Source organism: Danio rerio, chromosome 8 (genome assembly GCF_049306965.1).
Source record: "Danio rerio strain Tuebingen ecotype United States chromosome 8, GRCz12tu, whole genome shotgun sequence".
In the NCBI taxonomy this organism is placed as follows: Eukaryota; Metazoa; Chordata; class Actinopteri; order Cypriniformes; family Danionidae; genus Danio; species Danio rerio.
The window spans coordinates 45,893,781-46,037,959 of NC_133183.1; the positions used below are offsets into that span (position 1 = coordinate 45,893,781).

The 144,179-nt window shown below is 40.5% G+C and overlaps 2 protein-coding genes and 3 long non-coding RNA genes across 8 annotated transcripts; 3 read left to right on the plus strand and 2 right to left on the minus strand.

Annotated features, from left to right (window-relative positions):
- Window positions 1-2,898: 2,898 nt before the first annotated feature.
- LOC100330690 (G2/M phase-specific E3 ubiquitin-protein ligase-like) lies at window positions 2,899-11,170 on the plus strand. Of its 2 annotated transcripts, none has more exons than XM_073910964.1 (6): window positions 2,899-4,236; window positions 4,460-4,665; window positions 4,789-4,888; window positions 5,161-5,308; window positions 9,780-9,883; window positions 10,019-11,170. In XM_073910964.1, exons 2-5 carry the CDS (start codon window positions 4,539-4,541, stop codon window positions 9,834-9,836), a joined length of 432 nt encoding a protein of 143 aa, XP_073767065.1. In that variant the 5' UTR covers window positions 2,899-4,236; window positions 4,460-4,538; the 3' UTR covers window positions 9,837-9,883; window positions 10,019-11,170. The 2 variants fall into 2 exon arrangements, with proteins under 2 accessions (XP_073767065.1, XP_073767064.1); XM_073910963.1 differs by lacking the exon at window positions 2,899-4,236 and adding an exon at window positions 4,332-4,376.
- Window positions 11,171-15,944: 4,774 nt separating this feature from the next.
- On the minus strand, window positions 15,945-24,440 carry LOC137487386 (uncharacterized). Of its 2 annotated transcripts, XR_012384695.1 has the most exons (5): window positions 22,717-24,440; window positions 22,535-22,626; window positions 18,928-19,038; window positions 18,563-18,842; window positions 15,945-16,270 (listed from the first exon to the last, which is right to left on the minus strand). It is a non-coding gene; the product is annotated as an uncharacterized lncRNA (long non-coding RNA). The 2 variants fall into 2 exon arrangements; XR_012384694.1 differs by lacking the exon at window positions 15,945-16,270 and having other exon boundaries at window positions 17,865-18,842; window positions 22,717-23,126.
- Window positions 24,441-60,399: 35,959 nt separating this feature from the next.
- LOC101882501 (uncharacterized) lies at window positions 60,400-89,426 on the plus strand. Its single transcript, XM_073910960.1, has 16 exons — window positions 60,400-60,491; window positions 61,442-61,574; window positions 61,849-62,011; window positions 62,990-63,182; window positions 68,556-68,624; window positions 68,758-68,832; window positions 68,946-69,017; window positions 69,094-69,147; window positions 69,233-69,304; window positions 72,033-72,138; window positions 72,364-72,410; window positions 81,560-81,679; window positions 81,880-81,924; window positions 81,999-82,357; window positions 82,424-83,967; window positions 89,343-89,426. The coding sequence occupies exons 2-12, from the start codon at window positions 61,457-61,459 to the stop codon at window positions 81,572-81,574; spliced, it is 984 nt and encodes a 327-aa protein (XP_073767061.1). The 5' UTR covers window positions 60,400-60,491; window positions 61,442-61,456; the 3' UTR covers window positions 81,575-81,679; window positions 81,880-81,924; window positions 81,999-82,357; window positions 82,424-83,967; window positions 89,343-89,426.
- LOC137488260 (uncharacterized) lies at window positions 84,376-88,553 on the minus strand. Of its 2 annotated transcripts, none has more exons than XR_012384690.1 (7): window positions 87,851-88,553; window positions 87,499-87,554; window positions 87,047-87,100; window positions 86,819-86,940; window positions 86,323-86,437; window positions 85,563-85,668; window positions 84,376-84,618 (listed from the first exon to the last, which is right to left on the minus strand). It is a non-coding gene; the product is annotated as an uncharacterized lncRNA (long non-coding RNA). The 2 variants fall into 2 exon arrangements; XR_012384691.1 differs by lacking the exon at window positions 87,851-88,553 and adding an exon at window positions 87,671-87,751.
- Window positions 89,427-91,816: 2,390 nt separating the features above from the next.
- On the plus strand, window positions 91,817-96,787 carry LOC141375889 (uncharacterized). The gene is made up of 2 exons (XR_012384696.1): window positions 91,817-92,760; window positions 92,946-96,787. It is a non-coding gene; the product is annotated as an uncharacterized lncRNA (long non-coding RNA).
- The last annotated feature ends 47,392 nt before the right edge of the window (window positions 96,788-144,179 follow it).

Sequence of the window (144,179 nt, forward strand, 5' to 3'; positions counted from 1 at the left end):
TGCTAATATAATTTTACTATTTAGAATTTCCAATGAATACTCTTCTGAAATTATATTATTAATGAGAGACTGAATGTGCGAATATAAAACCAACTTTAACTCAATGATAAAATGACAGAGAAAAGGACAATGGACATAAGATAGTTTTTCAGTGCACCTAAACAACAAGTACAAAAAGTTCACATATTAAGCCTATTTGGCATTGAGAATGAGTGCTTATGAAAATACTAATGTCACATTATCAATCACAGGCAGAGGAGAAAGAAATGATCGAGGAACCTCACAGGCTCACTGATTTACAATATGATCTGCCAATTTAACAAGTGTAATGTAAACAAGTTAGTTATTATGATAATAGAAAATGTCTTTTCCTGCATTTATTCTGCTTTAGGAGTCAGTCTGTTGAGTATAAACAACACAACAAATAATGCAAGAAATAGTTTTCAAGAAAAATTTGCTGTCATTGAACCTGAGAAAAACTTTGAAAATAACCATAATGATGTAGTCTCCATGCTGTAATATGAACAATTAAACCATTTTTAACTGTGGGGACATATATTTAGAAGTACAATTTGGCTGTATTATTTGTGTCCACTTCAAAAAATTGCTCATAAGAAATTTTATAATTATTATCCCCCCTAATGTTAAATCAAATTAATGGTCATGGGCACACCACGTCTAATCCTCTTTGCCATTGAAAAGCATGAGGAAGCATCTGCAGGTATGTAAGCTAGCCTTACCTTGTTTTATAAAAGCAAAAATGTTTTTGTCAGTATCATGAGTGCACAGAAATAAAAACACTCTTTCATTTCCAATTATATGTTATGACTCACAAAGTTATCGATTTGGGAATTTCAGGGCACCAGCAGACTCCTCTGACCAAAGAGATGTTATCACATTTAACAGTGTTGCTAGCTTAACTACATTTCTCAGTAGAGTGGCGGTAGCGTCGCTAAAAAATCAAATAGCTTTTCACAGTAGCGAAGCTTTTTTATTAGTGAAGTAGCGTAGTAGTGTCCACACAAGCTACACTAACAGATCGCGGATCAATAGTGTTTTAAATGTGTAACACCTGGTTTTATTAGATTTTATTGTTTTTGCTGATATGTACTATAATTTATTCCTGTTTGGTACAGCATATTAGTTACAGTAAATAATTGAAATGAACAGTTCTGCCTCATATGTTTCATTGGCAGTTTTATTGATCACTAAGATGTGATTGAATTACCTGCACAACTAGTTAAAATTTAGATTTTTGTAACAACAGTAAACATGTTTTTGTGATGAGGTCTGGTTTTGTGGAGGCTCTACTTTAAATTTGAATTAATGAAATTAATTTTATTTAAGTGATGAAAGCTTTTGAGATTTCAACAGTAAACAGAGCTAATGCAAGCTCACTCCTGCTCTGTATAAATGCTTGAAAATTTAGTTGAAATTGTTTATTAGAAAATTAAAAGTAATCAAAAAGTAATCAAATGTAATTAGTTACTTTACTTTTATAAAGTAATCAAAAATTACTGTAACTTATTACATTTTAAATAGGGTAATTTTTAATCTGTAATTTATTACATTTCCAAAGTAACCTTCCCAACACTGCTAGCCAATGACGCCACTCTTCCAATGCAAGCTTGACGACCAACAGCTCTCGATTACCAATATCATAATTTTGTTCTGCATTGTTGAGACGATGAGAAAAATATGCGCAGGAATGCATCTTGCCATCCGAGGAAGAGCGCTGGGACAGGATAGCACCGACCCCCACATCTGATGCGTCAACCTCCACCACGAACTTCCGTGATGGATCAGGGGCAATAAGAAAAGGTGCTGAAACAAAGCAGCTTTTCAGACGATCAAATGCAACTTGCGCTGCAAGAACGGAGTCTTGATGGAGCTTAAGGCAGTCAGAGGCGCGACGAGCTGGCTGAAGTTGCGGATGAAACACCGGTAAAAATTGGCAAAACCAAGAAACCTCTGCAGGGCCTTGCGGGAATCTGGGGTTGGCCAATCTACCACAGCCTGAACTTTCTCTGGATCCATGCGCATCCCCTCGACTAACACGATATGTCCCAGAAAAGGAACAGACTGCATAAAAAACGCATTTTTCCGCCTTGACATAAAGCCCATTCTCTAGCAGCCTCTGAAGCACTCGCCTGACGTGCTGAACATGTTCCTGGAGAGAATGAGAAAATATCAGTATGTCATCCAGGTAAACATAAATTAACTGATTAAGCATATCTCTCAACACGTCATTCACGAGTGCTTGGAAGGCTGCAGGGGCGTTGGACAGATCGAAAGGAAGAACACAATACTCGAAGTGCCCCCTGGGGGTATTAAAGGCAGTCTTCCATTCATCGCCTTCTCGAATGCGGACCAAATGGTAAGCGTTGCGGACTAATTTCGTGAAAAAGGATGCCCCCTGCAGACGTTCGAAGGCAGAAGACATCAGCGGCAAAGGATAAGTGTTCTTTACCGTGATAGCATTCAGCCCTCGGTAGTCTATACAAGGACGGAGGGAGCCATCTTTCTTTTTCACGAAAAAAACCCCCGCCCCTGCTGGTGATGAAGAAGGGCGGATGATCTTGGCTGCTAGAGAATCAGAAATATATTTCTCCATGGCCTCCCTCTCTGGAACAGAGAGCGATTAAAGTTTGCCTTTAGGCAGAGACGTACCTGGCAATAACTCTATAGCACAGTCATAGGGAAGATGTGGAGGCAGAGAAGCAGACAACAAACACGTAGCATGACAGCTCTCACTCCAAGAAATTACAGATTCCTGTCTCCAGTTAATATGTGGATTGTGTATTACCAGCCAAGGACGCCCAAGGACTACTGGAGTGACAGGAGCTTCTGTTAAAAAAAAATGAATAATTTCAGAGTGGTTACCAGAGGTGATCAGTCATATAGGACCAGTGGAATGAGTAATGGAAGGAAGAGAAGAACCATTAAGAGCATGAACAGATATAGGTTGGGAGAGAGAAATCACAGGAAGTCTGAGTTTTTTCACTAAAGCAGAGTCAGTAAAATTTCCCTCTGCCCCAGAGTCAATAATTGCTTGAGTACTAAAATTGCCAGATGACCACTCCAACATAACATTCAAAAGAGTAGCTGCAAGGGAAGATTTGTTCAAAGATACTCAACCCGTCTGTATACTCTTTTCTACTGCGCACGTCGAGTGTTTCTCTCCCTGAGCTAAAGACGAGAATCCACACGAATGGCCAGATCGATGAGTTCGTCCAGGGTCTTAGGAAGATCCAGGGTGAATATTTTAACCTTTATCTGGTCTGCCAGCCCGTGGAGAAAGACGTCCCACTGCGCCTGCGCGTTCCATTCGCTCTCGGCCGCCAGGGTGCGGAACTCAATGGAGTATTCAGCGACACTCCGTTGCCCCTGCTGCAACTCCGTAAGCACCCGTGCCGCCTCTCTGCCCGCCAAACCTCGATCGAACCCTGATACCTTTTTAAGCTTTGCCGAAAAGGTATCAAATGAAGAGCAACAAGGGAGTTTCCTCTCCCACACAGCAGTTCCCCACTGCGCTGCTCTCCCAGTGAGAAGCGTGATGACAAACGCCACTTTCCATTCCTCCGTGGAAAACGAGGAAGGCTGCAGGGAAAAGTATAATGAGCACTTCGCTAAAAAGGCGCGACAAAACTTAGGCTCTCCGGAGTAGAACGCTGGAGGTGGAAGGCGAGGCTCGAAAAATCCAGCTGTTCGCTCAGGAACCAGCATAACAGGTGGACTAAGGTTAGTTGCAACAGGCTGCTGAAGACCGACAGCATGAAGACGTTGCAACCGTGTTGTGAGATCAGTGATCTGAGTGACAAGCGCTTGGACAGCGCGACTGATGGTGACCATCTGATCATCATGTCTGTTCATGCGTGTGGTAGCGTGTGCAACAACTTCAGCCAGGCCGGAGATACTCGCTGGATCCATGTTTGATCAGTCCGTTCTGTCATGACTCTTAGACAAGGAGGATCCAAATGCGAGTATTTTAATGAACAAAGCACACATGAAAGTTCAAACAAAAGAAAGCCACAGGCCACGATGAAGACATCAAACGGACAGCGAAGGATACTGGGAGACAACAGTCAAGAACAAACACAAACAAGGACAACCAACGGATTGATAACCAGCACATACCACAGGAGGAAATATATAGCCAGCCAAATGAGGTTCAGCTGGAGGATGATAAGTCAGCTGATGACATCAGCTGATCCTAGCACGCTGTCAACACAAAAGGTAAACAAACACACACCCTCACACATGACAACACACAAGGCATGATACATAACATACAGGAGGAACACACATATCCATAAATCGTGACAATATGAAATGAGAGAAGAACAACAGTCCTTTGGTTTTGATAACATCTCATGGTAAGCTATTAAGCGGTATTCTAATTATTGTCTTGTCAAAACAATACACTATAGAGGTTGTAAATGTTTTTTTTTTATTACAGTGAGGAGGACGTAATTCAATATGCAGCAGCACAGATAAATGCCACAAAAACATTTGAATTATGCGTGTCACGAGACAACATGGTTGAGAGAGGTCTAAAGATGTTGAAACGGCAAAAAATAGGAAGCCCTGTCAATCCCTTGAAAATTAGCTTCCTGGGAGAACACGGAGTTGACACAGGGGCACTGAGGAAAGAGTTTCTTACCAGTGTGTAGTATGCTTTTTTATATACCCTAAAATTGTTTTCAACCCAACCCCTATATATTTATATACACAAGCTGTTCTGTCACTTTGTTGCCTAAAACTTCCCTTTTCCCCTCACACATTTAGCAATTGTTGCCGGCTTTGAAAAACGTCTCTTTGAAGGTGATTCAAAGAATGGAAAAATGCCTAAGTACTCCCTGAATGATCTCGATAATGAGCTGTTCAAGTAAGTGTCTTACCTTTTGGATTAAAGCTTCACTTCATATTTACAAAATTCATTTTCAATAATTTAACGCTTGGTAAATAATGTTGGGATTTTAATTATAGCAGTAATTTTTGTGTTGATAAATGTGTATTTGAAGTGAAGCACTACAAACAAATGTCATCTGTATATGGTATAATTAATGATGAATCATTTATATAAGTAAATGATTATACTATAAGTAGTATAATGCCCTTTCATCATCTATTGCTAACATATATATATCCTTGAACTAGAGTTGCAGGTGAAATATTTGCTGTGAGCATTGCCCAAGGAGGACCAGCCCCATGGTTTATGCAAGAATGGTGTTATGAATACCTTGCAACTGGTAACATCAGACGGGATGGAGTACATGACACAGAGATATCACCACTAATTAAAATGGTAGGTCGACAGAATTTCATTTAATACGTTTGCTGGAAAAATTAATCATATTATCAATTATTGTCATTTTTTTGCTAAAATTGAACCATGCTTATTAATTAATATTGAATACAGGTAAAATATTGCTTCAAATTGATTTAGATTGAAGACCCATCTGACCTGACCACTTACACAAAAAGAAATCTTGGACTGTGGCTACACTGGACCAGTCAACACTGAGCATAAAGAAAGCATATTAAGGGATGTTATAACTACGAATACATAAACTTTTATTTACAATATGATTTGATGTTAAAATCCAAATATTAAAGTGGAAGTGAAGCACTCAGTAAAGTTTACACTATTTTGTACATTGGTTTCCACTTTAATGAAAATATATTAAACAAACCTGATAAAAATCTCGAACCCATCGAAAACTGTGACCACGGAGTAATGTTCACTCATGAACGTGCAGACACTGAAATCAAATGATCAGCATAGATCAGTAAAAGGATGTTTTAAATTCTGGGATTAGAAAAACAGGTTCATTGAAGAACTTTAATGTAGTCTTGACTTTTGCCCATCCAAATTCTTGTAAGGAAGAAAAAAAATGTATTTGGTCTCTGTTGTTGTCTATACTGGTAGATTCATAGTTTGTAGTTAAATAACAATTTAATTACATTGATATTCCCCCAGGAAATTTTTATGTTTTTCTAGACAGAAAATAATAATTTCAAGTTAGAAATGTGTTACTGTACCATACGGATAAAGTTTGGTGGTCTTTTTTGTTTAACTGTTTATGTGTTTAAAATTGGTGTCAGACCAGATAATAGATAATAATTTTACAAAATAATAAAATAAAATACAGTTAGGGAGAGTGGGTATAAATGCAAAACGGGAGACACAAAGAAATCCCATATTCATAATCAAACACTATTTCATTATTGTATAATATTGAAATTTATTACTGCATACATATATAAATATGTATATGTGGCATAACCAAGGGGTTCAATAATGTTCAACAGCTAGCACGACTACGCCACCCTGGAATATGGCCATGGACCTATATTTTATATTATAAAAGGCAACGCAGGTAAGCTTGCAGTAAATGGCAAGAGACGTGGATTGGAAAAAATACATACAAACTTTATTTTTTTTTAAAAAATGCATCAAAAAAGGGGACAATGTATATACTGTTTAAATTCAATAAAACCCATCTACTAAAAATACACTACACGCACACACTAAAACACCTGGATTTAGGAGTGCAGGAGCTGAGACGTGACAGCAGAGAATAAGGGCACAACAAGGCCTCCACAGCAAGACCACCAAGACCTGTGACACACACACACACACACAGCGCATACACACAGCACACGTGCAAGAAAGACCTCCACCAGGAATCCACCCTGCCTTAGGTGCTCTGCTCCTGAAAACACAAAATCCAGTTACTACAAAGTTTTAATAAACTGGTCACTGACACTCTAACACACAATCACTTGGCCGCACAACACACTGCAATGCTAATGGATTACAACCCCTCTTAATAAACCCTCTGCTGAAGAAGCAACCCAAAAATACAAAATATAAAAGGAAGACACAAAAGGGTTAAACAGTCTTGAATATACATACACGAAGACTGTTACAAAAAAACAAACAAATACCATTTCATCAAAGCATACAAAAAAAACAATGTAACAGAAAGAAATCACATTAGAAACTACTAATTTCAAGGAAACCAACACAAAAGTAAAAAATAAATATATATCTAACAAAACTAGGCGAAATTACCCAAATAAAAGAAAAAAAGAACACAAGGACCATTCAAATCGGTCAACCACAACCTTCAAATATACGGTCCTAGCACTGAGTGTGTAGGGAAACTGATGTTTACTACATTAAAACAGCATCATCCCCAAAAATACTTAAACAGCATCAAAGCAGCAGTTAAACAGCAGTAAAGCAGCAGTTAAGCCGCGGTTAAGCAGCAGTTAAGCCGCGGGTAAGCAGCAGTTAAACAGCAGTAAAAGCAGCAGTTAAGCCGCAGTTAAACAGCAGTAAAAGCAGCAGTTAAGCCGCGGTTAAGTAGCAGTTAAGCCGCGGGTAAGCAGCAGCGTCGTTTAGAAACCTCCCACGTAGCTATAGGTTGTCATACGGCACCCAGCACTCATTTTCGGTCTGTAAAATGGTAAGGGGATTTAAGTTAGATTGAGTGCATGAACAAGCTAATCCCAAGATTTTAAAATCACTTACCGCAACACTCAATTTCGCCTAATCAAGAGCATCAAAACGCCCACACAGAGGAAAACGGGCTCAATCAATCATTAATAAGTCCTAAACATATCCGTTGGGCTAAACGTAGTTTTGTAACGCAGTAAAACGAACTGCTGACTGCAAAGGAGGGAGGAAACAAATAATGATCATCACTTTACTACAATCAACTTTCCATCCAAAAAGCAACGAGCAAACGCAGCCAGTTACCTGCAGAAGAGCAGCCGTAGATGCCCACCAACACCGTGATCCCGATAAGACGCACCACTAAACAAACATACAACACATGAGCTTTCCCAATGAAGCAACCCGTACACAGGCGAGCTGTCATCCACATACCTGCCGGCGAGTGACTGAAAGCGGGAAGTGACCAGTCGGAAGGGGCGGGACTCGTGACACATACCATCCTGGTTGTCATTTTATATCTTCCCCCACTGATTACTAATAGGGTAGGGGGTATGCCACCCGCAACCACAGAGGGGCGGCGCTTGTCTGGCCACATATATATCTGGGGTAGACAGGTGTAAAGAGGTAAAAAAGATTATTTGCATTATGGACAGAAAACAACCTTGTCTGCTGTCCTAATGATACTTTGTACATTTTTTAAATGGAATCTTTGAAAACGGATATGATTGTTTTACAGGGATGACACACTTCTATGGCTATAAATTTTATCTGTATCACATGTAATTAGCATTTGTAATGATACACATGATTTTATATGATGCATATAATGAGGCTTAGTTCCTTTAATAATCTGGGTTTGCCACAGCGGAATCAACCGCCAACTTATCCAGCATATGTTATATGTCAAAACAACACAGTTCCCTCAGCTTAACACATACAGTGTAAATAATGGACTGAACACAGAGACTGTAAAGCTTAATAAAACCCTATGCATGAAGGAAGTGCATCAAAAATAAAAAAGCTGGTGCTAATACAAGCATCAAAGTTGTGTCTAATACATACAAAAATATTAATACGTTTTCTATTTTTCTTTTTTTATGTTTGTATGATGCGCTTTGGTCTACTCTCTCACACTTTTGCAGTGCTGCCTTATGAAAGGATTTACATCTAGACTAATGCAACAATTAAAGCACAAGTTGATCAACTTGATCTAGCAACATCTATGAAGGATGTAAAAATCTGCAATGTGAAAAACTATGTTGATCTTAGTTTGGTTTTAACATGAAGAGGTGAGAAGCTGTAGCAGTGAAAAGTGAAAGTAGGTAGCAGCCAGGATAAAACAGAGAGTGAACCAAAGCGCATCAAATGATCGGTAACTAAAAAGGAAAAATGTAATAAATATATATTTTTTATATTAGATAGACATCTGATGCTTGATGCTGATCTGTTGAACGTGTGTTAAATTAGGCTGTTCTGTCTCAGTATTCAGTCCATTAGTTCCACTGTATCTGTTTAGCTAAGGGAACAACACCAACACTGTGACGTCAGACAGTGATATTCCAAGATGGCAGCACCCTAGCTTCAAAAACTATAGGAAAACATGCTTATTGTAATGGTTACATAAATCAAATTTGTTTAATATATTTTCACTGAAGTGGAAATCAATTTACAAAATAATATAAACTAGACTGGGCGCTTCATTTCCACTTCAGTGTATCAAGTATTAAATATTAATGTTTCAGATCAACTCAGAGGAAAATATTACTAATTACCTATTACTAAAAACTAGATCTCACACACTCATAAATATCTCAGCTTCAACTATTGACTCGACTACTGTTAAAACAAAACTGTGCAGAGCTGCAACCCTTCAGAAACTGAGTTTGGCAGCTGTGGTCTAGTTGATAGATGATTGACATGGAGAGGTCAATCCCATACTTGATTGTAATATAAAGATTTTAAAATTAATTATAAATAGTTCTAATTATTGATTATTTAATTTTGATACATGTGATACATATTCCTTGGATTATATAGCAGAATTGGTAACATTGAGATTAACATGAGTTGTAAAGTTAATGTACTGTTGATACAAAAATCTGTGCTGAATTGTGCTGATGCTAAAAGATCCCGTTATGTTGCCACAATAATTTGTGCTTAGTTCTGCCTTGGTGTTGGGTTGCAGTTCACAGGCTTTTTCTTTAGCACTTTGTTTGCTCGTTGAGAGAGGATATTGTGTTTGTAATATGTAAGAAATAATTATCTGTCTCATGTGAGGTTGATACATTACATAATATTTTTTGTCTTTCAGAGCACTTCCTCTACATATCTCCACAAAACGCATTCCAATGCTGCAACAACTCCGTGAAGGCCTTCAGATTTATGATCTTATCAAAATCATGCAAGCCAAACCACGTGAGTGTCATGACCTGTTTGTTATAGGTAATGATGACAAAGTAGGTATAAATAATGTGTTGTTCATTCATTCACTTTGCTTTTTTGTTTTATGGCTTAAATGACAGATATTAAAATCTATTTGACTTTGTTTAGGTTGATGCCCATTACATTTCATCCCACCTAGCCCCAGAGATGAGCCCCACTGTTCACTTAAACAAGTAAATGAGTCCAAAATCTTGGAATTCTTCCAAGATTTCTTACTTGAACTTGAAGGTATGGACAACCATTAAATTTTATTTGCTTATATTGAAGTCCAGAGGCCTGTCCTTCTTGCCTTGTTCAGTACATCTGAGATGATTTGGCAGGTGCAGAATCTTTGAAATATGCCATAGAATGCATTGACATATTGTTTATAAACATAACTGTTCTCTGATAATTACATAGATATGTGACTTAGGTAAGTGCTTATTTTAAAAAGATGTACAAGTCAAGAAACTGGCCATAGAATGGAAAGGTCTTATTAATTGGAAGGGTTGTGAACACTAATGATCTCTGCTCTTGATAAAATCCACAGTGCTCTTACACACATACAGCGGGATGCACTCTGAAATAAGCATGTGCAAATTATTCATACTTTAGTTGTCAATAAATATTTAAACAAACTAGGTTATCAAGAAGATTTAATCACTAAACTCTTATTTAGAAGATCTAAATAAGATCTAGAAAATATGTAGATTTTTTTATAAATTCTAAAAAAAAGTTATTAAAGTTAACTAAAATCACTATGTGTGCTTGTTTCACTGGAAAGGTCAATTATATTAATCCTCAACCATAGTCAATAAAATAAAAAGCTTTTTAATAAATAAACAACAATTTTTACATTTGTTAAATGATTCGTCACATATTTTTATTATTTGTACAGGCTTTACACTTTTTATTGTCAAGAAACCTGTATTTAGAAATAACCCTGCTATGCAAAAACACCTGTCAATTGCATATTGCAAAACAAGTTTTTGTTTTATTGAGCCAAATTGAATAGTAAATTCTTGTAAGAAAACAGTCATGGCTAAAAGAGACTTTAAGTATCACATTTACTTAAAATATTAGTTTAATTCTGTTTTTTTGAAAAACTTTTGGGCCGAGTAAATATAATTATATGAGAATGAGCTTTAAAGAACCTAACAATCCTTGATCATGTTAAATAGTCAACTGTACAGTCCAGCCAAGTATTCCATGTTGTAAGAACAGGCCCTGGTACTTATTGTGTTATTGTACACAAGTTCACATTTGTGAGTTCACAAGTGTAAAAAAAAAAAAAGTTAATTCTAAATAAATTTCTTTATTTGTTTTGAAGACACACAACCAGAAGATGATGTTGCAGGGTAATCTGATGGCATGTCTGTATCTCAGATAATGTAGTGTATCACTGGCCAATCTCACAGGCATCTACTTATGTCCGAAAGGCAGAAATTCAAAGTTTCAATTAAGTTTGATCATTGTTGTCTGCAACATACTCCTAACCACAGTGTGTGCTACCCAATTGTCAGTGCTTGCACAAATACCATAACATTTCCTGTAGCCCACATGGCCGATTATGAATCTTTTAAAACACTCTTGCAAACTGCTGTTAAATATAGGTCAGCCTTTGACAGAGTGTAAATAGTACTGACTTGAGTATCAGTACTAATGAAAAAAAAAAACTGACCTGCATTTTAAACACAGCTGATTGACCATTATGTTCACATGCCCACTAGATATAACTATGATTGGCTACAATGATCATCACTTCATAAAACATTTGGACTGATACACAGACACTAGAACATTTGAAAGCCACATATCAGTTAATCTTTTAGCAGATTCTTCTCAGACCAATTCTGACAATTCTGACCAACTCAGACCAATTCTGACAAGCACTTTAACATCGAGACCAGCAGCCTGTAAGTACATTTAAGACTTGTTTCAGTTGTTGTGTATGGTTTGAGGACTTGTTTTCAGCTGTTTGTGTAAAGTTGTAGGACATTTAAACTTGCTTTCAGTTGTGTATAATACTACAAGTGTTTAGCCACTGTTTCCTTGGTTACTATAAGAGCTTGTGTAGCAAACGCGGACGGTCCGCCTCAGTTTCGGCCCTTGTTTTGGCTCTCGAGGCGTGTCCAGCTGAATTCAATCAGCTAACGTTAGTGCTTTGGGGTTATATAAACAACTAGTTCACCGCGGCAGCGGTCACGGCAGCCTCGTGTGAAGACTGCCTCGTGTGAAGACCGACGAGTGTAAAGACCATCGACTCTACCTGCGCGACTCCACCAAGCAAAGACACCGACAAAGCACTTGAGTACTTTACTTTCTTTTTTTTTTACTTTATCTTTTGTTGTCAGTGCACTTTTATTATGTGTTTTCTAATTCCTGTTGTTACTAACACTCGCAAAACACGGGAGGTACGCTGCAGGCGTAATCCTCACAACCTTCGTTCAATACATGTATCTGCTATTTCACAACTCTCTCTCTCCGTGGGCCTCTGGAACTGTCAATCAGCTGTTAACAAGGCAGATTTTATTACCTCCATAGCTACATATTCTGACTATAATCTCATGGCTCTAACTGAGACCTGGTTGAGGCCGGAGGACACTGCTACACATGCTACTCTTTCTGCTAATTTCTCTTTTTCCCACACTCCTCGTCACACAGGGAGAGGGGGTGGGACTGGACTACTAATTTCCAAAGAATGGAAATTTACTCTGATACCGTCCCTGCCAACAATCAGCTCCTTTGAATTCCATGCAGTCACCATTATCCACCCCTTCTACATAAATGTGGTTGTCATCTACCGCCCACCAGGTAAATTAGGTCACTTCTTAGATGAACTGGATGTTCTTCTCTCATCTTTTTCTAATATTGACACTCCCTTGTTGGTGCTAGGTGACTTCAACATTTACGTTGACAAACCGCAAGCTGCAGACTTTCAGACTCTGCTTGCCTCTTTTGACCTAAAAAGAGCACCTACCTCTGCTACCCACAAATCAGGTAATCAGCTAGACCTTATTTACACACGACACTGCTTCGCTGATCAAACAATAGTAACTCCACTACAAATATCGGATCATTTCCTTCTGTCTCTCAACATCCACATTACTCCTGAGCCGCCACACACTCCAACACTGGTTACCTTTCGCAGAAACCTACGATCTCTCTCACCCAATAGACTATCCACCATTGTTTCAGACTCTCTTCCTCCATCTTGCAAACTCTCTGCACTTGATTCGAACAGTGCCACTGATACACTCTGCTCCACACTAGCATCATGTCTAGACCAATTATGTCCTCTTGCATCCAGGCCAGCCCATGCCAGTCCTCCTGCACCCTGGCTCTCGGATGCTCTCCGTGAGCATCGCTCAAAACTTCGAGCTGCAGAAAGAATTTGGCGGAAAACTAAAAATCCTGCACAGCTCTTAACATACCAAACTCTTCTGTCCTCTTTCTCAGCTGAGTTTACTTCGGCAAAGCAGACATATTACCGTCTGAAAATCAACAATGCCACTAATCCTCGCCTACTTTTTAAAACATTTTCCTCCCTCCTCTATCCTCCTCCTCCACCCGCATCCTCCACACTTACTACTGATGACTTTGCTACATTCTTTTGCACCAAAACTGCAAAAATCAGTGCTCAATTTGCTGCACCTACAACAAACACGCAAGGTACACCACACACACTCACCTCTTTTTCTCAGCTCTCTGAGTCTGAGGTGTCCAAACTGGTGCTATCTAGCCATGCAACCACCTGTCCACTCGATCCCATTCCCTCTCATCTCTTGCAAGCCATCTCTCCTGCAGTCATACCAACACTGACTCACATAATTAACACATCTCTTGTCTCTGGTTTATTCCCCACTTCATTTAAGCAGGCTAGGGTAACCCCACTGCTAAAGAAACCCAACCTGGACCATACGCTACTTGAAAACTACAGACCAGTATCCCTGCTTCCATTCATGGCCAAGATTCTGGAGAAAGTAGTGTTCAATCAAGTCCTGGACTTTCTTACTCAAAACAATCTCATGGACAACAAGCAATCCGGCTTTAAGAAAGGCCACTCAACTGAGACTGCCCTGCTCTCGGTCGTGGAGGATCTCAGACTGGCTAAAGCAGACTCTAAATCATCAGTCCTCATTTTGCTGGACTTGTCAGCTGCTTTTGACACTGTTAACCACCAGATCCTGCTATCTACGCTCGAGTCACTGGGCGTTGCGGGCACTGTTATACAATGGTTCAGATCTTACCTCACTGACAGGTCATTCAGGGTGTCTTGGAGGGGTGAGGTGTCCAACCTACAGCATCTAAACACTGGGGTACCTCAAGGCTCTGTTCTTGGGCCACTTCTCTTCTCCATCTACACATCATCTCTAGGACCAGTCATCCAGAGACATGGATTCTCCTACCACTGCTATGCTGATGATACCCAGCTATACCTCTCTTTTCATCCTGATGATCCCTCGGTTCCAGCTCGCATCTCAGCCTGCCTGTTGGATATTTCACACTGGATGAAAGATCATCATCTTCAGCTGAACCTCGCAAAAACGGAAATGCTTGTAGTTTCTGCCAACTCGACTCTACACCATAACTTTTCAATCCAGATGGACGGGGCAACCATTACTGCATCCAAAACGGTGAAAAGCCTTGGAGTAACGATTGATGACCAACTAAACTTCTCTGACCACATCTCTAGAACTGCTTGATCGTGCAGATTCACACTCTATAACATCAGAAAGATCCGACCCTTCTTATCTGAACATGCAGCTCAACTCCTTGTGTAAGCTCTTGTTCTCTCCAAACTGGGTTTCTGTAACTCTCTACTAGCTGGGCTTCCAGCTAACTCTATCAAGCCTCTTCAACTGCTCCAGAATGCAGCAGCACGAGTGGTCTTCAATGAACCTAAACGAGCACATGTCACTCCGCTGCTAGTCCGTTTGCACTGGCTGCCAGTTGCTGCTCGCATCAAATTCAAAGCTCTGATGTTTGCCTACAAAGTGACTTCTGGCCTTGCTCCTTCTTATCTGCTCTCGCTTCTGCAGATCTATGTGCCCTCCAGAAACTTGCATTCTGTGAATGAACGTCGCCTCGTGGTTCCATCCCAAAGGGGGAAGAAATCACTTTCGCGAACGCTCACGCTCAATCTGCCCAGTTGGTGAAATGAACTCCCTAACTGCATCAGAACAGTAGAGTCACTCGCTACTTTCAAGAAACGACTAAAAACTCAACTATTTAGTCTCCACTACACTTCCTAATCTGCAATTGCCTCTCTGAATATCACACTAACTGTACAAAAAAATAAATAAATAAAAAAAATAAGAATACTAATACTACTAATACTTCCCTTCTTAGACTTTACAGACCTGAAACTTGCTTATAGCACTTATTCATTGTTGCTCTTGGTTGTGTAAATTGCTCATTTGTAAGTCGCTTTGGATAAAAGCGTCTGCTAAATGACTAAATGTAAATGTAAATGACAAACATGGATTTCAAACGCTCCAGTCTCCGTGTGTTGGTGCAAATGCTTGGTAAAAAGTGTGAAGCAATGATCATTATACATGAGCATATGAATATGATGGTCAATCAGCAGTGTTCAAGAATCCACTCAGCAGCACTTAAGATGCATTATCATATTTTGTACATTTGTATTACTGATACCAAGGATACTTTTGACAATGGTAGTCTACTGTAGAAAATCAGTTTATGGATTCCTGATTAACATTATCTTTTCTGCACTTGGGATGTTAAGTTTATTTTTTGATGCATGTTGTTTAAATGCATTTAAGCCTAAATGTTTTTGGGTAAACATTTGTTTCCACACATTGACACACCTTTTGTGGTAGTAATAAGCTCTAATGGAAAACAACTTCCTGTTAGCATACTGAGAAACTTGTAATTGATAACTACGTCTTAAGGTTCTAAACCTATGCAAGACAAATTAATGCTACTGTGTTTGATATACGTTCTACAAAAATAGTTTTGATACTGAATAAATTATCACTTTTCACAACGTAAAATTCATCAGTTTCAATAATTTCCCTAATAAATTACACTTAAAACATTGACAGTTTTTACTACATACATATTACTATAAACTATCAACAGGTGTATAAAAACAGCATATACAGAACATAACAAAGACTGGCACTTGTAGCTATTTCAATGTCCAAAAATGTTTATGTCATTAAATTTAATGCAAATTCGCGTGTTTGCAAATATAACCAATAACCAAAGGATAAGGACAGTGGTGGGGTTCACTTGATTCTGTAGACTAGCAAGCCCTGCAGGTGACTAGGGACAAGGTATTTCTGGGACAATGACTCCACTGTCAGAGTGAGCTGTGTGTTGATTGTTGAACAGCATCTCCTTAGATTGCAAAATCTGGCATTGGAAAAGAGGAAAGGGGGTGGGGAAGGGCATTAGATATTAATTATAAGAACAATCAGCATACAAAGTATGACAGTATGGTTTTTGATTACAGAGTTCCCACCCTAAGCTAAACAATCAAATAAAAATAAACAATCAAATAAAAATAAAAATAAAATTCCTAAAAAAATTTTTTTTCATGACCTAGTATAATGATTGGTAATAACAGGCCACTGTTGTATTTTGCCAGAGATGTATAGTAACGAAGTAGAACTACTTCACTACTGTACTTAAGTACTAAAAGGCAGTATCTGTACTTTACTGGAGTATTATTTTTTTCTCCTAATTCCACTTTTACTTAAGTACATATTTTCCATGAGTTTAATACTTTTACTCCGATAGATTTTTTATGTGCTGCATCGTTACTCGTTACTAGGGGTGTCAAAATGATTGATATCAGTTCAGTAATAATAGGTCATAACCGGTTATTACGTGATGACGTCATTTATCTCATATGCGCGATGTCACAATACTATGGCGAAGGACGGAGGCGCGAGGGCGAGGCGGCACAGCATACCAGCCGCTAGTTTACTATTTGGGAGAAATATTGTAAAACTTAACCTCTGTCTATCTCTCGCTCTCTCACTTTGGACATTTGATTCGCTGGCCAGTTTGTAAGGTAACTTTTCCTCTCTTCTTAGCTGTTAAAGCTGTGGATCCAGACATAAGCGTGCCTCATGTGCAAGCTTTTTCCACTGTGTCTATTACCTGTGATAATCGCGCATTCTTCCCGCCATGGGTGAACAGCGCTTATATTTCTAAAGCTCTTTCTGTTGAGGAAAATAACCAATCATAGCCGTGTAAGACCCACCTGTCAGCGCTCAAAAAGCAGGCGGGATAATATTGACATGAGTTTATTAGCTGTAAATGCTCGTGCTGTCTTCTGTGCATGAGTTTTGTTTGATACAGTACATCCAGAAAAAGTGTTTTCTTTGAGCAGGTCAAATTAAGGACACAGTTCGTATATCTGACTGCTGCATTAAAGGACAAAATTGTATTACAAAAAAACCCTTTAACTCTTAATTTCTTAACTGATTAATTTCTTAATCAGCCTCTACCAAATGGTTGAGACTTTAGTTTATGGTAAAAGTACCAGAATTAATAAATATACTACAGAAAATATGAACTGTAAGACCAATTTATTTAAAATCATAATAAAAATAAATAAAAATTAATACTAAATCATAGCCATAAGCCATAAAATATTTCATATTTTCATTTAACACAGTAATATACACGTTTTCAACACAAAAACAAGTTAATTAGTGAAGCAGGATTTAGTTTGATATTTAAAATAAACAAAACAATTAGTGTATTTTGACTGCTTTCTTTAATAACTACATTACACAATACTTGTACTTTTACTTTCAGTACTTGAGTAGTAAATTTTTAAATAAACTACTTGCAATATTTAAGTACAAAAAATGTTGAATACTTTTGTACTTCCACTTAAGTATGGTGCTTAAAGAGCACTTCTACTTCTACTCAAGTCAATTTTTGATAGAGCACTTGTACTTTTACTTAAGTATGGGTCTCTAGTACTTTATACATCTCTGTATTTTGCATAATAGTAAAATGGTTTTGGGTGGAACATAACTTTGCAATGATTTAATTTCCACTATGAGAACAACGTTAGAAAATGCAATTTACTTATTTTTTTACTGTTTGCATACCTAACCTAACCTCAATAATAGATTACAGACTTTACTTTTATCTTTTAGGTCATCTTTTTAAAATCCAGACTTTGGAGTAGACATTTGGAAGACAAGGCTACTAAGTTACATTTTCCTGGCTTGTTTGCCCTAGTTAGCAGGTAGTCTGGAGATTGCATTTGACTTCAGAGACTAGTTGTTGATGGGCCTGAAAACATTCAATATCTAATAGGAACAGATATTACATTACATGACTTTTTCAAAATTCCATGACTCATGGAAACTCTGTTTTGCACTTTCATACATTAAACCTTATATTCATATAAAGTCCAAATGTTTTTTTTTTTTTTTTTACTGATGGATATGTTTACACATAATTTGTCTGATTGTATAAATTTTTTTAACAAAAATTGTAAAAATTTATTTTTGTACATTTTTAAAGATAATGATAAAAATGTATAATGTATGCACTTAGCACATACTTAATTAGGTAATGACTCATTTGAAGCTAAGTAAAACTGGAGAAATATTATCATATATATTAATTGTTGTTGTTGTTGTTCAAGTGTATTGCCTTAAGTGGCATATACTATACCTCTGAAAAATCAGGCTCTGAGACAGGTGCTTGCAACATCCCGATATTCCAGAGCTCGTTTGGTGTCAAGTTTCCCTCCAAGTTTCGCAAGGGATGACAATTTCAGATATCTGTAAAATGCTGCAAGTCTGCATGAATTCTGGGGATGAAAACATATCCTACACAGAAAAGGTCAACATCACTGGACAGATCAATGAATCTCTCCTCTTCTTAGGTGTGGAGCACATTGTAGTAACTTGATGTTACAGAGGTCCAAACATCTCTCCACAACCGGTCCACTCTAAAACAGACAGAAAAATTTATAAAGTATGAAAAAAAGGTTAATTGCAAAGCATCTTTCAAGTTTATTTTGTTTACTTAACTACCTCTTATTGTGCACACTTTTGCCAGCAATAAAGCTGCCACGGCCAGTTCCTCTCACATTAAACATGCACCGAGCAATGTCTACATTCTCAACCCCTTGGTCTGCTCGTACTCTTTTAACAGAAAAGTCAGAAAGAGTTTTTTATTCATTCAAATATATGACTTTACTTTTTTATATTAAATATGCATCATAAAAATTCTTAAAATTTTTAAAACTTCAGAGTTCTTAAGCAACAATACAATGACTTAACTAATCTCTTAAACTAATGTTTTCTAGATAATAATAAATAAAATAAATATGCTTAAACAATAGGCCCTCCAAATCTTTTTTATTATTATTTTTTTTATCTCTTCTCACCATCTCTCTGTCACGGTTGCAGGTTTGTGCACTTCTCCGGAGTGTGTTATTGATCACGTGGGTTTATTTTGTTTTGGTTGTCCATGTGGATTTGTTATGCTCACGTGTTATGATGACACTCAGTTGGTCTGATTAGTTCGCCAGCTGAGGCTCATCATGGTGCCTAAATCTGAGTGACGCTTTTGTGTTTCTGTGTCAGTTCGTTACTATCGCTCAGGTGTGTGTGCTGTCTGTGCTCAGGCCCTGAGGAGAATCTGGATCTGGTTTACCTGTTCTGTTCCTGCCCTGTGTTCTGCGTCCCTCTAGCCTGGCACTTTCTGGTTTATTTGTCAGATACAAATAAACATTTTGTCACATGCACTTGGATCCTCCCTGACCCTTATTTAAAAGTAACAGAACAAACTGACCTTTACATGGATCCAGCAAGTGTCTCCCAGATCTCCAAATTTGTCTCTCAGAGCAACGTAAGGATTGATCGACAGGATAAGGCCCTGGCCACTACGGCTCAGGCGATCCAGGCCCTGGTTGGCCAAGTTTCACTGCTGACTTCCCAGGTCCAACAACTGGTTACCCGAGCTGCACAGGCTGATACTGCACCGACCCCCGAGACTGCACCGACCCCGGAAGAGTTACCAGCGCCTGCGGTTCTTGGTCGCTCTATTGAGCCGCGCCTTCCACCTCCGACCAGCTACTCTGGAGAGCCTCTCTTGTGCCGATCCTTTTTGTCTAAGTGTTCCCTTTACATCTCGCTGCAGCAGTCATTATTATCCTCCGAGCAATCTAAGGTGGCGTTTGTCATCACCCTCCTTTCGGGCAAGGCGGCCCAGTGGGGAACAACAGCATGGGAACAAAAGCTACCATGCTGTTCTACATTTGACCTGTTCTCCAAAGAACTTAAAAAGGTCTTTGTTCGGGCCGCTTTCGGGAGAGAGGCCGCCCGAGTCCTCGCTGAACTCCGCCAGGGGAATCGGAGCATGGCGGAGTACTTGATTGAGTTACGAACACTAGCCAATGAATGCGGCTGGAACTCGGAGGCGCAGTGGGACATGTTTCTGCACGGATTATCTGATCGTCTTTAGGATGCGATCTATTCCTCAGATCTTCCAAAGACTCTTGATGAGTTGGTAGATTTGGCCATCCGAGTGGACACCAGACTGCTCCGACGTGAGACTCGCCTGCAGCAGAGCAGGTTTCCAGTTTCCGTCCCTGACTTTCCGCCGTTGGCTGCTACACCGAAAGTGGTAAGCGCTGACCCGGAACCCATGCAGCTGGGGAGATCCCGCTTGTCCAAACAAGAAAAGCGCCGACAGAGAACGGAGGGACTCTGCCTCTACTGCGGAGGGGCGGGTCACCGGGTGGCTTCCTGTCCCGTAAAAGATAACACCCATCAGTAGGTAAGAGGTTACTGATGGGTGAAATTAGTTTGGACAAATCCTCTACGGCTGCTACTTTATTGCCCGTCACTGTATCATGGGGTTCATGACACAGTCATGACACCCATGCCCTCGTCGATTCCGGGGCGGAGGGAAATTTCATTGACTCCAGTTTCGTTTTCAGTTCTAAACTTCCGGTTATAGCTCTGTCACAACCCATTGCAGTACGCGCCCTCAGTGGGCTTTCCCTTTCTATTTTCACTCACTCCACCAAACCCATAAAACTTATGACGTCTGGAAATCATGTTGAACACATTTCATTTTTTTTAACAGACTGTTCCAACTCACCAATGGTTTTAGGACATCCTTGGTTAATTCTTCATAAACCTCACATTAATTGGGGTCTTAATTCCATATTAACAGACAAACGGAGTAACGGACAAACAGAGGGCCAACCAAGATCTCGAGCGCATGTTACGTTGTTTGGTTTCCCAAAATCCCTCCTCAGTCAGCAGCTCCCATGGGTGGAGTACACACACAATTCATTACCTGTGTCGGCTACGGGCCTCTCTTCATTTCAGTGTAGCTTAGGTTACCAGCCACCAGCCTTTCCCAGTCTGGAATCCGAAATTGCGGCCCCCTCCGCCCAAGCCTTTGTCCAGAGGTGTCGACGCACTTGGAGCAGGGCCAGACAGACCCTCCTCCAAGTGGGTGCGCGCACCAAGGCTAAAGCCTATCGCCACCGGTCGAAGCCTCCCGTTTACGTCGTCGGTCAAAAAATGTGGCTTTCACCTAAGAATATTCCTTTGCATTCCGTATGTAATAAACTTGCATCTAAATTTATCGCCCCATTTACTGTCATCAAGATCATTAGTCCGGTGGAGAATATATCCCGTGTTTCATGTTTCCAAATTAAAGCCTGTTTTTCATACGGCCATTAACCCGCCCACACCGGTCCCCCCGCCACCTCTCATAGATGGGGAGACCGTTTATTCGGTTAAGCGCATTCTGGACTCGAGACGGAGGGGACGAGGATTTCAATACTTGGTGGACTGGGAAGGTTATGGTCCGGAGGAGAGGAGTTGGGTTCCTGCAAAGGACATATTGGATCACTCTCTCATCGATGATTACAATCGCCGGGTAAGCTCTTCTAGGAGCACCAGGAGGTGCTTGTAGGAGAGGAGGTAATGTCACGGTTGCAGGTTTGTGCGCATCTCCGGAGTGTGTGTTTGATCACGTGGGTTTGTTTTGTTTTGGTTGTCCATGTGGATTTGTTATGCTCACGTGTTATGACGACACTCAGTTGGTCTGATTAGTTCGCCAGCTGAGGCTCATCATGGTGCCTATATCTGAGCGACGCTTTTGTGTGTCTGTGTTAGTTCGTTACTATCGCTCATGTGTGTGTGCTGTCTGTGCTCAGGCCCTGAGGAGAATCTGGATCTGGTTTCCCTGTTCTGTTCCTGTCCTGTGTTCTGCGTCCCTCTAGCCTGGCACTTTCTGGTTTATTTGTCAGATACTAATAAACATTTTGTCACTTGCACTTGGATCCTCTCTGACCCTTATTTACATTTAGTCATTTACATTTACATTTAGTCATTTAGCAGACGCTTTTATCCAAAGCGACTTACAAATGAGGACAAGGAAGCAATTTACACAACTAAGAGCAACTTACACAACTAAGAGCAACAATGAATAAGTGCTATAGGCAAGTTTCAGGTCTGTAAAGTCTAAACGATTTAAACGTAACACTCTCTCTACCAGCCAACTGACAGTAGTTCTTTTAAAATTGTTTAAAATGTTTTAAATGTTCAAACTAGTACTATGAAATCACACTATTTGTCAGAAAATTGTGGCCATTATTTAGTGCAATGTACATACCTTGATGGCCATCAATTTTTGTTCACTCCATTCATGAAAAATCCAAAAGCTGTACTGGCTTTGTTATTCCCAGCAACATCCAAGTAGAAGACCTGTTCAAGAGGGAGACATGCAAAGTCTAATTTTGTGCAAGATATGCAAGACAAATTGGTATACACATGAAATGACGGATTAAAGATTACCTTCTGCGAAAAGCCATCAACAGCCCCAAAAACCACTATATTATATTTATTAAAACAAGTGTATAATGAGGAATTAAAATGAGATTACAAAGACAACATTTCATACACAATAAAAACTAACAAAAGTATGATAGCTATGATTAATTATACAATAATTTTTAAGATGGAAATGAATATATATATATACAGTATTTGTACAACAGTTCTGTCTGGTTCTTGAATCTGATTGGCTAATAACCGTGCAATATTTCGCAATATCAGAACTTGTACCGCTTCCTCACCCTTTAACCTTTTGTATCAATTCACCCACATAGACTGACAGTTTGACAAATATTGCAGCTGTTAGGCACGATGTACATTTGAGGCTTTTTTTAGTAAAAAATATAGTTTTTTTTAGAGATTGCAACTATGCTCTTTATTCAAGGATAGTGCCTATTTTAAATATTTATAATTTCTGAGATATAGCATAATCCACAAAATGGCTACAGAGACTGCATAATAAGCCCTGAAAGGAGAGGAAAATTTTTAAACTACAGCTGATCAAATCATTATTAAACTGGTGAGTGACTTTCTGAGTTGATCTTTCTCTCTTTTGTATGTTGTAGTGCTGTATTTATTCTATAGTAATTTTAATGTTTTGAGTGTGAGATTGTAATCGCATATCAGGAACGTGTATTTTGTGTTGACCACGCTTTGTATAACCCTGAGTTACTTTTTTGGTTGGCCATCTGTTTGTTTCTAATCAATCTCTTGTTTTTTTTACTGCAGTCCAGTTCAGTAAACAGAGAAAAAGAAGATATGCCCACATGTGTTTAGTGTTTTTCCTTATAGCAATCACAACAGTAATCTGGTAGTGATTGCGCTGCTTTTATTTGAGTTAATTATTGTGATCTCCGAATTGCAACAAAGAAATACTGGGAAAATCACACTCGAAGCAGTGTGATGTGGTTGTATATCGTCACTGGTGGGACACTAAAGCACTTGTGGCATTGTGCCAACGGATGTCTCCCACCAGTGCTGATATACAGCCACATCGCACTGTTACAAGTGTAATATTGTGGCATGAACAGCATAAAATGAGAAGGAAAAATGCTAAACACATTTGGGCATTTTTTTTCTCTTTGTTTACTGAACTAGTCTGCAGTAAAGAAAACAGGAGATTGATTAGAAACAAACAGTTGACCAACCAAAAAACTCAGGGTTATACAAAGAGTGGTCAACACAAAATACACACATTCCTGATATGCGAGTCCCATGTCATACTAAATGTCATACTAAATAGCACTACAACATACAAAATAGAGATCGACTCAGAAAGTCACTTACCAGTTTAATAATTTGATCAGCTGTAGTATGAAATTTACACTGGGTTTCTTCTCCTCTAAGGGCTTATTATGAGTTCTCTGTCGCCATCTTGTGGATGGACAACATCAACCCTCTTTACTCTGCTTAATGACAGGCTCTCTCAGAAATTATAAATATTTGAAATAGGCACTATCCTTAAATAAACTGCATATTGGCAATATAAACAACTACATTCTAGCCTAAAAAAGCCTCAAAAGTATATCATGTTGCCCAACAGCATCAGTATTTGTCAAACTGTAGAGCGTCCTCTGCTTGTCGCTGTATGTGGGCGGAGTAATACACAAGGGTAAAGAGGTGGAACTAGTGCTGTTATTTGCAGAATATTGCATAGATATATCAGCCAATAAGATTCAAGAACCAGACAGAACTGTTGTGTGTGTGTATATATATATATATATATACACACACACACACACACACACACACATATGTATGTGTGTGTGTGTGTGTGTGTGTGTATGTATATATATATATATATATATATATATATATATATATATATATATATATATATATATATATATATATGATATGTGTGTGTGTGTATTATTACTTTTTTTACCTTATCAACTTGTGATTGGTGTCTATGTGGAGAAGAGACAAGGGAGCAGGAACAGAGTATACACGTCTTGCAATGCAAGACAGCTGGACCATTCTTGAAAGTACCCCCCCCCCCCCCCCAGCACCATCTACACGTTGCATAGACATCTTTACTTGTCTCCATGTAATTCTGTGTCCCCTTGCTTGTAGAGATCCTTTTACAAGCATATATCCAGCATGAGGCATTCTTTCTTTTATTGATCTAACCTTCTGATCAAGCTCATGATCTGAAATATGTGAATAGCTGTTCTTTACGGACAAATTTTCCTCCTTCATTCGCCTGTATAAGGTAGATCTTGAAATACCATGCACTTTAGCCAAAGAGGCCAGTGGTAAGTGCATGCTGAGCATCTTGAAGTCTTTCTCTTGGTATGCTTAACTTGGTGTGACAAAGGAGTTTGTCACTGGCCTGCGGCAGAGCTGTACACCCACATATTCACGCACACACACATAACTTACCTTCACTCCACCAGCCGATCTACCGGGTGCACACGGGAGATTGCGCTGTAATAAAAACACATACACGCACAAACACATTATATACTCCATTAATCCTTGCATATTCTGACACGCCATAAACCACACCGCATACATTTGTCTCACCTGTGTGTCCGTTTGTGTTTGTTTGTCTCTCCCGGGTTGCGCAATCGCGGCTACGGGAGGCAAAAGGGGCCAAAAAGGTCATGCACAGCATTTCATGCACAGTGGTGCGCTGCGCATGCGCTGAGTGGTTGGGCACCTGGGGGAGACTATGTGTTTTATGTGGGGGATGAAAAGAATGGGAAAACAATGAAAAAAGGAGTATTCATGACATGTGAAAATGCTGATTTAATAACTTTGGTTTTAAGTTATATAGTAATACAAATGAAGTGTATGAAAGTGTGAAATGCTTACCTGAAAGATTTGTTTATGTCCATACTTACCTTATACTTACCTTCAATATAGTTTAATCTAAACTGGGCGGAGTCACTCACTATAAATAAAGTGACTTGTGCTCAGTTCAGTGTGGGAGTCGTAGGAGATAGAAGGTGTGAGTAGTGGCGAATGGTTGGTCTGATAATTCTGGATAGCAAATATTTTGTATATAATTATTTTGTTATTTATTGTCTCTATTTGTTTGTTTTGTTGTTTGTTTATTTTTTTGTATATATATATATATATATATATATATATATATATATATATATATATATATATATATATTTATATATATATTTGTTTTTTTTTGTTTTTTTTTGTCTACTTTATTTTTGGGATTTTTGGAATGGAAACTTTTGCACTGTAAATAAACGCACCTTGCACCATAGTGCTACGTCGGCTGAGCCATCATTAACTTTTTTCTTGTTTCACACACCCGAAAAGCGCCTCTGTGTGACAAGTGGTGTCAGAAGTGGGATGGCCAGTCGTAGAAAAGTGACTTCTGAAAAGTCAGGCCAGGAAGGGTCTGCGGTCACAAAAACCTGTGCTGGAAGAGGTAGCATGGGACACTATGGACGAAGAGGAGACAGCCAGTGCAGAGGGTGCCGAAGCCAGGTCCCCTAGAGTTAAATCTGAATTAAAAGGTATGGAGAGCGATGTAGTGGCATTGATGAGGACATTTCTGACAGCTTAGTCAAAAAGGGAAGAAGGCCTCATCTATGAGCTACTGGGGTTGCGAGAGTCACTGCAACGCTCAGTTATACCAGAAACATCACCAAGCCAAAGTCTACGCCTAGATCTACCCACACCTGCAGCTTCACGAATTCGGGGACCGTCAGTCACGCAGAACCCGACACTGTCGACGCAGAGGGCAGCAGACTCACCACCACCACCACCAATGCGACCAGAGTCACGGATGCCAGCATTTCAAGAGGGAGAGGACGTGGAGAATTACTTGCGTCGTTTTGAGCGTCTACCAAAGACCTGGGGTTGGCCGGAAGAAGAATGGGCGAATAGACTAGTACCCCTTCTCACCGGAAAAGCGCTGGAGGCATACCTCGCGATGGCCGAAGATCGGGCGGAAGTCTATAAGGATCTTTGGGAGGCACTGATGGCGAAATTCGATTTATCAACAGAGACCTACCGACAACGATTTCGGCAGACATCTATTCCTGCTGGAGAAACACCGACGGAGACCTACAATCGCCTCAAGGGGCTCTACAAACGATGGATACGTCCCGAGCAGTGCACAAAGGAGGAGGTAGGAGAGGCTGTCATCCTCGAGCAGCTGCTACGAGTACTGCCATTGGAGGTACGGACCTGGGTGAGAGAGCATGAGCCGACCGATGGGCTGAATGGAGCAAAGTTGGCAGTCCAGTACTTGAATGCACACCGAGGAGGTCAGATGTATGCCCGTTCTACACCAACACGAGGGGCCAAGCACACTGATACATCTGGAAAAGGTACTGTCTCTGTTTTTCCTACTAAAAAGCTTATTTGCTATTACTGTCAACAAAAGGGGCACAAGGCGTCGAACTGCCCAGTACGCAAACCCAAACTCACCTGTCTGTGTTATGTTCCAAGAGAGGGGGACGTAAAAGACAGGGTGACGTACACTAATCGACACATAGACGTCACCGTGAATGGACAAAACATAAATGCACTCATTGACACTGGCAGCACATTTACACTGATAAAACAATGCTACATTCCAAGAAACACCATTGACTTTACACACACACAGAACATCCAATGCGTACATGGGGACAAAAAAGACTATCCTACCACTGAAGTGACTCTTGTTATCAATGATCAACCATACTTGATGTCAGTGGGGGTAGTGGATGCTTTACCTGTAGGTATGGTTTTGGGATGGGACCTACCTGTGTTGAACGAACTGTTAAGCAATGCTGTTGAAAGTACCAATGTGAATGATGTTATATCATGTCCTGTGCTAACACGCTCACAAACCAGAGCGGGTTTAGAGCCCTTACCTGCTATGGATGACAGTTTGATCCAAGGGGAGGGGGGTAAACCAAAAAAGTCACGGCGACAGCGCCGTCTTGAGAAGCAATTGGGTTCACCTATTGTGGAAGTGTCAACTGAAGGGTTGAAGGTGACTGAATGGGATATCCCTAAAAATATTGCACAGTTACAAGCTGAAGATGTAACATTGAAACCTTTGTTTGCTAAAGTGTGTGAGGGGGAAAAACAAATTGAGACGCTAGGGGCAGAGAAATATGTGATAGAAAAGGATGTACTATATGTGTTGTCTGATGGTGTCAAACGTCTTGTTGTGCCTACATGTTGCAGATCACTCATATTACATCTAGCACACACCATTCCTTGGTCTGGACATTTAGCACACCAGAAAACCTACCAACGCATCGGTACACGATTCTATTGGCCTTCCATGTATACTGACGTACACACATATTGCTCCACATGTATTGTTTGCCAGAAAACCAGCTCTGTTCACAGGTCAGCGCGAGTTCCTTTGCATCCATTACCTGTCATCGAAACTCCATTCAAATGGATCGCCATGGACATTTTTGGGCCACTGGAAAGAAGCAGTACAGGCAACCAGTATATATTAGTCATTTGTGATTACGCTACACGATACCCTGAAGCATTCCCTCTATGCAGCGTCACAACTGCTAAGGTAATCACTGCATTAACACAACTGTTTTCCAGAGTTGGATTCCCGCAAGAGATCATCACTGATCAGGGCACTAATTTCACATCAAGACTGATGCAGTTACTGCACAAGCAGCTGGGCATCCATTCCATCCGCACAAGTCCCTACCATCCACAAACCGATGGATTAGTAGAGAGATTTAATCAAACCCTCAAAAGGATGTTGAGGAAATTTGTAAGTGACAACAGCAAAGACTGGGACAAGTGGCTTCCGTTCCTGCTATATGCATACCGAGAGGTCCCACAGGCATCCACAGGCTTTTCGCCTTTTGAACTCCTGTACGGATGGCAGGTGCAAGGTCCTCTCAATCTGGTGAAGAGGAGTTGGGAAGCATCAAGCACTACAGCCGAAGGAGAAACTAATATTGTAAAGTTTGTATTACAGATGAGAGACAGACTTGAGAAGTACCGAGAGCAAGCTCAGGAGAATCTGGAGGAAGCTCAGAAGAACCAGAAGCTGTGGTGCGACAAATGGTCTCGACGGAGAGAATACCAACCAGGACAAAAAGTGCTGTTACTATTACCATCTTCCACAAACAAACTATTGGCAAAGTGGCAGGGTCCCTATGAGATCACTAAGAAGAAGGGTCCTGTTACCTATGAGGTGTTTCATCCAGATAAGGGGTAGAAAAATCAAACCTACCACGTCAATCTTTTGAAGGAATGGCGGGAGCCAGGACCTGAGTAGAAGAAAGGTATGTTGGCCTGTAAGATAGAGACACCTGAAGCAGAAGATGACGACAAGGGGGACTTTGAAACCCCAGAACACTTGCAGTCAGCGGTAAGCCTGGAACATCTGCAAGAGAGGCAAAGAGTGGAACTGACCGAAGTGTTAAACACCTACCCAGAATTACAGAGAGGAAGACCGGATGAACAAACTTGATGGAGCACAAAATCTGTCTAACGGAAGCAACACCTATTCGTCAAAGGCCATGTAGAGTGCCTGAAAGCCTGATTAAACCCTTGAAGGAAGAGCTGAAGATGATGTTGGAAATGGACATCATAGAACCATCGACTAGTGCTTGGAGTAGTCCAATAGTCATTGTACCTAAGAAGGATGGTACGCTGAGAGTATGCCTGGACTTCAGGAAATTAAATGCGGTGTCCAAGTTTGACGCTTACCCGATGCCACGCATCGATGAACTGGTCGAGAGGATTGGGAGAGCCAAATACATCACTACTTTGGACCTCTGTAAAGGATACTGGCAGGTACCCTTGGAGAAGACGAGCAGGGAGTATACTGCATTTAGGACACCAGTGGGGCTATACCATTTTAAGACCATGCCCTTTGGTCTTCATGGAGCTCCCGCAACGTTCCAAAGACTCATGAATCAGGTATTAAGAAACTGTGAGGAGTACAGTGCCGCATACCTGGATGACGTAGTCATTTATAGTACTACCTGGACCGATCATGTACACCATCTGCACAAGATTCTGCAGAAGATACAGGGAGCTGGTTTGACACTGACCGTCGCCAAGTGCGAATGGGCCAGACAAGAAACAAGGTATCTTGGGTTCCAACTGGGGAATGGAGAGATACGACCACAAGTGGACAAAGTGGAGGCACTCTGCAACTGTCCTAGACCTCGTACCAAGAAGGAGGTACGATCCTTTCTCGGACTGGTGGGATGGTATCGGAGATTCATTCCTCAATTCTCTGAAAAAGCAGCACCCTTGACGAATTTGACGGCTAAAGCCATAAAGAATCCGATTCCGTGGACCGAAGAATGTGAGAAGGCTTTCATTACCTTAAAAGAGAGAATGTGTACTGTACCTGTTTTACGAAGCCCAGACTTTACAAAGAAGTTCTTGGTACAGGTGGATGCCTCAGCGAGAGGAATTAGAGCAGTGCTTATGCAGGAGGATGAAGGTCAGGAACACCCCATCCTATACCTGAGTAGAAAGCTGTTGCCACGAGAGACCAGATATGCCACCATTGAAAAAGAAGGATTGGCTATAAAGTGGGCACTGGACAGTTTGAGATATTACCTGATGGGTAGAGAGTTTACCCTAGAAACGGATCATAGAGCCTTAACCTGGATCAATACAATGAAAGACCAGAATGCCAGAGTGACCAGATGGTACCTGTCACTGCAGCCTTTCAAGTTTAATGTAAGATACAAGGCGGGAAAGAGCAATGTCACAGCAGATTACCTGTCACGATTGCCTGACGTCGGCAATCTAGGAGAGGTGGGAGGTAATGTGACAAAGGAGTTTGTCACTGGCCTGCGGCAGAGCTGTACACCCACATATTCACGCACACACACATAACTTCCCTTCACTCCACCAGCCGATCTACCGGGTGCACACGGGAGATTGCCCTGTAATAAAAACACATACACGCACAAACACATTATATACTCCATTAATCCTTGCATATTCTGACACGCCATAAACCACACCGCATACATTTGTCTTACCTGTGTGTCCGTTTGTGTTTGTGTTTGTTCGTCTCGTTGCGTCCCTCTTCCGGGTTGCGCAATTGCGGCTACGGGAGGCAAAAGGGGCCAAAAAGGTCATGCACAGCATTTTATGCACAGTGATGCGCTGCGCATGCGCTGAGTGGTTGGGCACCCGGGGGAGACTATGTGTTTTATGTGGGGGATGAAAAGAATGGGAAAACAATGAAAAAAGGAGTATTCATGACATGTGAAAATGCTGATTTAATAATTTTGGTTTTAAGTTATATAGTAATACAAATGAAGTGTATGAAAGTGTGAAATGCTGACCTGAAAGATTTGTTTATGTCCATACTTACCTTATACTTACCTTCAATATAGTTTAATCCAAACTGGGCGGAGTCACTCACTATAAATAGAGTGACTTGTGCTCAGTTCAGTGTGGGAGTCGTAGGAGATAGAAGGTGTGAGTAGTGGCGAATGGTTGGTTTGATAATTCTGGATAGCAAATATTTTGTATATAATTATTTTGTTACTTTATTGTTTCTATTTGTTTGTTTTGTTGTTTGTTTATTTTTTTGTATATATATATATATATATATATATATATATATATATATATATATATATATATATATATTTATTTTTTATATATATTTTTTTGTCTACTTTATTTTTGGGATTTTTGGAATGGAAACTTTTGCACTGTAAATAAACGCACCTTGCACCATAGTGCTACGTCGGCTGAGCCATCATTCATTTTTTTCTTGTTTCACACACACCCGAAAAACGCCTCTGTGTGACACTTGGTATGCCCCACACTTCCAAAACTTTCAGCCACAGCTACATTTTCTAAAAGTGGAGGGACAAAACTCTGTGAGAGGTAGCTAGAGATGACCTCAGAAAAGTGTTCTAGAGCATCCACCACGCACTGTGGAATTTCTAAATATGATGCTCCTGTTCGAAGAAACAGTAGCTCTTGACTGCAAACCAACTGCAGATATTCAACATCAATGGGCTGCCGATCAGTAACGTGTCCCAGTCTATCAGCGGACATACGCAAAATCTCCCACTGAAGAGATCTGTAAAGATAAACAATATAGCTATTAACAAAATTACTTGATAATGTAACATTCATGGCATTCAGAAGCATTGCATAGCATTGCATCAAATGTGAAGGGATAGGTGATATGGACTTGAAATTAATTCAAAATATTTTCTGGTATGTTGTGCTACAAAATAATGATTTCTTCCTGATTATGTGATATAAAATCATGTTCCTTCACAAAAACAAAAGATTTTTCAAAAGGTAATCTTTTGAAAAGAAATTGAATTAAGTAAAATTGAATGATCTACTGTAAAATTACATATTTAATGCTTTGTTTATTCTCCACAAATAAACATGTAGCAAATTATAATAATAATGTAGATTAAAGTGCTCGCATATCTACACCATTATTAATGTAGTAAATTAGCTCAAGGTTATTCTTCCCGCGCCTTTCCCGCCGTTATAATGTTGAGAGTTATGATTCAGATTTCAATGCTTGCGTACCTTCTTGAATATTATATAGCGGACTAGCTTAGTGGGAGGAAGAGTCATTTGAAAGTCATGAATCGACTCTTTTGATCCAAACAAACGAATCATTCAGCGATGTTATCAAAATAAAGCCCATAAAGTTTGAGCAGGGTAGCAAGATCTAAGTTTAAGACATTAGATTCATTAATATACACAGGCACCTTTCTTTATACAAAATTAAACTTTATTGACTAATCTAACAGAAACTAACCCCTAACACAAACACACATTCATACAAGCATAGAGGAGAGTAACAAACGTTGAGTAAGAGGTTGAGAGGATGTAATGATGGGAAAAAAGTTTGTAAGCACAAACCAAGCAAACCAAACGTAATCAAATTCAATATAACCCTTCAATTGTCTCTTTAAGGTTGAATTTAGTTCACACCAGTTAAGATGTTGGGAGAAAGGTGATACTTGCGGTCTGTTCGTGATGTCTTTACTCCTGTGGTTGGTTGGCTGATCCTTTGTTCTTCCAAAGGTTGTAGTGGGGGAGACCGTTTGACGCTGAAGCCGCAAAAGTTTCTAAACAGTGAAATGACCGAGCGCGGTGCAATTAACCCTTTCTGTCTGGGTTTCTGCCTGCTTTTTGGAGGTTTCTCAGTCTCTGAGTAAGTTGTAGAGAGTTGATGAAAGTTCAAAACAAAGGCCCTTGGAGCCGGGAGAGAGGGAGGAGCTCCCAGGCAGCGTGTTTCAGAGCAGAGGGTAGTTTTGAAGAAAGTGAGCAGAGAGGGGTGCAAAGAGAGAGAGAGAGGCGAAGAGCAGTCCCAAGAGGTTGGTCCTAAGCTTTATAGGGCGGGTTCGGATCCACCCTACATGGAAAGTTGACCAATTAAAAGCTAACTTCCTGGAATACTAATTTTACCGGTCTTTGTCCGAGGCAGAAGAATTTGCATAGGCAAATTTTTTGCAAATTGGGACAAAAATGTTAAAGTCTCTTAAAACGTTAATATGTTGCACTCATATTAAAATAAATTTTGTCAACGATCGATTTGTACAGCGAGTAAGCTTTTCAAAAAGTCCAAACTTGAATTTAATTAATTTCAATTCAGCTTTATTTGTATAGCGCTTTTACAATGTAGATTGTGTCAAAGCAGCTTCACATAAATGGTCATAAACACTAAAAACTGAACTACACTGTTCCAGTTACTAAGTTCAGTTCAGTTCAGTTTAGCTCAGTTCAGTGTGATTTAATCATTACTGAGAGTTCAAACACTGAAGAGCAAATTCAGTAAAAGAGGTTGTTTAGCTTAGGTACAGTTAAACATTTTATGCAGGTGTATTAAAACCAAAAAGATTAATACAAGAGAAAGGGAAACTTTGCAAAACATATGATTAAACATGAAGAGAGTAAAGTTTATATGAAAACATCAGTGTTAAACAAGCAGTTTAAAGAGTCCTTTGTAAGTCCTGTGTTTAATGCCACATGGCACATTCCTTTGGGTCGTAAATACCTTGGAATCAGGTTTCGAGTCTTCTCTGGGCAAAGTTGGCTCGTTGTGGAATAAAAAGCTAAATAGTTATGTGTCTGGTCGGCCATATTCATTACAAATCCCCCTTTCGTTAGGCGATGTGTTGGGATGAAGACATCGTTGAACGCTGGAGAAACAAGATGGAGAGACAGACAGATACACAGCAAACAACAAGACAACACCTCCATCTCAACATACTGTACTGGTGTAGAGTATCAAATTGTTTGGGTACTGATTGTTGAAACTGACACTCAGCATTTCTAAGTTAGTTCAGTTCTCAGTAGTCTATGATAATATGACCAACTGGCGTAGGTATGGTGTGCCAATCCTGATATTCTAATTAAAGAAAGATAGGAGAGGAAACGATAGGCAGAGTTAAACCAAACAATGATGTTTTAATGTCAGATGAGTTTGCTGTTTGCAGTTACTGATGTAATGCGTGTACTGTATGGTCAGATCTGTCTCAGCCTTTTGGCCCTCCCCCTTTCTTGCTGGTTTAATGTGCTTGCTTTCATTCATTGTCTCTAGGTAAACATGAAGTTTGGCTCTATGCATCTTTTCCTTGGGTCACGGGTCGTTGGTGACATGATGGGGGTGCTCTAGGAAGTGTTTCTTTGGCAGAATGTGGGTAGTGTTTGTTATGGTTACAAAATAGTTATGTGTCTGGTCGGCCATATTCATTACACTACTTTAGCACAGACTGCACGGTACAACCCTGACCAAATCTATTATCACTGGAAGACTGGATATAATTTTTACTGGTAAGTTGTAAACAAAATATTGCCATTTCTTTAACTTCAAATTTGGCTGAACAAAAAATGTTTATTAAAAATATTTATTTTATTTTATTACAGTACTCTTTCAAATGTTCAGTTTCAGAGATTATGTATATACAATAAAAAAGAGAACAAATTCTGTAGTCAACAGATCTAATTTGGATTTAGAAACGTGGATTTTACAGACTCGCTGCATTTGAGATTTCAGTTCAATGTTTTGATTCTAAAATATTTTGATTATCTGAATAGAAAATACCAGCTACTACAGTAACAGAAGTAAAGCAAATAAGCATCAGCATAAATCTTATTTGAATGTCATCATGCTTGGAATTGTGAAGATTGACCATAAATTTAATTATGAAAAATAAGGTTTTTAAACAGTAATCAGTAAACACAAAAAGAAAAAAAATGTGTTTGAATATTTTATATAAAGCATAGACTATATATTACATAATTAAACAGGATATTTAATTTAAAAATGTGAAACTTTATTTATATATTATTCTTACATGTCTAACATTACAGGTAAAAGAATGCTTCGTTTTGTGAACCTTGATGATTCATTACAAAAGTTTGCGACCGTAAGTTAAGGTGCACCTGGCCTTCATCTACAGACATAAGCAAAGCCTGTTTATATGTATATTTTCCAAAATAACGTACAGCGGCCTTCTGTTGCCTATTGCTGCTGTGCACTACTGATGGCCGACAGCAAATGTAAGTTAATCGAGATTATTCAGCTATATTACGAAGTACACCGAGTTAATAATAGCAGTCGTTATGTTATCCAATGGGACATGTGGATAAAAATATACAAGTTACACAGTTTTTGTTAAATTACCTAGAAGTAGACCTGTTGCTCGCCATCGCTTGCTCATCTAACTGTTAGGAGTCCATCCGCGCGAAAATGTAGCATGCGTGGCCAACCTGTGATGTCAATCCAGATTGACCAATAGAAAAAGGCCTCTCATCCCAGAGGCAAGATACCGCCCCCTGCGCTGAAGAGTTCAAAGCTTTTCAACTCGCAAGCAAAGATTTAAGATCTGCAAAAAAAAAAAAAAAAAAAACGACCCAACAGAAAGCAAAATGAGTAAAAGCCCTACTGGTAACTGAATAAAATGGCAATAGTTTATTTTTTGCAATGCAGATTTTTTTAACCAAGGAAATTTTTTAAATAAATTTTTTTTAAGTCTTTTATTTTTTAATTACAATGTACTTAGTTTTGGTCTAATACTAAATATGTTTGTTTGAATAATAAAGACACAAAAATTACATTAGCATACAGGGATTCAAAACCTTTCAATATGCAAGAAAAATCTTTCAATTTGCAAGGAAAGTGTCAGGAATGGGACTGGAAGGACACAAATGCAGTTCAAATTAAAGATTTTAATGAACAGCAAAGACAGTAGTCAGGACCACAAAATAACAGACAAAAATTAACACAAAAATCCAAAAAGATCAAACAAATAGTCTTTAGGACCTCCTCCGTTACCGGGTATGTAAAGAGAAAGAGTCTCTCGGCCAGTGGCGCTGCACACAAGGAGAAAAAAAAAAAACAAATATTAAAAACGGCCGGGGTTAGGACAGCAAAAAATATATTGAGAAGAGAATGTCCTTACAAACTCCTCCGTTTTTAGATGTGGCCGACGAGAGTGAGCGAGGAAGAGGGGAAGCCGGATGGCAGGTGATGTCGGAGAACGTTCGAGGTTACAGAAGTAACCCTTCGTTCCCCGAGGAGGGGAACGGAAGTGCCATGAATGGGAGGATTCGGATCAGAAGCCGCTTATCTGGAGAGTATTGAACGGGCCAATGAATGAAATTAATTGGCAGCGTAAGCTTGCGCAGGTGTGCGACATCTGCAATCATCTCAGCATATAAGCACACCTGAAGCCAGCAGACGCCATCCTTTTAAGCTGAAGAGACTTTCAAACAGCTAAGGGACAGTCATTATGGCGACGGAATATGGCACTTCCGTTCCCCTCCTCGGGGAACGAAGGGTTACTTCTGTAACCTCGAACGTTCCCCTTCGGTTGGGGAACTTCAGTGCCATGAATGGGAGAATATGGAAAGCGCCATAATGACTGCACCTTACCAACACCCCCGATGAGGAGATAGTCAAGCAAGCGTGACGCACCCACATCATGGGGGGCGCGGTCCTCCAACGTGTCCCTGGCCCTAATTTATCCTACTTCAACAGAAGTTTTACGGATTTAGATATATTTTTTGGGAAGTCGTGAGCATCTAGATAATTCTAGGAAATACGACAGTACGTTGGGAAGCGTGCAATCCCGATAGGGAGGACGCTGCGGAGGCCATCCGTTACCCAAGGGGGGGATAGATGGCAGAATTTACCTATGGACTAGCCCTAAAAAGGGGGAGTACGCATAGCAAAGAGTGGTTAGCGGAGAGGGAAGACACGGGTCCGCCCAGGGGGGGGACTTAACCGTGGCGGAATAAGCATATGGGATCGCCTAGTGGGGATCACGCATAGCAGGCACCTATACCCAAAACGCGGGCTGACCAGCGGGCAGACCTACAACGTAGTGGGCCAGCAAGTGACTCCTCCGCTGAGTCAGTGCTGGGGGCCACGGAGGAATCTGCAGGGCTCACCTGACGGGGAACTTTACTGACAGATAAAAAAGGCGCACGTACCTCCGTGTTAGGGAGAATGGCGCAGCAAGCGTGTTTCAACACCCTACCGAGTTGTCTCCTCAATCACCAAAGGGTTACCTAATACCCTTGAGGAAACCGGCTCCACTCGCAGATTGTAAAACCTTGCAAATGTGTTGGGTGTCGCCCAGCCCGCAGCTCTACAGATGTCTGTTAGAGAGGCGCCGCGTGCATGCGCCCAAGAGGATGCAACGCTCCGAGTGGAGTGTGCACGTACTCCCGGGGGACACGGCTGACCTCGACTCGAATAAGCGAGTGAAATGGCATCCACAATCCAGTGGGATAATCTTTGTTTCGATACGGCACTTCCCTGCTGCCGACCGCCATAACAGACAAAGAGCTGCTCAGATGATCTAAAATTCTGAGTACGGTCCACATAAATGCGCAGAGCGCGAACTGGACAAAGTAAAGAAAGGGCTGGGTCTGCCTCCTCCGGGGGCAGCGCTTGCAGGTTCACTACCTGATCTCTAAAGGGGGTGGTAGGAACCTTGGGCACATAACCGGGGCGGGGTCTCAGGATAACGTGAGAGTAATCCGGCCCGAATTCCAGGCACGAGTCACTGACCGAAAATGCCTCCAGGTCCCTGACCCTCTTGATGGAGGCCAACGCAACCAGCAGAGCTGTCTTCAGGGACAGAAATCTTAGAGATACTGATTCGAGTGGCTCAAAGGGATCGGATCGCAGACTCGTGAGAACGAGGGCGAGATCCCAAGAGGGCATGAGAGGGGGGCGAGATGGATTAATTCGCCTAGCACCCCTAAGGAACTGGATGACCAGGTTATGCTTTCCCACGGTGCCGCCAGCTACCGCGCTATGATAAGCGGAGATGGCGGCCACGTAAACCTTGAGAGTGGAGGGCGACAGCCTGCTGTCCAACTTCTCTTGAAGGAAAGAGAGCACAACACTAATCTGGCAATTTCGGGGGTCTTCTCTGCGAGAGACGCACCATTCAGTGAATAGACTCCACTTCAGGGCGTAGGCGCGCCTCGTGGAGGGGGCTCTAGCCTGAGTGATGGTATTAACCACCGCAGTCGGTAGGTTACCTAAGTCTTCCTCGCGTCTAGGGACCACTGGAGGTTCCAAAGATCGGGGCGAGGGTGCCAGATGGTGCCCTGTCCCTGAGAGAGTAGGTCCTCTCTCAAAGGGATCCGCCAGGGGAGGGCCGTCGCGAGGAGTGAGAGCTCTGATATCCAGGTCCGGTTGGGCCAAAGGGGCGCAACTAGCAGAACCTGTTCCTCGTCCTCCCTGACCTTGCACAGAAACTGCGCGAGCAGGCTCACTGGGGGAAACGCATACTTGCGCATGCCCCGAGGCCAGCTGTGGGCCAGTGCATCCGTGCCGAGAGAGCCCTCGGTCAGGGAAAAAAACAACTGGCAGTGAGCGTTCTCGGGGGAAGCAAACAGATCGATCTGGGCCTCCCCGAATCGCGCCCATATCAGCTGAACAGACTCGGGGTGGAGTCTCCATTCTCCAGGGCGTAACAGCTGTCGTGAGAGCGCATCGGCTGCACGATTGAGCGTGCCTGGGACATGAATGGCGCGCAGCGATTTCAGCCGCGGGTGACTCCAGAGGAGCAGACGGCGGGCGAGCTGAGACATGCGGCGAGAGCGCATACCCCCCATGCGGTTGATATACGCCGCCGCCGCCGTACTGTCCATCCTGACCAGCACGTGTTGCCGCTCCAGCACCGGTAAAAAGCGGTGGAGAGCGAGGAACACTGCCAACAGCTCTAGGCGATTGATATGCCAATGCAGCTGGGCACCCTTCCAGAGGCCCGCAGCCGCATGCCCGCGACACACGGCCCCCCAACCCGTGTTGGAAGCGTCTGTTGAAACAACAACATGGCTGGACGCCTGTCCTAGAGGCACACCGGCCTGTAGGAACGAGGGGTCGTTCCAAGGGCTGAGGGCGCGGCGACACAGCGCAGTAACCGAGACCCGGTGTGTGCCCGCGTGCCATGCGCGTCTGGGGACCCGATCGTGAAGCCAGTGCTGAAGTGGTCTCATATGGAGCAACCCGAGCGGCGTGACGGCGGCTGCGGATGCCATATGCCCCAGGAGCCTCTGAAAGAACTTCAGTGGGACCACTAGTTTGCTGTCGAGCTCCCTCAGACAGTTCAGCAACAGGCGAGCGCGTTCCTCGGAGAGGTGCGCTACCATGGTGATCGAGTCCAGCTCCATCCCGAGAAAAGAAATCCTCTGCACGGGGGCGAGTTTGCTCTTTTCTCGGTTGACCTGAAGCCCCAGTAGGCGGAGATGCCGAAGCACCTCGTCCCTGTGCATAATCAATTGCTCCCGCGAGTGGGCTAAAATCAGCCAGTCGTCGAGATAATTGAGTATGCGAATGCCCGCGAGCCGAAGGGGCGCTAGGGCACCCTCCGCGAGTTTGGTGAAGACCCGCGGAGACAGAGAGAGCCCGAAGGGGAGGACCTTGTACTGCCACGCTCGACCCTCGAACGCAAACCGCAGAAATTGGCGGTGGCGTGGAAGAATGGAGACATGGAAATACGCGTCCTTCAGGTCTATGGCTGCAAACCAATCCCGAGGACGAACGCATTGGAGAATGCGCCTCTGCGTGAGCATTCTGAACGGCAGCTTGTGCAGACAGCGGTTCAAAACGCGCAGATCTAGGATTGGCCGTGACCCACCGCTCTTTTTGGGTACGATGAAGTATGGGCTGTAAAACCCACTCTCCATCTCGGCTGGAGGAACCGGCTCGATTGCACCCTTCGCCAGGAGGGCAGCAATCTCCTCTCGCAAGACAGGGGCGGACAGGGGGTTGACCCTGGAGAAATACACGCCCGTAAACTTGGGGGGCCGTTTCGCGAACTGAATCACGTAACCGAGTCTGATTGTGCGTATGAGCCACCGCGAGGGGCTGGCCCGCGCTAACCAGGCAGGCAGAGCCCTCGCTAATGGAGTCATCGCTACAATCGCTGACGTACCAGCGGTGGGGCAGCGCGGAGTGGGTGTGCTGATCCGGGAAGCACGAGGGTCCCGCGGAAAAGCTGGAGGAGAGCGATTCGCTCTGGCTCCGCACCCTGACTCCGGAGAGGGGGCTGGAGGGCTGAGGGAAGGGAGACCGTCCCCCCAGCGCTCGTGAGCCACTGGCGAAGCACGTAGAGTCTGCGAGCCGGAAGGCAGCGCGTCCCGGACTGGCAGAACTCGTGCAGTCACATCCGGGGAAGGGAAAAAGTGCTCTTTTACTGATGTTTTGGTGGCACTGAAAAGTACCGTTGTTATCGGGGCCCCGCCCTCCAGCGGGGAAAGAGCAAGTTTCCTCTTCTCCGGATGGCCTGTCTCAGGGACGCTTCGCGGTCCGTTTACCGGACTTAACGGCGCCCTGGGCAGGAGGGGCTGCCTGCTTTCGAGGTGAACGCCGCGCCCGCTTGGCCGGAAGCGCAGGCGGGGGCGGGGCAGCACTCGTTGGCGGGCGCCCTCGGCGAGGAACAGCGGAGGTGGATGGCTCGGCGGGCGGAGCGGGCTTACGGCCACGCCGATAGATGACATTGCCCATCGCATCCGACTGCTCTTTCACCGCCTTGAATTCCTGGGTGAATTCACCGACGGTGTCGCCGAACAGGCCAGCCTGGGATATGGGCGAGTCAAGAAAGCGAACTTTGTCAACGTCGCGCATATCGGCCAGGTTTAGCCAGAGGTGGCGTTCCTGAACCACAAGTGTGGACATCGTCCTCCCCAGCGCACACGCGGCGGACTTAGTAGTCCGAAGAGCATAGTCGGTCGCGGTGCGCAGCTCATGTAATAAGCTTGGGTTGGACCCGCCCTCGTGCAGCTCGGCCAGCGCCTGCGCTTGGTAGCGCTGGTAGGTGGCCATCGCGTGCAAAGCAGAAGCAGCCTGGCCCGCAGCCTTATAAGCTCTGGCTCCGAGGGAGGCAGACAACCTACAGGCTTTGGACGGGAGGCGGGGCAAACCCCGCCACGTAGAGGCGCCGCGCGGACAAAGATTGACCGCGATAGCGCGCTCCACTGACGGGATCGCCTCATACCCCCTGGCAGCTCCGCCGTCAAGGGCGGTGAGGGCGGAGGCACTCGCAGCACGGGCAGAGAAAGGTGCCCTCCAGGACTGCGTGAGCCTACTGTGCACTTCCGGGAAGAAGGGGACGAGAGGCTTCGAAGGCTTCGCCTTCTGGTCCTCTACGTAGCACCCATCTAGTCGGTCCGGCCGCGGAGCTGGGGGATAAACCATCTCCAACCCCACGGCCGAAGCAGCCCGGGAAAGCACGGCTAACATGTCCGCTTCAGGATCCGATTTGACAGCGCTCACCTGCCCGGAGGGGGCGAGCGGGTCCGGATCTTCGTCGGACAGTGAAAGCCCACCCTCCGATGCCGCGGAGGACATCTGATCTCCGGTGTCAGCGAGTGTGAGAGCTACCATCTGGTTAGACGGATCACTCTCACCACCCGAAGCTTGGATGGAGCGCCGTGAGGAGCGAGAGGTCCGCGAGCCCGTGGGCGGCGGATTAGCTCCCGCTGAAACCCTCAGATCTGCCCGAGCGCCCGCTGCTTTTTTAGAACAGGAGGCAACTGGGGTGGCTCGCTCTCTTGCGAAAGTTAGCCGCGATCTTAGCTGTGCAACGGTCATGGCATCGCAATGACGACATGAACCGCCCGCGAGCACCGCATTAACATGCTGGACCCCCAAACATGCAATGCAGTGATCGTGTCCATCATCCGGAGACAGGAAACCCCCGCATCCAGAAACGCACAGTCGGAGCGCCATCCTGAAAAGGACGTGCTGCACGACTGTGTTGCTCTTTTAGGAAAGTTGCAACTATACGCACCGCTCTGGAGGACCGGACCCAAAGAACCGCAGGCAAGGGAGTAACCCAGCTCGACCGTCTGCCACCGCGAAGACCCACTCTGGACCGGGAGACACACTCGTTCGCTCTGAAGTGCTGATCAGCAAGAGGAACCCTCATCGACTCACTCAGAAAGGATCTGAAGCGAAAAGGATGGCGTCTGCTGGCTTCAGGTGTGCTTATATGCTGAGATGATTGCAGATGTCGCACACCTGCGCAAGCTTACGCTGCCAATTAATTTCATTCATTGGCCCGTTCAATACTCTCCAGATAAGCGGCTTCTGATCCGAATCCTCCCATTCATGGCACTGAAGTTCCCCAACCGAAGGGGAACTCAGTGCGGAGGGGATGACGGTGCCTGAGAACAGAGGGATATGAGCCAAAAGGGAACACACACAAGAAGGACAGAGCGCTAGAAGCTAGATGACGGCCAGGCGAAACACAACTGGAATGGATAACACCAACCAACACGACAGGACTAGAGAGACAACCCGGAAGACAGTTACACGGACTGACACACAACGATCTGACACAGGATGACACACAAGAGGGAACTAAATAGGGGAAGGAGCATAACTGAATCCAGGTGAGACCAGTTAAATCATGATAATAGTAAAATAAGGCAACAAGGGGGAGGGAGGAATATTACGTTGAGCACAAGGTGACAGACCAAAATAAAACATCCACGCGTGCTAATGACATAACAACATAAACATAGGCGGCGTGATCAAACCAGGGGTGTGACAGGAAAGATTCTAGATGTGCAATAAATGACAGCAGAACAGAGAGCAAAATTAATGAGTGTGCAATGAAAATTGTACTTACTGCATGGTTTATTTTTTGCAATGCAAAACATTTTATTATCACTGACATATTTTTTTTGAATGAAATGTTTTTTTTATTTGCAATCTTTTATTTTTAATTACTATGTGCTTAATTTTTCCTTAAAAGTAAATATTTTTGATTAAATAATAAAGAAACAAATCTAGCTCCATACATAATTATGCAGGTCTTTTGTTGTAAGTGAGAATGCGGCTACCCCTCTTGTGCACCACCAGAGGGAGCCATCACCCGAATTCTAATCAGACTCTTGGACTCAAATTCCCATAAGCCCTTCTGCCCGTCGCTGATTGCGGCACAGGTGTCTCTCATCATCTCAGTGCATTTAGACCACACTCTCACCCACACTCAGTGTGAAGTCTTGATTTGCCCAGCAGTCATTACCGAGCGGTTTTCATTCTATTACTGCCTGATCTGTGTACTGAACTCTAACCCGTTTCATTGTTTGTGATTATTATCCGGCTGTTCTGAACTCTAGCCTGCTTCATTGACTGTCATTGTTCTCTCCCTGCCCAGAACTCTGCCTGTTCTATGACCTGATTCCTGGTTTGTCCCACTGTTTGTTATACTTGTGTGACTGTGCTAATAAAGCTTGCAAATAGATCCAATGGCTTCTGACTCATCACAACACCAGGCACGTGCACACATAGGGCTCAACCTGTGCAGTGCACATGCACTTTTTAGTGTTGGATTGAAAGTGCCCTTCCAAAATGATCAAAAGTGCCCCCGCGACGCGACACACCCTCCGTCCCGCCGTTCAGTAGGTGCACGACAACACTGATATTGAGTACGCGCGCTCAACCCACCCCCCGCGCTTTACAGTACACTAGTTTCCATTAATGATAACGCTTCCATTAATTAAAACGCTCGCTATTCGGGAGGGGAACTTCAGTGCTATGTGGAAAAAAACTTCCACTATGGGGATTTTGTTTAGAAAGCCAATCATCTGAAATAGTATGTAAACGGGCAAATGAAATGCCAATGATTTGGCAGCTGATGCTTGTTGCAATCAATTTGACAATAAAAGCACAGTGCGTGCAAAGCTACGCATCTTTTTTAGCTTCAAAGTCTTTCACGAAGCATCTGAGAGTCTATGAGGGTTCCTCCAGCTGTACTACAAGAAAGAGTGAACCAGTCTCCTTGTCCAGAGTGTGTGACATGCAGCGGAAGACGGTTGAGCTGGGTTTCTCCCTTGCCTGGCGTTCTTTGGGTCTGATTCTTCCAGATCAGTTTGTATTGTGGCGAATTTCCTAAAAGAGCAACACCGTCATGCAGCATGTTTTTTCAAGACGTTGCTCTGACTGTGCGTTTTTGGATGCGGTGGTTTCCTGTACCCTGAATGATGGGCACGAGCATTGCGTTTCATGTCTGAGGGTCCAGCATGTTAATGCGGTGCTCACGGGCAGTACATGCCATCACTGCGGTGGCATGTCTGTTGCGCAGTTAAGATCGTGGCTTGCTCTTGCAAAAGGGCCACCCACCCCAGTTGTCCCCCGCTCAACGGTGGACACTTTGGCAGATCTGAGGGTTACAGTGGAAGTAAATCTGCCACCCTTGGGCTTGTGATCCAAGCTTCGAGTGAGAGAAATGCTCCGTCCTCGGATGGCCACCCTCTCACTTGATGACACAGAGGCTCAGATGTTCACTGCTGCATCGGAAGATGGGCTGTCATTGTCTGTTGAAGGATTCCCTCCCTCCGCTCCCTCCCCTCAGAAGCGAGCGTGGCGGCTGATCTAAAAGCAGACATGATAACTGGGCTTTTCCGGGATGCTTCGGCTGCGGGCCTGGAGATGGTTTATCCCTCAGCCCCACAGCCAGACCGACTAGATGGGTGTATGTGGTGGACCTAAAAAGTAAGACCTTCTAGCCTCCCATCTCTTTCCGTAAGTGCACAGTGGGCTCACGCAGTCTTGGAGGACATCTTTCTCTGCCCAATCTGCGTGCGCCTCCACCTTACCACTCTTGGTGGTGGAGCAGCTAAGGTGTACGAGTCGACTCCCCAGATTAAGAGTGTCATTGCGGGCCCGCGTGGTGCCTCTTTCTGCTGGAATCAGCCTCGTCTCACGTCCAAAGCATGTTGGTTTTCTGCCTCCCTCAGAGCCAGAGCCCACACATCCGCGGGCCAGGCTGCATGACGGTGGTTCCGACCCAGGCTTGTTACAAGCCCCGCACCACACTCGACTGAGCTCCACGGACCTCCACTGCAATCAAATAAGATAGGCTAAGTCATCTATCGGCAGGCAAGTAAGACTGCTCCCCCCTCGCCGAACCGTCCACATCTACTGCTTGTCGCAGAGAGCGCCCGTCTACAAGAGCCAAGCAGCGAGCACCTCATAGGCAACCAGCGCTGCCCACCCCAGGGTGCCTCTAAGTCCAGTAAAATGAACCGCAAAGCGATCCTGAGATGGGCCATCTAAAGAAGAGGGAACTAGCTCTTGCTTTTCATCCAATGGCATACCTGTCAACATTGGGGTGTGAAAATAAGGGATATGCCCACCCCCCAACTTAAAAATTCCCCAAATTACTAAATATGTTCATTTGGAGCTGTTTCATTGTAAATAAACCAATAAATGGTCAGTAATATGTTTTATTATTATTTACAAAAAGTAAAAAAATAGTATACATTAGCAGCAAATAAATTAGCAAACAGTTCAGCTTATTAAAATCAATAGCTATTATAATGAAACAGAATCAAGCTATCAAATCTCATTAGCCGTTTCTCCACTGTATAACTTACACATTCTGATTAAAGAGCAACATATGAATCTCTCATTTAACACAATTATTATTACATTAAATAAGAGGTGTCACTTTAAAAATGCACACGTCTAATGTTATAATAAAAGCATTCGACTGCTTTCCTAACTTTTTATGCTCATTTAAGACAAAATAAGTTGTGTTTGGAAAAAAACCCCACCAAGATCGACATCCTTATATGTTATTATGATTAATTTTGTGTGTATGTCTGTTTAAACACACACCCAAAAGCCATACTTTCTCTCCACTTCAAATCGCGTGTACAGAATCCATTTGGGAAACAGCATCTGTTTATCACTATGGAACACGTCAGCTGACAGTCATGCACCATTAAGCTATATGACTGTTTTGAGGATTGTATAGGATGGGTGATGGCACCTGTAATCAAAAGGAAATGGAATCGTGTCCTTTTTAAATATTTATTTTTCATTCCTAAACAAAGCGAAAGCTCAGAAGACTCACGTTTTAGATCAAGGGGCAACCACTTGTGGTTCGGCGATATGGGTTGCGTATAGAGAGGCTCGGCTGTTCAGAGAAAGACTGAAAATACGAGAAAATACCTTTACGGGATGATAGTGGGATAGAACTGTAAAATACAGCAGAATCCCGGGAAAAATGGGAGGGTTGACAGGTATGCAACAACGCTTAAAAAATGCCACCAAACCTCAGAGAATGAGAGCATTTTCCCTTCCCCGTATGGGACAGCCTGAATACTGCCAGTCTGGGACACTATGCCTTCAAGCTCGCAGGATCTGTGCACTTCGCCAGTGCCTCACGAGCACTGAGAGGGCGATCTTCTTTCTCTCACACCTCCAGCCCTCCCCTCTAAAGTCTGGGTGCAAAATGAGAGTAAATCTCTCGCCTCTAGCTCTTCCGCGGGACCCCAGCGCTCCCCGGATCAGCACATCCACTCCGCACTGCCCCATTGCTGGTACGTCAGCGATTGTAGCTATGCAACCACTAGTGAGGGCTTTGCCTGCCTGGTTAGGTCAACCTAGAAAAGAGCAAACTCACCCCCATGCGGAGGCCCTTTTTTCTTGGGTTGGTGCTGGACTCGATCACCATGACAGCCCGCCTCTCTGGAGAGCATGCTCAGCTAGTGCTGAACGGTCTGAGAGAGTTTGACGGCAAAATATTGGTCACACTCAAATCATTTCAGAGGCTCCTGAGGCATATAGCTGCTTTCACACAGCTCGGATTACTTCATATAAAACCTCTTCAGCACTGGCTTCACTATTGAGTCCCCAGTCACGCAAGGCATGACACACAGGGTGACTATCACTGAGAACGACCCCTCGATCCAACAGGCCGGAGTGCCTCTAGGACAGGCATCCAGACATACTGTGGTTCTACAGATGCTTCCAGCATTGGCTGGGGGGCCATGTGCTATGGGCATGCAGCTGGGGGCCTGTTGAAAGGAACCCAGTTGCATTGGCATATCAATTGCCAAGAGGTGTTGGCTGTGTTCCTTGCTCTCAGAATATCAACGATATGGGGGGTATCCGCTCTCCCCGCATGTCTCAGCTCGTTCGCTGTCTGCTCCTCTGGAGTCATACACGCCTGAAATTGCTGCGCCTCTCTAACCCAACCGAACCTGGATATCAGAAATTCCTCCTCCTCTTCTCCTCCCCTCTCCCTCAGAACAAGCCCTCCCCTGGCAGATCCCTTTGAGAGAGGACCTATTCTCTCAGGGACAGGGCACCATCTGGCACCCTGGCCCAGATCTTTGAAACACCCAGTGTTCCTTAGAAGCGAGGAAGACTTAGGAAACCTACCGACGGCGGTGGTTAATACCATCACTCAGGCTAGAGTGACGGAATTAACTGTACATTACAGAACATTTTGGCGGTTTAAAACTTTCACTTTTCCAGACCACAGTATACCTTGAAAACAGTTATCGTGTCATGCCTAGCGCAGAGAGCCATTCTTTTTCATTCTTTTTTTCCATTTACAAAGACGAACCCCACTCCAGGAAGATGCTTGATTGCCTTGCCTACCACAGTGGAGACAGAAACCAGCCCCCAGGCATCACGTTTCTTTTCAGCAGTCAAACAGTAGTGGCCCAATACCATAGTCTCAGCGTCATCAATTGTTCATGACCACAGGCAGAGAGAAGGAAACCAGGATTTCAGCCCTTGGCAGACCTTGGCATGGCTGGCATACCTCCATCCTGATGAGTTCATCCAAGCTGTCTGGTGGTTCACATAGATTTCATCCTTTACCTCCTCAGTGAGGCTATCCAAAAAATTAGGAGTCAGAGCTTCAGCATTCCACTGGCATGTGGCAGCCAGGGTCTTATATTCAACAGTATAGTCAGTGACAAAATTATTGCCTTGTTTAAGCAGTAGAAGCACAGATCGGTGATCTTGAGATGAAACGAGCACAGCTTTGGGAACAACGGGCCTTGCTCGATGTCTCCCGGGCTGCAGCCACTCATTTGAGGTAAGTGTGTGATACAATCTCAACACTCCATCCACCTCAACCCCATGTGTTTTTTTTTTTTGTCCAGGCCCAACGCACCGAGAAAACGGTTTGCCCAAGGGTCATTCACTATGGCACCAGGCTTCCGTGGCCCCTGAGTGCAGCTGCGCAGGGTGCACACCAAGTCCCAGGGCAAAACATCTCCTCCTCCTGTGTTCGGGATTCCCACAGAGAACTGCTTCGCACCCCTCCGCGAGATGGGTTGTGATGTCGAAGTCATCCACGCTGCTTCTACTAAAGCTAATAACTTGTGTTTAGAATGTTTCTGCTTAGGTACCTGCAATCCTGAAAGAATCAGTTTTAGTTCAGGTTTAAGTAGTTTTTGGGGCAGCTCCTCGAAGCATCCTAAAAATATTAATAATAAGCTAGGGCTTAAAAAAGCCATGAGTGTTGTGTCTGGCTCTGATGATCAACCTCACGTCTGTAACATTCCTTCTTTAATTTTTGTGTATCAAATGTTCCAGAATCACTGTGACCACAGCTTTGATGACCTTGTGACTGGTTACTCCTATGCAGCCATTTACAGAGTTAGAGTTGTCAGCGGTGGTACCAGGGGGTATGTAGTTTGTGAGGAAAGATAGGTTGTGAAAGCCGAAATCAAAACAAAAAACTTGCCAGGCAGGCTTTGCCAAAGACCTGTATGGATAACTCCAGTGGTGTCGCAGGCAATGTCATCAGACATTGCAGGTAGAGTTTCAGGTGTGTTGTTGTAGCAGCAGGCAGGTGCAAACTCTTCAGGCATCTTTGATGGTACATATTGCTTTAATTGAATGTCAGCAGAGCCTGTCAGCTCTCTCTTTTAATGGCTGTAATATGTGGGCAAAGTTAACTTGAATTTAGGGCGTTCAGACTGCACGCTATGACCAAAATTACTGCTACAGATTTTGTTTTGAGGTATTGTTTTAGAACATGGGTTAGTAAATGTGTCATAGATGGATGATGTCAAACTTCAGTCTGACGGAGATCACGTGACGCTTTGTACGCGATGGCTGCAGATTGCTAGAGCTCCTGACACGCTCCCTCTTTTGATTAATATTTAACAGATTTAATTTGTGTAAACTGAACATTCTATATAACCCTCGACAAGATGAACCCAAACAAGAAACCTGCGCAATCGCCTGCGAAAAAACACCAACTGGAAAACGGATGAAATCCTCAACTCACAGCAAGATTCGCTGGAAGAAGTTATCCGGAATGCAGTGCAGGTTGCAATGAAAGATGTAACACAGTGTATACAATCCTTAACTACAGAATTTCAGTCACAAATGACTGTTGTAAGTGGACTGGTTGACAAGGTGAACTACGTCCAGCGAGAGACGAGATCTCTGAAACAAAACGTCGGCGCCTGCAAATCGGATGTTGCAAAACAAAACTGGCAGAAATGGAAGATCGGGAAAGACGCAAAAATGTGCGGATTGTAGGTCTTGCGCCAAACCGCGAGGGAGGTGACGCGATTCGTTTTCTCAAAGAAAAACTTCCGACTTGGATCCCCTCACTGGCAAACAAACAGATCGAGATTGAGCGAGCTCACCGCATCTACGGGCAGCAGAGAACCACAGAGTCGGGCCGCACTATGATCTTTAAAGTGCTGAGATACCAAGACCGCCAGGCTATCTTAAATGGGGCCAGAGAAACTAGCAAGAACGAACCAATCCTCGATGGCAAAAACCAGCTGAAATTCTTTGCTGACTACAGTGGCTACACTTCACAAAAAAGGAGAAGCTTCGCGGATATACGGAAGGAGCTGCCAGCAGCAGGCATCCAGTCTTTTCTGATTTACCAAGCCACTCTACGTGTTATGCATAATGGCGAGAAACTTCTTTCTCCTCCCTATAAGAAGCAGAGGAATTTCTACAACAGATCAGGGATGCTTCACGAGCAAGACGGGAGCTGACTTTTGCCGATATCAATCCATTCCATATGGACTCGAATCAAAATGATGTTTAGCTAGCCAGTAGCCACCACCTGGTAGGAGAACACGTAGAACTTTTGCAATGCATGACATTTTACTTTACTTCGGACAAACAACAATGGTAAATGTTTTATTTATAGATGCTGTTATAGTACGCTAACAATTGGTAACAGGGTTCAGTTGCTCTCTACTCTCGGACAAACACTAGTAGTTCAGTAGTAGTTAAACGTGTTATTTTATTTCATAATTATTATGTTCCTGTTAGGCTGTTTATATTTGATGTTCATATAGAGGGAGCGGTGAGTCTCCGATCTGTGGAACGTAAGATTCAGTCACGGTTCCTATACAAAAGTTGGGGAATAAATAACCAGCGGTCGGGGGTGGGGGGGGGTGGGGTTTGCATAGTTTACGCAGATATTCTGTAGATGTAACTTTGGTACAAGAATCACATTTAAAAACTGTAAGAACGGTCTTTAAACCACAGTGGTTCGAACTGTAGTTCTGCCGAGCGACTAAAAAGTAATCAGCATGATGGTAAAAAACTGTACATTTCTAGTCAAACTATTCTTCTGCAATCTCATACCAAAAACGGAAATAAGGGCAGTATTAATAGCTATAAATGTGGGAGAGCGTTGATATTATGTGATTGTATTGTATTGCTATATGGAACAATTAAGTGTTAATGTTAAATCAAATGTTATTCACAAATACTTGAAAATGAAATGATTTAATGGCAATAATTCTCGATGGTTACAACTGAATTAATTACAAAATGCTGTATAAAATGATAAAATATGAAATGATAAAACAAATGGTATAAATTGTACCCAGCCTAAATGTAAAATTAAAGTTAACATAGGTAGAAGGAGAGACACAGGGGGAGAGAGAGAGAGAGACTAAGGCCCCGTTTACACTAATGCGTTTTAGTTTGAAAACGCATAAGTTTTGCTACGGTTACGCCAACCGTCCACACTGCGCCGGAGTTCTCGAGCGCCGAAAACGGAGCGTTTCGAAAACGCTGGAGAGGCCGTTTTCATTCTGAAACGCTGCTGCTCCGTCTCTGTGTGGATGATGGAAAACGGAGACATCTGAAAACGGAGGTGGGGCTGCAGACATTCGCCTCTCTGATTGGGGCTTTTCCTGAATATTAAGTAGCCTACACACACAGTTCAGTCCTGCATTCTCTCCTTGTAAGTTCAGACTTCGCAAGTTTGATCAGTCTCTTCTTCTCAGTTTGATATTGACAACAGACTATACCGAGGACACGGGTAAACCTTTAAAGGGAACAGTGTACTTTATAACTTCATTCACATCACCCTGGCTACGTTGTTTCACTTTCTCAACAATAAAATGTAAACATGATTTAAGGAACTGCCTATTATCATTTTAATATTAGCAACTTAGACAGCAGATATGTTGAGGTGTCATGCTGCATGAGCGTCATCTTCACTGTGTGGATATTTATAACAAAACAGAGCCGATAACAACTGCCTCCTTTCAATTTCAGTGAAAATACGAAACATACCCTCTCTTTTGCTGAATATCAGTTTTAATAATCGATAATGGCCATAATAAAAGTATAACATACAATAAGTTTATACATTATAGGAAATAAAGGCAAGCGATCAGTCATTATACAGAATAGGCTACATGGTTACATTAATCATTAACTTATCTTTTTGCTTAGCCAAAACACGTTACCTGAGAAAAAGTAATAGATTCCAATGACCAAAGTCAGGGATTATGTCGTTAGGTAAAGACAACAAGATGAATAAAATATCACGTTTAATAAATATAGTGAAATTAGATCCAGCGGGAGATGCTTGATGAGAAGTCCGACTAGCACAGCTCTCATCTGGGTAGATGGGCTGCAGCGCTTGCCTGAGAGTGTCCGTGTGGTCACGTGATGTGCGTTTTCAGCGTTTTGGTGTGGACGGAGAGCAGTTCAGAAACGATGGGTAAAACGCGAGTCTGGACGCGGATCGTTTTCATTCTAAAACGCCGTTTTAAAACTAAAACGCACTAGTGTAAACGGGGCCAAAGAGAGCAGGCCTAGAAGCCTGATTGCAGTAGAGTCAGAGAAGATAGACTCCAGAGGAGAAGAGGAGCAGAGCAGGAGAGAAGCAGGCCAGGAAAAGAGAGGGCAGGAAAAGAGACAAAGCTCGAGTTTACCACCTATTTTCTGTCTTTCTTGACCATGTGACTAAAGCCATTCAAGACATTCCAACTATCCAATCAACATGTGACCACACCATAAAACCCCCAAAGTCCACACAACAGGCCCTGATCTTATCAGTATCTGGCTTTGTAGTCAGTATGGACCTTCCTGATTCAAAAAGCATGTTTTGTCATATAAACAAATGCATATGATAATTTAGCCTCTTACAATTCTCCCCTGGCACCGTTGTGACACATAAAGAGGCAAAAAGGTGACATTAATGATGAAAATATGCATTCCTGACTTCAACATACATAACATGGAGCATCAGCTCCATGTTTTTTTAGGGTCCACCCAGTCGGCCCAATGATGGTATCCAATGGTGGATGAAGGTTCACTGCATGTTCGGTCTTTCCAGTGCACAATGTTGATCTATATTAAACTTAACTCATATTTGACTCCAATTTTAGTATGAGGTGGTTTGGAATATTAATATATTTATCCTCGTTTTATCTGACTCCAATTATAAAACATTGATAAGATCATTTTGTTTCCTTTCACATTATTTTAGATTAAGATTGAATATTCTTTTGATTTGTTATTATACCCTATTCTCATTTACTCAGATTCCTATAGCATCTCGAGTCTTGCACCGGCCGGGTATACAATCTCTTAATACAAGCTTGTCAGTCTTGGTCATTAAACAGGCGATTAACCACTCTCCTAAAAAGGCAGAGCCCTACATTACTCAATTTAGGAGATTTTTATGTGGTTCCCATAGATCTGTTATCTACTTAATCAAGACAAAGTATTTTAATAATAATCGCACTGGATTATAAGTTTGTAGATGAAGGCCTAAATATCCACATTTAAATTGGTTTCAACAATATTTTGTTGTTCTAAATAGTAAACCTATAGTTGGCCTTTTACAGTCTAAGTATACTTGAATTAATGCCAATTTGTTAGTCGGATCTCTAACAACATTGTATAGCGTGCCACACTGCTCCGTCTAACATGTTGTGGTCCGTTACTAACCTGTACAGTGGCTTGTAGTGCTATGGACGACAACATTTATCAGTGATAATAACACGAGGACTGTTTGAATAATTCAAAACATAACAATTTATTAGTCAGGTAAATGTATTATGCCAATTCAATCAGTCAATTCATAAATGATCAATACAACACATCAAGTTATCAAAGATAAATCCAAGATGAAAAGATGCATTCCTGACTTCAAAATACATAACATGGAGCATCAGCTCCATGTTATGGGCTGATCTGGTTAGGCAGAATCGTGCTGAGCCTTTCTCAAACCTTACCTTAAATAATCCAAGAATTCCCTCAAGGAAAGGGGTGTGTGTATAACAAAAGGCATTCACACTTAGTGCTGCTTGTGGAAAAGTCACACCCTTCACAGTGGTTCAAAATATGCCTGAAGTTATATATTTATTGTTTTGATTATGTCTATTTCTGAGAGAATGAGACCATTGTACCAAGCGCACTGAGAAATTTCAAATGATATCAAACATGATAGATAAAGTCAGTTTGGTTAATCTAGAACATTCAAACATTGAAATGACCATATGCGTGAGTTGGGATGGTTGAAGCCGAGCTTCAGCAGACTCAGATGCAAATACAGCAGGAACTGGTTTTTCCCGCATTCCCACCTGCTGGGTTGTGGAGTCACCAGTCTCTGTTTTCAGCTCATGTTTTGAATTGTCAAAGATATCAAAATATTTGCAATATTTCAACTCTTACAAAACAATTGATATTTCTCGTCTACAAAACAAATTTTATAAAGTCATTGCTTTCTCTAGTGATGGTACAAAGACAAAGGGATCACTTATACTCATTAAACGTAATCTCCCTCTTGTTATTGAAAAATGTAGTGATGACACATCAGGTAGGCTGAGCTATTTCTGTACAAGTGTTTAAGATAAAAAAAATAGCTTTTGTCTCAGTTTATGCCCCAGCATATTTTGATGCTTTGTTTTTTCAATTAACAAACCAGTTACTTGTCTTAAATGAATATGCACTCGTTATTGGAGGAGACATGAATGCACTTGCAGACATGAAACTAGATAAATCAACCACTACATTTTCTAAACCACAATAAATAACATCAACAAACTTTAAGTCTTTTATGCAAACACTGAATCTCATAGATATGTGGCGTGTTCAGAACCCGCTAATAAGTGATTACACTTTTTACTCTGCCAGGCATCAGACATATTCTAGAATAGATTATATTCTCTGTTCATGCGAACTTAGGATGTTTTGAGAGCATCACAATCCTCCCTGCTGTAACATCAGACCATAAACCCGCTACTGACTAAATATTCTTACTGCTCATCCGAGAGAACACCAAGATGGAAATTTAATATTACGCTTCTACAAGACTCTGGGTTTCTAACCAATTTTAGAAACAAACTAATAGACTTTCTAAATAAGAATATAAATAGTGTAGATAATCATATGCTGGTATGGATGGCACAAAAGGATTTATTAGGGATTTTTCCATCTCCTTCTCATCTTATTCAAATAAAGTCAGGAAAAAGCAAATTGAGGAATTAGAACAAATCTGCCTGTCCCAAAAAACACAACTAAAGAAGTAAATCTCTAAATCTGTTGAAAGAGCATTAAAGAAATCAAGATCCAAATTAAATGATTTACTTCGAAGAAAGGCTGAATTTATTATGCACAGAGTCCTGCAGAAGTATTATTATAACGGGCCAAGACCTAGCAGGTTGCTAGCTCTACAACTTAAACAAAGTGAAGGTAGGGCCATTATTGATAATATTCATTCACTCACAAAGGGCCTAATAACTAATCCTAGAGAGATAAATGGTACTTTTGTAGAACATTTTAAAGATCTATATCAACAACAGGACAGTATAGATATGGTTGAATGCTCTAAATTTCTTCAAGACATTAATTTGCCTCAATTAACAAAATCTGACTCTGAACAGATGAGTCAACCCATAACAACTGAGGCGCTGCATGCAGCATTAAAAATGTCAAAAAAAGGAAAATCACCTGGCCCAGATGGGATTCCCCCAGAGTTAATTTTACACTTCTGGGATATACTAGGACAAGTCATGCATGCTGCAATAAATACAGAAATACTAAAAGGACATTTTGAAAAACAAATGAATACAGCTCTAATCTCTTTAATTCCAAAAAAAAAGACCAGGACCATACTAAATGTTCAAATTATAGACCAATCTCATTAATTAACTCTGATATAAAAATATATGCTAAGGTCTTAGCACTACGTCTTGAAAAATGTATTAGTAAATTAGTTCATAGTGACCAATCTGGCTTTATTCCACATCGTTCAGCTTCAGAAAATATACGTCGACTGCTGCATGTAATCAATGAGACTAAAGATAAAAATAACCCATGTGCAGTTTTATCTATAGATTTATGGATATTTTAATAATTTATAATATTTTGGCCTCATTGTAACAAACACCATAATGATTTTTAGAGCAGTGGAGAAAACAATACTTTACAAAAATAAATGTCACCGACAGATCCCCTTATGGCACAATAGGAACATCAAGTGTGGTTCTATACCATTCACATCAGAACAGTGGTCAAAGCAGGGAATAAAAACTTTGGCTGACATATGGAATGACAATTGCATGCTTAGTTTTCAGAATATAACTGAAAAATTTAATGTACCAGCATCATCCTTTTTCTTATATTTGCAATTGTGTTCTGCTCTCAGGGCATATGGAGTCCCTTGGGGATCTGCTCTCAAAACACATCCAATCCTTCGCAGGTTTACTAATACCTCTCTACAAAATGTCGTCTCAGGTATCTATTCCCGCCTGCTTGAGGCTAACCAAAAGCAACTCTCAATACCAATGATTTGGGCTAGTGAATTATCAAAGGATCAGATTGATTGGGAGACGGTTTGGGAAAACATAGTTTGTTCTTCAAAAAATCCAAATCACCAGGTAATACATTTTTTATTTCTGTCACAGACTGTACTGGACACCAAAGAAACGTTTTCTCTGTAAATTATCCCCTAGCCTACCTAGGGTTGAAAAGTGGATCTTGTTTATTGAAAGGAAATTGTAAAGAGGCTACAACCACTCACATGTAGAATCAAAATCAATAAAAAACGTATTCAAAAAAAAAAAAAAAACTTCAGTCTGACCTTGGCAACTGAGATCTTGCTTTCTCCTTAGGGTTAAACAACTGCATCCTTACAGAATTTAACAAAATTATTAAGTAATTAAATGAGTGGTATTGATAATTGATGATGAACACCTGCTATTAACAAACAGAATCAATGAAAGAACACAAAACTATAGCTGACTTCAGTTTGTATCAAATTGATAGATAGACATAATTTTATGATTTTCTTCTTATTTATCTTGCAACTTTACTTACTTTACTAGAAAATTGCATTAAATTAATCAAAATTGTACATAAGGTGAAACTAAACAGCCATAGTTTAAATAACATTTTATTAAGTAAAGTGCTCTAATAATGATGAACATATAAATTATATTTTAATCTAAATCTTTTTTTTTCAATAATAGCCTAACAGTTCTTAACTACAGAGAAAACTTAAAATACATTTAAGAGTTTAAGCAACAACTTTAGTATGTTGTTGTTGTTTGTCAACTTTATTTAATTCTTACTTTTTTATGTTTTAAAACTTTTCTACTTTATTCAGTATGTTTAAAAACACCTCAAATTCTTTTGTGTATGAGAGAGAGAGAAGCATATTTGAGTGTGTGTGTGTGTGTTGGTTTTTGTGGTTTACACGGACTTTTGACCTGAATACGCACCAGCATTACACAGACATTTCTGCTTATAAGGACTGACCCCATGTCCTCGTAAACAAAACAGCGCGGATGCACTTCTATATGTCCCAAAAACATTTCCTCGAAGTTTGGCGGCATGTCTTAATATACCACAAATGTCAGAAATGATACAATACACTGTGTGTGCTCTGAGACAGTGGGTGCGCCCCTGTAGCCCGGAACCGGTACAGCAACTGCGTCATCAAAAATTTGCATGTTTTACGCTTGTGTATCTTTGGAGGACTCTGATTGGCTAGATCGGCGCCTCGAGGCGCGAAATCATAAAAACAAAATGGCGAATGTGGGCGGGACTACTCTACACTAACTCATCATTGTGTAACATAAAATTAGCTCATTTTATGAATATTAATAATCAACAATAACGGTTTATTCTTAATTATTAATATTCCGGCTTAAGCTTCAGTCAGTTTGGTCAAACAAACATATGATTGTAAATGATCATGCTCGCGCGACCGAGCGGATTCCCAGATTATGAATATTAATTATAAACAATAACGAATTATTATTAATCATTAATATTCCGGATCAATTTATTGTTAATTTGACCAAACAAACACAAGCAGAGCCGCCGCTCTTCCGAGCGGATACGGTAATCTATTCATTTAGAAAAAGGGAATTTAATTACTACTTCTTGTGAAGTAGATTAATCATTTAAAAGTTTTAAACAACTTATAATAGCAAGGCAGGGGAATCTGTATTTCAGTGACATTTTCTCGTGAGGCAAACAATACAATTCATTTAATTATAATGGAATTTATTGACTAGTCAGACGTAACGAACAAACAAACGCACAAACATACATTAAGCACAAAACAAAGGTAAACCACGTGGAGATATCGGGTCTATAGAACGTGTAACAGCAAAGAGAAATAGTAAAACTAGAAAATATAGATTTCAGATTAAAGAGTGACAAAACTTTCAGTTCCACACGCACCATTACGGACCACCAAGGTTATAAAAAACACCTTTTTGATAAAAGGGGCACAGCTTAATCGCATAACTAAAATCACCTGGGGCCTCATGTATCAACGCTGCGTACGCAGGTTTCACGCTCAGAATCGCTCACGTTTGGATTTACTAACAATGAACTGAACGTGGGAATGTGCGCAGCTTCACGGCAGCTTTCTGGCAGGCGTACGCACATTTTTTGTGCGTGTCTGTTTTATTTCCATTGGCGACTCCTAGAGGCAGTTGTGTTAAATTCTTCTCTACAAAGTGTCTGATCCTTGCAATGGCAGCTGTATGAGACGGGTTCATATAGTAGGTATGTAAGATTTCCATACCATACAGTTGACCAGCTAAACATTAAAGCACAATTTGCAGCGGTCGCCTGTTTTCCCAATGTAATCTGAGCGATCTACCGCACACACATTGCTATAGAGACACTATCTGAAGATGAATTTGTATGCGTGAATCAGAAACATTTCCATTCAATAAATGTGCAAATAAAATATGATGCACAAACTTATTGATGATTCCTACTTGTCTTTCTCTTGATAAATAGTGGGCAAAATCTGATATGTAGCGGGGAAAAAAAAGAAAGAATTCATTAGACGCTGGATTCGAGCCGAGTTTATGCTCGAACATGTCAGTACATGATCACATGCTTCTTCTGAGGTGCGCCACTGAGACTGCTAAGGGTACTGCAACATTTTTCAGTTATAAATCACACTATTTCTTTTTTAAATGCACTCAGTGCGATGTTCAGACCCAACTGTGTTAACCGTATCAGCTAAACTCTCCCACTCTATTTTTTTCTTTTGTTGTTAATTCCGGAGAACAAACTTGCAAATAACACCGCTTTAATTTCTCCGGTCTACCTCCGAAAGCAGCACCTCCAATTCACATTCTGTTCAAAGTTTCTCTTTTTGCTTGCTTTTGACATTGCTTTTTCGTTGGGTTTTGCCATTAGCATAGTCATAAGCATATTCATACGGGGGAGGAGGCAGGGAGGGGTTTTGTGCTCGTGCATGTTGCGCTCAGTATCACGTTCATTCAGATGTACAAAAGAATATGCGTGAGATTCGGCGTACGCAGTGTTTCATACATCTGAATTTTTTTCTGCGTACGCACATTTACAGCTTTGTGCGTACGCAATGTTTTAGTAAGATTTCCACGCAAGTCTTCGTACATGAGGCCCCTGGTCTTTCATGTCTGGCGGTCTCTCTTGTGCGTCTCTCTTCCGTCGTGATGAAACTACTCTTGAAGTCCTTTGATGCGTGGAGTTTGTAATGCAGTTCGGACGAACACGATCGCAAACTTTAAACTGAATTTACTTTGCCGGAAAATAAAGAAAGCGTGGCGGGAAAAAGTCCATGCGGCTTAGAAAGCCATGTGTGGCCCGAGGGCCACCGTCAATGATGTTCCTTTTTGGGACGTTCTTTTTCTGCCCAGATGTTTGGGGGGAAGTGTGCTTATACCTGCGGGTCACGTGACAACCCGTACAGCATTCTGACCAATGATTTCAGGGGAAAGTTTGCGCGCGAACCCTTTCTTTGTCTCAAGGCTCCTCGTATGCAAATTTGAGCGTCCGCCTAAAGCATGCGGACAGGCATTTAATACAGGGCTTTAAAGAATAAAGCAATGCGAGTTATGGTCTCGATCTATGCATCATGTGTTGTAAAATGTCAGCAGAAACCCATCGGTACCAAACATGGGGGGGGTTGAAAGTACATTAACATAATTTTTCATATCCTTACAATATTTATGCTTTACAAAGGCCTAAATAGAACATGCATACAGGTTATAAGAGAGGTTACACAGGTAAGAAAAGTCAGAAATGAGATACAAAGTTTACAAAACATAACACATTGGTTTTGTGCTGGTTCTGGATTTGATGAGTTCATTTTCTTTCTGTCGGAACAGCCTCGTGGGGGTGTATGTGTGTGTGTGAGTGTATTTGGGCAGGAATGTCTTTGAAGTTTTCCTGCTTATCTATCCAGGCCCCCTGAACAACTTAAGCTGTCACGAAAATCCAGACTTCTTGGAGCCAGGAGTCGTAAAACCGTTCTTTTGGACCGTGATAAAATCAATAAGAAATTTTATCTGTGGACTGTACGCTACAATTGTGATCATTGTGCTGGAAACCTTCTTAAAAGTAAGTTAATGTTGTTTACTTATTGGTTCTACTTGATTTTATGTAATTTATTTATTTATTAAATGTATATTGCTAAATCCTGCAATTTAACATGATCTTTAAATACTTTAAATATCTTAAAGTCTGAGTGACTTGAAATAATTTATTATCGAGACATTAAAGTATTATATAATATTACGTCTAATCATAAAGATAAACACCAAGGTCTATATCATATATGGGTATTTAAACTATTAATATTAGGATTCACGATCTAAAAATCACGATTACGTGCACTTTAATCAGCGCAAAGTTGACGTTTTGTAACTTCCTGTTTTGACCTGAGGGCCTTTCTGTACCTGATGCAAAGACATCTGCAAATTGAACGGATTTTAAGACACCTGTTATATTTAAGGTAAGTTATACTGCTGATAAATCGCTTCTCTGAGTGTTTGTGACAAAGTTTGGCCTGTTTGTGAGCATCCTCTAAGTTGCTGCATCTCGTTTTACAGTTTAAAATCAGCCAGCGCGTGATGCTAACAGATGTAGCATATTTGCCGATTTATATTTCTGAATGTAGGATATGTAACAATTCTGTTAACAATATATCTTTGATAGAACAGTGTAGACATCGAATGTGTTGACCTGTCTACAGTCTGTAAAGGGGAAATGCGTCCGAACAAGTCCATTGTTCTAATAGAGGTAAAGTTGGTTTATATTCACACATTCTGACTTTCCCCTTAATAATATAATTTCATAAAAGTATTATTTGCCAACTCTAAATAGCAAAATCATATTAGCAGCCAATGACTATCAAAGTACAACATTGTTCACTTTCAATTAAACAGTGTTAATGTTGTTTTCAAGTCATACTTGCATGTTAATTCCGATCGAATATTCAAAGTAATATGGTAAACTATAATATAGAGACTTCTAAATGAACGAATGTGTGAATATAAAACCAAATTTGCCTCATATTAGTGCTGTAAAACGACTAACTTACATGAAATATTACTGCTTCTACTTTTGTGCTTTTATACTTACAAAATTTAAGGAGAAGTGATATATCGCATTTATACATTATACAGTATATATTATAGTGTGAACTGCAAGTTCTCCAGAATACTGTAGTAATAAATAAGTTTCTGTAGGTTTTTTTAAAATATGGGGCTTAGAAAATAAAGACGAATATGCAAAAGTATAATTTCCGGGTTTTTTTTTATAAAATGTTTGCCACTCCATGTTACTAACAAAACAATTAAGCTTTGATATAATTTCAATTACATTTGCTTTGTCCCAGTAGAAATGTAATTTATTAATTCAAGCTCAAATGGAATTCAATAATAATAATTATTGTTGTTGAAGCAGAGACATCAAATTATGGCTGAAGTGAAAAGGCGAAGGAAAAAGCTCAGGCCACAGGAAGATGCCATACAGTTTTGTCGCTTGAAGAATGACAAAAATGGGCTGGATGGCAGATTCATTAATGACAATAAAGGTTAGAAAAATGTATTTATGGAGTCATGTTACAGGTATAATTTACCAAAAAGTGAAAAATGTGTCATTTAGTCACTCAAGTTGTTACAAACCTGTTGTAAGTTTCTATTATTTCACACAATTAAAGATATTACCATAATTTGATGTTTAGTAAATGATTTTTTTGTAAACTATCTCATTAAAGCGGCTTGTGCAATAAAGTTGTTTAAGGTTCGTTAAGTGTGGTTCACTCAGTAATTATATCTCAGTAATTATTTTCCCTCTTTGTTGTTTAGGGAGAGGTGTGTTCAGTTGTACTGAGTTTGATAAAGGTGATTTCCTGTTGGAATACAGAGGCGATCTCATAAGCAAAGAAGAATGTGAAAGGAGACAAAGATTATATCATGATGCTCTCAAAGTTTTCATGTTTGAGTTTCGCTACAATGGAAAACTCCTCTGGTATGTACAAATGTTTGATTCACATTTATTTTAGGCTTCTGTAATTTATCAAAATTTCTTGTTGTGATTACTTGCTGAAGATTTTATCTGTATACGGTATTATTACAATATTGACCTAAGCTGCTAAAACGATTACTTTATAATAACCAAAAATAACCTTTGTGTATTGCTTTATTCTATGTACATGTTTGTAGTAAATAAATGTTTTAAACAAATTAAATAACAAAAGTATGATAAAGTAGAATAGGTTACACTTTTTAAAATGACTCAGTAAATGTTAATATAAAATCTACAGTGAGAAATATACATATCCTATTTGTTAAAGCTATGACTGAATTTTATTAGTTATTAACTCCATTTAACAAAACAATTGACTTTTTAATGCATTACTGGCATTAAGAATTTAACATCACATGTAATTAATAAATGCTTTTGTAATTGTCATTAAACAGATTTTAGATAAATTAACTGATGTTAAATAGAACCTTTCTGTACAGAGGTAATGACCTACAGTTCTATAAATAGTTAGAGAATTTTAAATAGCCTAGGCCAGATTAACATGTTTGTTTAAAAAACTATGGTCAAATTCTCCAAGTATTTGACACTGTTAAGAAGACCAGTGCCAACACAACAATCTGGACATAATTAAAAGCCACTCTAAAAGTAACAAAAAAAAAAAAAAAAACAGTTTTTGAATTTTTCAGCATAACATCAATGTTGTGCTTGTTCATTATCATGATATTATAAATTATTCAATATCAGCATATGTCTAGTTTGTATATATATTTTTTTAAAAAGTTTTGAATTATATTACATTGTAACAGTAAACATGTCAGTAGTTAGGTTTGCTGTGATTATTAGTAATAGTAAATAGTTCTTAAAGCTTAATGATTGCTGTTAAATTATTGGTGATCACAAAGAATATGATATCTCCTTGTTGTATTTTTTCAGTGGTGATAATATGTGTCATTTGTTTAGTGTCGATGCAGCCCGAGATGACGGTTCTCTAGGACGTCTTGTAAATGATGACCATATTAACCCAAACAGCAGGATGAAGACTATCTGTGTCGATGGAAAACTTCACCTTTGCTTATTTGCCACAAGGAACATCTGTGCTGGTGAAGAAATAACCTACAATTATGGCGATTCGGAGTGGCCATGGCGATGCTTGGTATGAAATCCTATACACTATTAATTGTGACTTATTGGATTATAGTAAAATATTAAAGGTCAGTTATTACCAAAGTTGAAGTTTTAGTTCTCCCAAATGTGTAAATTATGTTATTAATTATTCGCTCCATGTTGTTCCAATCCCCTGAGACCTTAGTTCATCTTCAGAACACAAAATAAGATTAGAATATTATCAAGCTACAAAAAAAAAAAAAAAAACTTTTGTGCGCACAAATATATATATTTTCAACAGATTCCTATTCCCATTGTCAGTTTAGGGTGTGCTTTTACTTTTTGCTTGTTTTGCTTGGCTGTACCTCTGGTGTGTTAGCTCGAATGCGCTTGTGCCTTGTTTTTAAAAAGAGGAAGTTGTGCACAGGCATCCTGGGTATACATCATTGCACAGAGCTCATTAATGTGCGAGATATACTTACACTGTGGAGGAAAAAAAAGTTAAATAGGGTTACTCTTTTTATTTTCTTTGTGCACATTTATTCCTATAGCTTGACAATGTTCTGATTGAACCATTAAAAGCATAAAGACTATTTTTTTTACTTGCTGGCTATGGAGGATGAGAGATCTTAGATTTTATTTGAAATACATCAATTTGTGTTGAATAGGTCTGTCACTATATCTTTGTTTGTTGAAGGATATTTTGCATCAAAATATATTGCGATAAAACTATTTCATAAAAATGTATGCTGAAAACATAAATAAAAGAATGTTATAAAAGTGCAGTGTAAAATTAACCGAGGCTGCAATATCTGCTACCAGATCTATTTTCAGTTGAAAATAAACCCACATAAAAATATACTATATTAATTTACAGTTAATACTGCAGTGTTTTATAACCATGATGACACTGACACCTCCAATAGTGATAGAGATGCTGCGCAATCAGCTCTAACATTGCTAGAATAGTTTTTTTTATGTATATTTTTATATTTTTATGTATTATTTATATATATATATATATATATATATATATATATATATATATATATATATATATATATATATATATATATATATTAAGGGTGGAGCTGAACCCGAATACGGTATTTGGAAAGGCACGAATAGCGTGTTTTTACGAATACTTATTTTGAACAAATTATTTGTATTCGGGAGCAAGAAAAGCATTATATCAAAAAGCTGCATTTCCTCCTGAGACCACAGTGCGTGAGTGAGAGAGAGAGAGAGCGAGAGAGACGCTCAGTCAGAGGGTGGGGCGGAGGTAAAAGATCTCTGGCACAAGCTTCTCCACAGCAGCAGACAGAAGGCTCGGCTGAGCGAAAAAAATACTTCTCTGCATCACTATTTTTGTTAAATAGATTTTTGTACCTTAATTGGGTTCCAGATGCAGTTTATAAACTTGTAGCGGAGTTTGTTCGGGATTTTCCATTACGCTGCATTTTTGAAGTTTGCAATCGGGTGCTCTGTTAGCGCTGTTAGCTCGTTAGCTTTGTTAGCGCGGTAATTTAGACAATAGACTGTTGGCAGAGTAACGTTAACGTTCGTTTATAAAGGTTAAAGCGATGTTTTTGCAGTTGTGAATGTATAGTATGCACTTATGGGAGTTATATGGTACGTCTAAATTACTGTCTTGCAGACAGCAAGATATATGCTATAGGCTAGTTAACCTTAGCATAGCTTCCCGTCACTTTTTATTAACTTGAAACTCCTCAAATACATTTGGGCACCATGAAAAAGAGTGAGAGTGCTGCTAAGCCATTTCTTGGTCCTCCACCAGTAAAGAAATAAAAATTCATGTTCTTTGTGGAAGCATTTTACAGTCAGTGGTGCTGCAGATAAAACAAAGTGATACTGTATAATGTGTGCAAAAGTGAAATCAGTAGAGGCAGAGATATTAAACATCTGTCAACATCTTCTATGCATAATCATTCATTCATTTCTTTTCGGCTTAGTCCCTTTATCAATCTGGGGTTGCCACGGTGGAATGAACCACCAATTTATCCAGCATATGTTTTACGCAGTGGCTGCCCTTCCAGCTGCTACCCAGCACTGGGAAACATCCATACACTCTCTTTCACACACATACAATAGGGACAATTTAGCTTACCCAATTCACCTATATTGCATGTGTTTAGACTGTGGGGGAAACCGGAGCACCCGGAGGAAACCCACGCCAACATGGGGAGAACCCAGTCGAGGCTCGAACCAGCAACCTTCTTGCTGTGAGGCGACAGTGCTACTCACTGTGCCACCGTGCAACCTTCTATGTAATGTATTATCACATGCACTAAAAGCATCCTCTCCTGATACTGTCTGTGAACCCCCCACAAGCATCAATCTCCTCAATCAGCACAGCTATGTTCTGCTAAATCCTCCACAAGCACCAAACCATCAACACAGCCACATTCTGCCCCAGCAAGTCAGTTTCAAACATAAAAAAGTTAAAAAAAAAAAACTTTGTGTCTGTTTTGTGGCAGGCAGATGACAATAGCAGGGCTGTATCTATTAGTATTATATAGAATACTTTTGTTCTGCCAGATCCCCCAGGCAGGGTTTTATTTAAATTTATTTAGCTAATTTTAGTTTTTGGAATTCTGTGCATTGGAAAGAAGTTCTTTCAGAAGAAGTACAGTTTTTTGAAATATTATTTGTTTTTATTCTGTCTATTCAGTGTCCTTCAACAAGAACGGTGGTGGTGGGGTTCATAATATTCACAATGGTATATTATTAGTTGTTGGTTTAACCATGGATGAGATAATGGCTTCTATGTTATTTTCTTTTCAATGACATTTCTTGTCACATGTTCAAAAACAACAACCAATATTGCATGTCTATAATTTATATAATGGGTATAATTAAACAATACTTTCACTATAACGTAAATTAGAAGTGTAATAGAAAAAATATATATTTTTGCGCCATTTTGAATTTTACTCTAATACAAATACAAATACAAATACTTTTCCCCCCTCAACAAATATAAATACCGGCTGCTCCGCACATCCCTAATATATATATATATATATATATATATATATATATATATATATATATATATATATATATATATATATATATATATATATATTACTAAAAATTATTGAGGTCATGGCCATGTGTTGTGCGTTAAGTCAATTGATTGATTATTGTGACACGCTTAGTTCTGAAGATCAATAAATGTCTCATGTTGGGAATGAAATGAGGGGAAGTAATTAACATTTTTAGGTGATCAATAATGTATTGTTAGTTACTGCTTATGCATTACATAATTATGCATTCAAGTTCATTTTGGTATTTCAGTGTAAGTGTACATCAGTATTAGACCATGAAAAGAACATGTTCATAATGGCAGGTTGGGCTGTGTGTGTGTGTGTGTGTTTACACCTGTATTAAGAGGACCCTGTTTTAGGAAGACCTTCATAAGAACAAGTTCTCAATGGTGGGTTGAGTTGTGTGCATGTGTGTGTGTGTGTTTACACCTGTATTAAGAGGACCCTGTTTTAGGAAGACCTTCTTAGGAACGTTCCTGATGGCAGGTTGCTGTGTGTGTGTGTTTACATATGTATTAAGAGGACCCTGTTTTAGGAAGACCTTAGGAACGTTCCTGATGGCAGGTTGCTGTGTGTGTGTTTACATATGTATTAAGAGGACCCTGTTTTAGGGAAAACCTTCTTAAGTACAAGTTCCTAATAATGACAGGTTGGGTTGTGTGCATGTGTGTGTGTTTACACCTGTATTAGGAGGACCCCGTTTTAAGGAGACCTTCTTAGGAATGATCCTGATGGCAGGTTGGTGTGTGTGTGTTTACACCTGTGTTAAAAGGAGCATTTTTTAGGAAGACCTTCATAAGAACGTGTTTCTAATGTTTGATTTAAGTTTCTTTGATAAAAGGCTGATATTTGATGACCATGCTTATAAGGAGTACATTAAACTGCATAGATTAAGTAGCTTTATCCCACCTAAAATTCTACTCAGCCCCCTAATGTTTTTCAATTAGCTTTTACTCCATGAAATGTGCAATAATTTGGGATTGCCAGTCCCCTTTTAAATTTGATATTTAATTGGCAGCACATTTTGTCTTCTTCCCTTCTTTCAGCTGATTTAATCCATAGACCACAACAATGCAGAGTAATAGAACAAGCTGTTTATCAATATTGTGATAATATCTACATGTTTGCAATACAGCAAATCTGTAGCTAACATTTTGTTGTTTTTAATGTAACATTTTATTTGGAGTATACAATGTATTTTTGTTTGAGGTAATTATTTTAATACAAAATAATAATAATATTTATTATTATTATTATTATTATTATTATTATACCCCATGTGGCTGAGTTCACTAACACGAAAAGACTTTTAGTAGCACCCTTGCTTAAAATCACTCCAATCCAATATGAAATAAACTGCTTTAGAAAAGTATTAATCTACAAGGACCTCTTATTATGATAAAAAATCCTGGATGAGTTTTGACGAATATAATAATAATCAAATCCAGCTAACTCAGTAATCCACATATGAAGAACATGCCCCAGACTTTTGTCAAATCAAATCAGAACCTACTAAGAATCGTCAGTCAAGTCAACATGTTCTTGTGGAGGTCCTCATAGAACAGGATGCTTTTAATACAGGTGTAAACACAAACACACACATCAACTTGCCATCAGAAACATGTTCTTATAGTGTTCTTCTTAAAGCAGGGTCCTTGTAAAAAACATGAATATTATTTTGTGACACTTAAAGATTGAAATACTCATATCTTGTATATTACATACCTACATTTTAAGCAAGATTATAAATTAGTTTTACATCTTACATGCACAAATTTATTGTAAAGTTGAACCACCACCTCTTGAAATCAACACTCTCTCCCAGCCAGAAGTCAAAGATGTAAGGTGGTATTAATTTTCTGTTGTTTCTTTTATTTTCATGTATGTATGTATGTATGTATGTATGTATGTATGTATGTATGAGAGAGGTATGTATGTATTTTTTTTTGTGTGTTCTAGATCATATTTATGTTCAGCGTTTGTTGTTGTAAAAGTAACTACTTTCTATAATTCAATTACTTTTCAACTGAAAACAAAGTAAATTATTAGATCAAAGGAATTAGTTACTTATGATTACCGTGCATTAAATGCTGTAAATTCATATATTTTACTATAAATTGTTTAAAAGCTAAAGGCTATATTTGACGTGAATTTAAAAAAAAATTGTTGTTGTTTAAAGGGGTTTTGAGTTCAATAATAAAATAATTTTTCAGTAATAAGTAATTAGAGAAGTAATTTTAGGTCTGCTGTCATGATCAAACTAGTACTTTGTAATTTACCTTTTTTGAAGTTATCCACCCAACAATTTTAATGCTGCCAATGATTCTTAAGTTTATTTTAATTTTTTTTAGACTCCTTGTAAGGTTGAACCACCCCCTGAAATCAACACAATCTCAGATTCAGAAATCAGAGAGACAGAGGTGTGGTGTTTTTATTTTATTTTTGTTTTATAATGATATTATTTTTGCCATTTTAAATTAAATTTGAAGTCAGTATTTTATGCATATTATTGTCTTAGTCAATTTTACATGTTTATATTTCTATATTTTACAGAGTTGTAGTGAGATTGAACCTTCACCTCTTGAAATCAACATACACTGCCTGTTAGAAGTCAAAGATGTAGACATGGTATTCATTTATTTTGTGTTTTTAGGCATGCCATCAATTCTGAATTTGTTCTCATTATCTGCCTTCTTTTCCTTGGGTATCTACTTCATAACTTTTTTTTCTTATGTTTTTAGCTGACAGTTGTTTGTGATCAGTCAGTGTCAGTGGACTCCAGTGTTTCTGCAGCCTCTGTTGAACCGGAAAAGGTAAGTTATACAATTGGATAATTTCTGAATCCATTGTCTACAGAATGTTTATCGTATTTTTTCTACATCCTTTCAGGTAACTCCAAAGATGAATATTTTACCATCGGAGGATCTAGATTGTGTTGACAAGGTAATAAAATCTGCATTGCATAATAAAAAATAAAAAATAGTTATATTGCTGCTGGCTAAAATCCTCTCTACATGTGTCTTTTCAGATGTCACCTGTCAAGGAGCATGTGTTAAATAAGAAGCAGAAATATTGTGCCCCTGCTGAAGAAGTTGAAGAGGTATTTATGTTTCGGATTAACAATTTTTTCCCCTGCATAACAGTAAAGGCTTTAAAAGTCCATATTTGCATGGTCTGCCATTTAGTTATTAGAGGAAAAAAGCAGTTTAAAAAAAGGAAAAATGATTTGTTTTCTCTTTCATTAATAAAAGTCATGAATAAAAATTTGTAGCAGGGCTAGAAACTACTGTTATATAACGACTTGCCTAATAACCCTAATCAAGCCTTTGAATCGCACGTTGAATCTGAATGCTTGTATTTCAAAAAATATCTAGTCAAATATTTACTGTCATCAATAAAAATAAAATCTTTCCATTAAACTGAATTTGGGGGGAAAAGGGAAATAATCCCTTTTTATGATTTAGGGGGGCTATTAATTCTGACTTCAAATGCTTATATACAGTCATTTTCCTCCCTGCAAAGAAAAGGGAAATAAATACAGTATAATAAAAATATGAAACAATCTGTGCTTTAAGCATCTTCACTGAAAGAAAAACACTTTAGCTACCAAAGTTCTTTAGTCAATAGTGAGTGATTTTCTCCTTTTGTTGTTTGATTAATAATAATAAAAGCAGGCGGCAGCTGGAATATTGGTTTCTCTTTCACATATCTTTTGAGTCTCGACTAATTTATTACACTAATGAGGGTTAATATGAATAATCATTAAACACCGTATTTTGACACCTATTTGACCAATAAAATGCTCGCATTAAGATGACTTTAGTTGTGTGTGCTCTGCTCTTCTCTGTGGCTGGGGGCACAGTTTGCGAATGAGACCGAATACTGATCGCATACTGTGACCGCATGCTCGCTCGCGCTTTTAAAAACATGAATTTTTAGAATGTGCATCAATGAATAATATCCCGTGCATCCCGTGCTGCAAACGTTACATTACAGCACATGCTTTTAGTAATTTTTAAGTGAAACTTAGCTTTGCAGAGCAACAAATGTTTTTTCATAATCATTAGAAGCCAAAATTGAAACCGAGTTTTTGATTTATTGCACAGCCCTAATTTGTAGTAGATGTAGGTGGGCATAGCTCAACGCTAATTTGTAGAAATTATAGCTGGGCATGGCTTATTTTTTAAAATCTAGATTAATCTCACTGTAATCTTGGAATTTATCTAGATTAATCTATATTAAAATGCCTCATTTGAATTCATTTGAAGGCATTCAGAATATGTAATATTCTACTCAATGTAATGTATTATATGTAATAAAATACCCAAATAATGACAAAAGTCTCCTGTGATGTAAATATTCTTTCATAATTGTAAGTGATCTTGACAAATTGACCACAACGCCCTTCACTGAAAATGCATTAAATGATTCTTGGAAGACAATGCAGCTCATAATGTACGGTAGTTTCACGTGTTTTAAAGGGCACCTATGGTAAAAAATCTACTTTTTAAGCTGTTCGGACAGACGTGTGTAGGTCTAGTGTACAGACCGTCATATTGGGCTGATATAAACACACACACAGTCCTTTTTTTCAATTAAACAACATAAAAATGGTGGACCAATTGGAGCCATTTTAGACCGACCGCAACTTGACGTAGGAGTGCGGTCCCCCCACCCACCAATATTGATTGACAGTATCCTACCATATCCTTAGTTTGTTGTTTCACGTCCGCCATTTTCAGCGTGTGTCAAAGCGATGTCACTAAAGGAACATCCTTGCTCCATTTTTAGATGCAAGGCTCATTGTGCTCAACACAAGATAAATACTCTCTACATTATCGCTCTAATCGGAATTATTGGTTGTATCTTAGGTAGGTTTGCAAACGTATACTTTTCATTGTGTCTACCTTAAACTTCAGCTGTTTGCATTTCTTGCAGTCACAGAAGCTCTCTGTGATCTTAACTAGGTGTAGCTGGAAAAGTGCAAGCGCATTGCCTCATGTGCGCGTCTCTCCATTGCTAATAAAATAACAAACTTGCCTGCAGGTTGCACACCAGAAGCGCCGCTCTGTGTGGTGCGATGCTGACGCAGCGCCATGTATTTTAGAATTCTAAACATAGGTTTCTATAAGAGTACACACAATGGAGCTTCAAGTCGGTGGCTGGGCACCGCGGACAACCACCGACTTGAACCGCCATTGTGTTTACCCTGATAGAAACCTATGTTTAGAATTCTAAAATGCTTGGCATGATGATTCGATTCTTCATGGTGCGACAAAGAGAGTGTCTAGTGTGCCGTGTTGCGGCGCATCCTGTGCCTCAGTCAAAGATAATTCAGTGTGCGTGGTTATTAGTCTTGATGTACAAGCTCGGTACTTGAAACTAGCATACAGTTGGCTGTAAAACTATACAAAGACACAAGTGATTTTGTACTCTCTGCTTGGTCTGTGTCCCGAGTCGTATATGTACGGCTAAATGCTGATCCTCTTACTCCTGCTCCTTTTCTCAGTCTGCCTGTCTGTTGCAAACACAGAGCGTGGGAGATCTTGGCTCCACCCCCTTGTTATGTTGGGCAGGAAGCCGAAACAAATTTTCATGTGAAGCAACACACCCCTAAAACAGCGAGCAGTGTACACGCCCCCAGCATGACACTTTTGAACACATTATAATAAAAACATCTGAACTATGTGTTGAACTGAACCTAAACTGGCACACTCAGAACAACCATAATATTAGTATTAAATCATAAAAAAGAGGTAAACTATGTGCACTTTAATATCTTTTTTGCTTTAATTTTTCATTCACTGATGTTTTTTTTTTCTTCACAGGTCTGCAAACATATTGTGGTCCCTTCAGCAATATCGAGTATGGACAAATGTGCTGAATGTGTGGGACCTGTAGCAGCACAGAAGTGGCTTGGCCTAAAATGTCAATGTTAGTATGATATCTTGTTCTATATGCACCATGACATGTTTTAACAATTCATTTTGGTTTCACTGGTTTATGTTATGAATCCAACTTAAAATAGTATAACTGCTGTAAATAGTATGGTTCATTGTTAATGCACAGATCTGAATAGATTAACAATCATAGGGTTTACATTTAGGCATAGGATGTTAGCAGTTGTAGATGTCCTGACACATAACATTTCTCTCATAGTCCTGCTATTTAAACTTCATGAATGGGATCAGAAACGGTCATTGCGGGTAAGAGAATTTTTAATTCTATTCTTTTGTATCTTATTTTTGTCAGCTATAGGTGTTGAAAATTAATCAGAATCATCTTGATAATAGGAAGTAAGTTCAGAGAAAGATGAGCTGTCAGATGAAGAGTACATACCACAGTCCGAGTCAGACAATCAGTCAGACAGTTCAGATGACATTGCAGCAAGACCAGCATGTTACGTTCAATTGAAATTCCTTTCAGATATACAGGAAGCTACAACCTCTAAGTTTAGTGAGCCTCTGACGTCAGATGTAACTCCCCTGAATTTACCAAAGTGCAGAGGAAAAGGGGTTTTAAAGGCCAGGAAGGCAGGAATTGTGCATGAAGAGCCTGATTTACTCTGTCATGAGGAGCAGCTAACTGAGACAGATAGTGATTCTATCAAATCTGGTGAACATCTCCTTTCCAGAAAGCAGGGCTCAGTGGTGCACAGGTCACCAGGGGCCTCATGTATCAACGCTGCGTACGCACAAAAACTTTGCGTACGCCAGGTTTCACGCTCAGAATCGCTCACGTTTGGATTTACTAACAATGAACTAAACGTGGGAATTTGCGCAGGTTCACGGCAGCTTTCTGGCAGGCGTACGCACATTTTTTGTGCGTGTCTGTTTTATTTCCATTGGCGACTCCTAGAGGCAGTTGTGTTAAATTCTTCTCTACAAAGTGTCTGATCCTTGCAATGGCGTCTGTATGAGACGGGTTCATATAGTAGGTATGTAAGATTTCCATACCATACAGTTGACCAGCTAAACATTAAAGCACAATTTGCAGCGGTCGCCTGTTTTCCCAATGTAATCTGAGCTATCTACTGCACGCACATTGCTATAAAGAAACTATGTGAAGATAAATTTGCATGCGTGAATCAGAAACATTTCCATTCAATAAATGTGCAAATAAAATATGATGCACAAACTTATTGATGATTCCTACTTGTCTTTCTCGTGATAAATAGTGGGCAAAATCTGATATGTAGCGGGGAAAAAAAAGAAGAATGAATTCATCAGACGCTGGATTCGAGCCGAGTTCATGCTCGAACGTGTCAGTACATGATCATATGCTTCTTATGAGGTGCGCCACTGAGACTGCTAAGGGTACTGCAACATTTTACAGATATAAACCACACTATTTCTTTTTTAAATGCACTCAGTGCGATGTTCAGACCCAACTGTGTTAACCGTATCAGCTAAACTCTCCCACTCTATTTTTTTTCTTTTGTTGTTAATTCCGCCGAACAAACTTGCAAATAACACCGCTTTTCTCCGGTCTACCTCCGAAAGCAGCACCTCCATTTCACATTCTGTTCAAAGTTTCTCTTTTTGCTTGCTTTTGCCATTGCTTTTTCGTTGGGTTTTGACATTAGCATAGTCATTAGCATATTCATACGGGGGAGGAGGCAGGGAGGGGTTTTGTGCTCGTGCATGTTGCGCTCAGTTTCACGTTCATTCAGATGTACAAAAGAATATGCGTGAGATTCGGCGTACGCAGTGTTTCATACATCTGAATTTTTTTCTGCGTACGCACATTTGCAGCTTTGTGCGTACGCAATGTTTTAGTAAGATTTCCACGCAAGTCTTCGTACATGAGGCCCCAGATGTGCTTATTTTGCCTTAGTCACAAAATAGAAAGGATGATGATGAGAAACTTTTGAATGCAAGAAGCACCGGAACAGTGAGAGAGGCAGAGAAGGAAAGCAGTGTGGCTGAAGATCAGTGTGTGCAGTCTGCAAAAATCTCATGCTCAGCAAAGTGTAAGAACTATTGCTACATCTGTGGGAAGCCTCAATTCAAGTTAGCACGCCATTTAAAAACTCATATGGGTGAACTTGAAGTTGTGCAGGCATTCTCGTTTCCTGTTCACTCGAAAGAACGTAAAGAAATGCTGCAGAAGCTCAGGAACAAAGGAAACTTTCAACACAATATCGATGTTCTACAGTGGGAGAGGGGGACCTCAAAATAAAGCGGGCACCTAAAAGAAAATGTGATGCAAAGAATTTTGTTCATTGCATACACTGCAAAGGAATGTTTGTACGAAGAGATCTCTGGCGTCATTTGAAAAGATGTCCTTTGAAACCAGCAGACAGTGAAACTGAAGGAAGGAGAAGAGTTCTGGGTCTTGTGTCTATAGCGGACTCTTTATTCAGTCAGCACATTTCTCAAGGTGTCTGGAAACTCTTGGGTGTGATGAAGCAGGATGACATTTCTGCTGTTGTTAAAAATGACCTGAGTATTCTTCAGCTTGCACAGTCGTTTTTTAATAAACACGGGCATGACCCCACCAAATTTGAGTACATTCGTCAAAAACTACGTGAGGTTGGACGATTGTTGTTGACTTTGCGCAGAGAGTTTTCTGTCTACAGTCTTGAAGAATCTATTAAGCCTGCCAATTTTCATAGACTCATTAGAGCAGTTCAGATAGTATCTGGCTATGATGAAGAAAGTCACTGCTACCAAAGCCCGAGTCTTGCTTTAAAACTGGGGCATTCACTAATTAAGATCTGTGAAATCATTCATTGCCGGGCACTGATGTCTGAAGACAAGGACTTGATCGCATCTACAGAGACCTTTAAAAAGCTCTACTCTTCAAAGTGGTCAGAGATGATCTCTCACACCGCTTTGGTGACATTGAGCGAAGCTAAATTTAACAAGCCCTCAACACTGCCCTTTACTCAGGATGTCCAGTCCCTTCATCGACACCTTGACAAAACTGCACATGCAGCTTTTCAGAAACTGCAAGAGACCGCATCTACTCAAAGCTATGCAGAACTAACCTAAGCAACACTCACCAGAATCATTGTTTTTAACCGCAGGCGTGCAGGGGAGGTCTCTAAAATGCTGTTGTGGAGAGGTAAGCGTGATCGAACACCCAATCAGGGGGGAGAGCATGCTAGGAGCCCGGCGGCTAATCAGCGGGTCAATCAGAAATGATAAATAACACCTGTCTTTCTAGTGATTGGGCCGGAGAGACTCCCTTCTTAAGGAGAACGGGAGGAGCAGTCGGGAGAGGAGAGAGCACACACACACACACACATACACCGTTACCTGTGTGGTGGCATTAAACAAGAAATAAAATATTTGCTTACCTGAATCGCCGACCCTGTCTTCTTCTTCCCTCAACAACGAACGTTATTACAGTGGTGCCGAAACCCGGGAAGAAGAAGAAACTTCGCTGCCAGAATGTCTACTCCGTCTACTAATCCATGTGCGGAAGTCATCCAGGCGCTCGCGGTTCTCCATCAGGAGCAACATCATGCGCTGGTGGAGTTGAAGAAAGATCTAGAACATCGTTTCCAAGTCCTCATGGAGGCCCAGCGGGAGGACCGCGAGGTAATCCGGAGTCTGCTGACCCAGGAGATCCAGCCCGCTTCAACATCTACCGCCCACCCTCCCTATATGCTACAGAAAATGGCGCTGGAGGATGACCCGGAAGTGTTCCTGGATCTTTTTGAAAAGATAGCTGAGGCGTGTGGCTGGCCGCGGGCTGAGTGGCCGGTACGAGTCATCCCGCTGCTCTCGGGCGAAGCCCAGATCGCCGCACAGCAGCTACCGGCCCAGAATCTCCTGGAATACGCTCATCTGAAGCGAGCTATTCTCCAGCGGGCCGGCCGCAACCCGGAGGAGCAACGTCAGCTCTTCCGATCGCTGGTTTTGGCTGAAGGCGGCCGGCCCTTTGCGTTCGCCCAGCAGCTCCGTGACGCCTGCCGCAGATGGCTGGTACAGGATGGCCGAACCACCGCCCAACTGGTGGATGCCGTGGTGCTGGAGCAATTCATCACCCGCCTCCCCTCCCGAACATCGGAGTGGGTCCAGTGCCACCGGCCTGATGATCTGGAGACGGCTATCCGACTGGCGGAGGATCACCTGGTGGCGAGGTCCAGGGTTGGCGAAAGAACCTCTTCTCTCTCTCTCTCTCTTCCCCCTCTCTCTCTCTCTCCTCCTGTTCCCAGGCCCAGACGGCGGGGACCGCCCACACCAGCACCCAGGCGGCGGTGCACAGAGGCGGATCCGCTGAACGTCCCAAGGGGGGCGGGGCCCTATCTGGATGGAGGGGTGGAGCCACGACCCCTGGCGGTTCCCCAGACAATGACAGGTCTCTCTCCGGTTCAATCGGTTGATACTGCTGGCCCCGGGGGTATAGTGAGAATGTCTGGGCCGAGGTATTGGCACCGCGGGCACGAGGATAGCGCACCAAAAGTTTGCTCCATGAAGGAGGTGAGTGCGCTGATTCGCGTTCCCGCCACGCCAATAGTCGCCCCCGGTCGCGACGGGTTATACCGGATACCTGTGAGTATAAAAGGGGGTACATATCAAGCTTTGGTGGATTCGGGGTGTAACCAAACCTCCATCCATCAAAGCCTGCTTCAAGACCCGGCATTGGATACGAGCCGCACTGTAAGGGTAAGGTGTGTGCACGGGGATGTTATTCACTACCCGCTAACGGCAATAGATATTCAATTCCGGGGGAAAAAACATAGTGTAGAGGTAGCGGTTAACCCGCACCTCAAACACCCGCTAATTCTGGGAACTAATTGGCCTGGATTTAATAGATTATTGGGAGTTTTATGTGCGGGTGTTTCTTGGAAGAAGAAATCGCTGGATAGGGGGCGAGTCGCTCAGCTGGGGGAATCCCAAGCAGTGACGTCACGCGCTGACTCAGGGGAAGGGCTGGGAATTTCCCGGTGTAAAGACTTTCCCCTGGAGCAGTCGCGTGATGATACACTAAAACATGCACTCGAAAGAGTGCAGGTTATTGATGGGAAAATCCTCCAGCCTGATAGACCCCTCTCCTATCCGTATTTTGCGGTGATTAATGATAGGGTGTATCGAGTGACCCAAGACGCTCAGACAAAAGAAGATACAACCCAGCTATTAGTACCAAAGAGCCGCCGGGAAATGCTTTTTCAGGCGGCTCATTCTAATCCTATGGCCGGACATTTAGGTCAGGCGGCCACACTAAATCGCCTCATTACCCGATTCTTTTGGCCGGGCATTCACGGTGACGTCAGCAGATGGTGCGCGGCGTGCAGTGAATGTCAGCTGGTAAATCCGCCGGCCACCCCAAAAGCGCCATTGCGCCCTTTACCAATTATGGAGATCCCCTTCGAGAGAATTGGTATGGATCTCATCGGGCCATTAGAGCGATCTGCACGCGGGCATCGGTTTGCATTAGTTCTGGTGGATTATGCAACCCGCTACCCGGAAGCAGTCGCGCTCCGTAACATCTCAGCAAAGAGCGTTGCGGAGGCGCTGTTTCGCCTCATCTCCCGTGTGGGAATCCCCAAGGAGATTCTCACTGATCAAGGCACCGCGTTCATGTCACGCACGATGCGCGAGCTTTACGGATTATTGGGCATTAAATCTATTCGCACCAGCGTCTATCACCCACAAACAGACGGGCTGGTGGAAAGATTTAATCGCACGCTTAAATCAATGATCCATAAATTCGTTCACGAGGACGCGAAAAATTGGGATAAGTGGTTGGAGCCCTTATTATTCGCTGTGCGGGAGGTTCCCCAAGCCTCCACGGGGTTTTCCCCCTTCGAGCTTCTCTACGGCAGACAGCCCAGAGGGGTTTTGGATGTTGTTAGAGAGGCTTGGGAGGACGAGCCTTCTAATAGTAAGAATGAAATTCAATATATCCTGGACCTTAGAGCAAAACTCCACACACTGGGGCGGCTCTCTACAGAGAATTTGCTTAAGGCTCAGGATGACCAACGCCGGCGATATGATAAGGGCACTAAACTCCGTAAATTTTCACAGGGAGATAAAGTACTTGTACTGCTACCCACTTCCAGCTCTAAATTACTCGCCAAGTGGCAAGGGCCGTTTGTGGTCACACGACGAGTCAGTGATCTCGATTACGAGGTGGTTCGTTCGGACAGGGCTGACTCGCGTCAGATTTATCACATTAATCTGCTTAAGCAGTGGAGGGAGCCGGAGGACGTGGCGCTGGCTACGCTTGTTACTAACGAGGATGACCTGGGGCCGGAGAGCTCCGGCCGAGAACGGCCAAGCGCTCTGGTCACCGGGGGCCATCATCTCTCAGCGAGCCAGCTCCTCGACATCCGGCACCTCCAACGTGAATACTCTGACGTATTTTCGCCCCTGCCCGGTCGTACTAACCTGATTCAGCACCATATCGAGACCGAACCGGGCGTGGTCGTTAGGACCCGGCCGTATCGCCTACCTGAACACAAGAAAAAAGTGATTCAGGAAGAATTGAATAATATGTTGAAAATGGGAGTAGTAGAAGAATCCCACAGCGACTGGGCCAGCCCGATTGTCTTGGTGCCTAAGACGGACGGCTCGGTCCGGTTCTGTGTGGATTATCGCAAGGTGAATGCTGTGTCGAAATTTGACGCTTATCCAATGCCGCGTATTGACGAGTTGCTCGACCGGTTAGGTGCTGCTCGATATTACTCGACATTGGATTTAACGAAGGGCTATTGGCAGATCCCCTTATCTCCAATATCCCGCAAAAAAACAGCCTTCACTACGCCGTTTGGATTGCACCAATTTGTGACGCTTCCGTTCGAGCTGTTCGGGGCACCGGCGACGTTTCAGCGCCTGATGGACAAAATACTCGGCCCTCACACAGCATATGCCGCTGCTTATCTAGATGATATCATCATTTACAGTAATGACTGGCAGCGGCATATGCAACATTTGAGGGCGGTATTGTCGGCGCTGAGACGGGCCGGGCTCACGGCCAACCCACGGAAGTGCGCAATTGGGCGAGTGGAGGTAAGGTATCTGGGCTTCCACTTAGGTCACGGGCAGGTGCAGCCCCAAATTGATAAGACTGCAGCCATTGCAACCTGTCCGAGACCTAAGACCAAAAAGGAGGTGAGACAGTTTTTGGGGCTGGCAGGTTATTATAGGCGTTTTGTCCCTAATTATTCGGCCCTTGTCAGCTCATTGACTGATCTCACTAAAAAGGAGGGACCGGATACCGTCCAATGGTCGGAGCAGTGCCAACAGGCCTTCTCAAAGGTAAAATCTATACTTTGCGGGGGGCCGCTATTGCACGCTCCTGACTTTGCTCTCCCCTTTGTTTTACAGACGGACGCATCCGATCGGGGACTGGGGGCGGTTCTCTCGCAGGAGGTGGCGGGAGTGGAACGGCCGGTGCTGTACATTAGCCGCAAACTCAGCAAGAGTGAGGCTAAGTACAGCACCATAGAGAAGGAGTGCCTGGCGATCAGGTGGGCCGTTCTCACTCTCCGCTATTACCTCCTGGGTAGGGAATTCGCTCTCTGTTCAGATCACGCTCCTCTCCAGTGGCTTCACCGCATGAAGGATACCAATGCGCGGATCACCCGTTGGTATCTAGCTTTACAGCCTTTTAAGTTCAAGGTGATCCACAGGCCGGGTGTACAAATGGCTGTAGCCGACTTCCTCTCGAGGGCGGGGGGGGGGGAGGGCTGCAGGCCGGACGGCTCCCCGGCCTGAGGCGGGCGGTGGGGGTATGTGGAGAGGTAAGCGTGATCGAACACCCAATCAGGGGGGAGAGCATGCTAGGAGCCCGGCGGCTAATCAGCGGGTCAATCAGAAATGATAAATAACACCTGTCTTTCTAGTGATTGGGCCGGAGAGACTCCCTTCTTAAGGAGAACGGGAGGAGCAGTCGGGAGAGGAGAGAGCACACACACACACACACATACACCGTTACCTGTGTGGTGGCATTAAACAAGAAATAAAATATTTGCTTACCTGAATCGCCGACCCTGTCTTCTTCTTCCCTCAACAACGAACGTTATTACAGCTGTTAAAGGGTTTCAGAGAAAGGGACAGCACTGCTCTTCATGATGATGTGGCGATGGGCCTGAGCCAGTTTGAGCAGAGACTCTGCAGCCACTTTAGTCGAGTTGAGATCAGGGGAAAGAGAGGAAGAAAGGTAGCCATTCTTCTCTCTCCTGATATGGTTGATGCCCTGACGCTGCTGGTCAGCAGGAGAAGTGAGTGTGGAGTGCTGGACAGTAATGCATTCCTGTTTGCTCGACCAAACTGCCAAAGTCACTATAGAGGTCAGGATTCTCTGAGGGTATATGCTAATGAATGTGGAGCTCAGAATCCAGAGTTTCTGAGATCTACTTATTTGCGTAAACATGTGGCTACTCTCTCCCAAATTCTAAACCTGAAAAACAATGAGTTAGATCAGGTAGCAGACTTTTTAGGGCATGACATTCGTGTACACCGTGATTATTATCGACTGCCAGAAGCCACTACTCAGCTAGCAAAGATTTCAAAACTTCTGCTAGCAATGGAAAAGGGTTGTCTTCCTAATATTCAAGGCAAATCACTTGATGACATTGAGATTGAAGGTATGTCCATTATTGTGTGAGTAGCACATAGGGTCTTACACACTCACAGGGAGGTTTAAGGAAAGTCATATGACTTATTTCTTGTGCATTGTAATGCTGTGTTCACACCAGACACGGTATGCATGAATAAATCACACTATTCGCACTTAAATAGACGCGTGAACATTTTGAGTTTACTCGCGTCATTCGTAGGTCAAATTCTCGTCATGGGCAGGGCTTCTGTTTGCTCGGTGACTCTATCATCATTGCTAAATGGCTTATTAGGAGAATAGCTGTGTTTATGTGCTTTATGAAGGCTGAAAATTTTGTTTGGCGCCATGTCTGAGTTCACTAGACACTTTCAGAGGTGCACCCAGATTTGTGAGTTTATCAACTCCCCCAGAAACTGTTCCTGGATGATAGAGGCTTTTAGTTTGCTTCAGACTGAGCCCAGCCCAGTTTGATCAGCTGTTGTCAGATGTCGGCAGGAGGATTTCCCCACAGACAACAACAACAGGCACTATGTCATAACAAGAGATAGCTCGTTAACGCGGTGTGCAATGTCCACTGAAGTTCAGATATTCCAACTCAAGCGATTTGCACAATTCACTCCACCTCAATTGCACAATTTGCGCCCCAGGATATTTATTTGCATCTTTGCAGTGAGTTAACATGTAAATCACTTGTGCTTGACACTTTATCCATATCTGGTGTGAACACAGCAAAAGATGTAGTGTCATTTGGCATGTTTCATAAATGCTGTATGATTGCTATTTGACTTCTGAATCCAGATATGTATGTTTTTCATGTTGAATTAAATGTTATTTGAAGATGAGATCCAAATAACAGATTGCGATGACAGCGATCATGAAGAAAGTGGTTCTGAAGATGATGGAACTGGAACTGCTGATGATGGGAGTGCTGGAACTGCTAGAGATGCCAGTAATACTGGTATGCTTAAGTTGTTTTTTTTTTTTTAATACAGTTAAAGATATATATTATCCAGCATTTCTAACACAATATAAATTATGTTTGGACAAAAATTGATAAATGCAGCTTATAGAAAACTAACAGGCCTTAAGAAATTGTTTTTTTTTTCTCTGAGTTTTACTTCTGGGTATCCTCATTATTATATTACCTATTTTCTGCAGGGGTTCAGATGCCACTGAATACTGACACCACAGAAGTCCTTGAAGGTACCAGAGGTTTAAATTACAATGCCTCCAATGTAAGTACATGAGCTCAAAAAGTCAGAACTTCTTTTGTACAGAGAGTGAGAATGAGGCAGAACCTCAAATCCCACGGAGATGTCAGAAAGTGCCTTGGACTAATGTTGAAATCACTGCTGTGATGAAACATTTTAAGGGTCATATTGCCAAAGGATCACTGGCAACTAAGCATGAATGCCAGCAATGCAAATCTGCTGAGCACCCTGTTCTGGATAGACGTAGTGCACAGAACATACGTGATTTTGTGAGAAATCGGGGTATTAGCTTAAAAAAGAGAGCCCTAGATAAGTGAGGTTACATACACTGTCTCTTTTGATGTCATTCTGTAACAATAAGCACTTTGGTTGTTTTTGTAGTTTTTTTTTTTCTTAGTGCAAAACTGGTAAGCGAGTAGCACTGTGTAAAGCGCTTTGAGTGCCCAGAAAAGCGCTATATAAATGTAAGGAATTATTATTATTATTATTAGTTCATCTCACTAGAGAAATCTGTTTGATTACCTTTAAGAAGCTAACAGATGAATTTGTCAATTTGGCAATTTCTTGTTGTGGACTGGTTATTAGTCCTTGGTTTTTTGTGGATTTCCACCTGTTACTAAAAGGGTTTGTTTAACCAAAAATTTAAATTGTTATTAAGGATTTAGCGTTATATATAGACAGCATGGGTCCAGAGATGTACAAAGTCCAGAAAGGAATCAAAAACCTATCATCTTCTGATGGAATAAAAAAAATCGGTAACACTTTATAACAACTGCACACTGTGCATCATTTACAAAGCATTAGCAAATAAAGAATTCATTATCTGTTAAGCATTAACTCTATATTAATAAGCGTTAGTAAGCAATTTATAACTGCAGCTACAAATGCTCTGTTCTTGACTTACAACCAAATTAATAATGTGCTTAATAATTGTACTTTCATACTCTGTTAATGATTTATTTTTCATTACTAAATTAAGTATCGAATTATTTACAAACCAGTTATTTAAGCATAGTTGGTGTTTTTTAAGATAATTCAGAATGAGTTGGTAAATGATTAATAAACTATTAAAATTAACATTTATAAATCTTAGTATTCAGGCATTTACTAATAGTTAATTTATATGTTAATAAATTTTTTATTAACTAAACTTTATCCAGTTTCGTGACCTAATATAATGTGAGGACTATTTATGCTTTATAAACCCCTAATAAATGACAGTCAGTTGAGATAGATATAAGTTAACAGAGTCAGTTAAATTCTAAACAGGAAAAATGAATAAAAATGACTTTATTCATTCCTATTCATTTGAAGATACACAAATGAAACTGTACTTTAAATTAAAAAATACATTTTTTTGCAACCTTATCTAAAATAAAATGACTGTAAAGTTTGAACATTGCATCTTATCATATTGTTAAATTGTTATGTTGTTGTTTTATCCAGTTTTATGACGTATTTTGACAATCCTGTTATTTAGCATTCTTTAGATGATTTGGCATCATCATTTAACAGCAATTTTAATTTTTAGAAAAGATTGCAAAGATTATTGTTCATTTGTTGCTCAGTAACAACTAAACAACTTTAGTTGTCATTTATAAGGGATTTATAAAGCATAAATAGTTCTCACTTTAGGTCACAAAACTGCATAAGGTTGAGTTAATAAAGCATTTATTAACACATAGTAACCATTAATATATGCCTCAATAGTAAGATAAATGTATAAAAGTAATTGATATATAAATTACTGAATTTAACAAACTCATTCTGAATGATCTTAAAAACCTCCAACTACTCTTAAATACAACTGGTTTGTAAATGATGCGATACTTAATTTAGTCATGAAAAAATCATGAACAGAGTATGGAAGTACAATTATTAAGCACAATATAAATGTGGTTTTAAGTCAAGAATACAGTATTTGTAGCTGCAGTTCAAACTGCTTACTAACGTTAATTAATGTAGAGTTAATGCTTAACAGATAATGTATTCACTAGATGCTAATGCTTTGTAAATGATGCGTAGTGTGTACACTGTAAACGATTTCTTGTTAAATTAACAGTAAGTTACTGGCAACAATTATCCAGTAGCTGCTGTATTTCATAAAACAGTAACATTACTGTAATACTAATTACTTTAGTATTAGATTTACTGTAAAATGTAATACATCATTTTACTGTTTTCTTTTTATACTGTAACACCAATTACAGTAGTAATACACATACTGCAAAACTGAAAACAGTATTTTACTGTACATTTTTACCATGCAGAACTACGGTATTTTAACGTTACTTTCATTATTACTGTATAGTATTTTACAGTTATTAAATGTTATTTTATTGTATTTAATAGTGCTACTTTATAAAGAGCAAAAAGTTCAAAAATTGCACAAATGTTATTTTAACTGTTCAAGAAATACAAGAAAATTAAAGAATATGAAACTTTAACTTCACAATAAAAGTTTATTGTGTAAACCCTACTGAAACAGTAGCAATTATTCAATATAACACAGCAACAGAACACTAATGAAAAATTGATCAGTAAAACCAGTCAACAATTAATGCATCAAAAAGTATTACAATTTTAAAAACAGATGAAAATACTGCTACAAGACACGAAATGATGAAGGCCAAATGATGTTGTGGAAAAGGGACAGTGAAAAAGGGCAGGAGCACTTCTGATGATCCTGCAAAAACGACAAGCAAAATCAATCACTGGAGTAAAAACTAATCATGCCTCAAATTATTTCATTCATTCAGAAACCAAACACTGTACTGCTGTTTTATATATATAAAACACTGTTTTTTATCGTTTTTGTTGGCAAAATACAGATTGTTGTCTATTTACAATTACACTAACGTTAATGGGGAAAAGATCAGTCAAGTCAACACTAGTCAAGTGTCCACACAGGTATGTAAAAAATAAAGTCTCATCTTAACTTAATGTCTGACTCTGTATAGCTTGAATATCTGATTCCATGACCACTCTAGCACTTCCACGAATTTAAGAGGGGTAAACACAGTTAATTCTGACCTTAAGAGGCTACATATTAAAAATAAATAAATAAATAAAATAATTAATTTAACGTGACTAATGTTAATCAAGTACTTTTAGGCTTTTAACATGTGAAAATCTACTTCTAACTTACAGACAAGATTACGTTAGAGAACATGAAAGCCATGGGTGATTTAAAAAAAAAATAATGCTAATGATGAGTTACTGACATTTGGTTCGCATAAAACAAAGTAATCACTAAGCATTCATTTTTGGCAAAATCTGCCGAGAGGTGCAGCGACACGATCAAATGTGTTAAAGTTGAGCAAAGAAATTAAGAGTAGTCAAGCAGTCTATTACATGAAATGTTTGTGATAATATTTTGCGGTCAATTCGTATTACTGTATTTCAATATGCAGTGATGGCATGTCAGTGAGACAAATAAATATTATTACACCTCTCCAGTGACATTTCCTCAAATTAAATCATCATAACGTTACTGTGCACAGCATCAGTAAAACGTTAAGAATAATTTAAATACCAAATTTTAAAACAGTCACTGCTGATTACAAACTAACATTAAAGAAGAATTACAGAAATCCTTAATGCATGATAATATGAAGATTTATTACTCACTGATGTCGAAGCACTTCGTCAGAGATGTAGACAGGACAGAATATGTGCCATCAAATGAGCTCTTGTGCAGTCTTTGTTGGACATCAAGGTAGTATGTTCACCCACACTGTAAAAAAAAAAAAATCTGTTATTTTACATGTTTTTTTCCCAGAAGCTAGGGTAATAGAGTCATTTGGTTAAGTGGTTTAAAATAATTTTATTTATTTAATACTTGCTTACCCATATATAGATGTAAAAGTAACCAAAATAAATAATTCATTAAAATGTGTGGGATACTAAGCATGTTTGGTCTACAGAGAGAAGTAAACATTTACTTTAAGCATTGATCCTAATGAATCTATTTCTGAACTACATCCAACCTCACCTCTGAAACAGCATTTTTGAGCATTTAGATCAGGGGTGCTCAACCCTGTTCCTGGAGATCTACCTTTCCGCAGAGCTTACCTGCAACCTTTATCAAGAACACCTGTCTTTATTTACCAAGTGCTCCTTCAGATACTATTTAGTTTGTTTAGTTGTGTTTGATCAGGGTTGGAGCTAAACTCTGCAGAAAGGTCGATCTCCAGGAACAGGGTTGAGCACCAATGTTTAAGACAATAAAAAATAAGACATCTAGATGATATTATATATTCAATCATTTGTGGAATTTAAATGACTTATATTCAGTATATACATAACATAAAATTAGAATAAGAATAAAAAAAATAATACTCTATGCCAAATAAAATACTTCAGATCTAAATAAAGCAGGTGATTTTACCTAAAGGTTCCTTTCCTCCAGTTAGTTTAGTTGCAGATCCCTCCACATCTGTGCTTTATTTGGTTCTTGACTTAAGAGTAACTGGTGTCACATTCCAGGTCCATCACAATCTGAGCTAGAAAGACAATATGGCAAAAGACAAGACACATATAAATAAGTCTCAGAATAAAATATTTAAAAGGATAGTTTACTATTCTGCCACCATTACTCCATGTGTTTTAAATCCATTTAAATTTCTGTTGAACACTAAAGCAGATATTTTGAAGAATGTTAGAAACCAGAAACTATTGACATCCATATTTGAACCAAATTTCTTTAAAAAAAAATATGTGTTTGTGTTCAATGGAACAAAAAAAAAATCGAACTATTTTGAAACAAGTGGAGGATGCCAAAGATGCCATTATTTTCATTTTTGGGTGAACTGTCCCTTCAATTCAAGTGTCACGCATTACTCATAAAAACTGATGTATCGCTTGAGGAAAACTAAATCAAGTACCTCCTGTGAGCAAGCAGAATCATTATGCCATTGTATTCAGCCAACTGACCCAGCCGAGGCTCGAACCAGCAACCTTCTTGCTGTGACGTGACAGCACTACCTACTGTGCCACTGCGTCGCTACTGGAAGAAGAAGTAAAAGAGGTTGTACATGAAACTCCTCACAACAAATCTGTGAACAACTTGACATTTCAAAATCTAATAAAAATAAGGAAGACATCAACATTACCTTGAATAATCAAGAGAGGAGTGATTGGTAGCATCAGTTTTTCAGCATCAATTGCTAAAGGTGCAAAAAAGATAAATATAATAAGAGTAAAATAAGACTTAAAATTTAATAATCTAAATCTATGGTACAACCATACAAATCTGTATGGGGTTCAAATAAATTTGTATACAAATCATTCCCTACACCTGAACACCAAAAATAAAATGTACAATTAATGACACACTATACAATAAGCTCATTAACCAGTGAGAAATAGACAATTAATATAAATTATGTTAATATTAACGTTAGCTTAAAAGACATCAACTGAATTTTATTATCAGCTCAATTTAATAAAACAGTTAGACTTGCTGACCTCATTGTGAGTTTAGTTTGAATAACAAACTTACAGTTTACAAATTTAACCATAATGATAACTTGGTCATAATGACCACATGAAGACCAGAGCTTACCTTAACGTTAAACGTTTAACTTTTCATGGTGACTTTGCCTTCATCTCAGTGTTGTGCTGAAATAGAGAATTCATTAATGCAGTTAACCCCAAGTAAAAGTTACGTTTTTTTTTCAGGTAACTTAACGTTACTATGGTCAAAAACTCACTCAAGATAAACTCACTGTAATTACCTTATCTAATACCTCGCAAACACTACAAACACGGTCTGGCGTCGAATAACGTGACATAAGTACCTAACTTACAGTACAACTAAAGTAACTTGGTTAATTATTTTAAATTACACACACACTACACGTAAATATACACAAAACAATCCTTTAACGAACAGAATTTAACTTTTAAACACTTACCGAGGATGAATTCACTGGAAGAAAAGGCGACAGGTGGATTTCAAATTAGAAGAGCCATTGCTTGCCTGGTGAAGGTCGAATCGAGTCGGCTCGGCTTTATGAATCGGCTCCTTAGAACAGTAAAGAGTCGAATCCGCCTAAAACCGATTCCTTTTTGTATATTATTGTAAGACACAACAATGAATCATTACTATTTCGTTATACTGCTCGGCCACACACATTTATACACATAATGTGCTTGTGAACACGTGTGATAAAATAATTCCCGAGCAAACGGTTCAATCCGATTCGGTGTCGTTTGTGTGCTGAACCGAACCAGTGCAAACGTGATATTGATAAAATAGTAATATTGTTTTTTTCTTCTCACTTTACCAGCGAAAATATTACATATATCTGGCTTTAACAATAAGAATAAGGTTCGCTTGAAGTGTTTTGAGAATTAATATTTTTTTCTCCCAGAGTTCATTTCACACCAACAAGCAAATATAATGGCGGATGAGAAAAGCCAGATCATATCATAAATATTGCGTTTAATATGTCACGAAATGAAGTTTTAACAGTTTTTCATGCGAGAATGTAGCTCTTCCAAACTCAAATCTGTGGTTTGTTTTTAGATATCATGTTTAATTTTAAGTGTGCTTTGCCGATAGGGGAGATTCTGACCTCCAGGTGATGACGGCGCTCCATCACTCATGTATCCGGCAAACCTCATGCTTTAATCGGCCTAGACATTATTGAGACATGCCCTGTCTTCGATGACTAGATAATAAATGTGTTATGAAATAAAGTTTTAACCGTTTTTCATGCGAGAATGTAGTTGCTTTAAACTCAATTCTGTGGTTTATTTATTAAGATAGTGCGTATTTTAAAATGTTGTTTTGAAAATGCGGAGATATGGGACCTCTACGGTGGCCCATGGGTGCCCAATATTCTTGAATCCGTCTAAAGCAGGTTGGTCACTCTGACATTTAAGCTGACTTTAAAATCATTTTGTGTGTTTAACAGTCTTTGGTTACGTGAATCAATTTATTTTTGTTCCAATTTACGTTTTGGTTTAGCACAAAGTTATGTTTATTAAATATTATTTAATATTTCCATGTTGCCTTATAAAGTGCACCCAAAAATGGAAAACCAGGGGACAGTTTAATGCACTGAACAGTCTGAAGAAACTGGTTAGGTTATTTACTTCACAAAATAATTTGTCTAAAAATAAATAAACATAATAATCATAATATATAGTGTGTGTGGAGTTGTTCTTGGTCATTTGCAGTACTGTATTTAGATACACAGTAACAGATTTTTCCCCAAAATTCATTATAAAATCTACAGTAACATACTGTTAACCATGTTCACAGTATAGAAAAGTTGAAAATACATTGTTATACTGTGAAAACAACAATATATACAGTAACACACTGTGCACAGCTTATACAGTAAAAAACTGTTGAGAAATGCAGTATAATACTGTGAAAACAACAGAAATCGTTTACAGTGTAGTTATTAAAAAGCGTTAACAAGAAATCTTCAATTTTATTATTATGAAGCTACAAAACTTTTGTGCACACAAATAACATCTTTGTCAAACATGTTCTTCTCTTTAGTGACAGTTCAGGGATTTCGTTCACAAGAATACTTTGTTTTTGTACCTATTTTTTACCTTTTTTGGAGGGTCAGAGAATTCTTAGGTCACATCCAAAATATCCTAATTTGTGCTTCAAAGGTGAACAAAGGTATCATGGAATTAGAATATAGTTATTCATAAGAGAATTTACTAATTTGATTGAACTAAGATTTGCAGCATTTGTGCTCAATGTTAAAGAATGTTTTGTGAGGTACTTTAGTGGCAAGACTTTTTTGTAATTTTATTTAAAGATACATTTTAAGTTGGTGGATATTGTTATTTTTGTTGTGTTTTGTATGGTCTCCTGTTTTATAGACAGATTACACTATTGAATTTATTTATTTTATTTATTTATTTATTTAGTTAGTTATTTTTATAGTGGTGGATTTCACAATTAAATCCTTTTGTTTGTTTATATTTGTCACTGTGTTAAATTGTTAATAAAGTACTTCTAAAATGTATAGGTGTGGTGTATGATCATGTTCCAGACCAGTGAATCATATTGTTCACTATCCTATTGAATGATGGGTAGATGTGTATTGTTTAGGAGCCGGTACTCTTTAAACACTTCAGTCTTAGTAATGTAGCATAGTGTTGTGTTTGTGTGTTGTGTATGATCGTGTACCTCTAAAATACATTGGTCCCAGTAATCCACAGAACTAACATGTTGTGTGTGTTGTAAAATTACTGTCCTAATAATTCAATAGGCCCCTATATAGACCAATTATGTAATAGGCGGGAACATTTTTGGAGGGGCGTGGCTGTCCTTGTACACCACCATAATATCATACAGTAAAATTATTCATTTTATTATGTGTATAGAAAATCCAAAGTGATGTATGAGATCTGCAGAGGGAAAACAAAATTTTTGATATGTTTATTATATCTGTAGGACATCGGGAAAGGGGTGTCCCCTTATACAACCACCCAACTTGTTTGGTGATCAAAGTCCTTCTATACCACAAAAACCAGTATGTGTGTGTGTGTGTGTGTGTGTGTGTGTGTAGGTGATTGCAGACTTCACAGCATATTTACAGCTCAACTTTTTCTGGTGAAAACTGGTAAAATGAGGATTAAACATGGATTGACTTCTGTAAGATACATCTCTGTTTTTATTTAACAAATAATACAAATACTTGCTTATGCAAAAAACTTTTAAACTCTGCTAAGCACTTTAATCTAACATGTTTGTTTTTAAATAATATGTTTGTTTTTAAATAATATGGTTTACCACTTTTTAACTGAAAAAAAAAAATTGGAACAACTGTCAGATATTAGCATGTGAAAACATTTAAGTGAAAATGTACACCTTTTCTTGAAATAAAACCAACCTTTTTCCTTTTCTAAACATGTATGTACACATTTGAGAATTTTAAGCACTTAATTGTCCAATACACACCAAATCGTAACATTACAATGTCACTAATACAAGCTGCTTTTACAATTTACATCGTAAAAGTGATATAGAAATAAAAAAGAATTAGATAGAATTTCTATGTGGAAATAGAAAACAACAAAAATAATTTTACCTAGCTGCTGTTCATAATGTATTTGAACAAGATATATTACATGTCAATGCAAAAAATTAAGTGCTATAAATGAAAATAGCAGTTATATAAACAGAAACAAACATATAAAGCAAAAGTGTCGTGACTGCCTGTGTCCACCAGAGGGCGCGATGAACTCAGAGGGCGAACTACAGCTGCCAAGAGCTACAAGTCCATACATTCCTTCGTGCACACACCCGGTCTTCATTCTATACTGATTTGCAATACACAGCTGTCTCCGTTTTGTTGTTGATTTCTTGAACTATATATACAGCCATTGTCCCATTATTTGTCAGTTCGTTGTGTTTGGTATGTTGTTCTGAGAAGTTTTTTTGTATCCTGTCATAGTTCTTGAGTCTTGTTTCTAGTTATCTGTTATAGTTCCTTGTTTTGTTTTTTTGTTTCTTGTTATTTTGTTACTTTGATTTTTGTGTTTTTTTTTTTTTCTGTTACCGCCTGTTACCATCATTAAATGCCCTTGGATCCACACCTTTTGTCTCTGTCCTTGTCAACATACCCTGACAAGTGTTTCTACCAAAATGCCTGGTGCTTTAAGGATGAGTGTGTACTACAGGTGGATCTCAAACTCACTCACCTTCATGGAGCATACTCTTGCATCATACTGTTAAGTGTTGCATTGTGTACATGCTTTACTAAAAAGATAGGTCTTTATTTTAGTTTTGAACTGAAAGCGTGTGTCTAAGCCTTGGGCATTATCTACTTTTGCATGCTGAAGGAAGGATGACACCATGGCTGAAGTATTCCTTTTAGACAAATAATTTAATGTTTTAAAACACAAAGTTTTACAAATGGCAATAAGCACAGAAATGTTGATCAGGCACTGACATATTCTGGCGAAAGAGTGATGTGATTAATATATGTGATTAATTTTATATGGTAACTTTTACACCATCGATAATGTAGATTTTAATTCGTTTAACAACAGAAAATGAGTAAATAGTTCTAGCAATAGCACCTTTAAAGCTTTATAACTTAACAGGCAGCCAGTGTAAAGAGGATAACATTGGAGTTAAAGGGTCATATTTTATATTATTACCAGCGAACAGAGCATTACAGTAATCCAGCTTATAAGTCATAAAAGCATTAACAAGCTTTTCTGCATCTTTGATTGATTGCATGTTTAGTATCTCAGTGATATTTGTCAGCTGAAAGAAGGCAGTTTTTGTGAGATGAATGATATGATTTTCAAAAGTTAAGTTGCTGCTAACACAGGTCTTTTACAGTAAAGCTAATATTAAATTGTATTTCTCTAATTGCAGGTTAAGTTGTGAGATCTGCTATGTTCAGGATTTTGGCCCTATAAGTAATGCTTCATACTCACCAGCAGTGACTTTTGTAGCAGCTTGTCACTCTGGGTGGTCAAACTCAGGTCTGTGTAAATATGTAAAGTATGTATTACATTATGTGTTTTGTAGCGAGCACACAAATGCCACGTCGCCCTGGTCGCAGATCCACCTCAGCTGGATCATCATTAACACCGGATCGATCACAGCTGGACCTCATCAGAAGGAGAGGCATATAAGCCAAACCCACGCCAGAGGAAGATGAGCTTCATTCTACTAATGACTCCCTGCACTAATGCTTGTCTCTCTGTCTCTCCTCCACAGCAGACTCCAGCTCGTGACAGTCCCACACCCGACTACTCACTGTCCTTCACCGACTTCCCGGAGCACCAGAGCACCTCACCTCTAAGAAGAGCACCATATTCACACCCTGCACTTGTAAATAAAGCACCCTCCGGGGACTTGTCTGTAAACTCATCCAACTGTGTCGGTGTTTACCCTCTGCCTCGATACAACTGGTGGAGAATGCGGGCAATTACAGAGGGAAAAAATTCAGAAATCAACACTTACCAGTAAGGAGAAATAATCGCTGAATTTTTTTTCTTCTTTTCTTTGTGTTACAGACAGGCATCCGCTCTCTCTCTCCCACTCACGATCTCTTGCTTGGCTGTCATCCTCTCCTGAGTCATGTCGTTGAAAGAAGTAGTACGCCATCTAGCGGAAATTTCAAGAAAACAACAGGTAATAACCGAACAGCTCACCGCCAGACAAGAACAAATGGAGCAACAGCTGTCATTAAGAAATAAACGTACTGTGTGCTCCAGAAAAAATCTATTAAGAATCAAACCAGAAAAACCAGTAGAAAGTGAAAATACAAATTTCGTAAAACTTGGTCTCCTAAACATCAGGTCACTTGCACCTAAAGCACTTATCATTAATGAAATAATAACAGAAAACAATCTTAATGCACTGTCTCACTGAAACCTGGCTGAAATAAAATGACTATATTAGCTTAAATGAAGCAACTCCTCCAGGATTCTTATATAAACATGAGGCTCGTCAAACGTGTCGTGGTGGTGGAGTTGCATCAATCTTTAGTGATTTCCTTATTATTAAACAGAGAAACTGACTTATGTTTAGCTCCTTTGAAGTATTATCGCTTAATGTTCAGCTTCCAGATACTATACAAAAACCTATGTTATCTCTCGCTTTAATCACCATATATAGACCCCCAGGACCCTTTGTCAAATTTCTAAAAGAATTTTCTGATTTTATTTCTGACTTACTAGTCAAAACTGATAAAATGCTAATGGTAGGTGACTTTAACATCCACATAGATGACGCTAATGATACATTAGGGCTCGCGTTTATGGATTTAATACACTCACTTGGGATAAAGCAAAACGTTGTGGGTCCAACCCATCGCTTAAAGCATACATTAGATCTAATTCTGTCTTATGGAATCGAGGTTATTGACGTAGACATTATACCACAAAGTGATGATATTACAGATCACTACCTCTTACTATATAAGCTGTGTTTACCTGAAATCAGCAAACCCGCTCCAATACTCCGCCCTAGTAGAACTATTGTTCCGTCAACTAAAGATGAATTTATAAATAACTTACCTGATCTTTCTCTATTTCGTAATGCACCCGCAAACTCAAATGATCTTGATGTAGTAACCAGCAGTATGGATGCCATCTTTACTAGCACACTAAATACTGTGGCACCCATCAAATTAAAAAAGGCTAGAGAGATTAAAACTATACCATGGTATAATAGTCATACTCGTGCGCTCAAAACAACAACCCGCGCCCTGGAACGTAAATGGAAAAAAACTAATTTAGAGGTCTTTAGAATTGCGTATAAAACATTGTGTCCAGCTATAGGAGGGCTCTAAAATCTGCCAGGACCGAGCACCTGCGCAAACTGATAGAAAATAATCATAACAATCCTAGATTTTTATTTAACACCATCTCTAAATTAGCAAATAATCGGTCATCCTTGGAACAAACTACTCCACCGCAAATTAGTAGTGATGACTTCATGAATTTTTTCAGTAATAAAATAGAAGGCTTTAGACAAAAAATAGGAGATGCCAAACTTTCTGCACCGGCTTATACTCCAAATCCTGTAAATATTTCATTAAATCATAATAATAACCTACACTGCTTCAAAATCATAGAACATGAAGAGTTAGTAAAAATTAAAAATAGCTCTAAACCAGCTACGTGTATGCTGGACTCAATTCCAACAAAATTACTGAAAGAGCTGCTACCTGCTATAGGAGAACCTCTTCTTAACATTATCAACTCTTCTTTATCTATAGGCCATGTTCCAAACTCTTACAAGCTAGCTGTTATTAAGCCTATTATTAAGAAAGCGCAACTAGACACCAACAACTTAGCTAACTATAGGCCTATTTCAAATCTTCCATTTATGTCTAAAATACTAGAAAAAGTTGTTTCCACTCAATTATGCTCTTTTCTGCAGACGAACAATATTTTTAGAAGTGTTTCAGTCAGGTTTCAGGGCTCACCACAGTACAGAAACCGCCTTAGTGAAAATAACCAATGATTTACTCTTAGCTGCTGACCGAGGGTGCGTCTCGCTATTAGTTTTACTCGATCGTAGTGCGGCATTTGATACCATTGACCACAATATCCTCATAAATCGCTTAAAGTCTACAGGTGTCCAGGGACAGGCTCTACAATGGTTTAAGTCATACTTAACTGACCGCTACCAGTTTGTGAATCTTAATGGACAGCCTTCACAAATCTGCCCAGTAAAGTATGGGGTGCCTCAAGGATCAGTTTTAGGCCCTTTACTGTTTACAATTTACATGCTCCCTCTGGGAGACATTATTAGAAGACATGGGATCAGCTTTCACTGCTATGCAGATGATACTCAATTATATATTTCAACTAAACTTGACGAGACGTCTGAACTTTCTAAACTAACTGAGTGTATCAAAGACATCAAAGACTGGATGACCAACAATTTTCTTCTCTTAAACTCCGACAAAACAGAATTATTACTTATTGGGCCTAAATCTTGCACACAGCAGATCTCGCAACTCAATTTACAATTAGAAGGATACAAAGTTAGCTTTAGCTCTACTATAAAAGATTCGGGTGTCATATTTGACAGCAATCTAACTTTTAAAAACCATATATCCCATGTCACAAAAACTGCCTTCTTTCATCTGAGAAATATCGCTAAATTACGAAATATGCTATCCATCTCAGATGCAGAAAAGCTAGTCCATGCTTTTATGACTTCGAGACTGGATTACTGTAATGCTCTATTTGCTGGCTGCCCAGCATCCTCTATTAACAAACTTCAATTAGTACAAAATGCAGCAGCCAGAGTTCTGACCAGGTCTAGAAAATATGATCATATAACCCCAATTTTATCCTCCCTACACTGGCTGCCTGTTAAGTTTCGTATTGAATTTAAAATATTACTTCTCACCTATAAAGCTCTAAATAATCTAGCTCCTGTTTATCTAACCAACCTTCTGTCTCACTACAAACCAACTCGCTCTTTAAGATCTCAAAATTCAGAGCTTCTGGTAGTACCTAGAATAGCAAAATCAAGTAAAGGAGGTCGAGCCTTCTCTTTCATGGCTCCTACACTCTGGAATAGCCTTCCTGATAACGTCCGAGGCTCAGACACACTCTCCCAGTTCAAAACTAGATTAAAGACCTATCTGTTTAGTAAAGCATACACTCAATGCATCACCTAGCGGGTTCCACACTGGCTTCTACATCTTACTTATATACACTATGAACAGCAGCTACGCTAATTATTCTCTTTATTCTCTATTTTCACCTGGGGATACTCATCCCGAGGTCCTCAGATTATGCGGAGTCACTGATTGGATCCAAGACCAGCGACGTGATGATCCCAAGGATTCCATATCCGGGACCAGGCCATATCCTGAGCTGCTGATGGTCGTGGGGAGTGGAGAACATGAGTCTGATTCCAGCGACGCTCCAGGGACAGACGAGTCTTCGCTGAGGCCATCTTCCAGCCTAAACCACGACGAATGAAGTTCTGCACAAGACTTTTGGCCAGCGGAGAAATTAAAATGGTCGTGCCCAACTGAGTCTGGTTCTCTCAAGGTTTTTTTTTTCTTCACTCCCATCAGGTGAAGTTTTTTTTTTTTCCCTCTCCGCTGTCGCCACTGCCTCACATGGTTCAGGATTGGTAGAGCTACGCATCGATGAATTGGCTCTTCAGTGTTTGAACTCTCAGTAATGATTAAATCACACTGAACTGAGCTAAACTGAACTGAACTTAAACACTAAAACCTGAACCACACTGTTCCAGTTACTGAACCACACTGTTCCAGTTACTGAACCACACTGTTCCAGTTACTATGACCATTTATGTGAAGCTGCTTTGACACAATCTACATTGTAAAAGCGCTATACAAATAAAGCTGAATTGAATTGAATTGAATTTAATAAAATTGACACTACTTTTACGATTAGTTAAACTAGGGATACTAACGATAACTTGATTGATTTATTAAAACCGATAGACCTTATCGATGACTGATTAAGCATGGACATTTAATAAGTTATGCTTTGTGCTGCAAGATGCGTTTCTGATTTCACACCTTACATAATCAAGTGTGTATAGTTTACGTTACTCTATGGAGTCCTGCACTCTCTTGACTTTGCATATTGGTTATGCACATATTGATCATACCCTGTTATGCACGGATCTTGTTTATGTCCGTTGGTGCTGTCGTTAATCCGCGGTTCAAGTAATCAAAAAGTAGGCTACATGATGTTTAATTATGGGCAGGTTAATAAGACCAAACATTGGTTGTTCAAACTTTATTACTTTCTCTAAAATATTAAAGTGTTTCAAGCTATATTATCTTTTTATAGACTGGCATAGGCCTTAATACACATCACGGCTTGACATTTATAGTTTAAATAAGAATGAGCGCTTACCTCATTTCACTGTGAGCATTATGCGGATCATAATGCATATTCGGTTAATTCTTCAGTAGCCTTGTAAATAATGTATTTTATTATTGTATTGTTTATAAGGACTAAGCTATTAAATGCTGTAATTCTCCAAATGGAAAATGCTTGAGTGGTTTGATAATATATCATATCATTCAATCTTTATCCATCATGTTTATGATCTACCCCTCATCCTTTAATATTAAAGATCGATTTATTCGAGGATTTGTCATAAGAGAAATATAATTTATATTATACTAATATAATTTTTTTATGGACACTCATCTAAAAACAATTGACAATCATTAATTACTCTAGTATAAATACAAGTTTTAGTAACAATAACCTTAACCGAAACATACCTTTGTACATGAAAGAGCAGGCTCTCGGTAAACTCTAAGAAAAGCTTGTCGCATCAGAAACGACTCTCGCTTATGTTGTCTGCTTCGCGGGCATTTCCTGTTGTATGTGTCACTGTCGCATTTGTACACATGATTTAAATGATTGTTTTTTGTCTCCCAAATTCATATAATAAAGAGAATGATAAAAAAACGTAATAACGTTATTTTATCGTTCTCTTTATTATATGTATTTGGGAGACAAAAAACAATCATTTAAATCATGTGTACAAATGCGACGGTGACATATAAAACAGAAACATTGTTTCTGTGACCAAAAAACTGAAAAAATTTACATTTTTTCAGGAACAGACCTTAATCGTTCTGAACAGAAACTTTTACAGTTAAACGGTGTCGTTTAACTGTAAAAGTTTCTGTTCAGAATGATTAAGGTCTGTTCCTGAAAAATGTAAATTGTTTCTGTTTTTCGGTTCCATTCCTTGTACCTGTTTGGAGCCCTGGGCTTAAGTAATTGTGGAGAGGTAAGCATGATCGAACAACCAATGACGGGGGAGAGCATGCTCAGAGCCTGGCGGCTAATCAGCAGGCCAATCAGAAATAATAAATAACACCTGTTTGTTCTAGTGATTGAGCCGGAGAGACACCCTTCTTAAGGAGAAGAGAAGGAGCAGCCGGGGAGAGGAGAGAGCACACACACACCTGAACTGCTACACGTGTTGTGCATTGAAAAAATAAAAGTATATTATTTACCTGATATCGCCGACCCTGTCTTCTTCTTCCCACACAACAACGAACGATACTACAGTAATATTACCGTTTTCTGAGATTTCGTTAGATGTAAGCCACAATAATCGAAATAAAAAGAAGTAAACAGAAATGTATCAGTCTATGTGTAACAAATCTATATAGAAGTTTCACTTCTTTAATGGAATTACTGAAATTACAATTATTACAACTTTTTTAATAACATTGTAATTTATTGAGATGCAACTGTAAATTGATGAGAACTTTATTATATATTTTATATTGCACAACTTGATGTTGTATTTCGACTGTTTTCTTGTTAAAGTAACATTCCACTTATGTTGTTGTATAATCTATTGTAGTACTAGTGTACAGACATTTTTCAACTCGTCACATTATTAGGCAAGCCTTTATCTTGTCACCATAAATCGCTGTTGCTTGTGTTGGAAATTCCTAGCTCTCCACTGAAACAGGAGCAGGAACATGTTACAATGTTGTTGATAGTTAGAATGCAACTTTATTATGTAGAGATAATTAACAAATAAATCCGACGTTTTTTTTCCAGAATGCAGAGCACCTGCTGCAGAAGAAAATAAATGAATTCCCCATAAAGACATAGATGTGTTAAAATGCATTAAACACAAACTTACTGGAAGATTGGAAAGTGCATAAAGGTGAGTTTTTTTCTTCATGTTTCAGCCTAATTTGCAGAGACATCTACAAGTTAGCCATTCATATGTTTATTTATTTTTTTTATGTTTTCCAGAATGCAGAGGCCTTGCAGCAGATGATGATGCTTTTCATGGCAAGAATGACAAAATAAATAAATTGTGTTTATTTTAAAATGTGTCATGTCTGTTTCTATATAGATTTAATTTATAATGTTTCTATACATTTCGAACAAATCATATAATCCTAACATTGTTATATCAATAGAAGTCTTCTCAAGGATTGAAAATTATACTACAGTAATCCTGCATTTTTTTCCACTGATTAGTATATTTTGTTTATTAAATAGTTGTGGAGCAACATTTTGGCTACCTTCTTTCAGCTCTTAGTGTAAATATATCCCTTTTATTAATACAGTATAAATCTCATAAATGTACTTTCTGCTAACATTTTGTTTAAATGACATATACTGCTAATACTTAGGGTAAATAGCATCTACTCTCTGCTAACACTTAAGTGTGCTGTAAACAGCTTTTACTGTTTATTAATATGTAGTGTAAATACAATGTTTTAACTAAATGGCATAAACCTAAATAAAAAAAAATTGTTTATCAAGTCTTATACATAGTAAATGTTGCTGTGTTGAAAAAACTCTTAAAGAGTTCAATGTAACGCTGTACGTGAGTGTATTTGGTCCCACTCAGAATTGGTGTTAAATTAACACTCTTTATTGTGTTAATTTTAACTCGATTTTGAGTTAAAAATTTAACACTGGTCAACACCGAAAGTTGTTAAGCTGTTTTACTCTAAAGAGAAATTCCATACATCATCCAACTTCATTCTCTTACTGTAAGGGCCTTCTTCAATAATGACTGTATCCTGTGAGTCAGGGGAGTCAATGGATGAAGACAGAGACTTGTGGAGAGGCCGGTTCCAAGTCTGTTTTACGCATAAAACAAAAGGAGGGGGGATAAGGAAATCTGACATAAAAAATGTTAAACAATTCAGTCAAGTAATGTGATAAAATACAAACCTGCAGCATATTTTATGGTGAGAACGCCAATGGAGATGTCATGATCACCAGCGATCAAACCACCAGAGGTTGCTGGTAAACACTCTCTCTCTCTCTCTCTCTCTCTCACTCACACACTCACACACACACACACACACACACACACACACACACACACACACACACACACACACACACACACACACACACACACATAGGACTACAAATCTGCTTATAAATGGACTACATAACCAGTCATGCTCCTCACACACAACCGGTTCCAGATCCTGACTGATTGCATACACACAGCTGATGCTGCTCATGTACTGATTGCACACACAAATATACAGTTCACTTTGAAACCCTCATTGCTGAGTCTTGTTTATCTGTAAGGTGACAATTCAACGTGTTTCTTTAGTATTGCTTCCAAGTTTTCCCTGTCTGCCGCAAGCCTTTTGACTTCTTGCCTGATCCTTTGACAACGATTCTAGACTGCCTCTATACGTCTGTTTGCACCTTTGTTGACCATTGCTTGCCTGACTCTGAATAAACCTGCATGTGGATCCTACTTCTGTTGTCAGTGTCACTCCCCGTGTTACAGGAGGGATCTTTGTTTAACTCCTCAAAAACATCACCATCCACTTCAGTGCCAGATTCATCCACAATCTTCACATTCTCAGGTACATTTAGAACACCAAACTTCAAAAAGGTTAAACAATATGTAAATAATATCTTGTATTATAATAATAATAAAAATTGTTAAAGCTGATCAGTATATATCATGATATACTGGTAACTCTGAATATCATCAGGAAACATAACACAGCAGCATATACATCTGTATATAAATTGACCACATGCCAAACAAGAAATCTGAATAAAATCTGAATAACATAAGTGTAACTATTTCTTACCTGCAGACAAAATGTCTTCCAGGTTCTGATTGGCTATTTTAACAAGCTATTGGGCATCCCAAAGTTTCACCTTTATCATCCCAATAAATAAACAAATTGGGGGATGATAATGAGACTTACCGGCCGGACTCGGGCGAGCCGACGCTGCCGTATCCGTGCCGGAATCGGCCCGAGAGTAATGTGCGCTGCGGCCCGGAGCTGGCGCGACTAAGTTTTTATATACCTTTTTATTTACCTTTATATTACAACCCTTTGAGTTGATATAGCAGCAAACGCAAGCTATAATGTAAACACAGTGTAGGCACTGCATTTAACCTTTGAATAAAATGCAGGAAACAGCATACATATCTTATGACGAAAATAATCAAACCAAGGACAAAATAAATAAATGATAAACGTTTATTGATTGCAAGAAACAAATAATAATAAAATTTAATAAATTATTTTGTAGTGCACAAGAACATCAATATAAAAACAATAAAACTACACAATTAAGACACACAGGAAGATTCAAAGAAAACTAAAACTGCACAGTGCACACATACACAAGTTTTTAAAACAACACTGTTTTCCCAATAGACTTGAAAAAAATATATATACAGGACACATCTTAAAACAGCAAAATTTTATAGAAACATGAATATAGAAACCAATTTAAGATATAGCAAGAAACATCTTACAAAAACCTGATAATACATAAAATTTACAAGTCAAAATTGTAAAAAGAACTGTTGAATTCTGAAGAAACATCTTGAAACATTCTTTTTAAATAATAATAATAAAGTAATATATAAATGTAAAATTGCAGAAGTATAAAGACCTAAACTTATTTTTTTAAATAAACCTGACCAGAATAAATTGCACAAACAGCAATACATAAGTGAGATAATATATATATATATATATATATATATATATATATATATATATATAAATGTGTGTGTGCATATAGAGCTCTCTTCTTCCTTGCTCCTGACAGGGATAGAGGAAGGAAGTTGTAGCCACCTTGTAATGCCTTTTCCACTTCTTTTATCAGCGGTGTGGTATGGACATTTGTCCTCACTGCATCTGTAATTAAAAGATAAATATATAATTAGTAGTGAACAAGTACAAAAAAAGAAAAGGAAAAAAGAAACATGCTTGCTCACATAAGTACAACCTAAATGGGACTATATATAGATTTTTTTTTGTTCCTCTGGTTAATGATTCAAAGAAATACAGAAATGGAACAGACCCTAATTGTATTTAAATGTATATTTAAAACCAACTTACAGACTAGACAGTCCTAAGGGGAGTGCACAAAATGCCACTTTTTGGTTTGCCCCGCACCAGTTCATTTGTTTAGCCAAGGAGTTTTTCCAGGATACACCAAACTGCTTCCTTAATGGAAAACACCAATGATTCCAAAGTAGGGTCCATACGAAGCAAAACAAATAAATAAATAAACTTAAAACGCTTTGAAATAAGCAAGAGCTTGAACTTAACAGTTTCTTAATTTGTTCGGGCTGCTCCTTTAGTTGAGTTTCAAGCTTTTCCATATCAAATTGGACAGGAAGGTCAAATGTGTTTACATCTGGAATTTCATCACGTCTGTTTTGGTTTTGCCATAAGAATCAGGACCTGTCAAACAAACAAACATACAACATTTTATACAAATGTTTATCTTCACTAGAATCAATATAAACATTAATAATGACTATTCAGAAAAAGCTTGAAATATATTATACCCAATTAGCATAAGCCTAAAATTCTATTTAAAACCTAGACATTACTGGATGAATACAGATGCTTTTGATTTACTTTGAGTCAGATGAAAGCCAATAACAGTAAATGTTCCAATCACTTTGTGACACAATGCACAAACCAGTTTATGAAACCAATAGGAAAGCAAATTAAGTCAATCAGTCATATTTTTTTAAAATAAGAAACCTTTTGGATCAGATAGTTGTAAGTTACTAAACACTGTTAACCTACCATTGTGAAAAATGTTTGATGATGATGATGATGATAGCTAATAACAATAAACAATTCCTGCCATTTGTGAAGCAATTAGTAAAATCTGAAATGCTCAAGTATGTTGAAAATGTATCAGCTGTTTACAGTTTTAAACGGACTTTAAGCACCCAACTATAACATGCCTATTCACATGTTCATAAGAGTGTACCATTGGCATCTTTTGTCTCTGTGATGTGCTGCAAAATGACCTCACGAACCTTTGTTAAACAAGAATAATAAGACTTCACCGAGAAAATATTGTTACCTATTCATTTAAATCAGAATTTATAAGTGTCAATAACAAAAAAAAAACCCCATCAAAATCTGCTTTCAGTTTTACATGCGCAAATTAAAGTTTGAACACAAGATATAATTAATTCACATACGCTAACACATATGAATTAAAGCACACACTAATATATTTCTCTTAGGTGATTTAAAGAGAATAGTAAACAGTGTTGAGTTTCGCTTTTCGTGTTGCACTGCTTAAACAAGTTAAACAATAATATTGTATAAATCCAAAACGATTCATTTTTATGTACACAATCACATAATTATTACTGTTGTTTAAATACACGCCTGTAAAATTATTTTTTTCAACACTCGCGGTACTTTATAATGTTTAGTTAACTCAGGAGTTAAAAGCACATGTTTTGCCATATTAGTTTAAACAGATTTGTCTACAGAAACTAGCATACACACTAATTCGTTTTTAGTCATGTTTCTTTAAAATAATTTAAATAGTTTTCAGTTACTAAACACTGTTTCAACCTAACAAAGGAACAGGCACTTTCACACGTTTGCATAGCAATTAGCTGCAGTCGTGTTTCTTTACAACAAGTTGCATTTCGTATCAAATTGTTTTAATATACTACACACTGTTACAACCTAACACTGTGAAAAATGTTTTAAGCAATAAATTTGCATAGTATACACGATACAAGCAGTAAAAACTAGGGATGGCTGACGTGAAACTGATGTTTCGACACAGTGTCGAGATCCCGAAGCGCTGATCCGAAGCACCCAAGTCACGTGACTAAAGTGTTTCGAAACACCTAGTCACGTGACTAAAGCGATTCAAAGCATCGATCAGCTTAGAAACGTTTCGAGACCTGGCGAATCCTCATTTAACTGCCAAGGCCTCTAAACAACCTATCTTGTATGGCTTAGAGGACTGTGAGTGTGCCAATTGATTTTATGCTTTGCATGATGTTTTGGGTTCGAATCCCGACTTGTACAAATACTCTGGTTTTATGTATTTTAATCATGTTTCTGTTTGGTGTAGCCTAAATAGGATACAGCTGCAGTTACGCCATCAATTTAGCATCATTTTTGTAACACTGTAAAACAATAATAAATATTTTTACAGTATGGTTGGGTTTCGGGTTTGTTTAGACATTAATAAAATACAATAAATGGGAAATTTAATGTATAATATAAATAATTCTTGATAACTTCAGGCCACCGTTTTTGATCTAGCAACAACCCTGTTTTAAGACAAAAACAAGACATATTTATTCACAAATTGTTCATTTGGATATCACACCAATGTTGAAACAAAACGATACAAGAGCAAAGCATTACCAATTGGTATTAAAGCATTTCAAATCAGCTGCGACAGCCTGGCTTCGAAATCCTTCTAACCCCGCATGGGAGTCTGACACCTTAACCACTGTACTATGTTAAATGAAGCATTAAACATACAAAGTTGGGTTTAATGTCTCAATTTGTTCGACTGTTCTTTGCTGAAGCTGTTTCAGTGCAATACATAAAAAAATGACCACTAAATGTCACTGTAGAGTGAGGTTTCGAAACGTTTCGAAGCTTCGACACATTTGCTTCGACTGTTTCAGTGTTTCACAAAGCCTCACTTTGCCCACCACTAGTAAAAACCTTACCTTTCTGACCGGAATCCAATGTTTAGAACAACGAAACTTCTTTTTCTTCTTGTGATCTTCGTGGCGGTTGGCAACCTGCTTTTTGGAGCATTACCGCCACCACATGGATTGGAGTTTGGATCAGGAGTTTTTACGGTCATCAGTTAAACAAGCCAAGTCCTTGCCGAGTCCTTGCCAGAAGCGGCCCGGAAAAAACAGACTCGGGCCAGATATGGTTGACCGGAATCGGGCCAGTGCTTAACAGCCGCATCCCAAACGCATGTCCAGGAGGGAGCTGCGGGCCAGACTCGGCCCGATAATACTCGCCGATGCCGAGTCGGAACCGGAGGCGCCGAGTCAGAGCCGAGCTCGGGCCGACAGGTATTTAAATTATACAGGTAAAGTTGGTTTTATGTTGGGATATTCAGACATTCTCCCTAATAATCGAATTAAATCACGGCTTTAAAATGGTCCGGTTTCAGTGTTTGCACTTGGTAAACAATGGTTAAGTTCGGTGAACTGATGATCTTCAGTGATTTCATTTGAGGAGCTAAACACAATGGACAAACGGCAGTGTTTAAGACAGCGATTAAATGTTCGCAAGAAATTGTCATTTTTAACATTTTAGTAAATGTTAACCGATAGGTACCTAAATACAGTTTCACAAAAACACTGCTGTTGAATTGCAACTTCTTAACCGAGAAACGTTAATTAGGAAGTCATTTGAAAAATGTAACTGGAAATATTTAACCAGCAGTGAGCTTGACAGCCATAAAGAGAAGGTTAATTTAACACAACAAATGTTTATACCATATAACTTTTCTCTGTACCATCTTAATACATGTTAAAAGAACAAAATACTAACCTAATGTTAACTTACCTCAAACATTGCCCTTAAAAACAAACTTAGAGGCTAAATGTATCTACAGTCCTCTTCAAAGAGTTCACCGTTCAAAACTAAATGAATAAAAAGAGTAAGATTAAGAAACTGGCACACTAAATAATTTAAGTAAGATCATTGGCATCGTTTCATCGTTATCACACTGTGATAAAATCTATACAATGACATTGTAACAAAGACAGTCAATGTTTTAACAAACAAAATGCATCAAAGTACTGTAATAACTGCCATATTCTAAGCTGAGTTAAAAACCAGCAGTCATAGAAACCTTGACTCACCCCTCTTTGGGCGCGTGACCCCCTCCCTTCTTCCTGCCTAGGAGAGACAGCATCAGTATTGTCTCTGGACAAAAGCCTTCGCGATTTTTGGACATTTCACGTTTTAAAGTGTGTTTTGCTTTAATGTTTTATTGCTAATAGTTGTGTATGTTTTACTATGTATGTAAGCAAGTGTATTCACTATAGGGTGCATGTAAATGCAACGTTGTAGCGTGTGTAACGCATGTAGTTAACTGCATTTGATAAAACTGTGATGTTTGATGTCAAACTGAAGCTATAAGGCTCAAGAAAACATTGGTCAAAATGGTAAAACTGTATTTTCAGATAGTAGTTAATTACAGAGCTTTATTGAAGTTTTGATAACAGTAAAGTTAAGTTTATGCCCAAGCGCAACCACGGGTCTTCCCCTCACGGGGCGTAGACAACTAGGAAAAGAGAGGCGTGGTCTCGCTCAGCAGCCACGGGCATTCACAGAGTAGGCTGGAAGAACTTTGCCAACTATAAAACTCTACTGCCGTGCAAACTTCTTTGTTCTTTTTTTTGTTCTCTGTTGTTCTCATTTTGTTCTCGGTTTGTACTGACATAGTTTCGCATTGGCTCCACGAGGGATTTCTACACACTAACTTTGCGTTGCAGGCTTCCCGTCTTTATAACACGCCCGCCGGACATCGCTCTTGGAAGAACTACCCATGTAAAGCCTGCGATTTTTTCCAACTTATGCCCGCATTTACTCACATAAATTGAAAAATTATATTTTAAGTTGTTAAAAAGGAGACCTTACCTGTACGCACGAGGGAGCAAAAAAATGGCGATGACGAAACTCCAACAACTTCTCTGCAGGAGGTAGATTGTCTCATTTATTGACTCAAATTAACTCATAATGAGTAAATGCAGATTAACACAGCTCAATTAACACTTTGGATTTTACAGTGTATTACAAACAGTGTATGATTAATTTTTTTGTGTAAATAGCATCATACTTTTAGTAACATTGCAATAGCATCTACTTCTATAAACACTAAAAGTGTAAATGGCATGTACTATCTATTAAGCACTGAGTGCAAATATTATCTACTGTACTTTATGTTGCTATATTGTGTAGCATCTGATGCTATTTGAACTTAGTGTAAATAGCATCTTTTGCTATTTGCACTTAGTGTAAATAACATCCCTTTGCACTTAGTGCAAATAGCCGCTGCCTTTATTTTATTATTTTGATCCATCATACAAAAGCTGTGTTTTTCTGCATCCAAAGTGAGTGTGCTACATCCAAAGTTTAAAATAGATTTTCAATTGTTGGAAATTAGGATTTATACTTTATATAAAATTTTAATAAATAAGCTGTTCATTGATGTATGGATTGTTAGGATAGGACAGTATTTGGCTATAAGAAAATTATTAGAACATCTACAGTCTGAGGGTTAAAAAATGCCTTCAAACTTGTCTAAATATAGTTTCAATTTCTGTCTTCCATGTATGTTTGTTTTTATTATGTGACCTTTCCCCACGTGCTCCTTTGTTCCAGTTCCCACCGTTTTTTTAATGTTTATCACCTTCACCTGTGTTCATCCTCTGTAATCAATTTAATCATCCTCTGTGTATTTATAGTCCCTGTATGTCATTCAATCTTCATCTGGTATTCTCAGTTGATGCCTGTTTGCACCCCATGTCCTTCCTGTCTTTATCTATGTAAGTGTTTGTAAATAAATCTAATTTTTTGATAATCCTGAGATCCTGTGCCTTCCTGTAGTAGTATTTAGCAATGCAGATTACTAGTGATGATGAAATAAAGCTTTCTGAACCAGTGAACTGCTCAATTGTATAGGAAAAAGGTTCATAAGCTTTCCAAGTCAGGACTCGATGAGGACCTCTGCTGGTTAAAGTGTGGGAAAGCACTGTGTTGCAAAAATGTCAGATGTTCACAACTGACCAGTGCATTTATGTAGTTATACAACAACAGTAATATTAAAAAAATTACTGTAGTTTTTTACATATAAGTTACATTACACCACCAATGACTGTAGAGAAATTCAGAATATTCAAAAGCCTTGACTATTATCGTATTCCAACTGGTCTTTCACCCACTGCCTCATTCCAAGTTGGGATCGAACTGGCGATTCCTGCATGTGAGGCGATTGCTCTAACGATGAGGCTATAGAAGTGTGGCTTTTGGAGCTGCACGCACCGGCTGTCCTTTGTTACACTACACTACAATATGCAGTGGCGTTCTTTAAAAATAGTTGTAAATAATACACTGCTAACCTGGAGGCTGCTTTTATTGTTGCGGGGGATTTTAATCAATCAAACTTAAAGACAGTGCTCCCTAAATTCCATCAAAACATTTTCTGCCACACAAGGGAAAACAAAACATTAGACCATGTTTACACAAACATGGCTGAAGTATATGATGTGACCCCCTCCCCCACCTGGGTCAATAGCCGCATTTCCACTATCGGGCCAGTGCGAGCCAGGGCTTTAATCGGGCTGGGCTGGGCCAATAGCCCGGGAGGTTGAGAAATGAGGCCAAAATCATGTCGCGTTTCCACTGTCGGGCTAGTAGCTCACAGCACGTCACGCAAACACCGCCCACAGAACGTCCCCGAATCAAACGTCACACAACCCGCCCACTTCAGCGGGAATCAGGACAGGCAGATAAAGCACACCATAGAATCATCACGAAACGAAACCATTAAAATGAAGATAACCGAAACAAACAAACGACACGTTACTGTACAGCAGTACATGAAATGTCTATACGCACAGACCTGTGTATTTCCATTCATTACATTTGTTTACTCGCCGACCGACTAACGGAGATACCTAACACAGAGAGCGCACACATCCCTAATATAAAGCCACACAAATTCTCCTTTAAAACTCGATATGGCATGTATTTTATAACATCCTCGTTTTGATTGAAGTCGAGCTAAGTGTTTCAGTACTAGAGCGAGTAGCCTAATAAAATATAGCCATATTTGTTGCGATCGGCAGCTACTCACTAAAGCTCTTCATTTAAAGTTTCATTTATAAATTTTACCACGTCATATAAAAACATAAACACTTGTTTGAGGACATAGAACACATTTTGTGTTTGGACTTTCCCCCGATGCGTTTAAAGCAGCGAGCGCTGCGCAGGACTGAGTGACAGAAAAAAAGGTATAGGCTAGATTCTGCTTTCACTCACCCAAATAATGCTCTGTTTGCGCGATTTGATTAATATCATCGTATCCAAATACTATATAAATAATATTTCAAACCTTCTCCGGTGTTAATTGTTTTTAGAAAATATCGAAAATCTTTTTTTTCAGACAGGTCTTTGTAAAATGAAAGTTAGGCTATATGTGGCTTTAAAACGGTTTGATTTATGTATTGTATATAGGCTACCTACATTGTTATAGCTAGCTTTTGTTTATTTTATATTGGTTTATTTATTTAATGTGATTTTATATATATCCGATATTTGTAATTCTTTAAATTATATTTCAATATAGCTTAGGCTATTTTATCAAGATATGACACTATATTGTTTAAAGTCTAAGAAAGTGGGCACGTAATTTGTTAAGTTTTATGTCTTTCTGTTGTATTTATATTGTGTATTATCTGCAAAATTAATAAAGAAAAAAGCCGCTCGCGGCATAACAGAGCTGTGAATGAGCGCTTTTGCCCGGTCTCACACACACATACAGGCATGTAAGCGCGCACTAACAAACATTTTAAACTTGACAAAAACTCTCGAAAACCTTCATACGCAAAAAGATCCCACACTATAAGGCTAGATGTTTTCTTTCCCTTTATTTCTTTATTTGTTTGGCGCATGTACTCAAAACTGCCCGCCTCTCTTTTCACTCCGCCCCGAAGCCCCAGCTGGCCCTCCTTGGCCCCAAGAAAGCCCCGCTTTGGCCCGATTAGGCCCCGGAAGTGACAGTGGAAACCCCACTGGCCTTGGCTCGCTCGCTTTAGGCGCGATAGTGGAAACGTGGCTAATCAGATCACCTTTCTTTGTTCCTTACCCCCACATACTCACCCCTCATCAACCGTGTGAAGCCATCAGTGAGGACCATCAAAGTGTAGCCAGTGGGGGTAGACTCCACACTCCAGGACAGGATTTAACAAACAGACTGGGGTATGTTTGCTTCCCAGACCACCTGTGGCTCTCAAACAGACATTGACAGTTACACTTCCTCTGTTCTTGAATATATCAACACCACCATAGACAGTGTTACAACCCAGAAACAAATGACCACATACCCGAATCAGACGTCATGGATGAACAAGGAGGTGCACCTCCTGTTGAAAGCACGCAACACTGCCTTCAGATCAGGGGATGCACAGGCCTACAGCACTTCCAGGGCTAATCTGAAGAGGGGCATCAAAAAGGCCAAGCACTGTTACAAGCTATAGCCAGAGGAGCACTTTTCCAACTCTGATCCTCTGCGCATGTGGCAGGGCATCCAGGCCATCACCAACTACAAACCCAGCCAGTCCACACCCACAGCCACAGATGTCTCCTTCCTGAACGAGCTAAATGATTTTATGCCCGCTTTGAAAGAGACAATAAAGAACCCTACACCAGGTTCACTTCCTCAACCGACCACTCACCTATCACACTCACCCTCTCAGAAGTACACACCGCACTGAGTCAGATCAATGTACGTAAGGCTGCTGCACCTGACAGTATTCCTGGTCGTGTCCTCAAAGCAAGTGCAGAACAGCTCGCTGGGGTATTCACAGACATTTTCAACCTGTCGCTTAACCTAGCAGCTGTGCCAACATGCTTTAAAACCACCTCTATTGTGCCCGTGCCCAAACACTCCAGCCCAACATGCCTGAACGACTACCGCCCTTTAGCACTTACACCCATCATCATGAAGTGCTTCGAGCAGTTGGTCCTGGCACATCTAAAAGACTCTCTGCCATCCACACTGGACCCACATCAGTTTGCTTACCGTGGCAACAGGAGCATAGAGGATGCAGTCTCCTTAGCACTGCACACTGTACACACACACCTGGACAATAAAAACACTTATGCACAAATGCTGTTTGTTGACTTCAGCTCAGCATTCAACACTGTCATACCCTCCAAGTTACTGATCAAACTAAGAGACCTGGATATCAACACATCACTCTGCAACTGGGTTATAGACTTTCTGACAAACATGTTAGATCAGGCCACATCTGCTCCACCACCGTCACACTCAACACTGGTGTACCACAGGGCTGTGTGCTGAACCCCTTCCTCTACTCCTTTTTTACCATCGACTGTAGGCCTGTTAATAGACCCAACACCATCATTAAATTTGCAGATAACACCACAGTGATTAGTCTAATCAGAAACAATGATGAGACGGCCTACACGGAGGAGATAATGCATCTGGCCACTTGGTGCACCAACAAAAATCTGCTCCTTAACACCAACAAGACCAAGGAGCTCATTGTGGACTTCAGGAAGGGAAGAACAGGCTCACATGATCCCATCCACATCAATGGGATGGCCACTGAGCCTGTCTCATCCTTCAAGTTTCTGGGGACCCACATCTCAAAGGACCTTTCCTGGACCACCAACTCCTCCAGCCTGATCAAGAAGGCTCACCAGCGCTTATTCTTCTTAAGGCAACTTACGAAGAACCACCTTTCATCAGCCGTCTTGGTAAACTTCTACTGCTGCACAAAAGAAAGCATCCTGACAAACTGCGTCACAGTTTGGTATGGAAGCTGCTCTGTTGCTGAGTGTAAGGCACTCCAGCGGGTGGTGAAAACTGCCCAACGCATCACAAGGACCACACTGCCAGCCATAGAGGACATCCAAAGGAAACACTGTCTGCGCCGAGCACGCAATATTCTGAAGGACACCTTTCACCCCGCTCACAGACTGTTTTCACTCCTGCCTTCTGGCAGGCGCTTCAGGCTCCCCCTTACTGCCCCTGAACTCTGCCCCTTACTGACTCTTTTGCCCTCCCTCAATACACCCCCCACTCTCCTCTAACTTAAACTCCTCGCCATAACTGCACTGTTTTTATTTGCACATTTGAAAATTTGCACATATTCACTGCACCACATTGAACTGATTTACTTAGTGAACTGTACATACCCACTGCACATGGACATTTGTAATTATTCACACACCCACTGTACATATTTTTACACTTATTTATCTGCACATAACTGATTATTAATAGCAACCTGTACATATATTCATATATCGTAACATATACACTTGTAATCATGCTTATTTATCTGCACACTTATGATCATTAATAGCAACCTGCACATTTATTCATATATTGTAAATCTTTTCATAGCTAATCCAACCTGTATATAATTTTCATAGTACATCCATCTGTAAATATCAACATAGGTTTTCTATAACTGCACTATATAACTTATACCTGTATCCTGCACTTGCTGCTAATGCACTTCTGGTTAGACCTAAATTGCACTTCGTTGCATTGTACTTGTACATGTGTAATGTGTACATGTGACAATAAAGCTGAATCTCATCTAATCTAATACACTTTAGTATGTTTCAAAATATTTTTACCATAAATTACTATTGCATTTTAGTTTAGTTACTGGTGTGTGGGACCAGGGGCGCCCCCAAGGGGCCACCCCTCGGTAAACTCTGGCCACCCCTGTGGCGACCCCTTTGGCTACCCCAATATAATTTTGCTGTTGACATTATTGATTTAAATGTACTTATAAATTCCCATCGTTTAAATAAATAAAATGCAGCGACTAAATTATTGTTGGTGTTACTGACATAGCTGATTCATTGTCTCTCCCCCTTAGTGCTGGTTCAATGCTGAATGCTGGTGAAAGCAAACTGACGCATGCGCGCAGAAAACCATTCCCGCGCGCCTCACGCACTCCTGTGTGAATCCCAGTTGGTTGTTTGCATGCACGCCGACAAAATACGCGCCGCTCATGCGCTGTGAAACGGAGTAACAGCCTTTTGTGCAGAGGTAAAAGTCGACTAAAGTTTATATAATATGATGGTGATGATGCTACTTTCCCTAAACATGGAGAAGCCCCTGTCTGCAGCTCGCAGATCTGGGCGGGGATGAATGTGGGGCGGGGCTGCATATTCAGCCACGCCCACCTGTAATTTCATTGGTTAGTGGAAACCTAATAGCGTGAATGCCCACTACGTGGTGTCAGTAAACAGGAAATGCATGTACAATTTCTTAAATTTTGTTTTTATTGTTAATAAACACAAAAATGCACAAAAGTGGGTATTCTTGATGAGTGTTTTATATGTTAATTATGTTAACAGTTATGTGAATTTCATAATGGTATTTTTCCTGCTAAAAATATTACAAAAGACTCAAAATACTCTTTTCACAATGGTGTCACTTCAGAAACACAGTGATTTTAGTTCTGATATTTTAATGGTTTATTATTTTGCTTCAAAATGCAAATGCATATTGCATATTTACAACAAATAAAGGTGGAGTCTGAAAAAATAAATAAATAAAAATGCAGTGTTTTTAGTTCATTTTAATTTTTTCCCTTTGAATGGGAGAGTTCTCTGGAAAATTTACAATTGAAAATATTAAAATTATACTTTGATTTAAGGCTATTAAAAATATTGGGCATGTGTCCAATTGTTTCTCTTTCAATACTGCACTGCTTTGAGTTTTATTAAGAGCAGGGATAAGCTATTATTTATTAAGGGAAGTATATATTTGTAACCTTTTTATTTATTAAATCAGATTATTTAATCATATAATGGATTTATTTTTACTTTGATGCTGCTATGAATATACATGTATATGATCTGTTATATGTAAATTTTCCAGCATGAGTAAAAATTTTTATTAATTTTTTTCATATTACATGGTGTGTCATTTATGAATGCAATCAATTTCATTATTTATTATTTACTAATCCATTAAAGTTTTGTTCAGTTACTCCATTTGAATGAAGACAGTGCTCTGCTGCCACCTACTGGGTGGTTTTGATATCTGTTCTACAATTTAATTAATAAGTTACACATAATTTCATAATCTAATATTACTGAATTAAAATGCAGTCTTCTTGGTTTTATTTTTGTATTATTTGTAAATGCAGGGTAAATACTTTAATACCATTTTCTAACAACCCTTCTGTGTCCATTTCTGCACTGTAGATCTTTAAAAATATTTTTTATAATGATTTTGTTTGGTTATTAAGAGTCACATACAACAATGTTATTCTATTTCATTTAATTAGAATATTAAATACACTTAATATTATGTTAATAGGGTGGCACAAACGGCCAGTTTTATTTATTACTTATCTATCAGGACACAAATTAATGAAAATAAATTTGACATTAATAAGTGCAGCACTCGTGTAAACTTCTGATTTTTTTTTTATTTGACAAATCCTGATAAATAAATACCAACTTCATCTTCAGTAAAAACACCAACACAAAGCAATACAGTCAGTTGAAAGTCCCTCTTTCTCGGTTCAAATAAAAATCTGGCAGATCTGTGTTTTTTAGATGTCAGATGTCTCACCTACAGAACATCTGTGTATGCACATGCACACGTACAAAAGGAAGACTGACAATTTATAGAAAATAATAATTTAAGATACAGCAGTTTGTGATTATTATCTTTAATAAACATAAAACAATTATATATTTTTTACAGGGAAATTCCACTACAGCATTAAAGTAACAATCTGCAGTAAAAAGTGCTTGGCATATTCTGTACTCTTTATCATGTGTACACACACACACACACACACACACACACAGCCTGCTTCTTGAATTTTGGATTACTGACAATGACACGGCGAGGCAGTGGCGCAGTAGGTAGTGCTGTCACCTCACAGCAAGAATGTTGCTGGGTCGCTGATTCGAACCTCGGCTCAGTTGCCGTTTCTGTGTGGAGTTTGCATGTTCTCCCTGCCTTCGCGTGGGTTTCCTCCGGGTGCTCCGGTTTCCCCCACAGTCCAAAGACATGCGGTACAGGTGAATTCGGTAGGCTAAATTGTCTGTAGTGTATGAGTGTGTGTGTGAATGTGTGTGTGGATGTTTCCCAGAGATGGGTTGCGGCTGGAAGGGCATGGGCATCCTGCTGGATAAGTTGGCGGTCCATTCCGCTGATGTGACTCCGGATTAATAAAGGGACAAAACCTACAAGATGAATGAATGACAATGGCTCAGCAGGTCCTGGATGTCAGTGAGAGTTGCAGAAATGTCCCATCACCATCCTGTGTGACAACTCTCAGTAGGATCCACTGCAGGATCTCAGGCGGCATCTGTACAAAATAACCAACAATCATCAACATGTCGCTTAACATACAGTTTATACATATTAAAGTTAAACTCAAAGAATTAAATTTGTTTATACTAGGCATGTCCCCTCCTCACATTCCCCTTTGCATAAGTTTCATGCATGGGTTATAAAGTAAACAAAACAAAAAAAGAGAACATGAAGTGTAAATAAATATATTAAAAATTATTAAATGCACAAATCTATTAAAACAAAAAGAGAGAAAGAACTGAGGTAAAATAAAACAGAGAATATGCTCCACAGGAATCATAGTGATGACTATATATCAATGCCAATGTTCTGCAAACAGAATGTAGTATAGATCAGTAAGTTAAGAATCAAGTTTTATATTGTACATATTTAGCATTAACATTACCAGAGTATATAAATCATAGAACATGCCACAAAGAAAAATATATTTTGTTATCTTTGATATTAATAAACTTCATGTGATGGACTGTTTTGCTTAAAACTCTTTAAAGTTTACATTATTCTTCTAAGTGAATAAAACCACCAACTGTACGATCAACCTGGAAAACGCCAACCCTAACACAGAATACATTTTTTAAGGCTTTAAAACTTCATATCTCCTTAAAGGCCTTTAATTAAATAAATGACACATAATACGTGAGGTGTACTGCACTATAATTTGACCATTTACATGACAGAAGATGTGTACTTACCATGCAGAGATGAAAACCGGAATCGAAAGCATACATTACATCAACGTCTGTTTCCGTGAACCAATGAAAGACTTGTAGGCGGAGTGACATGTTCAGTCCCGCCCATTTATGGGCGGGGCTGCACATTCAGCTCCGCCCCATATTCAGCCCCGCCCCGATCTGCGGGCTGCAGACGGGTGTACTTGTAAACATGCCTTTAAAGCAGAAAGGATGGATAATGATTCAGGGAGGTAAGACTTCATAACATGATTTCTCAGCCATGATCTGGTCTAAGACCACAGATAATTCTATAATACATTTTTTGTATTCTTTAGAATTGTCATAATTAATTTTCATGCTCAAGGTTTCTTAAGTGATCTTGGCATATCACTCCAGTTGTTTACCAGTAGTATTTAGGATTGATTTCTGTTATCTATTCAGAATAATAATTGTATAATAATATTAATTTTATTTATTTAAAATAAATATAAACAAATTTTTATATTTATTGAATAACAAATCTAACAATTCAAGGGAGGTGGGGTGTATAGGGTTGTTCGCCCAGGGTTTCATTTAAACTAGAACCACCACCCTTCCCGATCGTCGTTGACAGCACGCACACACCTTCAATAGACAGCAATGGCAATTTACTATTTACCTTAAGGTACAGTATATCAATAGAAGAAGCTGCATTAATAAAATGGCTCAAAAAGCAATATGGATAAATCATATTATTTGGTATAGTGAGTGTGTATATAGTAATGCCTTTCATTCAGTTTGTTCATTTGTTTGGGTTATTAATAAACTCATTATTCTTTCATTCATTTTCTTTTCGGCTTAGTCCCTTTATTAATCCAGGGCCGCCACAGTGGAATGAACCGCCAACTTATCTAGCACATTTTTACACATTGGATGCCCTTCCAGCTGCAACCCATCTCTGGGAATAATAAACTCATTAATCTTCATTAATTTTAGACATGGCATATACCGTATGATGTACAATAAAAGCACGTAAAAAGTTATTTATACAGTATATATATATATATATATATATATATATATATATATATATATATATATATATATATATATATATATTTCAAAAAGAATTAATTAAATGAATAAAAACTACATTATTACATTTACCAAAAACAAAAATATAACATTACACTGAATTCATAATTTTTTTGTGTGCCACCCCAAGATATGGTGCGGCCTCTTCTGCCCACCCCTAAGAAAATTTTCTGGGGGTGCCACTGTGTGGAACCGGTGCAATGCTTTACAACAGTTCAAATGTATGCAAGTGACTCTTAAATGTATGTAAGCGACGAAAGTGATTTTTTTTGGACCAATACAATGTTTTTCTGGCTACTGCAAAAAAGCTTGCTTGTGCAACATAACATGGGTTTTATGCTCCTGGTCACAAATGTGGTTATTTTATTGCCTTGTTTTTTTTTTTTTTTAATAAGTAAACAAATATATTAAAATAAATATGTCTTGTAATGATAATAATAATAATAATCATGTAACAATACGATATATAAACGTTGATTTTAATAGTATGTAACAGAAATTAGCTCATTTTATGAATATTAATAAACAACAATATCGGTTTATTCTTAATTATTAATATTCCGGCTTAAGCTTTAGTCAATTTGGTCAAACAAACATATATATGATCCTGCCCGCTTGACCGAGCGGACTCTCAGATTATGAATTTTAATTATCAACAATAACAAATTATTATTAATCATTAATATTCTGGATCAATTTAGTGTTAATTCGACCAAACAAACACAAGCAGAGCCGCCGCTCTTCCGAGCGGACACGGTAATGATCTATTTAATTGCTACTTCTTGTGAAGTAGATTAATCATTCATAAGTTTTAATCAACTTATAACAGCTAGGCAGGGGAATCTGTATTTCAGTGACATTTTCTCGTGAGGCAAACAATACAATTCATTTGATTATAATAGGATTTATTGACTAGCCAGACAGATAACGAACAAACGCACAAACATACATTAAACATAGAACAAAGGTAAACTACATGGAGATATCGGGTCTATACAGGTCTATAGATCATGTAACAACAAAGAGAAATAGTAAAGCGAGGAAATAGAGATTTCAGATAAAAGAGTGACAAAACTTTCAGTTCCACACGCACCATTAGGGATCACCAAGATTATAAAAACAAAAACACCTTTTTTGATAAAAGGGGCACAGCTTAATCGCATAACTAAAAATACCTGGACTTTCATGTCTGGAGGTCTCTCCCTTTATGCGAGTCTCTCTTCCGTCGTGATGAAAACTCCTTTAATGTCCTTCTTGATGCGCTGAGTTTGTAATACAGTTCTGAGGAACGCGATTGCAAACTTTAAACTGAGTTTACTTTGCCGGAAAATAAGAAAAGCGCGGCGGGAAAAGTCCACGCGGCATAGAAGAGCCGTGTGGCACCTCCAAGGGGGCAAAAATTTGCAATTTCTTTTACGGAGTGGCTATTTGCATTAAGTGTAAATAGCCTGACTTGTTGCCAGAGGCTATTTACACTAACTCTGCCCACCGTAGGTTTAACCAAGGTCAAACGTCGCGACGTGCCTCTTGGGGTCAAATGCTGGTCAAATTAAGGTGTGGAGATTCGAATTTTGCGCAAGCGGAATTGTCCATGTACGTTTTGTTGATTTGTTTTCCATTTTTAAACGGAATAAAGGAAAGGAAAAAAATGCCATTTTCTGTTTTTCTTTTGCTCACGAAAAAACGAGATTTTGGCTGGATTTTCGTTTTTTGGTTTAAGGTAGAAAAACGGATAAACGACTTTAAAATTCATTTTACACATGTAGCCGGTGCTGAAACGCCCACGTTCCGCTAATTGGTCAACCAAATCTGCGCTCGTGATGTCGCCCTCAAAATAAAAGCCTTACACGCAGGCTTTTAATTATTATTATTTAATTATATATAAACCAAGTTTACATATTCTATCATTTGAACCACACACAGTTAGCAGGCATTATACATTTATTGCGCATGTATAAATTACATAAAAACGTAAATTAGCAGTATTCTTAGACATTTGTCATTAAAATAAGGTCATAGTTTACTGCCAAGCTTCTTGCTGCTGTGTGTCACCGTTGACGTAGTAGCCGCCGACCTCCAGATCCAGCGCCACCTGGCCCCACGGTTCAGAAATAAGTGGATCAGCCTCCTCGTACCACGTGAAGCCGATCCCGGACGAGCCCCCAAGAATCTGTTGCAGGCCCCGCCTCCGGAGACCCAGCAGACAGATTACTGTTTAACTGTAAAACAGGATAATGAAATGAAAACCACGGAGTCACGTCTGCTCCCTTGCAGCTCCTCTGGCGATCTGAGGGAGCGCGCAGTTCACCGTGGTAGTTTCCGTGGATCGAGTGTCAAAATAAAAGTCCTCTCCATGAAATTGCAAATGTCCACTATTTTGTAACTTTTAAACCCATCTTATTTAAACAAAACAACACAATTGTATATACACTTTGTGTGTATCACACTTCATTATCCTGTTTTACAGGTAAATATGGACAAACTAAACATAATATTACAGTGAATGTGTATTATTTTGATGTGTGGAATATGTACAAGTGTCTGAGGTTATTTAAGAGTATGTTTTAGTACCGATTATATGTTATGTTTGCACTAATGTACAAAAATAAGTTGTTACGTGTGCTCCAGTGATCGCTATAGCAGTCTATGTTATTGTAATATTTATTTTAAGGCAAAAGCCACCTGTTTAGACATGTAAAGAGTTAATTTATTATGGTTAAAAGGCACTGTAAGGCTCACTCAGCACTCGCGTTTGGCGCGCTTAATGGTCACGTGACCACTCACTGAAGGGAAGCACAGAGAGCTGCTGCAGCTAAGGGGTTCTCTGAAAATGCCTCTATATGAGAGAAAATGGTGCAGTTCAGTTCACATTGACTGAGAATAAGAGTATTGCTGATTTTATACTAGTTTTACAGCTTCATATGTACATCTATAAATAATATATTTGTAATTAATAATTGTTAATACTGATTAAGATGTGTATTGAGTATTCAAAGGACAACTTAAAGGGGAAAATGAGAAGATAAGACAGAGTGTGATTGATATTTGATGTTGTAGACACTAGAGTGATTATATGGTTGATTGTACCTTTTCTTGTGAGCAAAATGCCGATTGAGAGACCACTTCTGGGCTTTAATGTAATCGAAGAACTGATTCAAGGTAAACCTGAAAAGCTCATGCAAACACTCACCACACTAGTAGCTGGAGCCATTGATGTCCCAACAGAGAAAGCACAAACCCTAATTGAAGTTATCCAGAATACAGAAAAAGAGGAATGTGGCAGTCTGAAAGTCAGTCAGAGGGCAGTTGTTGTACCGACAGGGCAGGTCGCTTGGGTACGATGCCGCTTTAAACCAAAAGTAGTGCAGTCAGACTCTGTAGTCTTGTTTGAGCCACACATGGAGAGTACCCACCTGAAGTGTTTGGATGTTGGAGAAGGATGGCAGAGGATAAGAGGATAAAAGGAGTTGTGGATTCTGAACCCTCTAGTGGAGTGAGGCAGACAGTGAGAGTCCAGACTACAATGACACGAGAAGCAGAGAAAAGCACAGACTTGTGGCATCCTCCTGTAGACTTGGGACACCTGAGTGACAATCAACGTGAAGTAGTACAGAAGATGTTATATGAGGAGTCTAATGTCTTCAGTAAAGGTGACGATGACATAGGATGCATTCCATCCCTACAGATGTCGATAACTCTTCAGGACAATATACCAGTTCAGAGGGCATACTCTGCTGTTCCAAAACCCCTGTTCAGCGAGGTAAAAGGCTATATACAAGAGCTCTTGGCCAAAGGATGGATTATCAAGTCCAAGTCACCATATGCTGCACCTGTAGTTTGCGTGAGAAAAAAAGATGGCAAACTCCGGCTGTGTGTAGACTACCGCCTTCTAAATAAAAAGACCATTCCTGATCGACACCCACTACCCAGAAAACAGGAGTTAATCGACACACTTGGAGGATATTCATGGTTTAGTATTTTAGACCAGGGTAAGGCCTACCACCAGGGCTTTATCGATGAGGGTTCCAGACACATGACAGCATTTATTACACCTTGGGGCCTGTATGAGTGGGTCCGGATTCCTTTTGGTTTGTCAAATGCGCCAGCTGCCTTCCAACGCAGCATGGAAGAGATGCTTGACTCTTTAAGGGATGAGTACTGTATACCCTATCTGGATGATGTCTTGTGTTACGCCAAGTCATTTGAAGAACATGTGGAGAGCCTCAGGAGAGTGCTAAAAGCCCTTCGTTGTCATGGTGTAAAGCTAAAGCCAGAGAAGTGTGAGATGTTTCGGAAGGAAGTCAGATATGTTGGGCGGCTGGTATCATCTGAAGGAGTGAGGATAGATCCCAAGGACTTGGAGGCTGTTCGTTCACTCACAGCCAGGACTCCACAGACAGTGGGAGATGTACGGAGAATACTAGGATTTCTAAGCTACTACCGGACGTTTATTCAGGACTTCTCCCGAATTGCAAGACCCCTGTATGAGTTACTACAGACAAAGGCTGGGACAGAATCAGAAATGCACTGTCGAAAGAAACCCAAAGGCCCGCAACTTCCTTCAAAAACTCCAGTCAAATGGATGGCACTCCATCAGGAGATTCTGGAGAGATTAGCTGGTATGCTAGAAAAACCACCAGTACTGGCATATCCAGACTTTAACTTGCCCTTTACTCTCCACACTGATGCGTCTGAGGAAGGCCTAGGGGCAATACTCTACCAGCGGCAGGGAGGAAAACCTAGAGTAATTGGATATGGGTCCCGTACATTGACTAAGGCAGAGCGGAACTATCGATTGCACAGCGGCAAGCTGGAATTCCTGGCCTTGAAATGGGCAGTTTGCGAAAAATTCAGATACTACTTGTTTTATGCCCAGAAATTCACAGTATATACTGACAACAACCCGCTAACGTACGTAATGAGTACAGCTAAGCTGAACGCAGTGGGCCATCGTTGGGTTGGGGAGCTCTCTGACTTCAGATTTGACATAAAGTATCGTCCAGGACGAGCTAACATCGACGCTGACACCTTGTCCCGCCTCCCCCTGGACATTGAAGCTTTTGAGTCGGAATGCACTGAAGAGTTACCTACCAGCATTGTGCAAGCAGCCTGGGAAGGTAGTCAGGTTTCCGGGGAAAAGGATGTGGCCTGGGTTGCTGCTTTGTATCTGTCCACTGTGGAGGAGAAAGTGGAACCATCTAACAATTTGCTGCCAACAATTAGCAATGAGGAGTTGATCACAGCCCAGAAAGAGAACATAATAATCTCACAAGTGATGCAGTGGAAGGTTGATGGGGTTAATCCAACAGAGGAGATGAAAGAAAATCTGACGGGAGCCAGTAGGAGGCTCATGTATGAGTGGAATAAACTTCATGTTGAAAGGGGACTCCTGTACCGGAAAACAATGGAGAGAAAGCAGCTAGTCCTACCATCCAAATACAAGAAGCTGGCCCTTGAACATCTCCATGACAGGATGGGACATGTGGGGACAGAGAGAGTTCTCAGTTTGGCAAGGGACAGGTTTTACTGGCCATACATGAAGGCGGAGATAGAGGAGTATGTGACCAGGAAGTGTCCCTGTATAAAACAGAAGAAACCCACCGTACATGTCAGGGCCCCAATGGGTTGTATTACAACACACTCACCTATGGAGCTGGTCTGCATCGATTACCTCCACCTAGAGCCAAGCCGTGGGGGGTATGAGTATATTCTGGTGGTAATGGATCATTTCACCAGGTTTGCTCAGGCCTACCCAACTAAGAACAAGTCAGGGCGGACTGCAGCAGAGCGATTGTTTCAGGACTATATCCCTCGCTTTGGGTACCCGGCTAAGCTGCACCACGATCAAGGCCGTGAATTTGAGAACGAGCTATTCAGAACACTTAGACAACTGGCTGGCATTGGGCACTCCCGCACATCACCGTACCAACCTTAAGGGAACCCGGTAGAAAGATTCAACCGGACGCTCTTGCAGATGCTGAGGACATTGACAGACAGGGAAAAGGAGAGATGGAAAAACTACTTACCTCAGATTGTACACGCATATAATTGTACCCGACATGAATCAACAGGGTACTCTCCCTTTTACCTGCTGTATGGGCGGCATCCTCATCTCCCAGTAGATCTGATCTTCAGTTTGGTAGAACCAAAAGATGAAACAACACCTAAAGGTTATGCCAAGCAGTGGGCACACAGGATGAGTGAGGCGTATAAGATCGCAGAGACCCACAGTCGTCAGTCAAGCAGTAGGGGGAAAAGTCAGTATGATCGGAAGGTGAGAGGAGTTGTACTGAAGGAAGGAGACAGAGTACTGGTCCGAAATCTTGGAGAGCGAGGAGGCCCAGGAAAGTTACGATCCTACTGGGAAAAGGCTGTGTATGTCGTGAAAAAGCAAATATCAAACAACCCTGTGTATGTCATCTACCCTGAGAAGGGTGATGGGAAAAAGACCAGGACATTACATCGAAACCTATTGCTACAGGTGAACGACTTACCTGTTGAACCTCCAGCAACAACACCTGGATCCTCGAGACCTGATAGGTAGAAAAAGACAGTGAGACATACAATCATCAATGATATGGATGATAGAGACAATGACTTGGTTGATTCTGATGAGAAGGAAATAGGAGGAGGATATTGGTTAAGGGCTCCAGTCCATCAGCGGGCATCCGAAAGTTCCCAACTCCCTGAACAAGCTCCTATAAGGGAAAATATGTGTGTTATGCCAAGGAGAGAAAATTCTGGACAGATTCAGAACAGTGAAATGCAAAGGGCATGCGACAGTCCAACTACTTACCTTGAGGCAGCACATCCAGTCGATACTGAGGAAAAAGAGGGAGCAAATACAGACAGTGAGGCAGAGAGTGCAAACAGAGCTGAATGGATAAGGCCAGAAGAAGAGACTAGTGTGAGGAGATCATCGAGAGAGCGGAGGCCAAAGCAGATATATACATATGAGACGTTGGGGCAGCCTCTAATTCACCCCTACAACCCCACACTGAACTCAGTCACTGCTTACACTACTCCACACCTACCCAATTGGGGTCTGCACAATTACACTACACCAATTCCTTACTCTCACTTATACTTACCTACAATACATACACCTTATGGGGTCACAACATCCGTTTATTAGAAGTGGTAAAATGTTGAGCCATGGGTAATTAGGATTTGATCACTGGAGCTTTTCTTATTTTGTCAGGGAGAGTGTGATACACACAAAGTGTATATACAATTGTGTTGTTTTGTTTAAATAAGATGGGTTTAAAAGTTACAAAATAGTGGACATTTGCAATTTCATGGAGAGGACTTTTATTTTGACACTCGATCCACGGAAACTACCACGGTGAACTGCGCGCTCCCTCAGATCGCCAGAGGAGCTGCAAGGGAGCAGACGTGACTCCGTGGTTATCATTTCATTATCCTGTTTTACAGTTAAACAGTAATCTGTCTGCTGGGTCTCCGGAGGCGGGGCCTGCAACATGTGCACCTGATGCTGAGCAAAGATAGCCATTTCCGAGCAGCACTTGGTTTACATAATTGTTTCAGGGCTATTGTAGGCCTAAATAATACTCTATAATTTATAAAATAATAATTTTTTATTATTATTATTAATATTATTATTATTTACATATTTATTTAATGGTTGTAAGGGCCAGAGTAAGAACACATTGGACCCTGCATGGGGCTATAATAAATGGTACCATTTGTTTCTATTGGATTTTCTCCTATTTTAATTTAATATATGCCTTTAGCCTATTGTAATTATTTATATGATAATTATTACTGTTTTATTGCAACGTCAAAAGCCTGTCTTTTTAATATTATATATATATATATATATATATATATATATATAATGTGTAACATAACTGGTAACATTTATTGTAACATGTATTCTGGAGGTAAACATTCCATTTAACATGCCATGAAAACGGTCAGGGTTCAATTTCCAGGACAATTCAAATCACTTGGTGATTAGAAATGTCTGACTTAGAATATCCCTGCTGACAAGTAATGAGTTTAAGACACTTCACAGAACTGTCCTAAACCACTCTCTGCCAACTTCAAAAGAACATGGCAGATAAGAGAGAAAAACTCTTCAAATAAAAACCCATCTTTAGTCAGCCTTCTGCTCACAGACAAAAGACATTCCTTCCTTACACACACATACACATCCCCACACCCACATGGACACTAGTCCAAAGAGAAATTGACTGAGAAACCAGGGACCAGCACAGAACTAAAATGTTATGTTTGCAAACTTTGTATCTCATTTTTGACCTTCCCTACCTGTACAACCCCTCCAGGAATTGAGTTTGACACCCCTGATTTAGGCCTGTTTAGAGCATAAATAATGTAATTGTGTGGGAATTATGTTGAGGTATTTTGATGAGTTTTCATTGTTAATGTACCTATCCATGTCTGGTACGGATGAGATTCTGCTGACATTTTACAACACATGATGCGTAGAGTACGATCATAATCAACACTGCTTTGATCATTTAATTCCCTGCATTAAATGCCTCTCCGCATGTTTTGGGCAGACACTCAAATTTGCATACGAGCAGACTCGAGACAAAGGAAGGTTTCGCGCACAAACTTTGCCCTGAAATCATTGGTCAAGAATGCTGAACAGGTTATCACATGACCCGCAGGTATAACCGGGCTGACCCGCAGGTATAACCCCCAACATCTGAACAGAGAAGTCCGGACAAAGAACTCGAAAAAGGTGGCCCCTTTGAGGGGCCAGCGGCTCTTCTGGACTTTTCCCGCCACGCTTTTCTTATTTTCCAGCAAAGTAAACTCAGTTTAAAGTTTGCAATCGCGTTCCTCAGAACTGTATTGCAAACTCACCGCATCAAGGAGGACATCAAAGGAGTTTTATCATGACGGGAGCATAAAGGGAGAGACCCAAACATTAAAGTCCAGGTATTTTAGTTATGCGATTAAGCTGTGCCCCTTTTATCAAAAAAGGTGTCTTTGTTTTTATAATCTTCATGATCCTTAATGGTGCGTGTGGAACTGATAGTTTTGTCACTCTTTATCTGAAATCTCTATTTCCTCGCTTTACTATTTCTCTTTGTTGTTACATGTTCTATAGACCCGATATCTCCACGTAGTTTACCTTTGTTTTATGTTTAATGTATGTTTGTGCGTTGTTCGTTATCTGTCTGACTAGTCAATAAATCCTATTATAATCAAATGAATTGTATTGTTTGCCTCACAAGAAAATGTCACTGAAATACAGATTCCCCTGCCTAGCTGTTATAAGTTGATTAAAACTTATGAATGATTAATCTACTTCACAAGAAGTAGCAATTAAATTCCCTTTTTCTAAATGAATAGATCATTGCCGTAACCGCTCGGAAGAGCGGCGGCTCTGCTTGTGTTTGTTTGGTCAAGTTAACAGTAAATTGATCCAGAATATTAATGATTAATAATAATTCGTTATTGTTGATAATCAATATTCATATCTGAGAGTCCGCTCGATCGAGCGGGCAGGATCATATGCAATCATATGTTTGTTTGACCAAATTGACTGAAGCTTAAGCCGGAATATTAATAATTAAGAATAAACCATTATTGTTGATTATTAATATTCATAAAATGAGCTAATTTCTGCTACATATTGGTGGAGAATGCGGGCATTTTTCCAAACATTTTCTGTGAGGCAAACTTTCCAATTCATCGTGTTTTATGGAGCGCGCTATAGAAGAAAAGGACCGCGAGAAGCACTTCCTTTTCTTCAAAGCTGTAAGGACGAAAGCCTCCCCCAGCCCTTCTGTTCACTTACACAGCAGAGAGCTGCCCCGTGTTGAGTGTAACGATTTAAACTGCAGTTCATAATATTTTAAATCGATTTTGCAAAGACGCACGTTCCGCAAATCATTTAAATATATTATTGTGCCTGTCAGAACAGAGATTTCCCTCAGCGCCTGTAAGACAGTTTGGAAACCCCAAACCTGTCCATTTAAAAGGCCTTCTAATAGCTAGAAAAATTCTAGACTATTTGCTCCCGTGGTTTAAAACAGTTAGTTTAGCTGCCTAACGTTTAACCTCTCTGCTTCGCCGCCGTGCAAAATTAATTTCAGATTTGCTGGACGGTTCTAAATTAATGTATTTGGGAGCTGCAAGCTTGCCTATTAACCGCTTTCTGACGAAAGGAATTCTCAGAATAATAGGCGTGTTTTTAAATGGTACCACAATCTGATATGGATGTGAATTCCCATATTTCAGTTATGTTCATCCGGACCAAATCTGTGTACAAACGTGCACTGCCTCGAGAGACGTTCCGCATTTTATGTTTGTTTGTCTAATTGTAATGGTCAGATATCATAATCAGTGTTACTGCAACGTGATATAAGAAATGACTGTTTATGCGAATCTTAGTGGTTCGCGGTTTGCCTTTGTGAAGTCAGCCGCATACCAAGTTATGAATGAAAGCTCCTTTCATGACTGAAACCGCTCTTCGAGCACTCATTGGCTCCTCGTCTACATGACTCATGTGCACGCACGCATGCGTGAATGACGTAGCCACCACCCTAAAGCATCAGACCCGGCTTTAGGAGGCAGTGTGTGACGCGGCTTACATCACAGGGCAAAACAACTCGCTAGCTTTTAACAACTAGCCTTAAGTAAACTAACCCTTCGCGTCTTAATATTACCAAACTGTTAGCACAAGGCTAACCGGATGCGAAGCGTAACTCGTAACAACTTGTTAGCGGCTAACGCCAGTTAAAGCTTAAGCAAACTAACCCTTCACGTCTTGTAACATTAACAAACTTTAGCACAAGGCTAACCGAATGTGAAGTGCAACTCGAAAACATCCCCCCCTGTCTCCTTCTGCATCTTCTCATATCAGTTCCGCCCAACATTGTGTCTCATGTGGTCTGAAATGGTCAAATAGTTTTGAGTTAATTTGTTTTAATTTCGATAAAGCATTTAATTTTCCCTGTTATAATTTTATTCAAACAATATTTTAGTTACCTAAGTATAGATTATTGGTCTGTTTTTATTTCATTTGGTATTATGAATTATTTTGTTACTTTAAAATTTTTTATAAATTTTTCTGCCTTCTGTCTTTTTCATTTTAATACCGTGTCCAGTTTATTTTGTTATTATTTTATTTTAACTCTAACCCATTTGTAGGGTCCACCCAGTTGGCCCAATGCCGGTGTCCACTGGTGGATGAAGGTTCATTGCATGTTCGGTCTTTCCAGTGCACAATGTTGATTTATATTAACTTAGCTCATATCTGACTCCAATTTTAATATGAGGTGGTTTAGAATATTAATATATTTATCCTCGTTTTATCTGACTCCAATCATAAAACATTAAGAAGATTATATCAATATGTAATTTAGATAAATGTTTGAACCTTTTGTCTTCACTAGTAACTATTACATTCGTTCATTCGGGTGCTCATGTCGCTCAGAGAAATCGCCTCGGCCGAAGGCGTCCCTCACGGTCACACTCCGGTCAGTCTTGAATATTAAACAGAGGTAAATTGACTAATACTTTAGATGGCCGCTACCAGCGCGCTCGTTCTAAAATACTTTAGTTAGTCCCGCTTAGATGTACACCTTTGAGTTAAGACAATCATCATTTCTAATTAGAGGTTAGGGCATTAATATAAATGTACCCGACTACTGGACTCTATATTAACTTTGGTTTTCACCAAGCCCATGGTTTCTCGTAGGAACTTAATTTAGAATAATATTACCTTCAAACAAAGGTCAGGTACCCAATCTAGGTTAGTCGTGCAACACCTTGTTGACCTAGACAGAAGTTATCGCCCTTTCCACCTAAGTGCACATGAATCAATATCAAGAGTCAGCCGGATCGCTAAAACACAATTAGTGTGCCCAATGCTCCATCTCAATTGGATTTTAGTCCGTCTACTGACCTGACGCAAGACGTGCGGAAACAAGGATACAGCGTAATCTACTTGAATTAATAATTACAGAGTGAGCAAAATATGGTCAAACATTACAATTTATTAGTCAGGTAAATGTATTATGCCAATTCAATAAGTCAATTCATAAATGATCAATACAAAACATCAAATTATCAAAGATAAATCCAAGATGAAAAAGATGCATTCCTGACTTTGAAATATACATAACATGGGGCAGACCCCATGTTATGGGCTGATCTGGTTAGGCAGAATCGCGCTGAGTTTTTCCTCAACCCTTACCTTAAATAATCCAAGAATTCCCTCAAGGAATGGGGTGTGAATGTATAACAAAAGGAAAAAGTCACACCCTTCACAGTGGTTCAAAAGAAGCCTGAAGTTATATATTTATTGTTTTGATTATGTCTATTTCTGAGAGAATGAGACCATTGTACCAATCGCACTGAGATATTTCAAATGATATCAAACATGATAGTTAAAGTCAGTTTGGTTAATCTAAAACATTGAAATGACCATATGCGTGAGTTGGGGGGATGAAGCTGAGTTTCAGCATACTCAGATGCAAATGCAGCAGGAACTGGTTTTTCCCGCATTCCCCCCTGGTGGGTTGTGGAGTCCATTGGCCCTGTTTTTAGCTCATGTTTTGAATTGCCAAAGACATCAAAAATATTTGTAATATTTCAGTTCTTACACATTAATGTTTGTAGATGCCCCTGAATACTAGGGCACTCTTTCTACTTTTTCTAAGCCGTCCTGTACTGCTTTTACCTATAGGGGATTATTATGATTATTCTTTTAAATTATTTTATGCTGATTTAATTTTCCTTTAGCCTCCCTCCATCACAGGGTGATAACCTTCTCTATCCATCAGATACTACAGCATACTAAGATTCCTACTCCAACTGGCTCGCCCAGCATAGTAGATCTAAAATACTGCCCGTATCCGGACCCGAGTCCTCTGTGCTTGTGTGGTTAAGCGTACAGGTTATCCAGGTTGCAGATCAAAAGATTGGGTTCATCTGTCTGACATAACCGACCCCTGCTGAAGAATGCGTTAGATACCTTGGTGTTTTGTCACTCCGGCTTGTGTGGATCACAGTGGCATCAGCAATCGTACTCCAAGAAGCACCGTCCGTGTCAACTGGCATACGATCAATCTTGGTTAATTACCCTGTCATGATTCCACACACGTGCCCGCTTGAGTGAGATTGGCCACCTCATTCTATAGGCCTAGAGCGGCACTGGAATCATCAGGCGAAACCCAATTTTGAATCGTGCCAGGCAGTCAGTGACCTCCTTGAGTGCTACATATTGTGCTAAAAGCCTACGCTGTGTGAGTTCGCAACCGAGTCACATTATGGGCAAGTGATCTGATAGCGACTGCAGTAGGAGTTGGGGAAAGTCTAGCCAGATAGCACGCTCTTGCGACTTTCATCTGAATGCCTTTCACTCACCACCAAGTGTAAATAGCATGTAAAACCTAGTCTAAACTTAACCCCCTACAGGACTATAAATGAACGCTTTAGACATGCCCATAGGTTTTGCTATTCTCTCTCTCTCTCTCTCTCTCCCCCTCTTTTTTCATCCTTGTCTGTCTTTTATTTTTATTTTTATTCATATTTACTGATATCCATTATTAGTATTATTTTCATTCATCTTTCTTTCCCTGTACACTCGTTCATCCGAGCAAGGTGCCATTTTGTCTAACCTATCGTTAGTATTATTTATTTATTTTTGTTTTTTTTGGGTTACTGTTATTTTTATTTACTTAATTATTTTATTTACTTTGACCTGCTCAGAGACCACGCTATTGAGAACCACCAGGGTGATCTAAATAATTGATTGGTAATTTGCACAGCCTGGCGCATGACTAAAAGCCTTGAGGCCAGTACGTAGATATCAACTGTTATCTAGCCACCCAAATTCGATATCCGAATTGTCCGGCCCCCAGTGGATCCTTAGAAGGACCAACGTCTAGCCGGCACATACCCCCTAGCTGACAACCCTGTCAGACTAATAATATAGCACAATGCTAACATCCACTCGAATTTGCCATGTGGGTCTCTCTCTCCCTTGTGATCTCTAGCTGCATCCCAAATCGCATACTTATGCACTATTCTACGCCATTTTGTAGTATAAATAGTTTAAGTAGTGTGTTCACACTGAAAACTTAAAATAATTAGTGCACTTTAATTACCCGGATGATGCACTCATTCAGCCGCTAAAATGAAGTGTGTAATGATGGACACTTCACGCACTCAACGACCGCAGGTTTGCTTACGTAGCGGAAGGGGCGGAGCTTTCAGACGAATATGTTAAATAACTTTATTTATTTTGGATGGTGAAAGCAAAATTCTCCTACGAGAGTGATTTTAGCGCCTCCCGATGGTGAATGCGGCAATACTCACGGCAGGTATTATTTGATAATTCTGTTGTTTATTTCACTGATTTGGCAACCGTCAAACGTCATCAGGGAAACGGTTTGAATTTCCGCTTAGTAAAAACACATTAGTGTGCCATTTGGGACGCCACTACATACATATACTATCTTGTTGAGTGTGTAAGTGCATAAGTAAATAGTGCATGAGTGCATAGTGTATAGTGTGCCATTTGGGACGCAGCTTCTGTCTCACCCAACAGACCAGCATGTCAAGTGCGTCCAGCCCGCTGCTCACTGGGACCAACTGGAGGCCTGGTTAAGTGCTTAACCCACAACCTCCTGCCCAACGACGCCATGGAGCTGCAGCGGCCAAGCAGAGAACAGCTGGAAGTCCGCATTAAGCCACTGAGGGCGAACAACCTAGCCCGGAGCCATAACAGCAAAGCCCAGACTCAACTCTCCAGGGCCCTGACACACCTCACCCTTGCACCGGCTAGATCCATAGGAAAGGGTCTCAACCAGCTGGAGCATCGAGCCCAGGACGCCTGCAAGACGACGAGGGAAAAGGACGCCGAACTTCTAGAGCAAATGGACGGACTACAGCGCGCCCCGATGGAGCTACAAGCGGACAACGCACACAAGGAGCGACGAGAGGAGAAAGCCAAAGATGAACTGAGTGTAGAGCTACAAGCTGAAACACTATTGTAAAGAGCAGAACTAAAGACAGTGAAGCTCGTGTCAAAGCCTCTAAAGTCAACGGCTGAGGGCCCGAGCAAAATTCCAACACGGAACCCAACCAAGAGACTTTAAGCATGAACTTGACAGTTCACCCAAAACTGTCACATTCCTACAATCCATGTGACTACCCGAAAGGGGAAGTGCCGCAGTCAGCCCCAAAAGCCAAGACTGGATAGACCAGCAGAGGGGGGTGAATCCAACTCATACTGCCCCGCCAGCCAGCATTGCAGCAACGCCCATCAGCAACACAGGGCCAGGACTCCCTCCAAAGGGGTCCCCCCACAACAGACACCATCTGTCAACCAAAGACCTGAACCAGCTGACCAGAGAAATGCCAACTTTCACCCAAAACCCTGCTGGAGGCGACGACATGCACTCCTACTTCTAAGACATTGACTTTTACACAGACGAGGCCAAGTGCCACTCTCTGTGACAAATTGTATCTGCTAAGAATTACTTCGAGCCGTGAGGCAAGAAGTTTCTTGAATCAACAGCCCCGTGCCATCAAAGCAGATTACGAGCCGATGCAAAAGCTAGAGTGTTTTACCTGACCCCGTGTCAGAGTAAGGACTGATTGTCGCCATGGGTCTCAGAACAGCCACGAGACCTCACAAGCATACTGCAGTCGACTACACCAACCCTACTTCGAGACAGGAAATGAGCCACGGACGCAGGAGGATTTCACCTTCCAGATCCTCTCTCTCCAAAAAACTGCTTTCTGTGGTGAGCCCACACTCGGGCAATGTCCTGCCCCCACGCCCTGACCACCCAACAGCGGCAGAGTTTAGCTCATAAAATCTGTTTAAAACAAAGACTGCTTTGAAAGACTGTCAAACACAAGCTACCCTGTCTCAGAATCTCATCCAGAGCTGACTTTAAAAAGCACGCTACTGTTTCCCAGCCGCAAGACTTCCACACTGTGAGTTAAAGCCTTTCTCTGCCAGCAGAGGACAGCACCGCCAGGAAGGTGCATGTCCCAACACCAGACAGGATGCTCAGAGACACACTGGGACAAGCCACTCTCCACAAGCAGTCCAAAAGGAGCCTAAAAGCAACCAAGGAATGGCCAACCTGCAGTAGCTAGGAGCTCAAGCAACCAGCATCCAGCTAGTTACACGCCAGAGAAAGCCAAAGGTAAAAACCTGACACCAAACAACAGCACAGTGGCGTCATGAGCAGCAGAACTGCTGAAAAACTTGAAGGGGACCCCACAAGAAGTCAAGCCAGACACCTTATGACTAGAGGGGGGGTCCAAAACCACTTACCCCCCTAAACACCTACCTTCTGCTCCATCCCTGCAGAGTACTGCGAGTCCAACCCAAGCTAAAGACTTTGTATCTAACTACAGCATCACGCTTCCCCCAAGAAGCAGCCAGTGCTACCATGCTTGCAACCTCAGGTTCCAGAAAACACTGGTCTGGTTGTCTGTTTACTTCCTGAGCCACAGCCCACCAACAAGCCACACCTGCGTAAAAACAACTGCTCAGGCCCCTGCACTTCAACTCTTGGGGAATCTGACCAAAATGGCGTGGCAATGAGGCGCTACTTGGCCGTAACCATGGAGATAAAAGAAAGATGAAAAACGCGCGTCAGCACGGGAGCAGACCTCACATTAATGTCATCTTCCCCATTTGAGAAACTCAAAGCAAATGCTCAGAGACTAAACCGAACACTTACATGTCAACAAGGCAGGCTGATGGTGCAAATCATACAGCCAAACTGAGGTTCAACTCACATACATCGCTCCCATTCAAGTAACGACTGTCCCCATGACTGCAGTGCACCCTGTGTACCCGTCGCCAATGGGCACATACCTACCGCTGATTGGTAAGGATCCGATGGATAGGTTTGAACCTCTTTTGTACTTTGAACCCCTTAAAATCTGGGCCCAAGTGCGAGAACTCTCCCACAGCCGTCAGGTCAACCCCAACAGGCTTTCAGGTCACCAAGGTCGCGGGAAACCGCTGGAACCCGCGAGAACCCAAACTCAACAACATAGACAGGGTCAAGGTCGCTACTCTGCAGCCTTCAAACCAGCAAGCAACCCCAACGCTTAATGTTGAATAACCGGAATGTGAACGACACTGTACTTGCACTATGAGCAGACAACCCAGCAGCCATCAGCCTCGCACTGTGCGACACTCCGCCTGAACACACCCCAGACCTGTGTTCAACTACCAAGCATACACACTACTATCCAAATGCTGAACTCTCACACATGACAACTGCCAACAGCATTTACACATTGAACTTGAACCGGAACGGCGGATGGTTGACCCATCCCTTTCTAACTCTCACGGCCCTGCCGCACGATGTTCACATCATAGCAAATAGTCTGATACATCTTCAGGCCTATATATAGACACCCTTAACGACTGATTATAGGCACCCACACTTCTCACAGCCAACAACGATGGCTGTCACCCTCAAGAAGCCCCACTCAGGCCAGACCATGAGAGAGGTCTGCTCCGTCATCAGCAAACAAGACTCTGTCATGCCAGCCTATACAAACAGGTGCTCTATATGGCTCTCCATACGAAAGGCCAAACTCTAAACCATACACTGGGTTTTTCTTTCAACCAACAACAGAAAGCATAAAACTGGGCCTCAACCTGGAAGCCATACCCTAAATTGAACTGTCCTCATGAACAGTATATGTCTTGTGTAATAGCTGCATGGCAACTGACATAAAAATCCCCAAAGACTACCTACTGGGACGATTGGTCAGCTACGAGTTCCATGACTTTGAATTCTTGGGTCAATTAGTGGCCTCACCCTACATGCAACGACACCAGAGGGGAGCTTAGAAAACACAGACTATACTGTTCCATTCAAGCTCGCCACACTCACGTCTGTCTTACCAGTAAACAAAGAACAGGTAGGCAGAAGTGAGCTCACCGAGGACTAACTCCTTGCCGTGTGCCCAGCCACTTGTCACCCCATCACTAACATGGATGAAGACAGGGCACTTTCCTCAACAGAACAGACATGCTGAGGCCATGCAGGATGATGTCAACCGACAAAAGTCAGCACATCCTGTATGACTACAACGGTGCCCCCGCTAAAGACTCTTTAGACTGCAAGTCCCACTGACCTTCACATGGAAATATCCAACTCCATGCTGAGAAAAGGACATCTGTCCATGCAATAACACCTACTCGGCACCCATCTGGGCCGTCCTCAAGCCAAACATCAAAGGGTGCCTGACTATAGAAAGCTAAACCAGCAAATGCCATTGTCACGAGGGCCAATGACACCACTGGAACAGGAAGTGCCCAGAATTCAAGGACCAACCATCTTCTCAACTTCTGGACGATACTGTACATCCAATTGACCAGCATAAGCTAGCTTTTACCTTGAATAACAGACACTAAACGATCATGAGGTGCCCCGTCGGCTAGGCCAACTCACCAGCTGAAAGCAACACCCTCCTGAACAAAGCATATCCCAATGCTTATGTTAAAGGCAACCTCATCTACGTTGATGACATCCTTAATGAAAGTACCACCGTGTCTGGCCACTCAAAGGAGACAGTCCATGTCCTACAACAGTTGACTGTGGCTCCAGACACGTCATTAAGAACTTTTCAAAGACTTCTAGACCCGTGACCAACCTGTTCAAAAAGGGCTGTCCTTCTGTTTGATGGAAGGTCAACAGCTGGCCACGACTGAATTGAGACAACGTCTGGGCATATGCAAGTAAAACACTCCTTGCGCCAGAAGGCAAATACCAAGACTGTACAACTGACAGACCATCTGCTATGCCGTAGTGGATGAACCCCAGCCACCTCTGCTAACCTGGCATTCAAGTACTCCAAGTACTGGGATGAGAATGTGTGCCAAGGTATGCCCACAGCCCGTGTCGATGGATGCTCCCACAAACATCGCAGTATGCAGAAATGGCAGTCATCATTGTAACCGTTAAAAACACAGCAGCCCATAACATCAGAGTGCACTTAGCTGCACAGACTCCAACTCGCTAGACTCTGTTTTACGTTCCACCTCCCAAGGTGGAAACAAAGGGCTTCAGAACTACCACAAGCCCGTGAAACATCAACACTTTTTCTTTTTTTCCCCAAGTAGGCTACCACAACACTGACAACCACATCATGGTCGTCTGCGGAAAAAAGATAAGAAAAGTTCAAACATTCAGGCACTGACAAGGACCTGAATGACTGGACAGATGCCCTTACCAAGAAGGCGCATCACACGGTGGACCATAGTCACCACCCAACCAAAACCCAGAGATCTGACAGCTGTAACCGGCAGCCAACAACCCTGCCTAACCGAACACACCCGATCCCTCTGTCTGACCTTAGCTTCATAGCAGATGTCGCTCAACACCTCCTACATCCTAAAAAACAGGTGCTGTGTGAATAATTTTTGGGTTGTCCCTTAAGACCCCGCGACACCACAGTTCGTGCTGCCTCAGAGCCAGAGGGGGGTAATGCTAATGTACTGACCCAGCACACAGCAAAACATTCCCAGGGTGCTGATTCACCAAGCACCACAGTAGGGCTGCACGATACATCGTTTCAGCATCGAAATCGCGATGTGCGCATCTGCGATAGTCACATCGCAGGAGGGTGCGATGCAAAAAAAAAAATGTATATATATAGGCTATATGTATTATGGGTGGAGCAGAACCCGAATACGTATTCGGATAAGCACGAATAGCGTGTTTTTACCAATACTTATTTCGAACAAATACTTGAAAAATGATTTGTATTCGGGGAACAAGAAAAACATTATATCAAAAAGCTGCGTTTCCTCATGAGACCGCAGTGCATGCCCGCATGAGTGAGTAAGTGAGACGTTCAGGAGTCGGAGGCGGGGTGGCGCCGGGGAAAAAAGGTGACTGCAGCATGCTGCTGTTCCACAACAGCAACAGAGAAGGCTTGGCAGAGCGAAAAATACTGCATTACTATTTTTGTTAAATTTTTTTTTTGATCATACTAAAATAACACGTGATAGAAGTTCACTCAAAAGTGAAAGTTCTTTCTGTCATTAATTACTAACACTCCCGTCATTACTACTTTCAGAACATAAATTTTGATATTTTACCATATAAAAATGCAATGCAGTTATGAAAATTGTGAAATTAAAGCAATAGTGCAGAGATCTAGTCCCCGCGTCAGGTCAGGGTGCACCTGTAAACTTTAAAACACAGATGCGGAGGCGCACTAAACTCAGACGGGAAAGAACTGGGCATTCAATTCATGTTTCAGTTAAATAATTATTTAAATAAAGCTCTCTTGATCCTCTAAAGGGTAAAAAATGCAAAAGAAATTTGTCGTTAAATTAATTTTAGCAGAGATGCAACTGCCTGTCATTTTCACATTCGTTTTTCAGTGAGGGATTAGGTCTATTAACCTAATAACAATGTTTTGTTGGACACTGTAGTCTACACAATAATCAATATTATAATTTATTATATACATTATTATTAAAACTAAACTATACAATTGATAAAACAAAACCCTTTTTATTGTTTAATTGCTTTCATTTTGACACCGCTAACAGTTGTAATAAAAAAACATCACATTATGCAGAAGTTAAAAACACCTTTTGAGTTTAAAGATGATCAGCCTGCCAAGTCAAGTTTACAGTGTCATAAATGAAATAGGTGGGATTAAAGGGGATTTGCCCAGCACACAACTTCTCGCTGCAGGTAGCTGAATGATAATCTTTAAAAATATATATGCAATACAAAACTTTTAACATTTATGGGTTTTTTTAAATAAAAAGAAATCAGGAGAGTAAAATATAATTTAAACCACTGGTCTGGCGCTGAAACTTTATTGTTTGTAGCGAGAAGAAGAAAAAAAAGCAGATGAAAACCTGGCTGAGGAGACGGTGACAACATGGATTATCTGTTATTCAGAAAAGATCACGACATTGTGAGGCGTTTATCATACAACGCAGTTTGTGTTAATAATCATTGATATTAACTAATAATAATTCTCTCTCTAGACTTTGTTTTAGGGCTTGTTTCTCTTCGGCGCAATATAGCCTCGGCTTATTGCACACACGAATCCGATTGTGAAGAATGATTAAGCGCTTGCATTTTTTATTGCATCCTTTTCGTAAGTTATTTATCTATTTATTTTTTTAAAGTGGTGAGAGCATTATTTACTGGCAAACATGTTCCTCGATCTCGTACATTAACAAATAAACTAGCCTACCTTAATTAATTGACCTTTTATGTAAAAATTAAGGAATAACTTAATAACTTAATTAAATATTAATAAATAAAACATCCGTATAAACGTAGGCCTATAAATATGGTAGTTAAATATTAAATAACTTTTACTGCTTGAAACCGTATAATAATAATTAAACGTGACATTTTTTAAAGAACTTAACAAATAGCCTAAATGGCACTTTACTAATCAGTGTAATAATAATATAAATATTAATAATTATAAGTAAAAAGTAAATATTAACCTAGTAACAATATAAGTCAGATGTTTAAAAAAACAACGTAGGTTCTCTCCACCTTTTGTATTCATATTTTAAATTATTTGCCAGAAAAACTAACATGTTAACTTTGTCCGGTTTAAGTGAAGAATGGGGTTATAATGTTTCCAGCAATACACTGTCAGACGGTGTGCTTGTAGCGAAAATGCAGACTGGCTACTTTTTCACAGCCATGCGAGAGAGGGCTTCTGCTTCTGTTCCGCCGCCCGCATTTCTCGCAACGCAGGTTTCTCTACGCTGCGGAGCGGCGCGTTCTTAACTAGTTACGAAATATGTTGCTCCATTTCTCGTCAATGTCTTCCATTTATCACTTTCTCTTTTTTATCTGGCCATTTTTTGCAAATGCCTCTTCCATGCCTGGCTGAGCTGGGCTTTTGCATTTAGAAGACAGGAGTTGATTAAGCCTACATGGCTTTTTTTTCCCTCGCCACTGGCTTGCATGATTCGGGACCCGTGGATCTGCGTATCGATGGATTTGCTCTTCAGTGTTTGGACTCTCAGCAGTGAATATTAAAACACACTTTAACACTTAAAAACCCCCTACAAAAAGCTTAATCCAAATTAATTCGTTCACCTTTCTCGGTCGGCATGAATCCAAAATGTTCCCAGATGTAAGATTTCGTTTTCTAACAAGATTCATGGTTGAACTTGAATCGCGCCTAATGTTATATTCTAACAGATATGTAATACTTGGCAACATAACAGTTATTTGTGTTTTAAAGTGCGTGACGTCACGTACTACAGCCGGTGGCAATGGACAACGGCGGTGGCAACTGACCAAGGCGGTGGCGCGGTTGTCTCGGTGACCGTCACAGCCCTAGTCTTAAGTCTTAATGTATATATATAAATATATATATATATATATATATATATATATATATATATATATATATACATATATATATATAATGTATGTATATATATTTAATACATCGCAATATATATCGCAGGGAAAAAAAATATCGCAATGTCAATTTTTTCCAATATCGTGCAGCCCTACACCACAGCAACACAGAGAAACCATCCTCTCATGATCAGACACCCAGATGGATCAGGCGGGACACTTCCATGGGCTCAGAAGGAGCAACATTTTTTTTGTGTGTTTTTCTCTCCTTCCCTTTCTCTTCCTCTTGAACTCATATGCCAGTACAACAAGTGGGTAGAGTGTCTCTCAGCACCGATGACACAGCCCAGACCATGGCATATCTTCTGATGATGTAAACAACTTGGACCGAGGCACCCCCCATGCACCACCAACATCATACAGGAAGTGCAAAGACTCCTGGTTGTATAAGCTCAGCTGCATAACAGCCAAGCCTCAAACCTACGTATCACAACCAGAGTAACAAACACTTGGCCACAAGCCAGGAAAGGGGGAAGAGACCCCGCAACCAGTGTCACAGTGAAATGCCCAGCCAAGCAAAGTCATCACAGACACCATCTACTCTCTACCCTGTTCCCTCACTCTCTCTTCCTTTTCTACACAGGATACAGCCACGACCCTGTATCACAGTCTCACGAGAGGACCACTGCAACCTCACAACTATACTCATCTATCACTTATCTCTGGAAAACTGCGGAACAACTACCAGTCCGTGCCTCCTGACAGCATGGAAGCACACATTAACAAGGGCTTCGCCATTCAACAAGATGCAAGCACCAGTGAACAAGCGCACCGCTGACCTCCCCCTCAAAGCTTTTCTGCGCAAAACCAGGAAGGGGGAAAGAGCATGAAGAAGCCATGTCAACACTGCTTGAGTCTAAGTCATGATCCATCGACCCAGCAACGGAGGTCGAAGGAAACCCACCTCAAGCCCATCCTGTACGTCAAGTAGATCTCAACCAACAAGGTTTTCTCCGAACCTCTTCGTTGCGAACGGGGGGATATTTGTAGCGTACAGTCCACGCATAAATTACTTATTGGTTTTATTAAACCCTCTTGCGTGGGTTTTACGACTCCTGGCTCCTCAAAGTCTGGGTATCCACAACAACTTACGTAGTCCAGAGCCACCTGGAGAGATAAGCCAGAATGCTTCAAAGACATTCCTTTCTTACACACACACTCAACTCCCCACACCCACAAGGACACTAGTCCAAAGAGAAATCGACTGAGAAACCAGGGACCAGCACAGAACGTTCGAGGTTACAGAAGTAACCCTTCGTTCCCCGAGGAGGGGAACGGAAGTGCCATAGAGTGGATTGATTGAAATCCACGAATGGGAGGATTCGGTTCAGAAGCCGCTTGTCTGAAAGAGTATTGAACGGGCCAATGAATGCAATGAATTGGCAGCGTAAGCTTGCACAGGTGTACTTCATTGCCAATTATCCCAGCATATAAGCACACCAGGAGCGAGCAAACGCCATACTTTTAAGTTGAAGAGACTTTCAAACAGCTAAGGGACAGTCATTATGGCGACGGAGTATGGCACTTCCGTTCCCCTCCTCGGGGAACGAAGGGTTACTTCTGTAACCTCGAACGTTCCCCTTCGGTTGGGGAACTTCAGTGCCATAGAGTGGATTGATTGAAATCCACGAATGGGAGAAGTATGGAAAGCGCCAAAATGACTGCACCTTACCAACGCCCCCGATGAGGGGATAGTCAAGCAAGCGTGACGCACCCACATCATGGGAGGCGCGGTCCTCCAACGTGTCCCTGGCCCTAATTTATCCTACATCAACAGAAGTCTTACGGATTTAGATATATTTTTTGGGAAGTCGTGAGCATCTAGATAATTCTAGGAAATACGACAGTACGTTGGGAAGCGTGCAATCCCGATAGGGAGGACGCTGCGGAGGCCATTCGTTACCCAAGGGGGGATAGATGGCAGAATTTACATATGGACTAGCCCTAAAAGGGGGAGTACGCATAGCAAAAGAGTGGTTAGCGGAGAGGGAAGACACGGGTCCGCCCTGGGGGGGGGACTTAACCGTGGCGGAATAAGCATATGGGATCGCCTAGTGGGGATCACGCATAGCAGGCACCTTTATCCAAAATGCGGGCTGACCAGCGGGCAGACCTACAACGTAGTGGGCCAGCAAGTGACTCCTCCGCTGAGTCAGTGCTGGGGGCCACGGAGGAGTCTGCAGGGCTCACCTGACGGGGAACTTTACTGACAGATAAAAAGGCGCACGTACCTCCGTGTTAGGGAGAATGGTGCAGCAAGCGTATTTCAACACCCTACCGAATTGTTTCCTCAATCACCAAGGGTTACCTAATACCCTTGAGGAAACCTGCTCCACTCGCAGATTGTAAAACCTTGCAAATGTGTTGGGTGTCACCCAGCAAGCAGCTCTACAGATGTCTGTTAGAGAGGCGCCGCGTGCGCGCGCTCGAGAGGATGCGAAGCTCTGAGTGGAGTGCGCACGCACTCTCGGGGGACGCGGCTCACCTTGGCTCTGATAGCGAAAGAAGGCATCCACAATCTAGTAGTAACTTATTTCCGTACGGCACTTCCCTGCTGCCGACCGCTATAACAGACGAAGAGCTGCTCAGATGATCTAAACTCTGAGTGCGGTCCGGATAATATGCAAAACGCGAACTGGACAATAAAGAAGTGCTGGGTCTGCGTCCTCCGAGGGCAGCGCTTGCAGGCTCACTACCTCGTATTAAAACGGAGTGGTAGAAACCTGTGGCACATATCGCGGGCGGGGTCTCAGGACGTGAGAGAAAGCCAGCCCAATTACAGGCACGAGTCACTGACCGAAAAATGCCTCCGGGTCCCCGACCCTCTAATCGATATCAACGCGACCAGCAGAGCTGTCTTCAGGGACAGAAAGATACTGAGTCGAGGATCGAAGGGATCTGACGCGCTTGTGTAGCGAGGGCGAGATCCTAAGAGGGCATGAGAGGGGGGAAGGGTGGATTAATTCGCTTAGCACCCCTGAGGAACCGGATGATGAGGTTATACGTTCCCACGGTGCTGCCAGCCACCGCATCATGAGAGCGGAGATGGCAGCCACGTAACTTTGAGTGTGGAGGGCGACAGCCTGCTCTCCAGCTTCTCTCGGCGTAAAGAAAGCACAACGCTGATCTGGCAAATTACAGGGTCTTCTCAGCGAGAGACACACCATTCAGTGAATAGACTCCACTTCAGGGCATAGGCGCGCTCGGGGAGGGGGCTCTAGCCCGAGTGACGGTATTAGCCACTCGGAGGTTACCTAAGTCTTCCTCGTGTCTAAGGACCTCCAAAGATCGGCAAGGGTGCCAGATGGTGCCCTGTCCCTGAGAGAGTAGGTGCTCTCTCGAAGGGACTGCCAGGGGAGGGCTATCGCGAGGGAGAGCTCTGACATCCAGGTCCGGTTGAGCCAGAGGGGCGCAACCAGCAACCTGTTCCTCGTCCTCCCTGACCTTGCACAGTAACTGCGCGAGCATGCTCACTGGGGGAAACGCGTATTTGCGCATGCCCCGAGGCCAGCTGTAAGCCAGTACATCCGTGCCGAGAGCACTCGGTCAGGGAAAGAACAACTGGCAATGAGCGATCTCGGGGGAAGCAACAGATCGATCTGGGCTTCCCCGAATCGCGCCCATATCAGCTGAACAGACTCGGGGTGGAGTCTCCATTCTCCAGGACGTAAGGCTGCCGTGAGAGCGCATCGGCTGCACGGTTGAGCTTGCCTGAATATGAATGGCGTGCAGCGATTTCATGCTCGCGCGACCGAGCGGATTCCCAGATTATGAATATTAATTATAAACAATAACGAATTATTATTAATCATTAATATTCCGGATCAATTTATTGTTAATTTGACCAAGCAAACACAAGCAGAGCCGCCGCTCTTCCGAGCGGACACGGTAATCTATTCATTTAGAAAAAGGGAATTTAATTGCTATTTCTTGTGAAGTAGATTAATCATTCAAAAGTTTTAAACAACTTATAATAGCAAGGCAGGGGAATCTTTATTTCAGTGACATTTTCTCGTGAGGCAAACAATACAATTCATTTGATTATAATGGAATTTATTGACTAGTCAGACGTAACGAACAAACAAACCCACAAACATACATTTAACACAAAACAAAGGTAAACCACGTGGAGATATCGGGTCTATAGAACGTGTAACAGCAAAGAGAAATAGTAAAGCTAGGAAATATAGATTTCAGATTAAAGAGTGACAAAACTTTCAGTTCCACACGCACCATTACGGACCACCAAGGTTATAAAAAACACCTTTTTGATAAAAGGGGCACAGCTTAATCGCATAACTAAAATCACCTGGTCTTTCATGTCTGGCGGTCTCTCTTATGCGTCTCTCTTCCGTCGTGATGAAACTACTCTTGATGTTCTTTGATGCGTGGAGTTTGTAATGCAGTTCGGACGAACACGATCGCAAACTTTAAACTGAATTTACTTTGCCGGAAAATAAAGAAAGCGTGGCGGGAAAAAGTCCATGCGGCTTAGAAAGCCACGTGTGGCCCGAGGGCCACCGTCAATGATGTTCCTTTTTTGGGACGTTCTCTTTCTGCCCAGATGTTTGGGGGGAAGTGTGCTTATACCTGCGGGTCACGTGACAACCCGTACAGCATTCTGACCAATGATTTCAGGGGAAAGTTTGCGCACGAACTTTCCTTTGTCTAGGGGCTGCTCATATGCAAATTTGAGTGTCCGCCTA

Excerpts from the sequence above, each read along its gene's own strand:
- LOC100330690 (XM_073910963.1), top strand. The coding sequence starts at position 4,333 with ATGAGAGAAGAACAACAGTCCTTTGGTTTTGATAACATCTCATG. Across the intron at positions 4,377-4,459 it reads GGTTTTGATAACATCTCATG|TGAGGAGGACGTAATTCAAT; the intron begins GTAAGCTATTAA and ends TTTTTATTACAG. Across the intron at positions 5,309-9,779 it reads TATCACCACTAATTAAAATG|AGCACTTCCTCTACATATCT; the intron begins GTAGGTCGACAG and ends TTTGTCTTTCAG.
- LOC101882501 (XM_073910960.1), top strand. The coding sequence starts at position 61,457 with ATGGCTGAAGTGAAAAGGCGAAGGAAAAAGCTCAGGCCACAGGAAGAT. Across the intron at positions 69,018-69,093 it reads CCTCTGTTGAACCGGAAAAG|GTAACTCCAAAGATGAATAT; the intron begins GTAAGTTATACA and ends ACATCCTTTCAG. Across the intron at positions 72,139-72,363 it reads GCTTGGCCTAAAATGTCAAT|TCCTGCTATTTAAACTTCAT; the intron begins GTTAGTATGATA and ends TTTCTCTCATAG.